At 32.2% G+C, this 144179-nt stretch overlaps 2 protein-coding genes and 1 long non-coding RNA gene across 7 annotated transcripts; 1 reads left to right on the top strand and 2 right to left on the bottom strand.

Annotated features, from left to right (window-relative positions):
* The first annotated feature begins 29644 nt into the window (after positions 1 to 29644).
* On the top strand, positions 29645 to 110837 carry LOC143056530 (tripartite motif-containing protein 2-like). 5 transcript variants are annotated; one of them, XM_076229615.1, is made up of 6 exons: positions 29645 to 29728; positions 29900 to 29954; positions 69925 to 70015; positions 82773 to 82929; positions 102717 to 104753; positions 105750 to 110837. In XM_076229615.1, exon 5 carries the CDS (start codon positions 102719 to 102721, stop codon positions 104750 to 104752), a length of 2034 nt encoding a protein of 677 aa, XP_076085730.1. In that variant the 5' UTR covers positions 29645 to 29728; positions 29900 to 29954; positions 69925 to 70015; positions 82773 to 82929; positions 102717 to 102718; the 3' UTR covers position 104753; positions 105750 to 110837. The 5 variants fall into 5 exon arrangements, with proteins under 5 accessions (XP_076085730.1, XP_076085732.1, XP_076085734.1 ...); XM_076229617.1 differs by lacking the exons at positions 29645 to 29728; positions 29900 to 29954; positions 69925 to 70015; positions 82773 to 82929 and adding an exon at positions 84228 to 84317; XM_076229619.1 differs by lacking the exons at positions 29645 to 29728; positions 29900 to 29954; positions 69925 to 70015; positions 82773 to 82929 and adding an exon at positions 84247 to 84270.
* Positions 68249 to 69094, bottom strand: LOC143057070 (uncharacterized). The gene is made up of 2 exons (XR_012972619.1): positions 68920 to 69094; positions 68249 to 68466 (listed from the first exon to the last, which is right to left on the bottom strand). It is a non-coding gene; the product is annotated as an uncharacterized LOC143057070 (long non-coding RNA).
* A 12419-nt stretch (positions 110838 to 123256) lies between the features above and the next one.
* LOC143056529 (uncharacterized) lies at positions 123257 to 135466 on the bottom strand. Its single transcript, XM_076229613.1, has 4 exons — positions 135235 to 135466; positions 127096 to 127432; positions 124383 to 125599; positions 123257 to 123379 (listed from the first exon to the last, which is right to left on the bottom strand). Exons 2-3 carry the CDS (start codon positions 127376 to 127378, stop codon positions 124413 to 124415), a joined length of 1470 nt encoding a protein of 489 aa, XP_076085728.1. The 5' UTR covers positions 127379 to 127432; positions 135235 to 135466; the 3' UTR covers positions 123257 to 123379; positions 124383 to 124412.
* Positions 135467 to 144179: the final 8713 nt, after the last annotated feature.

Genomic DNA, 144179 nt, shown 5'->3' with positions numbered 1-144179 from the left:
ACCGGAGACCGGTGAAGTTGAAATCATCCCTTCGTAAATTTTACAGACGAATGTATGGAATTGCCGTTTCACAGGTGTTATCGAATATGTTCCTTATGTCGTCACTACAATCCCCTTCCTTTTTAACGAATTTGACCTACCGAATTAGACTATTTACCGAATTTGTAATAACATAAGCAACACAACGGGTGCCACGCGTGGAGCAAGATCTGCTTACCCTTCCGGAGAACCTGATATCACCCCCAGTTTTTGTTGAGATTCATGTTATTTAGTCTTTGGTTTTCTATGTTGTGCCATCTGTACTATTATTAGTCTGTTTGTCTTTTTATTTTTGTCCATTGCGTTGTCACTAATTCTGCTCTATAAGATTAAAAATGTTTTTATCTTTTATCCTCTACTGATTAAATAATGAATTATTCACAAACTAAGGTTCCAATTTCATTTATACACAGATGGCCTAAGATGTATGTATAACATTTTATTTTCAATGATTCTTTTTAAGTATCTTGCAGCTGTGGCTTTACTCGACTGATTATTGACACATCTATTTTTCAGTTTGTTCGGTGTTTCCCAAGAGAAATGAATTTACAAATGTTTTTGCAGTGTCTGCATTTATAAAACGTGTACCGAACCGACGTACAAGGAAAGTAACTGTACGTTATTAGAAGAATAATGAAACTCTGAAAGAACCCATGAATTTGTTCTAACAAAACTGTAAAATAACACTTTTGATCGAAAAATGTATGATTTTATGTTTCATAATAGAAAATCTTCTTGATATTATGTGATTACTATTAATTATATGTTGTCAGTTTTAGTTGTTTTATCGAGTGTTTAATTGTACCCGTATGTAAGACGAATGCTACATCAAGCATAATACGTTTCTGTCCTCAATGTTCTTTAAGTGCCGTTTTCATTACGCACCTACATCAAGAAGCCTTGCCTTTATTGCCTTTGTATTTTTCTTTTTCTCTCTACATTTTGATTATTCGAAGTACAAACGAGCTTTTCTTTCTGAAAATAATTGTTTCCCAGATATGGTAGTATAAAATTTGTTTGGGAAATAATTTTAAAAATAGTTTTCAAATAAAAGACTATAGCACCATGAATAAAATTTCTTTATAAAACATTGATCAAAACTAAAGTATTTCCTAGAAATAACACGGGTTAGAATTGTTGTTATTTTTGAAAGATAACACGAATTAGAATTGTTGTTATCTTTTACTGACCAAAAGGTTGGTTCAAGAAAATAACATAACTAGAAAGCTAGTATAATGGAATTGAAGTACAACTGCTATTATGAAATCTATACAACATGTACAAGTATGATTCAAAAAGAGAAAGATTTTTTCCCGATTTTGTTTTTTGTCCATGGATTTATGAGTTTTGAACAGCGGTATACTACTGTTGCCTTTATTTTCTTATCTTACTGATTAGGAATAAGGGGGCACAAACAAGAGTGTTCTTGTTTCATGACAATGTCTTTTGTAAAAAGTAAAATCACAATAATACTGAACTCAGAGAAAAATCTAATCCGAAAGTCCATAATCACATGGCACAATCAAATGACAAAACACATCAAAAACGAATGGACAAGAACTGTCATATTCCGGACTTGGTATAGGCATTTTCAAATGTAGAAAATGGTGGATTAAACCTAGTTTTATAGCGCTAAACATCTCCCTTTGATGGCAGTCTTATCAAATTCCGTTATAGTTACAATGAACTAAACAGGCATATAAATGTGTGGTTTTCTATGAAATTGTATCACACAGTTCCATACCTCAAAAAGAAGGTTTGAATCGATTTTACCGGACAAGAAAACAAGCATTTTCTGCTTTCCGGTCAATAACTTGAGTATAAGCCATGAAATTCTACCACAAGGTCCCATACTAAAAATAAAAGTGGAAGATTCATTTAATGGGGTTATGGCACTAATCGTTTTGGTATTAATGACCAGAGATGGGTCTGATTTCTTTCAATGTAATTGATTAAATTACAATTACTTTGTCAATTGTACGATTAAATTAAATTAACGATTACATCATTTCTGAAAGTATCTGATTAAATTAATGATTACATTGGCAAAGTAATCATGATTACATCTGATTACAATGAATAAGAAAATAGCATTTTTGATGTCAATGAATAAATGTTAAATATAGCTAGTATATAGATATAGGAAGATGTGGTGTGAGTGCCAATGAGACAACTCTTCATCCAAATTACAATTTATAAAAGTATAGCATTTTTGAAAAGGATTTTTTTTAATTATTTTAAAATGGTAACTTCAATTTTCATCAATTTAATAAACCACAAAAGTTCAATGTATATATACATGAACATGCACATTGTGTCATTGGTTATGACCTATCACACTTTATCGCCATTGATCTCTGAATAGTTTTGACTTTAATGAATAAAGTTTTATGAATAATTTGCTGTAACTTGTCTTCTGATCTATTCCAGACTTTATATGTATTACAAGGTGCAATTTATGGAAGTTAAAATATAAATGAAATAAAGTTACCAGTTAAAAACTATGTGAAATTTTTTAATAGAATTGTTACATCATATTGTAAACAAATTATAAGTACTAAAATCATTGCATTTTACATGTCCAGTCCAAATCCATACCAAAATTTGTTTATTTTAAACAACATGTTTGTCCAACTTTTATTTAGTTTGTGCTAATTAGATAAATTTTATCCTTTATCAAATGTATTGCCCTACAGCTATGCTCAATTGGTAATTGCAATAAAAACAAACCTTAATTGGTCTCCTACCTGTCAATTCAAAGTTGACAAAAATCACAATTTTAACAAGAGAATATAATTCAGGGTTTATAATGAAAAGTATTACTTAAATGTAACAGTTATTATCAAATGTATATATGTACATCTGTAAATTGTGAATATATGTACAATATCTTTTTTTCAAAGGCCAGAGACATATAATTGTAGTATATGTCTCTGCTTTGGCTAATGGTGAATTTTCAATACTGTAACATTTTATTTTTTTGCTGAAGTATGCAAATCAATAAGAATGCTTACAGTAAACAAAAATAATTTAACATGAAAAATAGTTATTAAATATGAATAATAAAAAGTTCATTTATTGACATAAACACAGTTTTAGATTTTTTTCATTGTAATCAGAATGTAATCAAAATGTAATCAGGATTACAGGCTATTTTGAAAAGTAATTGATTAAATTAAATTACATGTAATCAGATTTGAGGCTGATTAATGATTACACTGATTACTTGAAAAATTGTAATCAATTACAGCTGATTAACGATTACAATTACAATTACCCCAACTCTGTTAATGACCAAATCAATACTTTTCTAATAGTAAAAAGTCTTTGTATAGATTGATTATTTCTTTATTATTATTTTATTAAAGTTTGAATTAAAGACTTTAGGGGGTTCTTTAATATGCCAACTCTAACCGCATATTTAGATTTTGGATGTTGGTCCACGTTTCTTAATTAGTTTACAAAAAGTTAAAAGGGGCCAAATTTGTTTTTTATTTGAACTAAACAAAAATTGCAATATTGTACATGCCGAATCTAACCGCGTATATACAGTCGTAGTTTGCCCTCCGTTATCGAGTTAATCTACTCTGATGTCGATAGGGTTCAAATTAAACTTTGTTTGAACATTATCAAAATTTGAATTTTAAGAGTTATTTTATATTATGAAACTTACCATGTATTTAGATTTCGATATGGAATCATTATAGGTCATCAATGTCCAAATTAATTCAAACGTTCTTAGACCACCTTCATTCTATGTCAGAAACCTTTGTTGTGTCAAATAGTTGATCACAATCAAAATGCATAGCTGTATCCTTCTTGCGCATTGTGTCCATACTTGTCTCAACTGATCAGAGTTCGACTTCTGCGGTCGTATCAAACTGCGTTCTGCGAAACATTTTATAATAGTGCTATTATAGTTATCAACAATTGTTTTGTCACGAAATTCAGTAAAAAGCGACATAAGATAACATTTATTCAAGACGAAAGCCATGAATAAAAAATATTTGTACTAAATTTGCACCTTATGTGACCATTCAAAGAATTTTCTATTGCTTCATATTGAGAAATATGGTACAAAATAACATACACATAAATTTCACTTGAGGTACGAAATGGTATACATATAATATGTTCGTGGTCTACATAATGGCATACATGTAAATCTTTTGTGGTCTACAGAATGACAATGATGCACGAAATACAGGTGGATAAAAGTTCTACGGTTACCTGGGGGCACCTACTACCTGAGGTCTTAGATCAGCTGACTTTTATCCACCTGCGCACGAAATTTTTTTGGGGGGGTGATGAAATTCCTATAATTCGCTACGATCTGTAGACAACAAAAACTATTAAAATGTTGTTCTTTTTTGTTATAATTAGCTGAATATTATCCAACCCTATGAGTTTTTTCTGTGTTTTTTTCTTTTTGTAAAAATATACATGTATCGGTCAAGTAATGGTTTCTAATTCAAGTTTAAGTTTTTATTTCTCAAAAGACGCCAACAGTGGTGGATATATAGCAGGGAACAAGTTTTCATCTTAAAACAAGCAAAAGCAGTAAACATTATAATTATTCATGTGTTACATACCTGCATATACAAGAAGTTATAAGTTTTGGAGAAGTCAGCAAATTTGAAGTATACAAGGTATTAATTTGTATCAGTATAAGTGTACAGTTTTATGAAACATAGCAATCTTAAAAATAATTATAGTCGACAGAATTTAATAAAGGCAACAGTAGTATACCGCTGTTCAAAACTCGTAAATCTATAGACAAAAAACAAAATTGGGGTAACAAACTATAACTGAGGGAAGCGCATAAAATATAAGAGGAGAACAACGACACAACATTAAAATGTAACACACACAGAAACGGACTAAGCATTAGACAAAATCCGATGAGAATAACAAATATAACATCAAAACCAAATACATGAATTTGGGATAGAAAAGTACCGTGACACGTCTTATAGTAATGTGAATTCACACTCAAATATAAGGGAAAACAAACGACACAACGGAAACACAACGTTAAAATGTTACACACACAGAAACGAACTATGATATAACAATGGCCATTTTCCTGACTTGGTACAGGACATTTTTAAAGATAAGAATGGTGGGTTGAACCTGGTTTTGTGGCATGCCAAACCTCGCACTTTAATGGCAATGTTAAATATAACATTTAAATGACAACATAATATTACAGGACTACAATTCAAATAAATAGGAGAACGTATTAGACAAAGAAACACATGATTGATAGATAACAAAAGGCATCAGGTTTAAAATTCAATACGCCAAAAACGCGCCTCGTCCACACAAGACTCACCAGTGACGCCCAGATATAAAAAATCGAAAGTGAAAAAAAGTACAAAGTTGTACAGAACTGAAGATCAAAAGTTGAAAAACGTTGTGTCAAATACGGCTATGGTTTTTATGCTTGGGATAAGAACATCCTTATTATTTAGAACAATTTATGCTATTGCAAACAGTCTTATCAAATGAATATAATAGATATACATAATGAAACTGAAGTATTAACTAATTACAGAAAACAAAACCCGAATACATAATACAAAGACCAACACAGAAAAATAGACACACCCGACTAAGTCCAGGCTTCAACGCAAAAAATCATAAAAATGATGTCACATACGAAGTGATGAAAAGGCACAAAAATTACGTCACTTTTGAATTTCTGAAACGGCACAAAAATGACGTCACATTTGAAAAACTATATCTCAAAAGTAATATCAAAAGTAATTCGGCACGAAACAGGGGGAAATGCTCGGTAAAACTTCGCATTTTTCCCCGTTTCTAAGCCTCATACAAATAAATGTCATATTTCAAGACACAATACGTATATTGTCTAATTAATAGCAATTAACTATAATATATATATGTCCAGTTTGTTTTGAATCCAACTTCAAACGTAAATTATCGTACAGATTACGTTGAACAAAATCAAATCTATAAATGAAGGCGGTGATTAATTTTCTTTACCATAACACATGAATATAATAGAAAAGACGTCAACAAATTTGACAAAATCCGACGAGAACCACAAATACAACATCAAACTAAACACATGAATTTGGGATAGACAAGTACCGTAACACGTCTAATAGTAATGCGAATTCACACTCAGCAAAAGAGTAACAATCGGGAATAAGTCACGTTCAACAACTCATAAAACTTTTCAGTATTATGTTTGGTTATGTTTGAGGTTAAAAGGTAGCAATGATTTTCTATTTTATCTTTGAAAAGCGTACAATCAAAAAAGAAACGGTATAAATCCCTCAATTTTTTTTTATTAGAAGTGTCAAAAAATGTTATCACATTCAACAACCAAAAAAAGGACCACTCTCAATAGGAAGTCGACTACAAAAATGGATGCCACATGGATCTGCTTACACGCACTTGATATCATCCCCACCTTTGTGGTGGAGTTCGTGTTGTTCAGTCTTTGATTTATTTTATGTTGTGTTTTATGTACAGTTGTTTTTCTGTTTGTCTTTCGTTTTTGGCCCTACAGATGGGTGCGGTCCTAACCTGTACCAAAGTAAACTTGGAGTAGACTTTTTTTTCAAACTGTTTTTTAAGTTAAATTGACATATTCTAAGCAGACAAACAAGTTAACTTCTTCGTTAATAGACCATATCTACGGTATGCTTTTCTAGGATCGCTGCATACCGTCCTATTGATAGGTCTGCTCCGGGCCAGACCTGTGGACTAGTCTGCTTTAGACCAGTCCTGAGGACAGTTCTGCCCCAGATCAGACCTGTGGACATGTCTGCTGCTGATCAAACTATGGACAGGTTAACCTCTGGACATGTCTGCTACTGACAAGACCTGTTGGCCAGTCGGCTATTGACCAGGCCTGATGGCAGGTCTGCTTATGGCAGATTACCGTGTTTAAGACTTTTCATATATATTAGACTTGAATGTTAAATATGTAAATATTCGTATTGGGTTTTTTTCCCAGTTGGCCTATAGTACACATTTTTATTCGTTACTCTATAGATATTATTCCCATTAAAATAAATCTTGTTTTCATTTCATATATTCTTATAGCATACATTAAACAATGGCTATACAATCACATACAGCTATCATAAAATAAATGAAAGTAGTTGTTTTTTTAATTAGAAGGCGGATAGAAAGGTTATCCAACGCATCGGAACCATATTCGCGTATCATTGGATTTCAACATCATTGTCGTTCCTTCGTTCCCCCTTTTTTTACAGTCCCTTCTTAAATTTTACTTTATCATGTTTTGCATTACATGGATATTTCATCGTTATTCACCTTGTTTGTACTGGATTTACGATTCTGTTTTCGACAAAATATTCCAACAAAAATCGTAGTGTCCGGATTCATAAGTATGAACAATGTCGTCAAGATTTGTATTTGCCGATTATAAATGTTATATGGGACGTCCGAAAAATATACTCGTTTTGCACATGAATGAAACAGTTGCCACTTCAATTTTAGCTACAAACAAAATCAATCAACCGACATAATAAATCAACAGTATAATGAGCATACTATTTCCAGAAGAGAACGTCATAAACTTTTTATTATAAATAAATGAATTCAAACATGTCAGTGTTGGTACTTGGATGATGCGGTCAAATACATGTAGTTTTGTTATACACACCATCTTGAACTACTTACTTTAGTGACGGTTCAATATTATGAATACAAAGTGAAATTCTGACACTCTAAATTTAGACGAAAAAGATTGTTCATTCTTTTTTTTCCAATCTTGCTGTCATCTGAATTATGCAATCCATCCTGACATAAAAAATATTGCTGATTTACTATGCGGCTATATTTACAAAATAAAGTGCAAATATGGTCACTTTTGGTTGATGCGGTCAAATATTCTTGTTATAGGAGTTAGCCTGGGGTATCAAAACTACTGAAATTTTGTTGCGAGACAATATCTTGAATAAAAAGAGGATATGCTTGCACTTTGAATTTATGCAGATAAGTTTTTGTAGTTATTGTGTTCCAATATTGCTGTCATTTGTATCATACATTTATCCTAACTGTGATGTTATTGTTTCCCTTAGAAAATGTATTACAGACTTAGTCAGCCGGAAGCGGTTGAGCCAGGGACGTACTTCTTTAGCTCAGTCGATTAACGCACTGCCTTGTAAAACAGAGGTCCCGGGTTCGGTTCCCGGTGGAGAAAAAGATGATTTTGTATGTAGAAGCATGCTCTCCGGTTACATTGGCGCCCAACTAAAAAGCCCACGGCAGTTAGAGCGGAATTTTAGCTAAGGTATGTTTGTGTGAGAGTCATAATGGTATAATGACTCTTTAGGTGGGGAAGTGTGACGGGATTGCTTCCCTTAGAAAATATGTTAGATCTTAGTCAGCCGTTAGAGGTTAAGCTAAGGAAGTACTTCTTTAGCTCAGTCGGTTACAGCACTGCCTTGTAACACAGAGGTCTCGGCTTCGGTTCCCGGTGGAGACAAAGATGATTTTTTATGTAGAATCATGCTCTCCGGTTATAAAAATATTGTGGATTTGCTATGTGGCTATATAGATTTACAAATTAAAGTGTAAATATGGTCAATTTAGATTGATGCGGTCAAATAATGTTTATGAACAAGTCAATCAAACTATTGAAATTTTGTTCCGTATCAATACACTGAATAAAATGAGGGCATGCTAGCCCCCTAAATCTATGCGAACAAAATTTTGTAGTTATTGTGTTTCAATATTGCTGTCATTTGTATAATACATTTACTTCTGACATCAAAATATTGCTGATTTACTATGCAGCTGTATAGATTTACAAAATAAAGAGCAATATGGTCACTTTTGGTTGATGTGATCAGATAATTTTGCTATACAAGTCAGCCTAAGGTGTCAAAACTACTGAAATTGTGTTGCGAGACAATATGTTGAATAAAAATAGGACATGCTTGCACTCTAAATTGATGCGGACAAGTTTTTGTAGTTATTGTGTTCCAATATTGCTGTCATTTGTCATTTGTATTATACATTAATTCTGACATAAAAACTGCTATGCGGCTATATAGATTTAATGAAACAATGACTTTTGATTTTTTAATTTTTATTTGAAACTCTGTTAAATATTTTAAAATATCGATTTTTCGTAAATAATTAAAAGCATTTTTGTAAAATCAGAATGAAACATTTCTTGTGCGACGAAATTTTGCTATACGGTGCAATGGAACTCAGCTTTGAAAAAACATCGAAATATTTTTTGCGCTTCAAAAATCCATACTTATGGAATGTTTTCATTTACATAAGTTAACAGATTTTTTGTAGATCCCATTAATTATTCAATTGTATTAATGTGTTTATGACAAATTATGTTTAATATCTAACTTGAATTTAATTAATGAAAATATTTTAACATTAGTGATGCGGTGATGCGTTTCTGTGTCGGCTAATATATTTTGAAATATCCTGAAAGAAACGGAAGAGAACAAGCGAACAATCTGTAAATTGTCATTCGAAATATATTTACATTTGTACAGCTAGGCTATTTCCATGTTAAATTACATATGCTTATATCCAATTTGATAAATGAGGACTGAAGTTAAGTAAAAGAAGACGCGTTTGGACAACTAAATTATAATACGCTTCATAATATAATGGTTGGGGGCTTTACAAGATTGACTTTTATACTATTTTTCTTCTTGATGATATATACTAATGGACAACAGCTTGGAGGAGAAGGAAAAGGATGGGGAGGAGGAAGAGGAATGGACTCAAGAGGAGAAGGAGGAGGAGGAGGAAAAAGAATGAGGAAGCCAGGAGGAGGACGAGGAGGCTTTATACGTACGTTTACTTTAAATAATTTTTTGTGGAGAGTTATTTCATTAGAAGAGTGATTCGAGTTTTAAAAAACACCCAATATGTTTATGTTACTGGATACTGTTTTTTATACTGCAACCGTCAATATTTTGATGCAAACAAAGACCGTCTGAGTCCTTGCATTAATTTAAGAAAAAAGTATTTCACTGTTTCAATGTACACTGTTACCAACTATATGGTCATAATTGAAGGCAGGTTTTTGTATTAAATTTCAACACTTCACGTATGTAAAAGATACTCATTATACTTAATACTATTCAATTTTTTTTAAACAGTGGTTGGAATAAGAATAAAAAGATTTACTAATCAAATGCAACCAACAGGGAGCTCAAGGGAGACGAACATTTTCATGCAATGTAGATTTTTTTAATTGTCACTCGATATTGTTCTTTATTTGTTTCCAAGCTACAGTGAGCATTTCTTTTGGATCAACAATTCCAAGTAGAGGCATTGTTTTGGATCTATACAACCCACCTTTTTATATTTATATAAAATGTATAGGTATATAATGGGAAACGAGGAATAAACATCAATAAGATAGTAGAAAAACATCGACTTCTGAAGATCTGTCTAGGTATGTGACGACAAAAAAAATACAAATGAGTGTCCAGGCCTTATTTCAAGCTCTATGATTAGTTTACATAATAGAGCTGTGTAATACTTATGGTTGAAATGCTTGTGTACAGGAACACTTTGACCTCACCTGACTACACATTAAGAAAAAGACTAGCCCGAAAAAAGAGCTTTTTTCAAAATCAGAAAAATCCTTCCGTTTATGGCTCTGGTTTGTATGAAAATTAAGCATTTTAAGTCATATCATCAAAACTGAAACATAAAGTTAACAATATTCATCATTTACTCAATAAACGTAGGTGAATTATATCAAAATATTACTTATGGTTTGATTTTATCATGTTTCTCATCGGTATATTTGATCACATGTTTCCTAATATATATTTTGTAGTTTTTTTTACTTTTGGACGTATTGATTCGACGTTACTATGTTTTAAAATGATATTGACTATATGTAACTAGAAATAGTTACCTCGAGTCAAAATTCTTCCCCAAAAAAGTAAGATTGAGTCAATATTATTTTTAAACTTTTTACATAACTATGTAATATATAAATTAAGGACTTTCACTCAGTCAATACATTATATAAGGACCTGTTAGAATATATTGAACATCTGACTTCGTCCTCGGTCAATTTAATCTGAACAGGTCCTGTATAACGTATTGACCTTGTCAAAAGTCCACAATTGATAAATATATTATTAGATATCAGTTGTAACACAAATGTGAAGCTTTAATTGGGAGGTAATAAAACTTTTTCTCGATATCGACAGATATGGACAACTTCAAAAAAGTTCATACAAGATGTGTTGACAAACTTTATGATTTCAACTTTTCAAATACCAGCTTCACATTTATCTGCAGTAACTCATTTGCCCAATCGTATAGCGTTTCCATATCTCAATTAATGCGTTACGCTCCTTCGTGTTCATACATACAGATTTCGTCAGCAGAGGTATGCACCTGACCCCGAAACTGCTCCAAGAAAGTTATAAGGAAGAACCACTGAAATCGACACTAAATCAGTTTTAAGATGACCACCACTATCAGGTTGACCGATACCATATGTCTGTGTCGATACTACATTAGTTTTAAGATTACCATATGTCTGTGTCTATACTACATTAGTTTTAAGATTACCATTACGATCAGGTTGACCGATATCATATGCCATATGTTAAACTCACTAGAGACATGTTATATAGAAACAAGACCAGTCGTCTCATCTGTAAAATAAATGTTTTGTTTTATTTCCAATTGGGACATTTTGACCTAGTGTGGATTCAAATTGCGGGTAATGCATTCACAACAGGAGACACTTATACTGTCGATGAACTAAATCACGTATGTTTGATGTTGATCCCTTAGTTTCTTACCTTAATAGATTCATGAGATGTGACATCAATATGCTACTGTTTCCTTAATTCATTTATCTGAAAAGAAATGTTGATTGTCATGGTATCTTGTTTCTCTTTTTGTAGTATGATATTAAACGATTTTGTTGGAGACATGTTCTTATACGACCTGTGGTGGTTATAAAAACATAAGTTATTACTATTTTACTGATTTTTTTGCCACTTAACCTGCTCTCACAATACACCACCCTACATTTCATATAGGTTAAATTCATCCTTTGTATCATGGCTTGATGAAGGGTAATATTGTTGACAATACCCATTTTTCTAAAATTACTTACGCCCATAGACTACCCATCTCTACACACATAACCACAGCCTCATAACGATAATAAAAACCAAACTAAAGTTTTAAATTGAATATCCACAAGGCAGTGCCATGTGCTGAATGCCATGAAGTGCGGGAAATATAATAACGGTATATGGCAGACAACTAGAAGAAATTAATGTCAATCTAATTCAGATCCTACAAACGGTTGAAATTACATTTAATGGGTATTGAGTAATTCCAATGAAGAATAATCCGGGAAAGCGCTTTGATGAAAGGATATATAACTGTTGATCTCGTTTACAACCACTAGGGCGATATTATCATGAACTGTAGGTCATCAGCTCATTTTTCAGTGACATGATTTGCAACACTTTTTTCTTAAATTCTCTGTTGATTAAAAAAATAAGATTCCAACTACTTCAGGCTCGATTTACCTATTAAGACAAATATATAAAGTGTTATTTTTATTTATATCTTTATATATCACACAGTTTTGACTTTACTCGGCTGATTATTGACAGATCTATATTTCAGCTCGTTTGGTGTGTCCATACTGCCAACAGAAATGTTACTGCAAATGTGCGTGCAGTGTCTGCGTGAATAAAATTTGTACGGAACCGACGCGCAAGAAATGTGGCTGCGCAGGAATGGGAAAATGATGAAATTCTGAAAGAACCCATGATTTTGTTCTTACGAAACTGTAAATAATCCTTACACTATTGATTGTAGACTAAAATTGAGAATGGAAATGGGGAATGTGCCAAAAAGACAACAACCCGACCATAGAAAAAAACAACAGCAGAAGGTCACCAACGGGTCTTCAATGCAGCGAGAAATTCACGCACCCGGAGGCGTCCTTCAGCCGGCCCCTAAACAAATATATACTAGTTCAGTGATAATGAACGCCATACTAATTTCCAAATTGTACACAAGAAACTAAAATTAAAATAATACAAGACTAACAAAGGCCAGAGGCTCCTGACTTGGGACAGGCGCAAAAATGCGGCGGGGTTAAACATGTTTATGAGATCTTAACCCTCCTCCTATACCTCTAGCCAATGTAGAAAAGTAAACGCATAACAATACGCACATTAAAATTCAGTTCAAGAGAAGTCCGAGTCTGATGTCAGAAGATGTAACCAAAGAAAATAAACAAAATGACCATTATACATAAATAACAACAGACTACTAGCAGTTAACTGACATGCCAGCTCAAGACTTCAATTAAACTGACTGAAAGATTATGATTTCATCATATGAACATCAGGAACAATCCTTCCCGTTAGGGGTTTAGTATCATACCATCATAACATATATGAGAAGAACATAACCCGTGTCATGCCAACAACTGGTTTTTGAATAAATGTGTTTAGTTCCGATGCAAAGACCCTATAAGTGAATCAATATTAACGCCAAAATATGCAATCTTTAATGACCTGACAACAGTATCGTAACTATATCCCTTCTTAATAAGTCTATTCAAAGGTTTTGTTAGTTTTTGAGGTGAATACTGACACCTTTGTAACTGTTTGATTTTATGTTTCATTTTAGAAAGTCTGTTATGTATTATGTGATTACTATTAATAATATGTTGTCTGTTTTAGTGTTTTATTGTGTGAGTATTTGTTCCATTATGTAAGACGAATGTTACATCAAGCGTAATACTTTTCTGTCCTAAATGTACTTTAAACCTTGTAGAACTGTTTTCATTCGTCTGAAATGTTTGTGTATATTTCTTTCTTTGTTTCACTTCATTTTTATTATTCGAAGTGCAAACGAGCTTTTTTTCTGAAAAAAAATGTTTTCAAAGTAAGTGATATGGTAATATAAAATTGGTTTTAGAACTTTTTTCAAGAAAACAGACAGTAACACCATCAATAAATGAAAAATGTGGAGAATTTTCAAGAATTGTATCAATTCCAAATCCAAATTTAGGAAGTGAAAATTAAAGGAAACGAATGTTTTGCCACAAACATACATCTTTATGTGATTCTGTTGTTATCAGACTCAAAATTAAAAAGCAGTAAAGATTTTGAAATTGAGCTTAAACTATTAGATTTTGACCAAGTTATTCATAAAAGGAGATGGTATCTTTCGCCTCTCTTTTATAAAACCTATTAATACTACTTAAATGTTCAAATGACTAGTATGTTGATATCAGATATGTCCATTAGAGTTACGCACCGGTTGGTTTTCAAAAATAAAGGCAACAGTAGTAATTCGGGTCAGAAACCAAAACCGAGGGGAACACATCAAATGTAAGAGGAAAACAACGAAATAACAGAAACACTGAACTGCTACAAAATCAAACTCCAACATACATAGAAACCAACTATCTGATAACAAATTGGTGATAGCCAATTGCAATTATCTAAATTACTTTTAATGTGGAGGCCTTTATAGATTATTTGAAGCTATTGGTTTTGCCTAAATTTAGCAGTCCGCTTATCCTAGTGGTGCTAACATCCACGTCACTCGGTCTCTGATACAATGCTGTCTCATTGGCTTTCGTGTCATGTCTGCATTTTGTTCCAGTTGAAAAAATAGATGGTATGCCATTATTTCGTTCCTAAAATTGCAAAAATAAAATAAAAATCTTTCCACATTTTTCTTTAAATATTTTGATAAACGAACCAGTTGATTAAAACAGACAAATCTAGAGCAGGGAGGTCAATAGTTATTTCCCTATAACGTCATAAACATGTAGTTAGAAATTTACGTAAGTGGCTTAACATGGTCTTTTGATGCTTATTTTAATTAATATGAGCAACAACTAAACATCTAAATGTGTTTTACACACTTAAACATCTCAGTAAAGTATTTGTTGTAGTATATCTAAATATCGAACGGAGGATATTTTGGCAGTTTGTGATGTTATGCAGTAAATTACAAATGTTTTCGATAAAATTAAAAAAAAAAATCATTAATAATTATGTCTAAAGACACCCTGAAGGATGTTATATCGTAGATTAATAATACCTTTTGATTTTCAAATGAAGGTGTTTAATAAAATTAACGGTACCAATTTTCTTGCACCAGATGCGCATTTCGACAATACATGTCTCTTCAGTGATGCTCGTGGCCAAAATATTTGAAATCCAAAGCTTATATAAAAGTGGCTATTTAATATCTTATCCTTTTGATGATTTGGTTACATGAGGGGCATATGTGTCAAACTGCTGGCTAGCCACATTTCTATCGATTATATATGCTTTGACAAACGATAAACCCTTGACTTTTGATTTTTGAATTTTTATTTGAAAACTCCGTTGAATATATTAAAATAACGGTTTTTTGTAAAGGCTTAAAAGTATTTTTATATCATCAGAATGAAACATTTTTTGTCGGACGAAATTTTGATATACGGTTCAATGAAACTCAACTATGAAAAAAATATCGAAATATTCTTGAGAGTTCGAACATCCATACTCAGAAGTAACAGATTTGATATGTGATTACAAACATCTTGCTCAACAGGTCTACTGTACGTATGTATATCTAACACAGTTGTGTCAGTTTAGAAACATACATGCACACTTGACTATAATATTGCTATCGTTTCTGATATATCTGATCTTTTTTCGTCTTCTTGTGTTACAATATTATTACATTTTTGTTTGTTTTATAATGTAGTGTTACATTCTAATTTAAAATTTTATGTATTCTACTTCTTAAGTAATGCACATATGAAATGTTTTCATTTACCTAAGGAAACGAACTGATAGAAGTTTGGAATTTTGAGTCCTCAATGCTCTTCAACTTCGTACTTGTTTGGCTTTATAACTATTTTGATCTGAGCGTCACTGATGAGTCTTACGTAGACGAAACGCGCGTCTGGCGTATTAAATTATAATCCAGGAACCTTTGATAACTATCAACAGCTTGTTTCTGAATCCCATACATTATTCTTTTTATTAATATGTTTATGATAAATTATGTTTATCATTAATTCATTTTATAGAAAAATGTTACATTAGTGTTGCGGTAATGCAATATTTGTGTCGTTAAAATAAATTTTTGAAATATCGTGAAGGAAAGGGAAGAGCACAAGCGGAAAATCTGTAAATAGACATTTTAAATGTATTTACATCCATATAGCTAGTCTATTTCCATGTAAAAATTGCGTACATGTAAACTAGTATTCAATTTGATAAATGAGGATGTCAAGATAAGACATAGAATACGGATTTGTACAAAAGAACAACATCGCATAACGGAAACACTTTAGAGAATGGTTGGGAGCATAGCATGATGACTTTTATACTATTTTTCTCCTTACTGATATGTACTTATGGGCGACAGTTTAGGGGCGGAGGAGGTGGAGTAACATCACGTATGAAACGGCCATGAGGAGGAAGAGGAGTCTTGTCAAGTACGTAGTATACTTGCAATAACTTTTTGGAAAGTTATTGAGTTGAAAGAGTGATTCAAGATTTACAAAATTATATGTTTATGTAAACATACTTTTTTTTTACACTAAAATCATATTATTTGCAAAGTCAAATTTTATTGCTCGTTGATACTTTGATGCAAACAATGACTGTATTAAGCACATAATTAATCTTAAGAAATATATAAATTCTTTTGAATAATCTTTTTCATAGGTTTAATTATATATAAACATTTGTTTCTTCACATAACCGATTCTGTCCATGTATATGTTACTTATTTTAAGTTAACAAAATGGACAGTAACACCAAGGATATATATATGGAAAAGTATTACCAATTGGAAAATGACTGCTCCACAGTCACAAAATAAAATCCCATGTGCAAAGTATTTTCTGAACCATTTCGCTTGTCTATCGTTATCAGTTGACGCTCATTTATTCTTTTAATAACATCATGGACTTAGAAAAAAATTATGTTGAAATCAATAGAATTGAGAATGGAAATGGAGAATGTGTCAAAGCGACAACAACCTATCCACAAAGCAGACAACAACTAGAATAGCTAGAAACTCCCGCACTTGGAGGCGTCCTTCAGCTGGCCCCTAAACAAATATGAATACTAGTTCAGTGATAATGGACGTCATCACTAAACTCCGAATTATACACAAGAAACATAAATTAAAAATCATACAAGACTAACAAAGGCCAGAGGCTCCTGACCTGGGACATGCGCAAAATTGCGGCGGGGTTAAACATGTTTTTTTAGATCTCCCCCTCCCCCTAAACTTCGGTCCAATGTAGAAAAAACAAAGCACAAAAATAAGCATACTAACTCAACAGTATTTGTTCAATACATACTTCAACACTAATATTCTGCTTTTATTCAAAATTTTCGTCTGCTATTGTCACAAGATGTATGCAAAGAAAGTTGCCTTTGGGGATCCATCATAAAAGGAGAGTTGTTGTAAGGAACATAACTCTTACACATTCTAAATTGTCTTTGGTAACAACAAGGACATGGCAGATGGCACCTTTGATTTTTTATATCTTTTCATTTTTTTGTAATTCTTTTTGAGATAAAGTTTCACATTTGTAATAAACAATAACATTTGTAATGTAAAACCAGTAAAAACTTTACATTTTACTTTTACTTTGAATTCATGACAGTAGGTATTTTTAATGGTGAAATCACATGCAAAATAAGAACAATCTGTAGGTATTGAAGAATATTTTTTTCATAATAATCATTCCCACAAATATTTACCTGCCTTTTCTGAATCTCATTTGCGACACCATCCATAGTGCAGTACTATCTTCGCTAGCCAAGGGTTACGACACAATCCCGTTCCTTGGAGAGAACGGAAATGGACCGTAACCCTTGGCTAGCGAAGATGAGTGCAGTACCTGAAACCTGTATATATTGTATATTTTGATTGGATTCTTTCATTCACAAGAATTTGGACAAATTTTGAGAGTGGCCCATATATAAAGTGTAATTTCATTTATATTTCTTTAAATCAATCAAAATTTGACTTCACTTGGCTGATTATTGAAAGATCTTTATTTCAGATCGTTTGGTGTGTCCATACTGCCAACAGAAATGTTTCTGCAAATTTGCTTGCAGTGTCTGCGTCAATAAAATTTGTACCGAACCGACGCGCAAGGAATGTAACTGTAATCTATTCCTGAGGTAAAAAAAAAAACCGTAGTATTTCACAAATGTAAAGTTTTGTAAACAGTTAATTTATAATTATGGCCATATCAATGATAACTCGTGTCAAGTTGACAACACAGAAGTGTTAACTACTGGGCTGGTGATACCCTCGAGGATATAAAACTCCACCACCATTGGTATCGACCCAGTGATTGTAAATGAACTCATCATAGATACCAGGATTGAAAATTTGTATCTGCGTCAGACGTGCGATTCGTTTTTCAACAAAAGACTTATCAGTGACGCTCGAATCAAAAAAAGATAAAAGGCCAACAAAAATACGAAGTTGAAGAGCATAAAACAAATCAATTGATCTATATTGAAATTTTGTTTTTGCAGACATTGGAAGTCCCCTGCCTTTCATCATTTTTTTGTAATTCAAAACTAGAAACAGTTAACATTCATAAAAATGAACAACTAAAATACTTCAGGAAGTACCTATTTCATCGTTATGACGTCCATTAGACATATTCTGTTCTATAGTATGTAACCATAAAATTTGTGATTAAGAAATATTTCGTTTTTTTTTTATAAAAAACTTTATTCCATTTTTGAATACTAGTATGTTTTGAACTCTTGTATATTAGAAAAACATAATCAAGTTCACGAGGGTGTTCTTCCAGAACATTATATCATCCATCTTTGGTTAAGTGGTCATATTGTTGCTATGTTTTTTTGTTCATTTTTTTTGTAGTTCCTTATCTTTGAGAAATGATTCATAATATCGTTGTTAACACTGTGTAAAATTTCATGCATTCAACATTTAGTGATCAACTATGCCAATATAGTGGATGACCTAGCTGCTAGACTATTGACCGATTTACAACTATTATAAGTTCATTATGAACATAAAAACAAGATAAAACACGAAACTGATGGGGAAGGGGGTTGTATGAATTCTAAAACAATCGAACGAAACCGAGTACATCGAACGGTAAGACGGCAATAATCCTGTACATACCAATAATATAAATGATCTACACACCATGATTCAGTCGTCTGTTCGGTCTTTTTGATGTATAAAATTTTGATTATATATACCAGTGGTAGAATATGTATAGTAGTTAACCTATTTCGAGTATATCAAAAATTTACCGACTTTCTAATGTTAAGAGCTTAATAATTAGGGTCTTCTCGTTTTGAATTTTCCTCGGTTTTCAATATTTTTGTTATTTATTTCTTGATAAACACTTCCTCAGCTTAATGCAATTAAACTTATCAGACTGTACTTATCAGGGACATTCTCAATACTATTAATATGATCGGTTAAAATGTGTGAATTGCACAGGCGTAAGTAGGACGTTTACCTCTTTCAATGAATCAGCTAAGTATCCTTCTGAAACTTTCAAGAAATAAGACAGCGTTAAGGCTGTGATGGACTCAACGAGTTGAGTTCAAATTAAACAAGAGTCGAACAACCGAAAACGTATAATATATCGTTTGATTCTTGCATGTTCTGTTATATCAAAAAGACCAAATACTATGTGCAAAAATCTTGAGTCAACCTATGAAATCAGAAAACGTGTTCAAAAGTACCACAACTATAGACAAAATTTGAAACCTCATAATAAAAATCTGACGATAGCAATTACTCTCAAGCAACTACTAAGGAATACGTTCATTCTGTCCTACTAGATGGACAGTCCAAAGCTGATGTTAGCGATATCAAACAATCAAAGAAGATTTCAAACTAAATAAACCATTTGGTAAATGCAATCGAGTATAGGGTTCGGCATATCCAATTTTGTAATTTATGAAAATGCAGATCAGTGTTTAACCTGATTTTTTTTCAATTAAAGAATTATTCAAGGAAGTTGTAAAGCTGTTCAAACATCTGAAAATAACATTGTGTGTTAAACTGAGAGTACCTACAACAATACAAGAGTTATCTTTCTTTGGTCACTGTTCGACTTCTATACACAGCTATCCAAATCAAGTAAATGGTTTTAAAAAGAAAGTAATAACTATTAGATGAGAACGATTTAAGGAAGTAAATTCAAGCTCACAATCGGTATATTTTTTAAAACGGAAAGTCCCTAAACAAATGACGAAATCCAAATCCTCAAACACATCAAACGAATGATGACATGTACAAGCAGTTTCTTATGTAGAACATGGTGGATTGAACCTATCTTGTTATAATCGAGCTGAACAAAAAAAAACAAAAAAAAAAACATGACAGTTGTTGTCCATTCGTTTGATGTGGTTTACTTTTAGATTCTTCCATTTGATTAGGGACTTTTCGTTTTGAATTTTCCTCGGAGTTCAGTATTTTTGTGATTTTACTTTTTTGTATGACAGTCGCATTAAATTCCATTATATTGACAACGATGTGTGAACAATACAAACAAACATAATAGGTAAAAATGTCAAACCTAGGGGTACAGCAGTCATTATTGTGTTACAACCTTAATCACTTTAAAATCAAACAAATACGTAACAAAGAAGCACAAAAAGGAATATAGACAATGATAAGCAAAATTGAAAGAGAATACAAAATGTTACCATAGAACAATGACACAATGAAGAGATGTGTCATCTTCAAATAGAAATCAATAAGTGTGCTGAAAATGGGAAGCTCGAATTAATTAACATGGTGTATCAAAATTTGAAGGGACAAATTTAAACGTCTCACTGAATAAATGCCGGAATAATTTTATAATAGGCTGCTTACCATAAGACATAAACTCATCATAGGTAACGGATCAATTTTGTGTGTGTCAGATGTGCATATCGTTTACAAAATATATATAGGAAGATGTGGTATAAGTGCTAATGAGACAACTCTCTATTCAAGTAACAATTTATAAAAGTAAACCATTATAGGTCAAAGTATGGCCTGCAACACAGAACATTGGCTCACACCGTACAGCAAGCTATAAAGGGCTCCAATAATAACTAGACGTGTAAATAAAGGCAACAGTAGTATACCGCTGTTCAAAACTCATAAATCCATGGACAAAAAACAAAATCGGGGTAACAAACTAAAACTGAGGGAAACGCATTAAATATATATAGGAAGATGTGGTATAAGTGCTAATGAGACAAACCAACGGTCTAATCCGAAACGAGAAATACTTATAATCCACATAAACAGACGACAACCACCGAACATCTGATTGATCAGTGATGATCGAATCACAAAGTGTAAAAGGTCAAATAAAGAACGAAATTGAACAGCATTGAGAATCAAAATTCCTAAAATTGATTCTGTCAAAATACAGCTAAAGTAATCTAGTCTTTGGGTAGAAACCCCAGAGTATTTCAAAAACAAAAAAAAGTTGTGTAATCAATTTATCTATACAATTAATAGGACCATATTAATGATAATCCCTGTCAACAACAAAAATTGCTCGCCACTGGTCTGCTGCAAATAAAATGCATTTTGAATAGGGAAATAACTGAAACCATAAAACATTGAAGAACAGTGAGATGCGACATAAGACAATCTCTGACGACTTTCCAAACTTTGGACAGACACAATAATATGTTACACGTATAAGCGTATATAGATTTAGGGCGATTCTTCATAGTTTGCAAATGGCAAACATTCTATAATTAACATTTGCACTTTTCACTTCCTACAAGTGTAATAATTCAATTATGTTCCAACAAAGATGTCAATAAAATAACGATGAGCTATTAGCTATACAGACATAACTACTGATGTTACTTCCTATACCGTACAGCTATTGTCTGAAGAGAAATTAAGTATAAATGAATTCAATTAACTTTTGGCAATAACATGATGTAAATCTTGATAAATATGTCTGTGAATATTACAATTGTTTGAATCTAGAGGAAACTGCTGACACAGTAAGATAAAGAGTAAATATTCAATTTTGACATGAAGGTCAAAATAGTTCAAATATATTCAGAATAGCATGATAGATAATAAGATATAAATATAAAACCGTGCTTTGTACAAGAGCGACCTTCTGAGTCGGATATATAACTTGCTAGTTTCTGAAAAAGAGGGAAGAAAGGTACCAGAGGGACAGTCAAACTCATAAATCGAAAATAAACTGACAACGCCATGGCTGAAAATAAAAAAGACAAACAGACAAACAATATGACACAACATAGAAAACTAAGGAATAAGCCACATGAACTCCAAGATAACAGTCCTCAAAGAAGATATATATCCCTATTAGGCAAAATTATTCTTACTTCGAGCCGACCAGTCTTTGTGTTTACTCTTTTATGCCGGAAAAAGCAAGAATGACCATTTTATAATTTTTGGTTTGACTTGGCTTAGGCTCGATCCACAGGCACTTGTCTCAGAAAAAAAATTTCCTATATACCTTAATATAATATTATAAAAAAAATTATGTTATATTAAGGTATATAGGAAATTTTTTTTTCTGAGACAAGTGCCTGTGGCTCGATCCCACGATCATCCGCACTCTATGCGAACAAGCTGTTTTATTGGCAATCATACTATATATTCATATCTTTATAAAGGCAACAGAAGTATACCGCTGTTCGAAATTCATAAATCGATTGAGATAAGAACAAATCCGGGTTACAAACTAAAACTGATGGAAACGCATCAAATATAAGAGGAGAACGACGACACAACAAAAATACAACAAAAAATGAAACACACACAGAAACTTTAACTATTAATAATATAACAATGGTCATTTTCCTGACTTGGTACAGGACATTTTAAAAACCACCGAAGAAGTTAGAGTAACTATGATGAAACTTCGTCAAAAGTGTACAATCGGCAATCCTCTGTAGATTTCGCTTACATAGGTTTACATAATGTCTTCAAGTGTTTACACTTGTTAAGCTGTTTCGATATTATGTGTAGTCTTTTTCTCGTTGTTCAGGCTAGTACAAAATGTAGTTATCCTGTAAGAATATGGATTGCAGATTGTTCTTTTTCTGTTTAAGACAAGGTCCAAAGAAGTGTAAAGATCTACTCCAAAATCTGCATTCACAATCTACACTTTTGTATGGCAAGCCGTTCTCGTCAAAACTATGTTTAAACCATTTTTCGAAAAATTTACACACTGAGAATTACAACAAAGCACACTGAGATTTAAAAACTTCAAAACGCGCACTGAGAATTGAAAATTACACACTGAGAATTGAAAATTACACACTGAGAATTAAAAATTACACATTGAGATTTCATAAAGACGCACTGAGATTACAAAAATGAAAAACGCACACTGAGAATTGAAAATTACACACTGAGAATTGAAAATTACACACTGAGATTTCAAAAAGACACACTGAGAATAAATAAACTGAAAACACACACTGAGAATTTGAAATTACACACTGAGAATTTAAAATTACACACTGAGATTTGTGCGCACTTTTTATGCGCACATATCTAATTAGCATACTTAATCTGAATCTATTACAAGCTTAAAACAACAAGGGGACATAACTCGTTAGTCCTTCGATTTGGTTCCAAATTATTAATAAAAAAAACTTTAAAAATACAAGAACAAGAAAAATACCCACTGACTCTTATTACAAAATATAACCAAATGGTGAAAAACTTTATTAAAATTATAAGTAAAACAGTGGAACAATCTGCAAAAGAATGCAGTGAAATTTTTACTCAAGTGTCTATTATAGCATATAAACGTAACAAAAATATAAAAGATTAACTAGCGAAATCAGAGAAATAGTTGGAAGACTTTTGAAAAGGGACACATGTTTAATTAATGGTAGTAATGATCTGAATTATAGGCAACAAACTTATAAATATGAGCGATGTTAAGTCTTGAAATTTATTACGAATGTTGGTTGAAGGAATCGCATTTCATTATAATGACAAGAGTTCTTGAGATTAAGACATTAATCTGTTGAATTATTCATCTCATGAATATTCATAAGTAATTTGCATATTAATCTCAGTGTGTATTTTTGAAATCTCAGTGTGTATTTAACAATTCTCAGTGTGTGTTTTTCAATTTATTTCATCTCAGTGTGTCTTTTTAAAATCTCAGTGAGTAATTTTGAATTCTCAGTGTGTGTTTTTTATTTTTTTAAATCTCAGTGTGTAATTTCGATTTCTCAGTGTGTTATTTTAGGTTTTTAAATCTCAGTGTGTATTTTTTTCGAAAAAAGGGTTTAAACATAGTTTTGATGAGAACGGCTTGCCATACTTTTGCAGCAATATCAAAACCATGTCATTGCTATCTCCCATAAGCAATTGAAGGATCAACTAAATTGTCTCAATAAACAGAAGTTTTTCTATAAACATGGAAAACGTAAATACAGATTCCTTCTTTTGGTCATAAAACATATTACTTCGTGAAGTGGGTCTCATTGGGGTCTAGGCGTGACGCGGGATTGCCGATTTTTTATAAGCGTGACACGTTCAAGTCAAACTATTGTGCCGTGAAAACGGGAAATGAAGCCTAGCGGGACACGGGAAATAACAAACAAATAAGAAATAATTGCTTGCGTATTTAGTGTAAGCGGGAATCCCTATATGTATATAGATCTGATTACATGCCGATAAACTTACATTTTATCAGTCAGTGAACTCTCCTTTTATATATATACTTCCTGATAAAATCAAACCATAAGTGAGGTCAAGCCAAGAATGCAATTGGGTCAAGGTCATACTTATATAGGGTGATCTTTGACGGTTTTGCTTGTTGTTTATCATGCTTTTATAGGTATGTATTATATGTAGGCTTCTCTTCTCTGAGGGGCGTCAGTCCCGAAAATGTGATACGACTACAACTGAATTACACAGAACTGATGAATAATAATTTATCTTTGTTGTCCTTAAAAGAGCAAAAAAAAAAAATGATCAAACAGGTATAGTTTTATTATCTCAAACTTAGCAAATCTGGCCTTGAAGGCATAAAACTTTCGAGCATGATTTTTTGTACTCAGACTCGAAAATCAACCAATCAAATTGCTGGATTTCATGTTTCGAGCACGATTTTTGTGCTCCAATTATGAGCAAAGTTTTATGCCTTCAAGGCCTAGCCTGGTCTTTGTTAGTCTTTATATTGTATTTTGTAAATTTAAGTATTAATATATGTTTTGGAGTTTAGTGTGACGTCCACATTTTTGTTAAGGGCTGAAGCCCGCCTCCAGGTGCGTGATTTTCTCTCTATGCTCAAGGACCCACTGGTGGCCTTCTTCAGTTTATTGCTGAGCTCTGTGGACTTCTGCTGTTTTCTGCTCTGTGGACGGGTTGTTGCCTCTGTATCACACTCCTCATTTCCATTTTCTATTTCATTATTATCTTAAATTTAGCAGATGACCACTTTCAGAAGATGTATTACAGTTATTGTTAATCAGGACTGAAATTTTAATTGGAATTTGCTACTTTTTTCCGTCACCAAATTGATACTTGATTACTTTGTATGGCAATACGAATGACTTTACTATTTTGTTGTCTTTTTTTCTGGTTTAATCGACAAAATCTGATATTTTTGCAGAAAAATGATAACACCTCTATACCCTCTATGTAAACTTATTTATTCACTCTGATAAAATCAAACCAAGAATGCTACTGGATTCAAGGTCATACTTATATGGGGATCTTTGTAGTTTTGTTTGTTGTTTGTAATCTGTGCACTTTTAACACCTTCAAGTTTTTTTTCTCGAAGAAATAAAAAAGAAAAAATAATATTTTTTTAACTATGAAATGGAAAAATTGTTTTATTTTTATTTTTAATCATATGCCTAAACCCGTCTCTCCAATATTATTTCATTATAGTTTTAGCTAAAATATAAAAAGTTAAAAAGCATCTTCCTGTATATAATGAATATTTTAAAAAAATGTGCGTTCTATTTTAAGATGATTGTTAAGTTCGAATTGACCTAATAAAATAACGAATTAACCTAATAAAATGACGAGTTTTTCATAAGTTGAACAGATGTTTTATCACATGAGTTATATATTATACATAACAAACATATTTACTTTTTAACTTTAGAGATTACAGTTCTTATATTGAGATAATCATTTATAATTTTGGCTAGAAACCAGATTCTATGTATTATTGAGAAGGTGGTTGTTTTCACAGCATTCCATGAAATTCTCCAAAAAGTATGCGGGCAAAGTTTAAATTTATTGTGGATTTCTAAAAAAATAGTTAAGAGAATTAAATGGTGAATCATACCGCTACTATAGTTTAACTGTAAACATTTTAAAATTTTTAAAGAATTTGATACATTTTAAATCAAAATTGAGAATGGAGTTGTGGAATGTGATCAACAAAAACCCGGAACGAAAAGCATAAAACAGCCCAAGGCCTATTTGCTTAAATTGGCTTTAAAAAAATAAGATTCGATATTTCAGGATTACAGATTTTTTTTTGGATGAATCGTAATGGAATATCTGATCAGCATGGATACATTCCATTTTTCGAAGACATATATTCATGCATACTCGCATCCTCCTTTCATCGATTGGAAAAAATATCTAATTTGACATGTGGAGTGGGTGCAGTTGACTCTGTCGTTTCAATTCATAGCTTCTCAATGTAAATGGTTTTGAAGTGGTTCGTATTTCTTTGCTTGGTCTTAAATTTTCTACGGACCGCATGTTGACATCAGTCTTGGGTCTATTTAGCGCTTGGTCATAATATGTTGATTGTTGACGACCGCATGCGTACTGACATCAGTCTTGGGTCTATTTAGCGGCATGGTCATAATAGGTTAATTGTTGAAGACTGCATATTGACACGGCTCCGTCTATATTTAGGTCTATTTAGCAGCTCTAAATCAAAATATGTTAATTGTTGAAGACCGCGCGCATGTTAACCTCAGACTTATGTCTATTTAGCGCTTGACCAAAACATGTTAATTGTTGAAGACCGCATGTTTATCTCGATCAGTTTTGGGTATGTTTAGCGCTTGACCAAAATATGTTAATTTTTGAAGACCGCATGTTGACCTCAGTCTAAGGACTATTTAGCGCTTGCCCATATTATGCAGCTGTTATGGACAACATGTTGGCCTCATTATTGGGTCTATTCAGACTTGACAAAAATATGTGAATTGTTAAAGACTGCGTGTTAACCTAAGTCTGAGACCTAAGTACTAGTATTGGGTCTATTTAGCGCGGCTGATTGATCATATTATGTAGCTGTTGGAGGCCACAGATGGACCTCAGTGGTGGGTCTATTTAACCGGGTTGGTCATGATATATTAATGTTGAAGACCTCGTGAATGTTTACCTCTGTCTTGGGTCTATTGGTATTTAGCGGCTTGCATGACCATATTATGTTTCTGTTGATGACCGCATGTTGGCCTCAGTCTTAGGTCTATTAAGGTCTTGGAACATATTATATAGTTGTTGAAGACCACATGTTGACCTCAGTCTTACATACATTTGACTTTTTTGTCGGTGGGGTTTCAATGTACCATTCCAAAATTAACGGTACCAATTGTACGAATCCGGGTGAGCATTTCGTTTTTTATTTGCACTCACATTTTTTTAACATCCAATAACATCGTTGCGGCATGCCTGACATCCCGTATAGCTATAGACAAATATAAAATCAAGGTCAATACTGTAATGACACATTTTCGTCATAATCAGGGGCCAATATGGAAGTCTGCCTCCAGGTGCGAGATTTTCTGCTTCAGGTTTATGTACCCTTCTGTAGCCATTTTTGTACGAACTTTTTAAACTTCAATTGTATCAAAACTACAGATATAATGAATAATAGAGATAGGCCATTTTGTACATATTCCAAGGGGAAACTTGATGCAAAGCATTATTTTTTACTGTTCCATTGCATTTAATAGAAAAAGAGGACTTTGTGGCAAATAAATCAAGATTTTTATAGAAAATCCACAGCCTTTATCCTTGTACTCTCATATTTGGCAATTTGATGACTGATAGATATAGGATTATTGCATGCAGTGCTAGCATTGATTGATTTCCTTAAAACAAGTTTATAAATGTAGTTATTGGTAAAGACAAGTATAAATATGGCCAAAATCAAGTACACCTTTTAAGGTGCGCTCGACTTTAGTGACTCAGCACGAGGTGTTTTGGAATTTACAGGTTACTTAGAACTTTTTGTAAAAAATAAACACTAGCACATTATAGAAAATCAAGTGAGTAATTTATGTTTCAAATTTTATAACAAAAATCTCTGTATTAAAGGCTGTGGATTTTCTATAAAAATCTTGATTTATTTGCCACAAAGTCCTCTTTTTCTATCAAATGCAATGAAACAGTAAAAAATAATGCTTTGCATTAAGTTTCCCCTTGGAACATGTACTAAATGGCCTATCTCTATTATTTATTATATCTTTAGTTTTGATACAATTGAGGTTTGAAAAGTTCGTACAAAAATGGCTCCAGAAGGATACATAAACCGTTGTTGGCTTTCGGCTGGGGTTTTTTTTTCTCTCTTTGGTCGAGTACGTTGTTGTCTCTTTGGCACATTCCTCATTTTCATTATCAGTCATTCAAAGAAAATAAAATCAAAACTGAATTGTGACTGTTTCAGTATACTGGAATTTTTCTGTGTGACTTTTTGTCTGTGTCTTTTTTCCTCTGACTATTTTTACCACTTGATTTTTACAATGCCTCTACTTTGTTCTGTGTAACTTTCTGTTCTACTCTCGGCTAATATACATTGACCCTATTTCCCATGGTCAAGGATTTGCGTGTATAGATCTGTATAGTGAATTCTTATTTTGCTATGTCGCATATTGATAGAAGTTGGCCGAACGTATGATTCACGTATAGTGTCTGTGGACTGACTAAGGCAGCAACCATTTGATTTTCTGGGGGGGGGGGGGGGGGGCTATGGTTTTTTTGTCTGTGCAAACTTTTTTTTTCGCCTTCGGCGAAAAACAATCTATTTTTTTAGCGACAAACCGAAGACAATTTTTTTCTTTCAATTTTAGCATTACATATAGTGGCAGCGGAGGGTTAAACAAACAATTTTTTTTACTCAGGATCCAAAACAAATTATTTTTTTCACCAAAACCTGGAAACAAACTTTTTTTTCCAAAAAAAACCATAGCCCCCCCCCCAGAAAATCAAATGGTTGCTGCCTAAGGGCACGTGTACGAACCAAGATCCTGTTCTAATGATGAATAAGAGGTCAAATTGTAATCAAAACAAAAACAAAATAGCATTTCCAGACATAAAGCGTAGTTTGAAAGTAAACTTTTATTATGCTGATCAGTTTGCAAATTTAAACTGATGGAAAATTTAAAATGAATTTATTGTAAAGTTTTTGTCCATTATAAAGTTACAACGTGTTTTTCAAGTAGCTGGACATAGATATCATACCACTTTGTAACTAGATCTGTGTAAATATAAACAAATAAACAGGTAAAAAAGATCAATCATTTTCAACAATCAGCTGATGTTTGAACTTAATACTAGGGTCATATTTTTATCCAATCATAACCCATGTTACAACAACTTATCCTAAAAATAGAAAATCCTATTTACTGGTTGGAGTAATTCAATGAAAATGTTATGGTTTTTGGTGTGTAATCTTTAGAAATATTGTGTTTAAATTCATTAATTTTTATTCGTGTCTGTTCAGATTTTTACTTATGTTTGGGAAAAATCGTGAGGATTATGACTCAGTTCTTTTGTATCGATTTGTGAAATACACAACCTAAAATAAACTGTGAATATTTTTTGTATTTTATAGCAACTGCCTGAAGATATGTTTCAATGACAAGGAAATAATTAAACCTGTACAAAGGGTAAGTGAATATAGCTGATTACTATGTACTTTTAGTTTTGTCATCAACACAATGTCAACATAAATATTTGAAGGACAGTAGGTGTACAGTCCTGACAGTGATAGACAGAAGAAGCCGTTGCAGTACCTTGATAAGATTGTGCACACCAGGACCATGTTGTTAAAATTATTTAATTTGAATCTTCTGTAAGTGTCAGATTATGAAACAAAGAATCCAGGCTTGGGGTAGATTTATGTCTAACATTTTACACAAGAACACCGTCACATACATGTATGTCAACATTTATGGTTATTTTTTTTATCCTTAGTAACTATTAAAACCATGGTACCATGTACTTACAGCTATGTGGGTTATTTATGTGGTTCCTCATCAATGTATAAGTATACCTCACATCTATTTTTATTGACACTTAACATAATTTATATATCATTGTATATAGAGGGGGGATAGGACCTTTATCGGTACTCTGGGATCGGGTGTTTTTAAGCTCGGGATTTCGGGATTGACCCTTTCAGGATCCGGGAATTCTATTTTTCGAATTTCGGGACCTTGGGACTTCGTGTTTTTTAACCCGGGATTTCGGGATATCATGTTTTCAAGCCCGGGATTTCGGGATCAGGACCCCTGCTAACCCCCCTCTATATACACCTTTAAGATTCTGTGCATCAAAAAACTTGCATGTACCCATACCAGATACCAGACCAGTGGTGAATCCAATTTCCATATGGCCCGTTTGATACATTTTTTTTTGGATCAAGCATACATGTACATAGAAAAATAGGTAGATATATTTTTAAACTAAGACAGATGTTTGTGACACCTGGTTTCTTTATATAGACAAAATTGGACAAAAGACATGAAAGACTATCTGCATGATCTCATGTGGTTTGTACACACTTAAGTTGTACATATATAATGTATTTTTGTTATTATGTTATTTTCATTTGACTAAGTACTATAATATCTGTCACATGTACATTATATACTGTACAATTTCTCATGTTTGTTACTTAAATTCTATCATAATTGTTAATTGTAAATGCCCCTTGTGGGACCTTGATTGGAATTATAAAATAAATATAAGCAATTTGCTACATGTATAGTCTTCAAATGGACTCTTATGAAGATCCCTTCCATTTAAAGGGTCTGGTTGGGGTTTACAGAATAGATATAATAATTGAAAAGTGCACATACATGTACATGTGAAAACAGGGCACAAAAAATAAAGAATAGAGAAAAATAGGCAAAAATAACTAAAAAATAGAGTTAATTGGGGTGTACAAAAATAAGACTTACAAAAAACAAATTGACAACAGAGAAAATGGTCTTAGAACAAAGAAATGAAGTATGAATTTAGAAAAGTTTCAAATAAAAGACCACCAGGAACTGTTTTCCAGACTAAAATAAGTTATAAAGTATCTAGAACCTAATATATTTAAAATAATTACATTGCCTAAAAAAATTAAATTCACACTTTGAAAAAATGTATGTTCATGTCTGAGCATATTAAACTTGGTAACCATACATTTTATCTCACCTTTAAATAAATAAAACTTAATTGAAAAGTACAGCAGGATTTTAAATAAATTATTTTCCCTTCTAAACTGTGAATGAAATTTCAATGCATTTCTTGAAAAAATCACAGAAAGGATGCAACATTTTTTCTTATAGATACAAGTACATCGTATGTGCCATTAACATTAACATCAAACATGTTTCTCGTTTCTTGTTTTTATATAGATTAGACCATTGGTTTTCCTGTTTGAATGGTTTAACACTAGTAATTTTTGGGGCCTTTTATAGTTTGCTGTTCGGTGTGAGCCAAGGCTCTGTGTTGAAGGCCGCACATTGACCTATAATGGTTTACTTTTATAAATTGTTACTTGGATGGAGAGTAGTCTCATTGACACTTATACCACATCTTCCTATATCTATATATACATCGTATGTTACTAACATATATTTAGAATTTTCCACTACATTAATATGCAAACGAACTTGAGTCTTATAAAACCTATTAATCATTAGATATGATTTAGTAGTGTTTTATCTATATTATCATTTCAAGGTCAATGCACTTTTAAGTTTAAGATGTTAAAATGTGTTTTATGTTAAATTATTCTGACCCAATTTTAAGACGCAGATTCAGTGAATCATGGATAAAGATATTGCATCATGTTATATAATGAAAGAAATTTAAAAAGCCATGTGCAATTATGTGGTTGATATTTTATGGTGTGTTAAATATGACTGCGGTTATATTTTATGAGGATCAAGTTATGAATATGTCTATTGAAGTTCATTCATTTGTTATTTATAATTAATGATTTATTTTGTACATGCTCTATTATCAATGATCTCGGAGATGACATTCTTAAGATATGTTGTATTGGTTATAATTAGCAACACGAAATTTCCCGAAAATTGGGTATTTTGGGGGTAGGCATGAGGTTATTTGGTTCATTTTCTGAAGAATTGACTTAGTCGACTACAACATTTAATAGCCAATTTTCGTCATTTACTTTTTAATTTAGGGTTGTAACTAATGCTATTCATGTATGTCTTTCCACTTTTGATCATTGTTGAAGGCTGTACATTACAGACTGACCAATATAGTTGCTTCTTACTACCTCATTAAGTCTCTGGTGGACAGTGATGTGATGTTTTCTCTCTGACTTTTTGTCTGTGGCTTTTTTTCCTCCAACATTTTTCTCTGTGACTTTTTTTCAGTAACTTTTTTTTACAGTGCCTCAGCTTTGTACTGTGTGACTTTCTGTCCTACTTTCGGCTAATATACATTGACCCTAATTCCCATGGCCAAGGATTTGTATAGTGAATCCTTGCCATGTCACATATATTTTTGATAGATGTGGATGAACGTATAGTGCCTATGGACTGGCTTAGGGCATGTGTACAGGCCAAGATTTTATTAGCATGATCATACCACATCTTTTGATTTGATAATGTTTGTTATGGTGAAGTGTATGTAACCTTGAAGTGCAGAAAGAAATTACAAGTAAAAACAATGTATGTTTAGCTGAACTATGAAACTTTTTACAACTGAGCGAGCTCCAGGACAAACATGTTTGGGGGTCTAAAAAATTACTAAAAAATTTTGAAGTATTACTGTGCGTGCATCTTTTTCAAGCTTATTTCAACAATTTAAGTATTATATTCATAAGAAACCTGTATACAAATTTTTTTTTTCATGTGAGCATGCATGTATTGAAATTTTTCAAATTTTCAATCTGATCATTGCATCTGGTTTTTATTTCTGAGCTATACTTTTAATACATGTACATGAACATTGCATGTTTCCCTTCAAAATACAAGTTTATTGGATCAGTAGGTGATTTAAATACCTAAAAGGTATGGAATCCCAAGTATATCCGTAAATATTTACAAAACAACTGACATTTTTATTATGAAGATTGTTAAAATACTTATATATTATTATTTTAAATGTTTTGTAATCTGGTATTTGGCAAAGTTTACAATGACACTACCTACAATGACCTGTACTTCAATTATAGTATAAGATTTTAAGTAATGACTGGTTTTCTGTTACTAGTAACTGGTTTCCTGTTACTCTTTGTATATAAAGACAGGTGTTAATTTGAAGTGGGCTTATACTGTCCTAACTAGACATTTATGGCAGAAAGACTTATAATGGACAATGAAATCATCCATTAGTTATTTAATGAAAAATCCATGCCAGACAGTCCCATTAAATATAAATGGGTGATTGACCTGATCATAGAGGTACAGAAGTGTTGTTATCATGAAAAACTTCCCTTTCACAAAATTTTTCCTTGAACATTCCAACATTCTTTACTTTATGACATCAATGCATGATTGAAATTCAAAACCCTGAGATGAACATCATGACAGCAGATAGTCTCTTGCATGTTATTTATTTGATTTTGATTTTTTCGTGTTTTAACTCCACATTTAAGCACCTCTTTTAGGCTATTTGGTGACGGCCAGTTTTTAATAGTGGAGGTAGCTGGAGTGTCCAGTAAAAAACACTGACCTTCTTTAGGAAAACTGACAATCCTTAAGTCAATAAAGATTGAAGTCAAGTGCATCTGAACAAGCAGGATTCCAACTCACAACCTCATTGGTGACTAGTAACTACTTAGACCACTCGGCCACCAGTAGGCCTCTTTCATGTTATTTAAAAGTGTAGATGATGAAAGGGGGAATCGTAGATCCGCACCCATTTATTGAGCTATATTTGAATGGTTAATGGTGTATGCATAGATGTTAAACAAATCTCAGCCATATATATATATATATATAACATTGCTCTGATGCATGGGTTTGTCTTTTATCAAAATCCTGGAGCCACAACTGAACAGAACTGTTCCAGACTCCTTTTGATTTACAGCTTGATGTATTGTATCTATAGGCCCTGTACCATCAGTGTCATATGATTCTAGTTAAGACCCAGGTACATATAATGTATGTAGTACAATGTATTCAGTGGCGGATCCAGAACTTTTCCTAAGGGGGGGCCCGCTGACTGACCTAAGGGGGGGGGGCCGCTCCAGTCATACTTCAATGATTCCCTATATAATCAACCAAATTTTTCCCACAAAAAGTGGGCCCCCCCCTAGATCCGCCTATGGTATTTCAGATGGGTTGTTGGTTTTCTTGGCTGCTATAAGGAGTGTATGATTTATTCCTCACAGAATCTTTTAATAATATTTTAAATTGTCTATTGTCTACCGTATATACTACTAGACAAAATACTTTACTAATACTTAATATAAGATAATTATTAAAATTCACAAATCGAAATGACGTCTTTTATTGATCAGCCAACTTCCAGAATGAGTTTACTTTGAGTCGATCTTTAATGAATTTTTGGTAAAATAATTGCAGCAATCAGAATGTAGCTTAGTTGCAGAAGCTTTAGAAAATAAGGAAACTTTGACAATTGACAAGTCTGACTGACTTCTAGAAAAGAATTGATTTATTTGAAGTTTATTGAAGTGCTGAGTTTTGTCTCTCTGAACAATATCTGCAACATGTATTGATTCCTGATGGGGGAAATTCTAAATGAATCTTTCAGACATGATCATGATGATGAATCTGGTGAATGCATAGTTAAATATGTTTTTCTGCAATGCATTAGAAAACAGATTCTGAGATATATTGAAGAAATAATTGTCCTGTTCAATGTTGTAAACATGCATTTATGAATGTCATTTCAAGGACAGATCTGAGTCAGAAATCTAATGTAATCGGAAATTATAATTGATAATCAATTTTATTTTCAATTGAACGGATAAACTTTATAAAAATTCAACTGAAAGTTTAAAATATTGGCAATTGGAAGTGACAGAACAGAAAACAGAAACATTTTCAAATCACTGATCAACTTCACAATGTTAAGGATACCTATCTTAAGCAGGGTTTCTTAATGAGAAATAGCTCATAGCAGGGGCCGATCCCGCCATTTTAAAAAGGGGGGTCCCAACCAAGGACAAAGGGGGGTTCCAACTATATGTCCCAATTCAAATGCATTGATCGTCCAAAAAAAGGGGGGTTCCAACCCTCAGAACCCTCCCCCTGGATCCACCACTGCATAGTACAAGTCATCTTGTTCTGACAGTACATGTACTGTGATTGTTTTTGATTGCTTTCTCATTGACATAAAACTGAATCTAAAATTTATTCATAGTTTTATTTCCCACATTTTGATGCATAAATTTTGTCAACATTGTAATGTTGATGTTTATAAAAATCAATTGACCAACATCTGTACATGTATCCAAGCTGGTGTACTTGTAACAGTTGTATCTATTGACGTAGGTACCAGGTCAAGTTGACTGTTACAATGATGCAATACATGTATACTTATTGAGAACAATACTTGTGAGGCTCTGCATAGGGTTACAATGATGCAATACATGTATACTTATTGAGAACAATACTTGTGAGGCTCTGCATAGGGTTTCAATGATGCAATACATGTATACTTATTGAAGACAATACTTGTGGGGCTCTTCATAGGGTTACAATGATGCAATACATGTATACTTATTGAAGACAATACTTGTGAGGCTCTCCATAGGGTTTCAATGATGCAATACATGTATACTTATTGAAGACAATACTTGTGGGGCTCTCCATAGGGTTTCAATGATGCAATACATGTATACTTATTGAAGACAATACTTGTGAGGCTCTCCATAGGGGTACAATGATGCAATACATGTATACTTATTGAGAACAATACTTGTGAGGCTCTCCATAGGGGTACAATGATGCAATACATGTATACTTATTGAAGACAATACTTGTGAGGCTCTCCATAGGGGTACAATGATGCAATACATGTATACTTATTGAGAACAATACTTGTGAGGCTCTCCATAGGGGTACAATGATGCAATACATGTATACTTATTGAAGACAATACTTGTGAGGCTCTCCATAGGGGTACAATGATGCAATACATGTATACTTATTGAAGACAATACTTGTGAGGCTCTCCATAGGGGTACAATGATGCAATACATGTATACTTATTGAAGACAATACTTGTGGGGCTCTTCATAGGGTTACAATGATGCAATACATGTATACTTATTGAAGACAATACTTGTGAGGCTCTTCATAGGGTTACAATGATGCAATACATGTATACTTATTGAAGACAATACTTGTGAGGCTCTCCATAGGGTTTCAATGATGCAATACATGTATACTTATTGAAGACAATACTTGTGGGGCTCTCCATAGGGGTACAATGATGCAATACATGTATACTTATTGAAGACAATACTTGTGAGGCTCTTCATAGGGTTACAATGATGCAATACATGTATACTTATTGAAGACAATACTTGTGAGGCTCTCCATAGGGTTTCAATGATGCAATACATGTATACTTATTGAAGACAATACTTGTGGGGCTCTCCATAGGGGTACAATGATGCAATACATGTATACTTATTGAAAACAATACTTGTGAGGCTCTCCATAGGGGTACAATGATGCAATACATGTATACTTATTGAAGACAATACTTGTGAGGCTCTGCATAGGGTTACAATGATGCAATACATGTATACTTATTGAAGACAATACTTGTGAGGCTCTGCATAGGGTTACAATGATGCAATACATGTATACTTATTGAAGACAATACTTGTGGGGCTCTCCATAGGGTTTCAATGATGCAATACATGTATACTTATTGAAGACAATACTTGTGGGGCTCTTCATAGGGTTACAATGATGCAATACATGTATACTTATTGAAGACAATACTTGTGAGGCTCTGCATAGGGTTACAATGATGCAATACATGTATACTTATTGAGAACAATACTTGTGAGGCTCTGCATAGGGTTTCAATGATGCAATACATGTATACTTATTGAAGACAATACTTGTGAGGCTCTTCATAGGGTTACAATGATGCAATACATGTATACTTATTGAAGACAATACTTGTGAGGCTCTGCATAGGGTTACAATGATGCAATACATGTATACTTATTGAAGACAATACTTGTGAGGCTCTCCATAGGGTTACAATGATGCAATACATGTATACTTATTGAAGACAATACTTGTGAGGCTCTCCATAGGGTTACAATGATGCAATACATGTATACTTATTGAAGACAATACTTGTGAGGCTCTCTATAGGGTTAATGTTTATCTATTAAGCAATGATTCTTTGGTGTTGACACAGCTTAGCACTATAAACTATTTCATTGCAGACAGTTTTTATTAGTGACAAAGTGCTTGTAGAGAACAAGAGACCATGGGCTTAAATAAAATAATGATTAATTTTGGAGTTATTATCACCTGCCAAGCAGTGGTTAATTGTAGTTTGTTGCTGTGTTACATATTTGTTTTATGTTCATTTTTTTGTACATGTACATTAATAAGTCGTTAGATTTCTCTTTCAATTGTATTAAATTTGTGATTTGTGGGCCTTCTATAGCTAACTTAAGTATGCAGTATGGGCTTTGCTCATTGTTGAAGGCCATATGGTGATTGCTATCAATTTCTGGGTCATTTGGTCTCTTGGGAGAGTTGTTTCATTGGCAGTCATACACCACATTTTTTTGTACATAAAGCTTTTACAAATTATTTGTAAATTGTGTTCTGTGTTTCAGACATACAGACTCCTTGCCCAAGTAAAGTGAGTGATATGCATATCTGGTTGGCTTCTAAAACCTATAAAAAATCAACAAATTTACATGCCAGTTTCACTTAAATTGAGAAGGAAATATGTTTTTCATTACAAATTTTCATATTAATTTACACATTACTTTTTAAGTTTTCATTTAAATACTAATTTGTTTTAATTGATATTTTAAAATATATTTTTGATTGTATGGTTGAAACTATATCTGAAAAAAAAAAATTGGGTTCACAATTTAGGTGTACAATGATCCATATTTTACAGTTGAGTAACTTAGTTACTTAGTCATAAATTATATATATATAATATTGCTGAATTTTAGTTATACACTTTCAATTTATATGAATAAAATTAGTGACCCTTTCAAGATCATATATCTGTTGATAAAGTTTGTGGCCCATTTATATTGAAAGGTTTAGGAGTTTATCTTTATGAATAAATAAATACATTCCAATTGCAAGGAAAATAAAATGAAAAATGGTCTTTTGTTGAAATTTAATGTCCATTCTTGTAATATCCTTGAATTTGACGTTTGAACTGTCTATGAAGGTTAAACTATATGACAAGGTAAATCTGCATTGAAATTCTATTCATTCTGGAATCCGTTTATACTTGCTTTATTTGTTGTTTCTTTGAAGTCTTGTGCGAGAAAGTTATTGACTAAATAGTTTATTTTATTTTTATATTTTTTGGAATGAATAACCCACATTTTATGATCTGCCATCGTAAAGATTAACCGATATATGTAATGTGTAGTATTGATGAATAACCATTGTTGATATCACCCCGGCGAGAAGAAATTCATGACGTCATGAACTATCATGAATGGTTCGTGAATGTTCATGAATGGTACATGAAAATTCATAAATAATTCATAAATGAAGGTTCATGAATCTAATTCATGAACTGTTCATTAAAAGTATTTTATGAATGTTCATGAAGTTTTGATGAATCACTAGCTGCTCATAAAAATTCATGAAATGTTCATTAAAAGTATTTATGAATGTTCATGAAGTTTTGATGAATCACTAGCTGCTCATAAAAATTCATGAAATGTTCATTAAAAGTATTTATGAATGTTCATGAAGTTTTGATGAATCACTAGGTGTAACATTTATAACTTACATCACACGTATAAATGAGTATCATAGGTACCGTTTCGACCGTTCAGAGTAGAACATTTTACATAATTATTCGTGAAATATCATAAATGTATGGTGTTTTTATTTTTTTATTCCTGCAAAATAAAAAAATAAAATAAGATGAAATAGAAGTTCTAGCTGTATTTTAAGATAGATATTATATACAAAACTAAAATTTTAAAAGGAAAACGTATATTTTAATGAAAGTGAAATACATTTTCAAAACATTTTCAAACACCCATATTAAGGGGAAGTAACTCTTGTGATTTTAAATTTCTACAAACCGGCAAACCCCGCAAATCGGCTGTTTCCGTAGTCCAACGGTCGACCGATTTTGAGAAGTTCACTGAAATACCATAACAGGGACGAATCAACTTCGGGCCGATATTATATGGGACGAGATTGACACCTTGACTTAAACGCACTTGCAAATATGACGTCATATGATTACGCTGGATAACAAAAATGGAGAATCCAAACGCAGATGTTTTCAGATAAGTATTTGATTTAACATATAATGATTATGAAATACAATTTGTTGAGGCAATATAAAACATTTAGGATTTTAATCTGAGCAAAACATCAGAAAGTTTAGGCAGACAATAAGGCAGCAACCATTTGATTTTCTGGGGGGGGCTATGGTTTTTTTTGGAAAAAAAAGTTTGTTTCCAGGTTTTGGTGAAAAAAATAATTTGTTTTGGACCCTGAGAAAAAAAAATTGTTTGTTTCACCCTCAGCTCCCACTATATGTAATGCTAAAATTGAAAGAAAAAAATTGTTTTCGGTTTGTCGCTAAAAAAATAGATTGTTCTTCGCCGAAGGCGAAAAAAAAAGTTTGCACAGAAAAAAAAACCATAGCCCCCCCCAGAAAATCAAATGGTTGCTGCCTAAATTAATGAAGAATGATAAATTGATATATTGTTGTCACATTCATAACAGACATATCGTAATCTGACATGTAAATGGTACATGGGTATATATGATAATCTGATATGTAGAAATTAAATTGTGTGAATAATATTCATCGTAAATTAAATTGGTGAAACGTTAATGATAATTTAAGTCGCCAGTTTCATCTTCAAGGGATAAAGAGGGGGGGGGGGGGGGTACTAAATTTGAGTTTAACTTAAACTTCCAATGCAATTTAAGATGCATAATGCTGTTTCTATTGAATGTATTGCTTCATACAATCATTACCTCTTGAACAATTGATTCTTTGTGGATATTTTTATACTTTTAGGGGATTAAATATGAGCTGCCAGCAATGATATGAAACAGATTTTATGCAGACTCCATTTTAATACCTTTATTCAGCAATTATTGTTGGAAATACAGAGACAGCAAGTTTTGAATTACAGAAAGGAAGAGAAGTTTATATATCACACATAATTTTTATATTAGTTAATCAGTTTGTGGATTTACCAGTGATAATTCCAGTGGAATCTACTGGAACAATTCATGAACAAGAAAGGTTCATGAACATTTAAGTGTTCATGAACTTCAATGTTCATGAACAATTTATGAACAAAGTTCATGAACAATTCATGAACAAGAAAGGGTTCATGATCATTGTTGTTCATGAACATTTAAATGCTCATGAACCTTTCTTGTTCATGAATTGTTCATGAACATTAAAGTTCATGAACATTACTGTCGATTTTCAGTTCATGAATTGCTCATCAAATGTTCATGAAGATATGATGAACTGTTCATGAAATCTGTTCATGAACAGTTCATGAAATGTTCATGCATATTCATGAATTATTCATTATCATCTCACAGGGGTAGTACTTCGGAGTACACCTACACTGCATTGGATCAATATTATTATACATTTGTAAAAAATAGAAAATATTTATGTAGATGATCTGTGTTTGTTTGTTATATATTGATTGCGCGATCTGTACATTTTTCAGAAATATTGAAATTTAAAATACATGCAGCTAAATCATATTAGAGAAAGGGGGGTAGGAGGGGTCCTAATCCCGAAATCCTGGGATTAAAAACATGAAATCCTGAGGTCCCCAACTTAAAGAATTTTAAATTCCAGTTAACATCCAAAAATTAGAAAAAAAGAATTCCCGGATAACGAAAGGACCAATCCCGAAATCACAGGCTTAAAAACACCCCATCCTTCAGAGTCCCGATAAAGGTCCTACCCCCCTCATATATTCCTCTTGGTTGAAAGTTGAGGTGTGATGAATGTGAGGAGATGTTGTATATATGTCTCTGACTGGGCCCCCAAAAAAGCAGCATGGTAAAAAAATAAACAATTAGGTTGCTGTCTCATTCCCATTGATATTGATTGTACATACATACTAACATGACTATATATATAAGGTTAAGAATTATTTGACTGAGGGTTAATGGATGATCTATGTTATGTAATTTTAAGAATGAGGAAGGTAGAACCATATGATGATCAACTTTAATTGGATTAAAAAATCAGAATTTTAAAATTTTTTGTTCTAGTTTCATGCATTATGTAACAATGAAAGATAGATGGAATGCATCAGTTTTAAAGGATTTTAAATAAATCAAAGTTGTTTTGACTTTACTACCTGTTCCTCATTTGTTGAAGATATATCGGTCAAATATATGTGATTGTGTGACAATAATGATAGATACACCTCTAATTAACTTCTTTAAAAGGATATATTGTTGATTATTTTAAGATAGAGTAACAGAAATTACCTATTTAAAAACATAATAATGTTGACAATTATCCATTGTTGAAGGTTTTTAACTCCATTATGGTTCACATGATGCAGCAGATTTATGGTTGTACAATTGAATAATTATGGAGTGAAGAGGAATGCTTAATTTTTAGCTCACCTGACCTGAAAGGTCAAGTGAGCTTTTCTCATCACTTAATTGGCATATGTCGTCCATCCTCCGGTGTATGTCATCCCTAAACTCTTACAAAAATCTTCTCCTCTGAAACTACTGGGCCAAATTTAACCAAACTTGGCCACAATCATCATTTGGGTATCTAGTTTAAAAAATGTGTGGCGTGACCCTGCCAACCAACCAAGATGGCCACCATGGCTAAAAATAACTCTGAAACCAAAGCATTTAGAGCAAATCTGACAGGGGTTAAATTGTTTATCAAGTCAAGGTCTATTTGCCCTGAAATTTTCAGACAAAACAGACAAACTGATGTTGGGTTGCTGCCCCAGAATTAGTAATTTAAAGGAAATTTTGCACTTTTTGGTTATACCCAATCTTGAATATTATTATAGAAAAATAAACTGTAAACAGCAATAATGTTTGGCAAAGTAAAGATCTACAAATAAGTCAACATGACCAAAATTGTCAGTTTACTCCTTAAGGAGTTATTGCCCTTTAATAGTCAATTTTTAACCATTTTTCTAAAATTTTAGTATTCTTTTTAAAAAAAATCTTCTCTGAAACTACTGGGCCAAATTTGACCTCAATCATCATTGGGGTCTCTAGTTTAAGAAATGTGTCTGATGACCCGGCCTACCAACCAAGATGGCCGCCATGCCTAAAAATAGTTCATAGGGGTAAAATGTAGATTTTGGCTTATATCTCTGAAACTAAAGTATTTAGAGCAAATATGTCAAGGGGTAAAATTGTTTATCCGGTCAAGATCTATCTGCCCTGAAATTTTATTATATAATTATAGATAGAGATAAACTCTAAACAGCAATAAAGTTCAGCGAAATAAGATCTACAAATAAGTCCACATGACCAAAATTGTCAATTGATCCCTTAAGGAGTTATTGCCCTTTATAGTCAATTTTTAACAATTTTATAAATTTTTGTAAATTTTTGTAAATTTAAAAAAAATATTTTCCACTGTGTACATATGGACCATAATTTGGTATTCGGCCTTTGGTTTCTTTTTGTATCCTTTTTTATAAGTTCTAAAAATTTAACTTTTATTCTGTGGGTTGTGTTGATGTTAGAATAGTATTAATGGAACAATTGAGTTTTTCGAGAAAAAATTAATACATTTTGATTCACCGTTTACGTGACAGGAAACAAAACAGGAAACCAATCTTTATTTTCTTTATTTTGCACAATATGTTTCAAAAGACATAAATGAACACCATTACTAGTGTTACTTGCTTCATGTTAATATTTGAAATCTATTTTCAATGTTAAATTAAAGTTTTTTTAAACGTGACAGGAAACCATAAGAAACCGAAAGCATTTTTTTAGTTTTATTTTATTGCAAAATCTTCTTAAAATGATCTGAACAGTATACTTTTTAGCTCACCTGGCCCAAAGGGCCAAGTGAGCTTTTCCCATCACTTGGCGTCCGTCGTCCGTCGTCTGTCGTCCGTCGTCGTCTGGCGTCGTTAACTTTTACAAAAATCTTCTCCTCTGAAACTACTGGGCCAAATTACACCAAACTTGGCCAAAATCATCATTGGGGTATCTAGTTTAAAAAATGTGTCCGGTGACCCGGCCAACCATGGCTAAAAATAGAACATAGGGGTAAAATGCAGTTTTTGGCTTATAACTCAAAAACCAAAGCATTTAGAGCAAATCTGACATGGGGTAAACTTGTGTAACAGGTCAAGATCTATCTGCCCTGAAATTTTCAGATGAATCGGATAACCCGTTGTTGGGTTGCTGCCCCTGAATTAGTAATTTTAAGGAAATTTTGCTGTTTTTGGTTATTATCTTGAATATTATTATAGATAGAGATAAACAGTAAACAGCAATAATGTTCAGCAAAGTAAGATTTACAAATAAGTCAACATGACCGAAATGATCAGTTGACCCCTTTAGGAGTTATTGCCCTTTATAGTCAATTTTTAACCATTTTTCGTAAATCTTAATAATCTTTTACAAAAATCTTCTCCTCTGAAACTACTGGGCCAAATTTATCCAAACTTAGCCACAATTATCTTTGGGGTATCTAGTTTAAAAAATGTGTCCGGTGACCCGGCCAACCAACCAAGATGGCCGCCACGGCTAAAAATAGAACATAGGGGTAAAATGCAGTTTTTGGCTTATAACTTAAAAACCAAAGCATTTAGAGCAAATCTGACATTGGTAAAATTGTTTATCAGGTCAAGATCTATCTACCCTGAAATTTTCAGATGAATCTGACAACCTGTTGTTGGGTTGCTGCCCCTGAATTGGTAATTTTAAGGAAATTTTGCTGTTTGTGGTTATTATCTTGTATATTATTATAGATAGAGATAAACTGTAAACAGCCATTATGTTCAGCAAAGTAAGATTTACAAATAAGTCAACATGACCGAAATGGTCAGTTGACCCCTTTAGGAGTTATTGCCCTTTATAGTCAATTTTTAACCATTTTTCGTAAATCTTAGTAATCTTTTACAAAAATCTTCTCCTCTGAAACTACTGGGCCAAATTAATCCAAACTTATTCACAATCATCTTTGGGGTATCTAGTTTAAAAAATGTGTCTGATGACCCAGCCATCCAACCAAGATGGCCGCCATGGCTAAAAATAGAACATAGGGGTAAAATGTAGTTTTTGGCTTATAACTCAAAAACCAAAGCGTTTAGAGCAAATCTGACAGGTGCTAAATTGTTTATCAGGTCAAGATCTATCTGCCCTGAAATTTTCAGATAAATCAGACAACCAGTTGTTGGGTTCCTGCCCCTGAATTGGTCATTTTAAGAAAATTTTACTGTTTTTGGTTATTATCTTGAAAATTATTATAGATAAAAATAAACTGTAAACAGCAATAATGTTCAGCAAAGTAAGATTTACAAATAAGTCAACATGACCGAAATGGTCAGTTGACCCATATAGGAGTTATTGCCCTTTATAGTCAATTTTTAACCATTTTTCGTAAATCTTAGTAATCTTTTACAAAAATCTTCTCCTCTGAAACTACTGGGCCAAATTAATCCAAACTTATCCACAATCATCTTTGGGGTATCTAGTTTTAAAAATGTGTCCGATGACCCGGCCATCCAACCAAGATGGCCGCCATGGCTAAAAATAGAACATAGGGGTAAAATGCATTTTTTTGGCTTATAACTCAAAAACCAAAGCGTTTAGAGCAAATCTGACATGGGGGTTAATTTGTTTATCAGGTCAAGATCTATCTGCCCCGAAATTTTCAGATGAATCTGACAACCCGTTGTTGGGTTGCTGCCCCTAAATTGGTATTAAGGAAATTTTGCTGTTTTTGGTTATTGTCTTGAATATTATTATAGATAGAGATAAACTGTAAACAGCAATAATGTTCAGCAAAGTAAGATTTACAAATAAGTCAACATGACCGAAATGGTCAATTGACCCCCTAAGGAGTTATTGTCCTTTATAGTCAATTTTCAACAATTTTTATAAAATTTGTAAATTTTTACTAACATTTTCCACTGAAACTACTGGGCCAAGTTCATTATAGATAGAGATAATTGTAAGCAGCAAGGATGTTCAGTAAAGTAAGATGTACAAACACATCACCATCACCAAAATACAATTTTGTCATGAATCCATCTGCTTCCTTTGTTTAATAGTCACATAGACCAAGGTGAGCGACACAGGCTCTTTAGAGCCTCTAGTTCTTAAAATCCATCTTAAATGTAACAGTATTATAAAACTCCTAAATATGTGCTTGTTTTGAAAACAATTAGTACAATTTATTCAGGAATTTCCATATTTTCTTCATTGATACAGGATACCATAATCGTTGTATCTTGATGTTTTAGCCAAAAAAATGTATTTATATTTGGTTTTGAAATTCCAGTTTTATACAATTTATTCCAAATCATTGGTAATGTAAAATTCTTTAAATCCAGTGAAGAAAACAACTTTTAACTTGGAATTAGCATCTTTAAAATAGGCACCATGTGATATTTGTGACCTGTACACCATCTACATGGTTTCCACATTTTAACCTACTTTAGTGGGCTAAAATCAATAAAGTACTTCCTTTCAAGTCATGCATGGTAAAAGTTTACTTTTCCTTTGACAAGTTTATTGCGTTTCTGATAAGTGTTTGCAGAACATGAATAAAAAAAATTAATTAAAAATTGTGACAAAGATACCAACTTTGTACATTCCAAGTGTAACGGTACATTAACATGTATTTTTTATTAAATTATCTTTATTCACTTAAAATATCCAGTAATATTTACTGCTGAAGCTAAATCAATCCAACGAACATCGGCACAATGATAGGAGACGTAATTTCGATTGAATTTTCCAAGGACCCTTTACATCGTTATTGGGAAACGAAGTGTGTTAAAACGTCGGTCAAATCTGAAATCGATTTTGTCAAGTCATTGGGCATTTATTTTCACACAAGATCGTATGTAACATTATGCACATAGGAAAAATAATAGACCCCCGGCGCAATCTCTTTGAAAATTGTATTTTCCTTTTTTAAACAAGACGAAACAAGCCTACAGATTATGTTTGCTTACATCCCGTTGGAAACAAATACAATGTTTAGACCTAGTATTTCGTATATCCGGCTGTATGGGTGTGATCACATGTTAGTCACATGTTTCACGTATGACCGGAAATGATTAGAACTTAACGACAAAAACAATTTTAATAAATAAATGGACTTCTGTTTCGTGTGAAATGTAACGCATAACGATAACGTCATTTTCTAACTTAATTATTACGAAGAACAAAACAAGAATGTAAATCATCTCTGATTTACCTGTTTGAACATCTCGCGAGAGTTCATATTTGCATATTGTTGCAAAGAATTCTTTTACAACAAAGCAGATTAAACCATCTAAAATGTGCGTTACGAAATGGGAAATCAAAATAACGACAGTGTTCTTACGCCTGCTACAGAAATACTTATAGTTCTCGGCATTTTCTTCTCACTATTCTTATTGGTCGATGTTCTTTGTTATTTTAAAGCAAAATTTACGAATTTGCTGGTGACGATTATCTATAAATTAGTCAGCGTTATGCACTTCGGACGCGAAAAGTAACGCGAGAAACGACACACAAATACGGTCGTATAATCTTTGAAATTTGTTAATTTCAATTTTTTTTCTAGGGAAGAGTAGCACACACTTGTATGTTGATAAAAATAATGGCATCTTTAGATGTAGTTACAACTTTTCTTACTGTAATTCACATTTTATCACTTTTCTATAGTTATAGGAAACGGAGCCCAATAGCAAATTATGGTCCATATGTATCATATTGCATTAAGATATATGAGGATAATTTTATAGAAATATAGAAAAGATGCATAAAATTGACCCAAAAATCACTGGATCTCTTGATCAATAGCGTATATAATAATCAGTTGTAGCAATTGTGACTTAATAGCTTATCTACATCTGCTCTATGTACAATGTACACTAATTAACATACTCTGGGAGGAAGATCTTTCTCAGAGATTTAATTTCATCTAATTTAACCAGGAAGTTAATTGTTTCCTGTATGTTTGCCAGATGTGAAACAAATAATTAACATCATTAATGGACTGGCTTTGAGCAACTTTGATGCATAAATTCCATTTAGTTGGAAATTGAATAAAATTCAATGTCCCTCTGGGAATCAACAAGAATAGTTTTGAAAATTGGCATTCAGCAAATTACCCTGCAGGCACACAACATTGATTAAACATTGAATCAATGTTTATTTTCTATGTTGAATCAATGTTGAATTATTATTAGATTTTGCAAATTTGTATCAACGTTGAAAGTCTATGTTGAATCAACGTTGATGTTCAACTTTGAATCAATATAGAATAATGGTTGCTTCAACATTGTTTCAACCAATAGTCTAATTTGAATTCAGATTGAATTCAGGGTGAATACAATATTCCACACAGAATCAAAATTGGTTAGTGGTTGTGTTTAACTGTGTTTCAACCTAAAACTTACAGGTCATTCATCCTGTATTTTCTGTGTCTTGCAGTCCATAATTTTATGCTGTAGCAATACTCAAGCTAGTGACTTCTCAAGGAACTCAACATGCTAAATGCCATAGCAACATTCTGCCGCAGGAAACTTCATCCAATTACTGCTCCATCAGACCCAAGTATAACAAATAATCTCAAAAAAATTGTTTAACTTTAAATAAAGTCATTGTCTGGTTATATTTGACATGGTGTGGGCTTTTGCTCATTTTTGAAGACTGTATGGTGACCTAAAGATGTAAAAATTATAAATGTTCTTTGGTTGATGGTTGTCTTGTTAACAATAGGTACAACAATTAAAAGTGGTTGGGTGCACAAAACTTTGAATAGATGCCATTGACTGTCATTTACTCGTAAAAGATTACTATTTTTAACAATAAAACTGAGTGATCACATTCGTGTGATGAGAGCATGGCCTGACCATGATGATGTCAACAACCAATCATCTGAATAACAAATATGTGTGTTAAGGGCTTTCCTATGAACCATAATTTAACCACCAATATTTTTTTAACATTCAACGATATGCAAATAACAACACAAATTATCATCTAAGAGAATTATTGAAAAAATCAGAAAAAAATATTTTCAATATTGAACTATGATAGCTGGGGGCTTTTATATCTGACTATGCGGTATGGACTTTGCTCATTATTGAAGGCCATACGGTGACCTATAGTTGTTAATGTCTGTGTCATTTTGGTCTCTTGTGAACAGTTTTCTCATTGGTAATCATACCACATCTTCTTTTTTATATCCTAATTTTCGAAAGCACACAATCCTTATAACACATTTTTTTGCCAAATGTCTATTTGAAATGTCTGAGTGATCAAAATATAAAACAAAGTTTGTTGTTCCTGCCCATGTATTCTAATGTTCAACCACTGATTATAGAGAAATTTTCAATACAATAAAATTAAAATAAATCTATTTATTAATAGTAATAGTGAAAACTTCAACTTCTTTCTTCTCACACTTTGTCTTTTTGGAGCCCATTTTAGAAAGTTTGTAGTTTTGTCAAACACTTGTTGTTCAGTGATTCCATCTGGTCTTTATGATGACATCTACAACATCAAAAGTTATAACATTGTCAAGTTTTATTCTATTCAACACATTTAACTATTAATAACTTCATAATGATATTATTTTAAAGTATAAATCAAAAGCATAAGAACCTGTGAAAACTAAATGACAGTTAAATTTCTCAACTAAGTCTCAACTACATTTCCTTTTATATATACCAGAAGGTATAATCTACAAGAAAATCATCCTAAATACTACATTTTAATATGAACAAATTGAAGGTTTATCCACCTATATCTTTTTCTGTATTATTTGTGCTGCTGCATGGATATCTGTCTAATTGACATATACAAGGGTGGTAAAGGCGGGTTCTTAACCGGGAAACACGTAAAATTCAAATTGGGGTAAATGAAGCACGAGAAATAAAATCGTAAATATTAAGGAAAAAGTACTAGAAGTAATTAATCAGTTGTTATTCGAGATCACACATTTATGATAATGTACACGAAGACCCTGCAGTCACCTTTTCCTGCTAGTTGCATCTGATTCGGGAGAAAAAAAGTATTCATAACTTGATCGCAATTAATATCCTGGTAACACATAATTTAAAACCATCTCCAAACTGACTTCAAAATTGAGTCCCTTTCTTTTATTATCTTGAATGTGGAACAAACACGAGAAATTAGGAGTACCAACACAAAAACACGGAATATGAATAAGGGGAAACAAAAATAACGTACATGTACGTTGAACCAAATACAAGAAAACAAGAAATAAAACGCCAAAACATGAAAACATGTGAAATAAAATGGCCAAAAACTCTTTACCACCCCATATACCCTTCATATATATTTCCCAAGAGAAAATAAATCTGGAATTCCACTGGAATCCCAGCTGGAATTTTGATGGGATTCCAAGTGGGATCCCACCTAATTCCACCGGGATAAAATTTCGGGAATCCCGCCAAAAGTCCGGGATTCCCGAAATTTTATCCCGGTGGAATTAGGTGGGATCCCACTGGGATATTGTGGGATTTTGATTGGGATCCCACTGGGATAAAATTTCGGGATTCCCGCTAAATAAGCGGGATCCCGATGTAAATGTATTGGGATAAATTTCGGGATTCCCGTAAAAGAAGCGGGATCCCGATGTAAATCCCAGTGGAAATATACTGAGATTCCCGGAAAAAAAGCGGGATCCCAAAAATAAATACCAGCAGGATATACATGCACCAATTTAAATTGCACTGCCACTGGGAATCCTGGGTTATTTATGCAAAAGGATACATGTCATGTTTTCCTTTCTGTTAATCAATTTGCTGTCTCTGTACTTCCAACTAGAATTGCTGAGTAAATTATGGTAACTGGAATATCTGCATGCAATCTGTTTCGTTGGAAGCTCCATTTAAAAAGATCAGTATATCCCCTAAAGTATCAAAAAAATCCACAAAGAATCATTTGTTCAATACGTTTTGAAGCAACAAATTCAATAGAAATATTATTGCATGTTTAATGTTTATAGAATACAGTAGATTGGAAGCTAGTCCAAATAATTATGAAGTCTTGGAAGGTTATTTTAATTTTTTGGCAAATTAATTACCTTCCACCTTTTTTATCCCCTGACGATAAATAACTATAACGACTTATTATTTTCACCAAATAAACATACACACAACTGAATTAAATTTTGACATACCTACTATTTATGCCTGTTATGTGACAAGTTAACAAGTTTATTCATTGTATATGTTAAAAATAAATATATTTTCAGTTTATGCTTTCAGACTTTCTGATGTTGATTTGCTCAGATAAAAACCATACAAATCATAGTTCCTCAATAAATTATTTTTATAATCATTATATGCACATATACACATGTTAAATTAAATTATTAATGCACTTATCTGAAAACATCTTCATCTTCGTCCTGTCCATAATTCAGCGTAAACAAATTTTGATGACGTTTTTACCAGTACACAAACGTCGACGTGACAATCTCGCCCCAAATTATATCGGCCAAGTTGATCTGTCTCCGTAACGGTATTATAAATAAATTAAGGGTATCGCATAAAAGTATTAATTACTGGCCAGTTTTTACTAAATATAAGAAAATTATACTTTATTAATCGGCACATGGTGCATGCGGATAAGATAGTGGCCGCATTATTTAGGACAGTAGTCAGTATTTTGTAGGGTCGAACTGTCCCGCGGCAGTACAGTTGAAAACAAAGCACGTGGTTATGATTTTTTTACAGTTTACATAAGTTGAGAAATCAAAGTTTTACGATGTCGATCATTATCTTATCATTGATGCCGGACGACAACTAATAGAAACGCACTTATGGGAACTTGGGGAACAACAGAAACGCTCAAGCTTTTCTGGCAAAACACTCGTTGACATTTCTCGGACGCCCTGCCATTTTTATCGCGAAAATCTCGGCATTTTTCTGACTTATTAATATCTGTCAAACTGAATATTAAGTGACACTTAAATGTGATTGGCTTCAACTGACAGCTTTGGTGTCATACGCATTGTTAATTAACACCAATAACCTGTACTTGATGTTATCAGAGACATATAAAAATAAAATTGAAAATGGAAGTGGGGAATGTGTCAAAGAGACAACAACCCGACCACAGAAACACTTACATATTTTCAACAACATAATATATGGTTCATACAATTTCCCGTTTCAACTAGACTGGGATCCCAGCTTCAGACAGTCATCCCGATTGGGATCCCGGCTTTAAACAGTTCCGATTGGGATCCCAGCTTCAGACAGTTACCCCGATTGGGATCCCAGTGTCCGATATTTATCCCGTTTCATCTTGACTGGAATCCCGGCTTCAGACAGTTATCCCGAATGGGATCCCAGTTTCAGATATTTATCCCGAATGGGATCCCGCCTCCAGATGCTTATCCCGGGTTATACCGACAATTTCACCGGGATTGCATTGGGATCCCGATGGATCCCGTTTTCGTTTTCTCTTGGGAATTACCTTGCCAAAAATCCACTTCAATTTTGACAGTAAAATATTAAAGGTCCAACTTGGTATGTTATATAAGCACAGCTTCTGACCTTTCCATCCCAATTTTGAAAACAAGGGTAACATGCTATAAAACACCCCCCTTTTCCTCGTGTAAAATTTCAACTTTTCAGTACAGTTTTCATAACAACATGATCAGCTGATGATATGCTCACATTTCTTAAATACGATACCGTAATCACATCAATTACTTTAAATACTTACGATAAAAATGTAAAAGCTGTATACAGGAAAGATATTGATAAAAACTCTGTAGAATCACGGTGATCTCGTTAACGGATATTCAAACTTTGGCAACAAAACGACTGCGCATGCGCATATTTTTAAAATAGAAATGTTAAAAATGCCGCTAAATTTAAATCACTATTCCAAAAGATCTATCGCTTGTTTATATTAAGCATTGTTTATGTACTGATGTACACCTCTTTGGATTGATAAAAAGAAAAGAAAAAAAAAAGAATGAAAACAAGATATTTGACATCAGTAGCCATGGAAAAAAAGGGGGGCATATTTTAAGGGAAAGGGGTTATTCACAAATATTTATATTTACTTTATGATGATGTATACAAGCTGGTTCTATTATTATGTTTTGGTGAAATTTTAGAATTTCTATTATTTGGGGTGCAAAGTTCATTTTTATGCTAATTTATGCTGATATACACTGCCATTGTTTTATATATAATTCTATAATCAGTGTGACAATTAAATATAAATCTACTAAATATGTGAATATCGTTGTCAATTTAAAAAGAATTGTGCCTAATACTTCTTTTTTGACAATTCTGGAGTCGATTTCACAAAAAAACTTACGACTAAGATTGATCCTAAGTATACTGATTTGTTCATGACTTAAGACCAATCTTAGTCGTTAGTTTTTTTGTGAAATCGACTCCTGGTATCCACAACTACTGGGTTTTATATAGTTTAGCCAACGTTGATTCAGTGTTGGTTTTTCAACACAATGTTAATTCAACGTTGAAATAATGTACTAACTTCAACGTTGCATTGTCAACGTTGAATCAATGTTGAATATTTGTTGATCAATGTATAACCGAAAATCAACAAAGAATCAACGTTGATTCAACAAAGTGTGCCTGCAGGGTAGACTCATGCAGAAAGCTGTCAGGTATATTGGAACATGATTTATTTATGATGTTTTTATTTTATTTATATTTTAATTTGTACCTGCATTAATTGTTTCCAGAAAACAACATAACAGAAATAAAGCAAGTTATAAATATTAAGGAATGCAAAACTTCATTTTATATTGTTTTGGAGTTTAGTACATTTTTCCTGAACTTGTAAACATTTTTGATTAAGGCCCAGCTAAATTATGCCAGTCTTTGAACAAGTCTGGGTGCGAAATTTTCTTGCTGTGTTGAAGACCCATGATTGCTGACCTTGGGCTGTTTTCTGCTCTTAGGTTGGGTTGCTGTCTCATTGACACATTTCAGGCGTTTCCATTCTCAATTTTATTTTTTCTTCATTAGATGGAATTTTATGATTCATTTGCAAACATGTTTTTTTAAGGGTGATATAAGATTATTAACAGGACATTGCACTTGGAAGTTTTGATGTTTTTTATTCCTGTGTCGTTTTGATGGACCAGGAGTATTGGAAGTTTCAGATGCAGCTTTACACCAGGCCTTCCAGTGGTACAAGGGGGGCCTTGGTGGCAGAGTGGTCTAAGTAGTTACTACTGCAATCAATATAGCTGGCTAGTCAACACTGCATGAGGTTGTGAGTTTAAACCCTGCTCTTGCCATGCACTCACTCACTCACGCAGCACTCCACTCCAATCTTAATTGACTAGGATTGTCAGTTGTCTTTAAACAGAGTTTGATCTCAATGCTCTTCAACTTCAACTTCTACTTTATTTGGCTTTTTTCAACTTTTTTGGATTCGAGCGTCACTGATGAGTCTTTTGTAGACGAAACGCGCGTCTGGCGTATATATAAAATTTAGTCCTGGTATCTATGATTAGTTTATTTAAACAGTAGCTCACAGTCATATCATTAGAAGTATATACACATAAGAACAATGCCAAAAATGTAGATTACATGTGAATCATGGATACAAATATAGTTTATATCTGACCAGCCCTGTGACAGGTGTTCTTTGTCAAGCTTAATAGCATCAAGTTCAGGTGTCATAATAGATAGGGTGGTGTTCCCCTATTACTTTGATGTTACAAATCTCATTAAGTTGTAAAGTTGTTCACACTGAAAACCAATTGACAGAATGGTGGTCAGATAGATCATTTACCTTTGGCTTAAATGACTTTTCTTGGCCTGCTGATGCAGCAAAATGTATAACTCTGAGTACTTTGGCTTCCTCCACCATAATAACAAATTCTGCCCGGTGTCCTAACACTCCCTGGTTGTGGGGTGGGAATTGTCCTTGTAAATATTAAGCATTTTAAATACGTTAGTGACACATAGATCTCCATTAATCCCGATAAAGACTGTAACAAAGATTCCACTGTACCCTCGCAGCTCTCAGTAAAGGGAGGGATCTACAAACATACATACATACTTACATTGACAGTATTAAATGTGGTCAGGTGGATCATTTACATTTGGCTTTAATCACTTTTCTAGGCCTGCTGATGCAGCATTATATATAACAGTTATAGCCAATTTGGACCCTACCATTAATACAGCCAATTTGGACCAGAACATTTATAGCCATAGTGTAAGTGACCTTGTTATAGATGCTGGCTTGGTCTTAGGAGAAATATTTGTCTCATTAGAAATTATGCTAGATCGCGATCTTCCTATAAGGTGCTCATTTCCCAAATCCCACTTTTTTTTTAATTTGTTCCCAATCCTACTATTTAACCACCCCCCCCCCAATCCTATAACAAAAATCCCTAAAGCATATCATCCCCCCTCACAGTTATAGTTGCTTTTGAGTAAGAGTTTTATTGTTCTTACTAAAACATCTTAGCCTAGTTATTCTGACAATGCACTGTATGGTTCGATTAAGTACAGATCTACTTACATTTATTATGCATGATGTGGTTTGTAGATATGACATACATCAAATATCAATAAAATACTTGTAGGATTTGATTTAGTAATTAGCCTACAACACCTGTCTGTTTTGATTTAGAACATGAATTGTCTTCATTACTCTTGATACATGATCCAGTGGAAGTCAGAGTCATCAAACAAATATAGCTGAGCTTTTAATTTGTTGTTCTTCGGATTGTTTGTTGTTTTTGTCGAGCCTGCAACTTTTGTTGCAGAAAGCTGGACATGGGGATAGTGATGCGGCTACGGCTATGGCGGCAGCATTAGCTAACTTCTTGAAAGCTTTATATTTTAGAAAGTGGAAGACCTGGATGCTTCATACTTTGTATATAGATGCCTCATGTTACAAAGTTTCCGTCAGGCACATGTCCAATGTCCTTGACCTCATTTTCATGGTTCAGTGACTACTTGAAAAAAATTAAGATTTTTTGTAATGTTAAAAAGTAAAATCACAAAAATACTGAACTTAGAGGAAGATCAATTGGGAAAGTCCATAATCACATGGCAAAATCAAATAACAAAACGCATCAAAAACGAATGGACAAGAACTGTCATATTCCTGACTTGGTACAGGCATTTTCAAATGTAGAAAATGGTGAATTTTCTCTTATAAGTAATAGGATAACTATATTTGGTATGTGCGTACCTTGCAAGGTCCTCATGCTTGTCAGACAGTTTTCACTTGACCTTGACCTCATTTCATGGATCAGTGAACAAGGTTAAGTTTTGGTGGTCAAGTCCATATATCAGATACTATATGCTATAGGTCTAGTATATTCAGTGTACGGAAGGACTTTAAGGTGTACATGTCCAACTGGCAGGTGTCATCTGACCTTAACCTCATTTTCATGGTTCAGTGGTTATAGTTAAGTTTTTGTGTTTTGGTCTGTTTTTCTTATACTATATGCAATAGGTCTACTATATTTGGTGTATGGAATGATTTTAAGGTGTACATGTCTAGCTGACAGGTGTCATCTGAACTTTGACCTCATTTTGACAGTTCATTGCTAAATGTTTTAAAGTATTTGTGTTTTGGTCTGTTTTTCTTAATTTATAAGCAATATAGGTCAACTATATTTGTTGTATGGAAGAATTGTTAGCTGTACATGTCTGTCTGGCATGGTTCATCTGACCTTGACCTCATTTTCATGGTTAATTGATCAATGTTTAGTTTTCTTGGTAAAAGTTGAGTTTATGTAACAGCTGTATTAAAGCTTTATATTTAGGACTACACTGTATCAACATAATATCAATGATTATAAGTAAAGAAGGCGAGAAATTTCAGCGCTGATGATGCACTCTTGTTTAAATAATTCATTTGATATCTACAGCGCTAGCAAGATTAACATTGGAAAAGAGGGGTTGAAAAGGGATAAGGGAGTCATAACTGAACCTGACTATGAGTGGTAGGTTCAACTTGAGTCACCAGGGGAAGGAAGAGGAAATCAGGGAAAGGGAAGGAATCCATAGTAGAGGGGTTACATAAGAAAAAGGGATATGATAAAAAAAAAAAAAATTGACTGATGTTGTTCCTGAAGAGGGCACCAGGGACGCCACCTTGTTCACCCCTCAGAAAATCATATTATCCCCTCGGGATCCCACACCTCTGTGTTCTATAAGTCATAGTGTTCTAATAAAAAATCTAAAGGAGTTCTTTCATTTCTCTTCAGGTCAAGGCTTAGCTAGTAAGTGTGTAGCTACTTATCAAGGGAAGAAATCCTGTCACACTGTTAGTACTCAGGTTGCCTAGACCTACGACTGTATCAAGTTTAGTACTTAAAGTTCATTTAGGCAATTAGTTGTGTAATAGTTTAACAATGCATTTGTCTAGCTACAGATAGGATTAAATTCTCCAGGGCTGGATCCAGCCATTTCAAAAAGGGGGAAAAGGGGGGGGGGGTTGCAACTATATGTCCTAATTTAAATGTACCGGTATTTAAATTCCAAAAAAAGGGGTTCCAAACCACACAACCCCAAACACCCCTGGAAATGCCACTGTTCTACTTTGCAGTGGTAATATCCAATTACCTTCATCCAGATCTGAATATGTGATATTTTGTTTACTCAGGACTAAAATTGACAATAAGTTTGACCTTGAACTCCAAGGAGTTTTGAATTTCTCAGGCCTTTTTACAGAAAGTATCAGGAGGGGACTTAAATTTAACTAATGAACAGCATAATTATTATTTGGCCATCATACTTTACTTAAAATAGGTACATCTGAACCTGGTTCACAAAATTTGTTAAAATTAAAGTCTTTTTAAGTAGTAATTGTTTTTTAAGTCCAATTTCTGTGATCTAAAGCATAAAGCATATATATACCAACTGAGAGACAAGCTTTTTTCTGTCAAACTGACATTTTACCACCAAAAACAATAATTTGCCATCAATCAGACCAAATTAATGTCACCAGAATTAGTCACCATACTAATTACAATAATTGAACAGTACTTTGTCTAATCAAGCATAACCATGTGATGACATTTATGTATATTTAATCAAAAACATCTATTACTTATATTGATTATACATGGGCTGTATAGTTTATGGTCTTTTAAGTATGTTTTATATATATATATATTGAAAAGATATATAGGGACTGATTAATAGACATATGTCACCAGGCTAGTTTGGACTTAATTTTGATTTTATCATTTATTTAGAAATTGGACTTTTAGAAAATATATTGTTTTACAAATTTAAATGTTTACATGTATAGACAAATAATGTGTTAATCTTAATTAGTGACATATGATTTTCGAATATTTGAGACAGATTTATTGAGTTACAGAAATTAATATGAAAGACATTAATTCATACTAAAGGTGTGAAAATTATTGAAAGAATGAGATTATATGAGTATTATAAATTATAATTATCTTTTGTATTAATTAATGTGAATGCTGTCACTTATAGCTTAAAGTTTTGAAATGTCATTTTTAATTTGAGTATTGTCATGTTAATCATGTTAATTGAGTATTGTCTATTTTTGATATCTAGTATAAATACTTATTGTAAACTTTGTAAATTTAGTTGAGAACGAGAGAAATAGTAAGAACATCAGTTAGATACACTAGGAGTCACATATATTGACGTTATCCTTTGTATAGTTTATATTAGTACTTTGGCGTGGAATTAAATTATTTAACTTGAATGTGTTGGATTTTCGTGAACTGCAACAACTAGTTCCTGATATTGGTGACCGTGATAGCGTAAATGTTTTTCTAATGATTTTACAAATAAAATCATGACCCCGTAACCACGCCCCTCGGTTACATATGGTGGAGGACCCGGGCATGTTGACTTCTATGCTCAACAACGATTCCAGTACCTTTAATAGCAGCAAGTGAGTGTTCCTTATTTCAAAGAACAACTATCATCATGGATATTAATTTAAGACCTCAATGGAGACTCTGGAACTTTCCTAGTCAAAGACCCGTATGTGGCAAATGTGGAATATTACATAACAGAATTTGTTTTGCTAATTTTAAAACGTGTTTCAAATGTGGAAGAAAGGGACATTATGCAAGAATGTGTTTTGCTCGTATACCGTCTTTGAAAGCAAAAGAACAACAAACAACAATAAATAAAACCAAAGTGAAAAGTAAAAGGAGAACAGAACGGGACAGATCAAGATGGATTCAACATATGGACAGAAAACAACCAATGTTCGAATTGCCATTTTCTAATATCAGAAATTCAGCCTTCGTAAATGTTTTAGAAACAAATCATTCAATTAAAGTGGAATTAAATAGAGTAAAAGAAAAATTAAAGGAGAAAAATATCAATGGTGAAAAAATTAAGGATCAACATAATATGAAAGATGAGGAAATAAGCAACCTAAAAGAACAATTGCATACAATGTGGGAAAGAGCTCAACTTTATGTTAAACAAAATGAGGAATTTCGAGAAGAATTGGATAAATTTAAATCAACACCAGACAACCTAAATATTAATGATCTTTATTGGCAAAATGAATTCTTAAGGACTGAAAATTTAAGGATAATTACAGTGAGTAATGATTTTAAGAAACAACAATATTTGGAGAAAAGCAAAATTGATGTAGAGTACAATGAAATAGTGAAAAGACATCCGATATATTTAGAACTTCAACTAGATTATGATCAACTACAAAAAACATTAGATTTATTTAAAGATTCAACAATGGGCAGAAAAGAAGAAAGAGAAAAATATGAAATAAAGATAGTACAGCTTGAAATGCAGATAAGACAATTTCAACAACAACAACAAAACCCACAACAACCGCAACAGCAGATGTGGAATCAACCACAGAATGTTTACAATCAAAGACAATCTTTTTATTCTAATTATAACAGTAGGAACAATAGAGGACGTTTTTATTAACTTTAAGAAACACGAGGACGTGTTTTTTGTTGAGGAGGAGCCATTTGTCACCAGGCTAGTTTGGACTTAATTTTGATTTTATCATTTATTTAGAAATTGGACTTTTAGAAAATATATTGTTTTACAAATTTAAATGTTTACATGTATAGACAAATAATGTGTTAATCTTAATTAGTGACATATGATTTTCGAATATTTGAGACAGATTTATTGAGTTACAGAAATTAATATGAAAGACATTAATTCATACTAAAGGTGTGAAAATTATTGAAAGAATGAGATTATATGAGTATTATAAATTATAATTATCTTTTGTATTAATTAATGTGAATGCTGTCACTTATAGCTTAAAGTTTTGAAATGTCATTTTTAATTTGAGTATTGTCATGTTAATCATGTTAATTGAGTATTGTCTATTTTTGATATCTAGTATAAATACTTATTGTAAACTTTGTAAATTTAGTTGAGAACGAGAGAAATAGTAAGAACATCAGTTAGATACACTAGGAGTCACATATATTGACGTTATCCTTTGTATAGTTTATATTAGTACTTTGGCGTGGAATTAAATTATTTAACTTGAATGTGTTGGATTTTCGTGAACTGCAACAACTAGTTCCTGATATTGGTGACCGTGATAGCGTAAATGTTTTTCTAATGATTTTACAAATAAAATCATGACCCCGTAACCACGCCCCTCGGTTACATATGGTGGAGGACCCGGGCATGTTGACTTCTATGCTCAACAACGATTCCAGTACCTTTAATAGCAGCAAGTGAGTGTTCCTTATTTCAAAGAACAACTATCATCATGGATATTAATTTAAGACCTCAATGGAGACTCTGGAACTTTCCTAGTCAAAGACCCGTATGTGGCAAATGTGGAATATTACATAACAGAATTTGTTTTGCTAATTTTAAAACGTGTTTCAAATGTGGAAGAAAGGGACATTATGCAAGAATGTGTTTTGCTCGTATACCGTCTTTGAAAGCAAAAGAACAACAAACAACAATAAATAAAACCAAAGTGAAAAGTAAAAGGAGAACAGAACGGGACAGATCAAGATGGATTCAACATATGGACAGAAAACAACCAATGTTCGAATTGCCATTTTCTAATATCAGAAATTCAGCCTTCGTAAATGTTTTAGAAACAAATCATTCAATTAAAGTGGAATTAAATAGAGTAAAAGAAAAATTAAAGGAGAAAAATATCAATGGTGAAAAAATTAAGGATCAACATAATATGAAAGATGAGGAAATAAGCAACCTAAAAGAACAATTGCATACAATGTGGGAAAGAGCTCAACTTTATGTTAAACAAAATGAGGAATTTCGAGAAGAATTGGATAAATTTAAATCAACACCAGACAACCTAAATATTAATGATCTTTATTGGCAAAATGAATTCTTAAGGACTGAAAATTTAAGGATAATTACAGTGAGTAATGATTTTAAGAAACAACAATATTTGGAGAAAAGCAAAATTGATGTAGAGTACAATGAAATAGTGAAAAGACATCCGATATATTTAGAACTTCAACTAGATTATGATCAACTACAAAAAACATTAGATTTATTTAAAGATTCAACAATGGGCAGAAAAGAAGAAAGAGAAAAATATGAAATAAAGATAGTACAGCTTGAAATGCAGATAAGACAATTTCAACAACAACAACAAAACCCACAACAACCGCAACAGCAGATGTGGAATCAACCACAGAATGTTTACAATCAAAGACAATCTTTTTATTCTAATTATAACAGTAGGAACAATAGAGGACGTTTTTATTAACTTTAAGAAACACGAGGACGTGTTTTTTGTTGAGGAGGAGCCATTTGTCACCAGGCTAGTTTGGACTTAATTTTGATTTTATCATTTATTTAGAAATTGGACTTTTAGAAAATATATTGTTTTACAAATTTAAATGTTTACATGTATAGACAAATAATGTGTTAATCTTAATTAGTGACATATGATTTTCGAATATTTGAGACAGATTTATTGAGTTACAGAAATTAATATGAAAGACATTAATTCATACTAAAGGTGTGAAAATTATTGAAAGAATGAGATTATATGAGTATTATAAATTATAATTATCTTTTGTATTAATTAATGTGAATGCTGTCACTTATAGCTTAAAGTTTTGAAATGTCATTTTTAATTTGAGTATTGTCATGTTAATCATGTTAATTGAGTATTGTCTATTTTTGATATCTAGTATAAATACTTATTGTAAACTTTGTAAATTTAGTTGAGAACGAGAGAAATAGTAAGAACATCAGTTAGATACACTAGGAGTCACATATATTGACGTTATCCTTTGTATAGTTTATATTAGTACTTTGGCGTGGAATTAAATTATTTAACTTGAATGTGTTGGATTTTCGTGAACTGCAACAACTAGTTCCTGATATTGGTGACCGTGATAGCGTAAATGTTTTTCTAATGATTTTACAAATAAAATCATGACCCCGTAACCACGCCCCTCGGTTACACATATATATGTATCATCATTGATTGAATTGAACTATTCCTGAACTTTATACATTTCTACAGACTGTTATTGAGTTGGGTATATATGGTACCAGGTACCATAGATATTATGGCTACTACATGTATTATATCTATGATGGTACATTATAATAAGATACCTTGCTTTGCAGTGTAGTACAATTAACAGGCTATTAATTTAACTTGGAATTATTATCAATTATGGAATTTTCATAATTTCTCGATCGTGCTTGAAATTTCTAATAAATTCCATGTTTATTCTGTACTTCAATGGTCTGTGCTGTGCACAACACTTTCTTTAACAAAGAAGATAGTACATTTTCAATAGATTATATTGAAAGTGTTTTGAATCACTCAAGACATTATAATACCAAATAAACATGGAATTTATTAAAAATTTCCAGCACAGAAAATTTTGCAAATTCCATAATTAAAAATAATTCCAAGTTTAAATAATAGCCTGTTAATTGTCAAACTTGAAGATTACTTTCTCCAACATTCACAATCAGAATAAACTTCACAGTAATATGTTAAGAACTGTTTGTCCGTTGACTGTGTGAAAGGGATCTTTATTTTTATATACAGAAAAGGGGAAAATGGATTATTTTATTATCCAATCAGAGGCCTTCAAAATAGCTAGCATTCATATAAGTTTATATAAAATAAGTCTCATTGCCACAAAAATTTAACTTATTTTCACCCTTTTTTGACAATCAATGCTTTTAATGGGGACATTATAATGATTGGACCCCACTCCTCCTCTTTATCCTGGTTTTGGATGCTATAAAAAAGTATGGATCCGCCCCAGTAACTATACAATTCCTTGTTGAAAATCACGATAAATTTACTAAAGGAATGACTGTAATATTTTTTCGTTTTGAAGAAATAACATAAAAAATGTAGTGCACACTGAATAACGCGTGTAGCGGGTTATTTAACAGTGTGCCACACATTTTTTATGTAAATATTTCGAATAGACAGAAAAAATATTACAGTCATTTCTTATAATTTAATTCTAAATTCCATTTTAAACCGTAGAAAACCATGAAAAAACGTTGATGACGTCACGGTCACATGACTAAATTATGTCTATGGCAGAGTTCGCAAAATCTTTTTTTCCTTGGTGGTCCTTGCAGAAAATCTGCTGTGTCAGTCCTATGCAAAATTTTGGTGGTAAAATCGTGAGGACCACCACTTTTCGGGAACTCTGCTATGGGCTGATAACAAAATAACGTCAGCCAATCAAAAGACGCGTTACTCCCAAAATTAAATTATATTTGTATGTTCCTAATTGGCACTATGTTGGTTTAAATTTTTATAAATGTTATAAATTTTTCAGCCGATCAAGCAATAAAAATTATAACCTTTAAGAAAATAGATTATTTCTTAAAATATAGCATTTTTTTCATGAATTTGTATTTTGTTATCCTTGAATTAATTAAGTGACATTCACTCTGGTTGTAGATTTTCCAGTACTGTAAATTCAGAAATTATTGTGTGCATTTATTATTATTATATGATTTTGACATTTTAGACTAGAACGCAATTTTAGTTTGCAAGTTTAAATTATTACCATTGTAACCCAGTCACATTTTTGGCATTAATTAAAACATTGCAATAATTTCTGCATTTACATGTGGTATATGAAATATCTTGGTGTAGATATCTTCCTTCTAAGTTGTACATTATAATGTCTGGATCTTGTTGACATTGTAACAAAAAAAAAGTCAATTAAAGAACGGAAAACTCATCATGGAATTTTTACACTTTTTACTCTAAAAGGTCAGAGTACTCTTGTATCATAAAAGATTTACTATTACATGAACAGTTGTGGTTGTACAGATATGGTAATTTGTAACCTATTTGTGGTTTATCATATTTTACACTCATAAGTTACATAAGAGATTATTTACCTGGTGACATAATTACAGGTACACACAGGTAATAATCAATGTTTACATTCTATCTACATGTAAAGGTATGTGTTACTAGGTTTGTTGTAATTCCCCATGTTTGAGTGTTTATCTTAGAATGCATTATCATGATTATGAAAGTTGGAATTTAAACTACTTAAATCATATTTAAATGCTTTCATATTGTTAAAGTTTCTACTCTTGAGAAATTTTATGAATTGCAACGGAAAATTGTCTGACTGCGTAAAATAAGGAAATGGCGTATGATTGCTAATGAGCTTACTATATTGTACTATTTCCTGATGTTTTAATGTTTATCTGAAATGCATTAAAATAGAATTCATTTACTTCAATTGGATTTAAATAATTTCAAATTGTTAGGTTATTGCTCTCGTTCATGTAAGTGTAGATCTGTGATTTGCAAAAAATTAGGGTATGATTGCACATGTGCCAACTACGTTTTACTATTTCCCAATGTTTTAATGTTTATCTTAAAATGCTAGTATGAATTAGAATTTAAATTCTCAAATAGTTTTTAAATACTTTCAATTTGTATTTCTCTATATAAGTTCACAAGACACCCCCCCTCCCCCTCCCAACAGTTGTCTCTAAAAAATGTAGTATCAGAACCCATGAAGATACCAACTTTATAATCAACAAGAGTCCAAATTACCTTGGATTAAGCAATTAAAGGTCACTGTAGGGCCTTCTACACTGAGCAAAATTCATATCATATATCTTTATAAAATGCACCAACATGACAAAATGCCAAATAAAATATATATATTACTTCCTTGATATTTGTACATGACCTTGCTTTGAACTGTTATGTTTACATGTATTGTTTTTTGTTATCTTCCTCGTCCTGCTTAGTGACAAGTCAAATAAGTTAAAGAGCCTTACCCCGTACTATTAGTTTATAATATACAAATCCTTGATTTATGTACTGTAAATTCAGAAATTATTGCGAAAAATGCGACAAAGTTGTAAACGCAATAGTTTAAATTGCATTTTATAATATTTTGTCTGAATTAAATAGGATTTTTTTTAAAATAGTAAACATTAAAATTGCATTTAAGTTTAAAATGACAAAATCGCAATAATAAATGCCGATAATTTCTAAACTTACAGTATGTAAACTTCCACTATAGTTCGCCATGTTCACCAAAATGGCAAGAAATTGTAGATGAAATAAAACTGCCTGTGGTGGAATAGCCAATAGGGCTGAAATTAAAGTTAAACAGGCAACACTCAATCAATCAAATTGTTATTTAAACGAAAACATATTGAAGTTATTCAATCATTTATTGCAGGTTCTTTCAGCAATTTAACATTTTAAATGTTATTTGTATTAGCTATATAAGCATAAAATATGCGAGATATCCAATTTACTGTTTTAGAATCTAATGCATTCTGGGTAATATTTCCAAAGGGGTACATCAAAACGTTGTGATTGAGTTAAAAACAATATAATAAACAATGGAAATTCAACCAATGACATAACGTTATTTTCATGTTGGTGTACAAACAAGGAGATTACCCAGCTAGTCCTTTGAGTTCTGAAAATGCACGATTTTGGTTATCATTTTATGACATCGTAAATATGCTGATACCAGTTAATGGTTGTATTTATGTCTATGTGATCACTTTCCATTTACTGGTCTCTAAAACAAAGGTCCTTTCTAAGTAGGTCTATCTGTGGTATTAAATATATATATATATAAACATGGTGTACATTTCCTGGTCTTTGATGTCAATTTCACCCTCAAATGGTTTGTAACATATTTATCAAAGGGACAGTTTATTATAGGTCTACTTGATCTGATAAACAATGGTGTCTGTTTCAACTTGTTACTACAATAGGAGTAATTTACTATACTAAAAGTAGGTGAAATGCTGACTTGGCATTTTTTTTAAAGGCTGTTTTAAATTTCAGTACAACTGTCTTGTTAGGATAAATTTTAGAATGTTTTCCCTTAAGTTATCGATTCTTTGATTCAGTAGTTGTATTTCGATGGATACTTAATTTCTTGAATTTTTCTAAAGACTGAGTGACGTAACAAGCCAGATACGTAAAACAGGGAAAGCGGTTTAATAATACAACGTGTGAAATATGTACATATTTTTCAGAATATATTTCTCATAGAACATTTGTAGAAAACAATTTACCGGTAATGCAAAGTCCTGGACTTCATAGTGCTCAATTGTTATTTACTGAACGAGAAATGTCCAAATGTGTTGGTAGGTACACATAAAATTTAAGGGTAGGTTATGGAGACAGGAAACATCACAATTTTCTAGCCAATTAATAACAAGAAAAATGTAAACCAAATTTAGAATAAGCGATCATTGTCTCTTAATAGAAACTGGACGATATATCAAAATACCACGAAATGAAAGAAAATGTAAAATATGTAATATCTTAGACGATGAATTTCATTTTTTCTTTAACTGTAAAATAAATGAAAATAAAAGAGAAATTTTTTAAAAATATTATATACAAAAATATGTGAATTTTAATACACTTAATTTTACTGATAAACTCGTGATTATACTAAATCCATCAACACCAAATGATGTAAAAGCAGTTGTTTCTTTTATTAAAGAGTCATTAGAACTGAGGAAAGGAGAACAATTACTGTTTTTATCATATATCTATTATAATATTGTCGAGTTTTCATTATGTTTGATCATGTTTGTTTTGTATTTGCCATACCTAAATTGGTTTTTGTCTGTTTTGCAAATAAAGTTATCCTATTAAAAGGCATTCATCAGACATTCTAATCTTTAGAATCAATTAAAAAAGCGAGGTCTACAAACCTGACTCACTGAAATCAGAAGTAGATTTGGAAGAAATTTTGTATCTGAAGTAGTAAATTTCCGGTCAGTTTCTTTCCATTCTAGTCTACAAAATACTCATCAGATCGTGTGGATACTTGGTATGGTAATTGTCTCGTTGACTACCCTGTCATTATAACTGGTATATTTAGCATACCTTGTATTATTTGTTTGACTTTGACATAATTGAGATCTAGAAGACAGATTAATGAATGGTTAGGCAGGCATATACATTGACTAAATGAGGCATACCCGATTAGGTTTGGTCACTGTAATCAGAAACACATACAACAGCTATAATTTGTCACCTCATTTGACCTTTATAATGTACTGTAGGATTAACTTGTTACTGTGTTTGATCAAATACAAAAGAAAGAATATCTTAAATCAGTGTGAAAGAATGACTTATGTGACAGCATGCTTTCAGGTTACCATAAACCATTAAGTGTTATTTCAAGTATTTTACAAAGAAAAAAGAGTGTGTCTTAAAATACGGTAATGGTCATTGTGTACATGTGCAGCTAATATTTTTTATCATTAGAAAATTTTGTGTGCTTTCTGCATTAAATACCTTAGAGTCTAAAATAATTTATTTTCCTGAGCCCCAAAGGAAGAAGTTTTTCTAAGCAGTGACAAGTGTTTTTAACAGCAGATTTGATAGGCAGGGGAAAAGGTACAAATTGCATAAAGAAAAGCAATCATTAAGGAATCTGCATTTAATGGACTAAACATATTTTTTCTTTAAGTCTAGCAAGATTTCCTTCGTTAAAAATCAATTTTGTAAAGTCTGAGTTCTTAAAAGGCTGCAATTTGCGGCCTGTGGGGAAATCATTAGTATTTTGCAAAATTTATCCTTGTTATTTTATCTTCATGAGTTGTTTCCCTTTAGCTTAAGAAGTAATTTCCTTTTCTGCAGTTTTTCATCAAATAGTGCGACAACCCATCCCTAGATTTTCCATCATCTATCATGGAAAACTTCATGGAATTCCATGGAATATTTTTCCATGGAATTCCATGGAGTATTGGAACCTGTTTTCCATGGAAATCCATGGAAAATAAAAAAGAGAAAAAAAGGAAATAATAATATTTCCCTCTGAAACATTTTCCATGGAATTCCATGGAAATATTTTCCATAATGTTTTCCATGGAATTCCATGGAAATATATTCCATGGTGTTTCTTTTTCCATGGAATTCCATGGTAATATTTCCATCATTTCCATTTCAAATGGATTGCTCAAATTTACCTTTTTGCAATACACCGGGTACCCTATTTAACCGTATCTGTAATAATGAACATAAAAAACTAGGTGCCATGCTTTTTTTTCAGTTTGGTAAGGTCTTTTGAGTCTTGCACTGGTCAGTAATAAGCAATAAAACTCAACTATCATTTTAACCTTTAATGCAAATTCATTTGATGTATTATAATAAATACAATAAACAAGCAAAAACTTTTAAAATTGGTATATGTTTGCACTGCCTTTATAACAAGAAATTATGGTTGTAAATGTCACTTTTGTCAACACCAGGCTTCAGTAGATCCATCTTGTAGAGGAACAGCATTAATCATTTTATTTGGAGTTTCATTTCTTCCTCATGATACCTAAAAAAAAAGTTATAAATAAAGAGATATTCTTTAAATAATGTCCTTAACACAATAATGGTTAACAACTTTAGTCTTTGTCCTAAATAAAAAAAAATCATAATTATCATAATTATTGTATATAAATGTCTTCATTGGTATTGTCCATATCTTTAGAACTTATTAGTTTTGAACTGCAGTTTGCTGTAAAGATACCTTTTTTTTTTACTTTTATGAATCTATTTCTCATTGGCAACCAATTTCAACAGATCTTAAATTTTATAACCAAATTACTTCATTAGTGGATTATTAGTTATTATAATACACTATATACAGCTTGTCTTGTCTTAATACCCAATCATTAATTATAATTATAAGTGAAAAATCTACTATAGGTGTTTTATTATGTTATTATGTTGAACTAAAGGAGCTTTCACACATTCAAAATGGTAGAACCTAATTCAGTGTACTTACCAAAAAATATGCTCATAAATCCAACAGTCAATGCAAGTCATCAGAGAATAAATCTGCACTATTCGATGTCAAGAACTATTTGGAACTATCTAATCTACGTCCAGTATAAATTTAGTATTTTGTTCAGGAGAGAAGACATCTTTGTTTGTTGCCTGCATATCCGTTGCAAGTTCAAATTTTCAATGTGTTGAGGGTTGTATGAGGAATTATCTGCTTTCTTTTAAAAGAGCCCTAATTGAATACTGTTATTTACCTATATCTTGAATATTTTATATATATTATAATAAAAGATTATTCATTTATTGTTTATTTACCATTTTTATGTTTTATGTAATAATAATTGCACAAAAATGTATAAATCCATGTGCTACCCTACATTTGGCCTCACACTGTATGGTCATATCACTTCCTGTCTTCTACACAAAGACTAATGAAACACAGATGGCATATTACATTTCTTTCACTGGCTCACATGTCTAATTGATGATAAAGAATTAATGTATGTAATTTCTGTGTACCTGTTTTCCATGACTTTCCATCTCAAAAATATTCTAAGTTAAGATTCTATAATTTGTCCATGTTAAAAATATTCTAAGTCAAGATTCCATCCTCTTTTCCATCTCAAAAATATTCTAAGTCCACTTTCCATCCTCTTTTCCATCTACAAAGTTTTATTAGTCTACTTTCCATCCAAAAAGTATTTTTTCCATGGAATTCCATGGAAAGTTTTCCATCTTATCATGGAAAATGGTGGAATAAGTAACACATATAAGTTTTCCATCTGTGATGGAATATTTTTCCATGAAATTCCATGGAAACCCATGGAAAAAAACGAAATTTCCATCACTTTCCATCATTTTTTCATGGAAAAAGTTGAACTGCATGGAAAATCTAGGGATGGGCAGTCTACACTTAAAGGGGATTCATTTAAGTGGAACATTCCAAGACTTGAAAATGGTCATACTCGTCTAAAACTGCTTATAATTTGAATCTTTTATTTGACAGATTGGCAGCAAACCAGCAATACCAGTCGCTCACAACAAACTTTGTCTCAAACACTGGTAACAGCATTAAACTGACAGATTCATTATAAAAGGTAAGATTGAATAAAAATAATAGTGTGATACTGGATTGTTTCCCTTCATTAGTAGATACTATTCAGCGATAAGCAGTTGAGCAAAGGAAGTACTGTGGTAGTACTCTGGATTCATTTATTTTCGTGCATACCCATTTTCATGGTTTGAGGAAAACTCGCATATTCATGGATATTAAATTTCATGGTTTTGGCAAATCCCTCATTCATTATTATTAGGCTCCTTCAGAAAATTTGTAATTTGTTGAACATTTAAATTTGTGGTTCCCCTATACCCATGAAATCAGCTAAATTTGGTATCCATCGAATATTAATGAATCCACGGAACTTCTTTAGCTTAGTTGGTTGACACACTGCCTTGTAACACAGAGGTCTAAGACAGTCTTAGATTCCAGTCCTGATGGAGAAACGATGTGATTTTTCACTGAAATCATTCAATTGGTTACAATTATATCTTTTTCCTGAATTCAGGAGGATGCATGGCCATATCTCAATTAACATCATGCAGAAAAATCATGTGGGAACAAAAGGAAGGGTCAACTAGTATTCAATATTTTAAAAAACTTTTATACCTGAATTTTGCTTAAGATAATTAGCAATACCAAAATGGTTGTCCGAAAAACATAAAAATGCTGTAAAGAGGTGAATGAGTCAGTTTAAATGAAACTTGTTATATAATAATTATATAAAAAATAATGGCCCAAGTAATTAATTCATGAGTCAGATTGTTATATAATTGTGCAAAAAATATGAATTCTCCAGTGACAACGAGTTTAGTTTTGACACATATAATAAACTTGAGGTTAAAAGGTCAATAATTAGATTAATTAATGAAATCAGATGTGTCAAGGATCCATCCAGACAAAAATGTTCACTCAGATTTAAGGTTCAGAGTTCATATTTCTTATAACTCAAATAGATTTCAACTTCAGTGATAAATTAGTTCTTTTGTACTTTATTATCACTGAATTATCAACAATAAATTAAAAATAAAAAAAAAATAATAATTTATTTTATTAAAGTGTCACATACTTGTCTACAGATTAAATCAAATTGTGAAAAACAAAACTGCCAATCAGCATTTTTTTCTAGAGGTATATAAAAACCATTGATACATAATGGTGCTTTTGTATTTGTTATTTCATTCAATTAATTCTCAAGTGCTTAAATCAGATAAATTATAGACTAACCAATTATTTAAACTTTAGATATATATTTTTAATTTAAATTTGAATCAAGGTGACAAATTGTTACATTGTGTTTTCTCACAATAAAAATGTTGACAGATTAAGAGATTTGTGTTAAAAGTTAAGGTTGGATTTATACAGTCAATGACCAGGTAGTGACCATTACTGACCACACACTGATAATGTACAGGCTTAGAAACAGGTCTGTTTTATTGGCATTAATTTAGAAATTATGATAGTAAGTTTAATTTGTTGGCTTTAAGTTTAGAAAAATGTGCTGAAAAAATAGTGCAATTATTATGTAACAAATTTATAACATGTACTTATCTATCTGTTTTTCAGTGTTTTCTATCATTTTCATTAGAATGGAGATAACAATATTATATTTTAAGCTCCGACAGCATCAATTGGTGATTTGACGGTCACTAATACCCATATCGGCTCCACTTAAGCACTGCCACTAAACTTAATTTGCGACCATCAAATTAACAATTGATGCCACTGGAGCTTAAAATACAATAAGTTTTCTAACTGTCATTCATAGAATATGAAATTATTTTGTAAGAACTTTCACCAGTATAATATAATGTCATTGTTACATTAACTTATATTGTATATATATATTTTTGAAAGTAATTTTTGAGGGCTATTCAGTTTTCTGTCGCCAATGTTATGCTGGTATTAGACGCAGAGGACTGACATTATTGAAGGCTAGACGATCATAAAGGTCAGTTTATAATTTTCCAGCAGTTGCCTCCCCCTAATGACCAATATTTGGCCTGATAACTAGTTTTGAAGGACAATACTTGCTCTTGGGTCAGTGTATTGGGTCTGATGTCTTAATGGATATGAAATAAATAATAGATAAGTGACAATGTAATGGGCTGTATTGCCTGAGACTAGTATACAATCTACTCATAACTCGATCAGTGGGATGTGAATTATGAAGTATTCATGGGATGATAATATTACTCTGTTTATTAGTTGTGGGAGGCTTAATTTCAATGATATAGATACAAACATTTTAATGGATTGCATTATAAATCATTGAGGTGCTAGAACTTTTGCTGTTTTAGATATCACTAAAACATTATACTGGCTCCCTCATTTCAGCTACAGTTGATCTGATAGTAAGAACTCGGGTATCAAGGCCAGGCTGGGAAATTGGGTTGGCAAATGCTCACATTAAATATATACCAATACAGTGTGCTGAATATCCTCCTTTTCACCATTACCTATGGTGTTGCTAATAAAGGAGGGGGAACATACATACAAAATACATTCTGACAAAAAAAAGATATAGGTGTGGTAATTCTCTGTCTCCCTTTGTACCTACCCTATAACTTCGTGTCTATCTTAGCATATTTATTAGACTTTCCTGATTAACCTGCATTTAAGTCCTGGGAACATTTTTCTATAAATCTGTAAAATATTTAAAACAATAGGTTGTTTAGTTTAAAAAAAAAATAAGAAAAAACATTCAACTATTGGTCACCCAATGTTGTTCAGTTAGAAGTTTGATTAGTAACGGTTTGGAAATTGTACTTCTAAAGCTTCTTTTTAATTGTGGGAAACAAGGTTAAGGTTTAAAAAATGCTGCTTTACAATTGCAACTAAATTATTTAACTTTTGACCCCGATTTACTTTTATGCTTAGTCAGCAATAATTAACCTTGAACATGTAATGTGCCATAGGTTTTGGTATGGACAGAGCCCTCTATAAAAAATCTATATCAAAGAGATTTGTTCTCATAAACATGCAATTTCTACATAAAACTGCCACTTTTACGTACTTAGAGACGATATGATAATTCCAGCTGTGTGCTTTATGGCCAATGGTCAAGTTAAGCACATCAAAGCCAGGGGAAATTAGTTTTTATCAGCAGCTATCAGAATTAATGAATATTTTCTCAATATCATTATATGAACCATGAAATTAAACTGATAAAAAAGAAGCAGAAATTGTTTAATAATTAAAACATAAAGGAAGTTATTGGCAGTCTGATTCTGACCGATATTTGACCTTGAGGCTTAGTGAGCAGTAAATTAGTCATATCAGGGTTTCTCAGTGTAAAATTTATGGACCAGTAAATTAACTAGCAGTAAACTAATATCCCTCCCCCACTTCAACTTAGAAAGATAAATAGAATGAAATGTCAAGAATGGAGTATTGGAATGACAGAATGTCAATGGGATATCTTTTACCTTTTAGCAAGGTAATTGCTGTTTGATTATTTTTGGTGGCAAATATTTCTAATAAAATACAAGTCAGGACCCCAAAAAAATTAAATAATATATCAATTAAAAAAACAATAAGATCTTTTATCAGTAGGGGAAAGACCTTTATTAGGTAGGTTTATATCTACCTAAAAATGGAAAGACGAGTGGAGATATATATTTTAAACCTTGACTCAATGATATTCATGTACCTGTCACTTGAGGCAGGAACAAGATCTGCTTTAACTAAAATTGAGAATGGAAACAGGCAATGTGTTCAAGATTCAACTTCCCAACTAAAGTTGAAAACACCCCAATGCTACCAATGGGTCTTTAACACTGCGAGAAAATCCTACATCTGGAGGCAGGCTTTAACTGACCATATAAGGCTTCAATACAGAATGTCATCAACAAAAATACAAGTTTTCCTCAATCAGTTTTGACTGGATTATTTTAACCATTTGGTTTTGGAATGATATTGGTCAGATCTGATTAGTTATATCAAAGTCAGAAAATAAAAATGGTCAAATAATTATGCATATACAACCTTTTGATTAGAACAAGATAATATCAGTTGCCAGTTAAGTGGACATTCAAGTGGTCAGTTTATTGACAGTCAGTTACTTACTAATGGTCAACTAGAAACTAAGATCTTGAATTGTTTTTGAATTATGGTCTGTTATCTAAAAGTTTTCATTGAAGTGGTCATCTCTTTGTAACAAGTGTTTGACCATTAAATAAGATAGTTTTATGATGAAATTTAGATGGGAATATCTTGTCATTGTTGATGGATGGAGAACTGTTTAAGATAAACACCCTGGTCTTGTTTAAGTACTTTCAGAGGTTATACTGTAACAGTTTTTGGAAAATTTGCCATGAATTCTTTTTGCTAATTAGATAATCATGTTCCCGCTTGAATGGTTTAACACTAGTAATTTTTGGGGGCCCTTTATAGCTTGCTGTTTGGTGTGAGCCAAGGCTCCGTATTGAAGGCTGTACCTTGACATATAATGGTTTACTTTTATAAATTGTTACTTGGATGGAGAGTTGTCTCATTGGCACTCATACCACATCTTCTTATATCTATGAAACAATATAAATACAGTAATAGTAATGGTTCTCTCCTGATTCCAATTTTTGTGGGCCAAAAAAGCCAAGAAAGTTTTGTAGGTATGATGGATGAGCATGATGAAATATGGAATTCATTTAATTTCTGACAGAAAATACAAGGTGCTTTAGTTTAATTAAGATCACTAGTGAAGGTTAAAAAATATGATTTTCTATGTCCTTGTAATCACTCAAAAGTCACAGTATTTAATGATAACTTAAAAAAACTTAATTTATTGATCACGAAAAAGCTTCTGTTCATGTGTGCAGGTTTGACAAACAAACTGTGTTTAAAAAACCTTTAACCAGCTTACCAAATGAACCTTCACCATAAAATGTCTTGCTCAATTAAAATTCTGCCTAAAATTTTGCAGGCTCCACAAAAAAGACCACACATAATGAATGACCAAATCCAATTTGGTCTCAACTATCAGAGGTACATGTTCCCTGGCCCCCTTTATGTGGAAACATTTTGGTTGGCTATATTGGGAATCACTGAAGCCTGGCAGGAGAAGGCCCTCTCTTTAAGCAGTCAATGGGCCCTCACTTATAACAATTTCTGGATCCGCCACTGGCTAAATAATTTATGTTCATCAGCAATTTTCAATAAACAATATGTCATGCAATTACCTATGTACTTATCTACAAAGTACTGGTGATAAAATTAATGACATGAATGAATCCATGTACCACTACACTAACTATTCAATTCCAGTTTAGGTCATTCACTGAAGCATTATAAACACTTAACCTGTAATTACCTGGTGACTGATTTAATAACATGTAATTATATGGTCGTTATAACATAACAAACAATCATTGTCAACACCTTACACAATGTTTTATGGTTTAAATCCATTATTTTACTCCTGATTTAAACATTGAAGATAATCAAGTACACCTTTATGAGGTAATCAAGTAGGCCTTAATGTCTTAAGCCCATTACTTAGACCATACCTTTACTGATTGAAGTACTCTGATTATAAATACCTATTTCCGTTCCCCGCCCCCAAGGTATTGTTGAGCACACTGTTACATTTCTTTGTTCATACTGTGAATTAACATAGTGTTAAGATTTTCTTTTCATTCTAACATCTTTGAATTAAACCTACCAGGCGTATTATTACATAGTTGTTTTTACACCTATTGTTAAAATCTCCTTACCCTAGGGGTCTTAGAGCTGTATAGTCCTCCCCTCTCTTTAACACACCAGGTAATTGTTTGTGTATAACTACTTGACTTTGAGGCTTAAGATTTCTTGGTTCATTAATAACGTTAGGGAACAGTTACTGTTAAATCAACCAGTTATATGTATGTACTGGATTTGGGGTGTGTATGTAGTATCGGCATAGTCAGGTTTTTTTTGTGTGTCTGAAGGTTGTTCTATGCTCTAGATTGGACTTAACTATGGAGAGGTACATGTAGAATGAATTAAGGATTTTGTAAGTTTTAATGGATTGGACAATAGTAATTTTATTAAACAAAATCATGGAATTTTATTATCTTGTATGAATTATAAGTATTTTCTTTGTGACATTTGTTAATTAAAAATTGTATTAGTCATAGGCTAATTATTACTTTTACATAAGTGTTTGATGATTTTTGTGAAAGTATATTTGTAAAAACTATAAAAGGTTTAGAAATAATATAGGTAAACAATCTTGTCTTAACACAATGTAGACATGAAATGATATCTGTTAACTTATGTATAGAAAAAAAATTACTATATAGCTATAATTAACGTACTAAACATGTCTTTACATGTGATTTCACATGGGAAACCACTGATAAATAAGTTGAGCCAAGGGTAATTGTTAATTATTAAGAAGTAATTGGATTGGAATCATTAACCTAATTCTTACTTTGACCTTGACCTTACTTTGACCTAGTTGATATAAATCTGTGACCTGGTAATTTACAACATTAATATTCTATACTATAAATACAGGGTGAAGATATTTATTACATAATTCTTAAGAAGTTGGTCACTGCATGGATCAATTCCTAAGAATTGAAGTTATATTAATAATTCATTTGAAGGCAATAAATGTTATTTATGCAGTTATAAATATGTACACATCTATAAAGGGTCTGGATTGGCGTCTTTAATTTCTGTATTCAATGATATCCCCTATTCTGTAACCCCATCATTTCCTATTTCTAGAATAAAGCCCAGTGATGGAAAAAAAGATTTATGTATGCCTATAACATGAAGAAAAAGCATAAAATTGGTTTAAAGAAAAGATTTTTTGTATGCCCCTGCCGTCATGGAGGGGGCATTAAGTTTTTCCCTAGTACATATGTCCCATGAATGGTTTCCATTCTGTAATTTTAGTTTGCCTCAACCAAATGTTCTGAAACGTATCCACAATGCTCATATTAATTCGTGCACAAAACTCAGAGCTAGTACAAATTTTGGTCGCATCACTTTTACAGTTCTTAAGTTATGTCACAATAATTTTATATACATGTACATGTATATGCAAGCAAGGGAATCATCATGGACACAATTATTCCCAATTTCTTTTTATTATGATCTTCAACTAATAATACAATGTTACTGATTTTAAACATCTAACGAAATAGTCCCAAGAATATTACCCATTAAAGCTAGATCTTTACTTTGAATAAGTAGGGTTCAAGTTATATATAGGTCATTGCTGCCAAATTCTAAATTTAGCAAACATGACTTTGCAGCCAAGCCACAACAATAGAACAGTGGAAAAAATAGCATCACAATGAGAAAGCAATTACTATTTGATGTATAGTTTGGAATAACATCAAAAACATTGTTTGCTTTTTAGCATCAGTGGTTTTAATTGTATCTGTTTGTAATTGGTACAATACTGTGTGACTGACAGTTTGTTAAGTCTAATTGAGTATGAAAACTAGATTGATTAATTATTTACCTTCAAATAACAATTTCTAGTCTGACAGACTCATTTTGATTCTTTGATGAGAAAATTATTTGTAGTTCATGATCAAAGTTACCAGTTAATTTTTGAAAAGTTCATATTTCTAATAGAAACCCTCTGTCCAACTTTCTTGATTATTTTTTACTCATTCTTTTACCTTAAAACTTATTGAATATGAATAAATGCTTATTAAACAATTTTTTTCTGAGCTAGATATTTTAGCTTCCCTTTTAGAAACATGTTTCACTTGAAGGTTTTATACTTTGATAGTGGGTCTCATTGGGGTCTAAGCGTGATGCGGGATTGCTGATTTTTTGTAAGCATGACATATGAAAGTCAAATTATTGTGTGTTGAAAATGGGAAATGAGGTCTTGCGGGACCCAGGACAAAAAATTGAGAATTGCTTACGTACATAGTGTAAGCGGGATACGGGAATCTGACAAAACAGTAAGCGGGATCCGGTATCGAAACCCCCCAATGAGACCCCCTTGATGGGGAGTCAATAGAATGTGCTGTTGTTTCATGGAGCATCTCTTGCATTAAAAGAATACTGTGGATTCATTTATTTTTTGTGGGTACCACTTTTTCTGATTTGAGCAAAAGTAACACTTTTGGGGATATTTATTTCAGGCTTTTGCAATATAAAATTGAGAAAGGAGATGGGGAATATGTCAAAGCGACAACAATTTAATTGAACCATAGAGCAGACAACAGCTGAAGGCGTGACCAATGGGTCCTCAATTAAGCGAGAAACTCCCGCGCCCGTACTGTTCCCGTAGTCGTCCTTCAGCTGGCCCCTTAAAAAATATGTATACTAGTACAGTGATAATGGACGTCATACTAAACTCCGAATTATACACAAGAAACTAAAATTAAAAATCATACAAGACTAACAAAGGCCAGAGGCTCCTGACTTGGGACAGGTGAAAATTGCAGCGGTGTTAAACATGTTTATGAGATCTCAACCCTCCCCCTATACCTCTAGCCAATGCCCCTAGGCCTTGGTCAAGTCTTACTTATTGCTTGGCATCCTAAACTAAATAGGTTAGTGATTGAAGTTCATTGAACCCTCTAATCATCATGCAAACACATATTACATAATATAATCATTTTACTTACTAAGTCTACATTAAATGTCAAATACAATACTCATCCACATAATTCAAGCTGATTAAATATTTGAAATTTTATCAAGTTTCAAGGAGAACTGAAATTAGTAAAGAAAACATGAAGCCATGATGTGTTAAAAGTACATCGTATGATTTTGCTTTTCCCAGCTTTTTTTTCACCAGAAGACATGCATGCAAAGCAGCATGCATAATATACTGTCTTAAATTTCAAAACAGTGCAGTGTTATTTTTCTCTTGCAGGTGTAGGGTTATAAATAAGTTTTTTATGTTAAATTTTATCAGTATTTAATCTTTATGAAGGTTGAAATTTCCATAATTTTCTAATAAGTTGTCTATATGATATAGCTGTAGATTAGGATTACTGTTATAACAGTATAATAATACCATGATTTATAGAGGTACTTGTGTGAAAGGACTAATTCATGGTGAGGTCGCTTGTTGGGCATCTTTTATCTCTCAGAAAAGTGAAATAATCAATTTTAAATGTATATATATTTATTTGGTATCTTCCAAACATGTCCATCAGAATGCAGGATTATGCATTTTAGTAAAAAAAATAATATATTAGTGCGGGGGTCATGTCCCAATTGCTCCCTAGAAAATTTCGCACCACCTAAGTGATCCAATACTAATACTGAAAAATACTGATAAAAAATACTGATTGACTTAACTAGGAGTAAACACCTCTGCAAGTGCTCTCCCTTTGTCATTCAAGTAAAGCACACAACAAAAACATGCATAGTGCAATGACCGCTCAGCCACTTTGACTCAAATTTATTATTTTTCTGTTAAAAAAATATTTTAATCTAAAGTTAATGTCTTTCAAAAATATAAATAGATTGAGAGAAATGTTATTTTCTTAAATTTATCTTTTAAAAAAAATAATATAATCAAAAAAATTAAATATTTGAAGAAAATTAATTGAATTTCTAGTAGGAAAAAATAATCATTTGTTTTTATCATCTGAATATTTAACCTTGAATCAGGAATGTGTCGTTTGTCAAGTTACAATTCAATTAACCAAAGTTAAGTGCATCTGTCTAGCATTTTACATCTCAAGGTTGTATACAGTTCCAAGGTCATATTTCAAGAAGTGGTTAATAATATTTAGATGTGATCAATAAATGTGAGCTAGGTGACAATTACACAGTGACAATTTAAGATGACAGGATTTTTAGGACTTTCAGGGTGATCGATCGAGGATTTGGAAATCAACTGTAAAATCATGAAAGTGAGGCATTGAATCCCAAACTACAGATTTATTGATTCTAAAATCTTTAGAAATAAAAAGAACAAGACAGACATTAGAATTTAGCTTGGTCATGAATTGTTTCAAATTAATGAATTTCATAGTGAATGGTGAGCCACAATTTGACAAATTTATGTGTTCATAGATTACAGTACTGATTCCATATCTGCGTGGGTGAAAACTTTTGCCAAACCACAAAATTAAGTATACACAAAAATTCAATTGTTCCTAAATATGCAGGGGTAATGCTACCCAAGAAAATAAATGAACTTACAGAAAATAAAGCAGAATTTTATAGGTTGATTTATTATCTATGTCCCTGTAAATACTACAAGCCATGATTAAATATACGTGTACTCATATATAAAAGGCTGTAAATTTTATAAAAAACTGTTACTAATGTGTGGCTTTCTTGTTAAACATAAATATTCAATTATCCATAGACTGAAAGTGCTACATAAAGACATCATGGAATGAATAATTTAAATAGTAAAACATTAGTTTATGTCTTAAATTTGATAAAGTACTGCCATTTTGTATATGGAAAATCTTACATTCTGCAACAGTGTGGTGTAAAAATCTTCATTGATTGTAAGGGAAACTCTGAATCAGGTAGGCTAACTTGAAGGTGACCAACTGTACAAGAAATAGTTTAATAGATATAGTAAGATGTGGTATGAGTTCCAATGAGACAACTCTCCATCCAAGTAACAATTTATAAAAGTAAACCATTATAGGTCAAAGTACGGTCTTCAACATGGAGCCTTGGCTCACACCGAACAGCAAGGTATAATGGGCCCCAAAACATTACTTAATATAGTGTAAAATCATCAAATGGGTAAACCATTAGGTTCTAATCTATATATGAATGAAAAGAGATTTTTAGGTATTAAGTATTTGTAAATGACTGACAGCAACATTTAAACACAAGAAAACCTACAAATTTTAGTTCAATAAAAAGGATGTTTGGAGAGGAGGATAGATGAACTAATGAAGACCAAATTATATACTTTTTCTTTTCGGATTATTAGGACTGATAAAACGTATATGTAATTATCAGGACTTGTGGGAATTTCAAAACGTTATACCCCAGATTTCTACTGATGAAGATAAAAGCAATCGACAATTTGTATTTATAAGAAAAAGAAGGTTCAGTTCATGATCTATAAAGCTCGATAGAGTTATAATTCAGACTTTTTGTAGAATAATAGTCCTTTATCTGATATTTGGAAAAAGAAATAAAAAGTTAAGGGTTTCAGACCCCCTTCCCACTTCTTCCAGGGAATCCCCATTCCCCTGGTTCTGCTGCTACAGACTTAAGTGTTTTAAAGAACATTACAATTCAATTATAGGAGCTTGGAAGAAAAGCTTTTAGTATGCATTTCCAAATTGATTGATATTTACATGTAGATAAAGCTTTTAATCTGACTTTGAAGGAAAATACTAATGTCATATAACTCTTGAGTTAAATTATATCCTATATCCTCTATAAAACTTTTGTATTTTTCTTCAATACCCTCAGGCCTGAATGCTGGTCTGACATGCAATATTTAGAAAGTTACGTAATATTATAATATAAGGTTTTATCACAAAACTGTCAGTTGTATTTTAGACAAAGATCAAATAAACGGTTAGGCGGAAAGCAAAATTATACCTGTCTTGATAAGTCTAAATGCTATAATGCATATTTCACAGATTATAGGTGTTAAAATTTATAAAGATCAAGTTACATTTTTTATTGACTGCAGGCATGTACTTTAATCCAAATACATTTAACCTACAATTTTGTATAAATTTAGTTTGCTTATAACTGTTTCTTGGAAAAACAGGACCTGAATAAGACATTACGTAACATTTTTAAATTTTTGAAAGCTTCATTCATACATTGACATATTAGACTAAGCAAACATACTAAAATATGGACAATTGTGTGTAAGTAGAAGTATGGACAAGCTGACTATGCAGTATGGGCTTTGCTAATTGTTGAAGGCTGTACGGTGACCTATAGTTGTTAATGTCTGCGTCATTTTGATCTCTTGTGGACAGTTGTCTCATTGGCAATCATACCGCATCTTCTTTTTTATAAGAAAGTGTTTTAGTGAGGGATTTAACTGCAATGCAATTTTAATCTTCAGTTGTATTCTGCATTTTATAGAGAAGTTAACAGTAATAACCAGATTGCTTCCAGCACATCTACAGAACATAAGTGTATTGATATATACTGCTGATCATTTCTTTGTATATTAATATTTGTACCAGGAATATATAATGTTCCCAGAATATACAAGACATGTCTTGATGCTTACTGTGTGTGGGTTCATTTTTATTCATGGGGTATCAATTTTCATGGATTTCTTGGGTAAAGGTGAACCACGAATTCAAATGTTCAAAGAAATACAAATGTTCTATAGGTGGATCCAGGGGGGGCCCATGCCCCCCTTTTGTGGGAAAAATTTGGTTGATTATATAGGGAATCATTGAAGCATGACTGGAGCCCCCCCCCCCCTTAGGAAAAGTTCAGGATCCGCCACTGGTTCTATAGGATTGTATCTAGGATTATGGCAAAACCATGAACTTATAAAATATGCATGAAAATGCAATGTTTACTGAATCTACGAAAATTGATACCCATGAAAATAAATGAATCCACAGTAATTAATTATTTTATTGACAACTTTAGGTTTGACAGATTGCTTTAAAATTTATCATTGAAGAAATTTGAAACAATTACAAGTATTTACTCGTAGTGATTTCTGAAAGATTACTTCCTGATAATTGTTTGGAACCTGATGAACAGGTACCCAGCATATTGTTATAGAATACATCAAATAAATCGCCATTATGTGTTTGTTTAAACAACATATCAGTAGAAAATAATAGATGATTTAATTTTTCTTTTGATTGATGCTTAGAAATTGCAGAAAATAATAGATGATTTCGTTTTTCTTTTGTCAGATGCTAAGAAATTGATATTGATTGCTGAGATAAGAGCCACTAGAACAGATTGCAATTATTTGCTTGGTTACCATGAAAGCATTCTTGCAACCCAGATGATCAGGATCATCCTAACTCTTCCACTTAAGGCTTCCTAGCCCAACAAATTAATTTTCAGGTAAGCCTGTGAAAATTGTCAATCAATTCAGATTCTGTCTAATGAAAATAGATTCATAATTCTATTTTGGAACTTCATAGCAAGAAAGGCCATGTAGTGTTCAAGATTTGTCCATTGATTTAACCTAAGTATTCACTACATGCTATTCAGGTCTTAATGTATAAAACAGGTATACACAAAAACCAATAGCCATTAAAACATGCATACATATGTACAATAGCATAAAAATTGAGCATTAAAAAGTTAAGATAATGCTACACAAACTTATCCAGGAAGGTATATGTGTATTATGTTACAGTCAGGACATTAAAACTCAAGAAATTTTGTCCTATAATTTATTAAATCAGGATATTTTTCAAGGTAGGGCAAGGGGATCAGCAACATTTTTATTTGGAAAGTTAAAAATAAGTCAAAAATAATTGAACAAAAAAAAATGTTTTTGCATCCAATGGATAAATATTACCTCACTTTAAGGTACAAATTAAATTTGCATTAAAGTTTGAGAAAAAGCATTCTAAAATATTAATGCACTGTTTAGTTAAGGTTAAAAAAATCCACTTCAGAGGATAATAAACAGTATTAAATTGTTTGTCACTCTCTTGTTGGCAAAGAATTTTTCGTAAAAACTTTTGACTTGTACTGTTTAACCTGTTTCACTCTTTAACATTAAATTACAGAACAAATTTGTGATGCTCCTAGAAAAACTATTGCTAAAAGGAATTTTTAATCTAAAAATTAGCAATATGTTTGAACTGATTTAATTTACATTCCTATTTACAGTTAAGTTGTAAGGGAAAGTTAATATTGTTTCAAAGTGAATCTAACGGAACATTTGATAGCGGTGTTTTGGTCAAGTTTTGTCGTGTAGCAAGATTACATTTGTGACTTCCTGAAATACCATTCATTCAAAGTATAAAAGATTACCCATGTTATTATATTTTAGTATTAACATGATAAAAGTGAAAAGAATTCAGATTTGGTTGTTTGGGCAGGGATATGAAAATTGATTTAAATGTTTACTCGCTCAGCTCTCTCATAAATGAGATAAAATAATCATGAAGAATTCAGACAAGGGACTTAATAGATAATATAAATAAAAACAATTATTATGACTTTCACACAAAGGATGTTACTTAATTTTTGTTTGTTCGATACAAACATTTGACTTGTTTGGACAGTGTGCCATGTGGTCAATAGTTTTATGTGTTAGTTCGTATCAGTTGAACGTTTTGATGGGGAATCAATATTACTATTAGCTTAATCAAGAGTAGTGCATAGGCCAATTATTACAGTGACTATCGAAGGTTATACTTATACCAATTCAATGACTTTCTCTTCCATGCAAGTTATTTATCGTTACTAATGAGATGTTTAGCCAGTTGCAAATTGTAAGTTTTTTTGTTTATGATATATTTTATTATTTATATGAAATCATTATCCTTTTGGATTCTATTCTTTCATATTTAGGTTTGTTTACAAAAAGAAAAAAGTTATATTCAAAGTTTTTTTGTTGCAAAGTTTTTATGCTGTTTACTATCAGAATTTTAGAATTCAGAAATTTGTAAAGAAATTTTTAATTTCATTATTTTGAAAGCTTGTAGTAATAGAACTGTGCTATGTATATGGGGTATATGCATATATTCAAGGGGTATTCTTCTAGTTAATTTGAGCTGCTTAGTGGCTCTAAAATCAGTTTGCAGCCCCCAAAACTGAATTCAAACAAAAATTCCCAATTCAGGAAAAAAATCTAGATTTTAAAGGAATTTTAGGAAATGTTTCTGGCGCTGATTCAGGCAACTACAGATTTTCATAGCTTTGTCGTCAAAGCTTTTAAAATCTGGAAAAGGATGCTCTCAATAATTCACATTGTAAAAAAGGTTTTTATACAGTTGTATAATGCTATGATGTCGTCAAAGTCTTCTGCATCTGCGTCCTTGTCCGAAGACATTTGATTTCCAAACAATAACTTTAGTTTAAGTGAGTGGACCACTATGAAATTTTACAAAAAGGTTCAATACTATAAAAGGAAGGTTGGGATGGATTTAAGTGGTTATGGTACCAACAGTTATGGAATAAGTGGCCAAAAACAAGCATTTTTGTAGTTTCAAGACAATAACTTGTGTATCAATCTTTCTAAAATTGTACATCAAGGTTCCATGTCACAAAGCAAAGGCTGGGATTGAGTTTGGGGATAATTGCTCCAAGGGGAGAGGGGTTCAAAAAGTTAAGGGAGATTTTTTTCCCAAGATTGTTAAGGGGTTCATTTTTTTTTTCCAAAATTTTATGAAAAGTTTCTAGAAAAAATCTTCAATTGCACAGTATTGCCAAAAGGTCCGAACCATGAAAAGTTGGGCCTGCATACGGGGTATATATCTCCCAATTGATACGATATTCCCGTGCTTGCATTTCCTATCATGATTTTCTTGATAGAGGTTTGCTGCTCACAAGGAAGCTATTAAACCAAGAGTTCAAAATAGTGAAGTTGAAATCATCCCTTCGTAAATTTTACGGACGCCATCACGAGTTGGTTGACCGTTATGGAATAACCGTTTCACAAATGATATCGGATATGTTCCTTACGTCGTAACTCAGTGTTCTCCCCAGAAATTTTGGATTTGTAATCACATAAGCAACACGACGGGTGCCACATGTGGAGCAGGATCTACTTACCCTTCCGGAGCACCTGAGATCACCCCTAGTTTTTGGTGGGATTCGTGTTGTTTATTCTTTAGTTTTCTATGTTGTGTCGTGTGTACTATTGTTTTTCTGTTTGTCTTTTTCATTTTTAGCCATGAAGTTGTCAGTTTGTTTTAGATTTATGAGTTTGACTGTCCCTTTGGTATCTTTCGTCCCTCTTTTTTTGGGGCTAATTTGGACACAATATTCAAGCTTAATAATGTGTGAATTTGGATTGTGATTAAAGTTTTGACATAATTTGGTTTCTGACACAAAATAAATGGGTCAACGAAGCATTTATGTTATATGGAATGATTTGATGGTGCATGAAAGCAAGTTTCAAAACCCTGAGATATGGTCACTTTAAGTCCAAATTCATGTTTTTAGTATTCACAAACGTCAGGTTGCTGAACTCTACAATCTAAGGGAACCAAATATAAAAAAGAAGATGTGGTATGATTGCCAATGAGACAACTGTCCACAAGAGACCAAAATGACACAGACATTAACAACTATAGGTCACCGTACGGCCTTCAACAATGAGCAAAACCCATACCACATAGTCAGCTATAAAAGGCCCCGATATGACAATGTAAAACAATTCAAACGAGAAAACTAACGGCCTTATTTATATAAAAAAATTAACGAAAAACAAATATGTAACACATAAACAAAGGACAACCACTGAATTACAGACACCTGACTTGGGACAGGCACATACATAAATAATGTGGCGGTGTTAAACATGTTAGTGGGATCCCAACCCTCCCCCTAACCTGGGACAGTGGTATAACAGTACAACATAAGAATGAACTATAAAAATCAGTTGAAAAAGGCTTAACTCATCAGATGGACAAAAATACAAATGGACGTGGTCGGGTACTTGTACATCTCGACAACAAAAAGACACTAGGAACAGATCTGAGAGTACTCACAGTTATCTGACCGACCGCTAGTTTAAAGCATTAAAAAAATCATGCATCTAAGACTAAAGTTGGTTTACAGAAATATGAAACTCTCTTGTTTATGTTGGGGAGCAATTCTTTTGTTTGCTGTGTTTTAAGACTCATTGGTGGCTTTAGGCTGTATTTTTGCTCTTTGGTGAGGATGTTGTCTCTTTAACACATTATTCGTTTCCATTCTCAAAGAGAATTTCAAAAATTGTTCTATTGATGTAGATATAAATCTAATCTACCATTCTTCATGATATTTACAAGTTTAACACCAATATGGTATAGACACAAGTTTAACACCAATATGGTATAGACAATAGTGTTTCTATTGAATGTGTAAAGCCCATTTATAAAATTTTACATTCTATTGATGAAAATATTTAAAAATGATAAAGTACACTTGTTCAGATGGTTTAAAATCAATGTTATACAGCATCCCAGGGGAACAAGGGATACAAATTAAACTTCATGCCTTTTACATTAATAATTTAAATTTAAAATGTCCATGCTTTATTGAATGGTGTTAAAATTTAAATGGTTATATTATGAGATATAAAATATTAACATGATATTTCATGAAATCAAAACAAACAGAAAGGCTTCAAGTACTTAGTAGTATCTATAATATTGATCTTGATATTGTCAGCTTGAGGAGATGTAAGTTGTGGATTTACGGGGGTAAAAGGGGGGGGGGCTAGCTTTTATGGAGCTGCATGTTCATATATTTGTTCATGCACATAGACTTTTTACATGTCCCGCACCAAACTGTTTTACATTTTTACATTTTGTAATTATATGTCCCCCCTTGTTTATTTTTTTGGATCTGATACTAAGGTGACAACTATCCACAGGAGACCAAATGACACGGATATATAATAAGCAACTATATATATAGTATTCAACAATGAGCAAAACCAGCACCATGCATGAAGAATGATATGAAAGACCCTAAAATGACATGTAAAACAATTAAAAAAAAACTAAAACACAATGGGCTTAAATAGCATTGTATAACAATAAATAAAAACCTATACGACAGACACAGCTATTGCTGCAATGGCAACCACTGGGCATGAATACGGTAACTGAGGGTCAAAATTAATTTTGTTTCCCAGAGAAACTTGAAAACTTGAAACAGAAACATTTTAACTAGCAAAATTCAAAATAGAACTTCATGAAAATTTAAAGCATCTGTTCTGAATTAAAAAAAAATCCAAACCAATATGAAAATAAGCATAAGCCTTTTGTTTATAATTGTCTTATATAACAGATGCTAATTATTGATTCCTCTCATGGCGTTCCATAGATATTGAACTATTCCAGGCTTTATTTTTGTTAATTGTTTACATTAATCGCTGCTGGATTATGTAATTACTGTCTCGCAGGCATTTAAACGAGAATTCGTTCTTTTAGTTATGGTTTTGATGTATGACGTCTGTATTGTATTTTCATTGATTTAAGGAACTTCGATCAAAAATATAAGTTTACATAACAAAGTTGTAAAGTATTTTCCAGATTTTTTGCATAGTTTGTTAGCTGTTTGAGCACTTTAAAGTAGGGAAGGACCTTTTTGGGGATGTCAAGATTTGGCCTTTAATATTGCCGGACTTCAGGGTTTCAACATGGATAACTAAGTTAAAATATACTTTACATCCTCATAAGGGAAGCTACCATTTGATTTTATGGGGGGGGGGGGGGGATAAAGTCAGGATAAACTAAGAAAAAAAAAGCAGGACCGAAAAGAGTGAAAAATAAAAAGGCAGGACAGAGATTACAACTAAAAGAAAATGCAGGACAAATGCAGCCCCCCCATAAAAATCAAATGTAGCTCCCTAACCCCAACTCCCCCATTGTAAATCTAGATGTGTATAATTTTAAATTTAAAGCTCTTAGGATTTCTTCAGATTCTTGTTTTACATTTGAATGTCAAATTTTCGGTAGTTCTCAGAAAACTCCACTGATGCCAGTTATTTTAAACATGTTGCTCATGTATTTCAACCTTTAATTTCAACAAGGATAAACTCTATAACAACTCAGTTAAAATATTTTTTTCATTGCTGTCAATTGATACCTCCTTTTTATTCTGTTTTTGACTCCTAAGAATTATATATTTCCTCAGCTTTGCAATGACACACAGACTAATTCAAATAATTTTCACAGAGGAAAACTCGTAGTTAATAACTTTTTTAATTGATATTTTTGCCTATTTTAGCAATAATTTGTTTTTCCGTCTCTTTAGGAATAATCTAAACAGACCCACTATAAATCAATCATTTTCTACCGAATGACAGTATTCTTTAGAATTATGCAACAATAACAAAGCTATACTGGTGGGAAGTATCGACTGTACAGAATTAGTATGCAAGCTTAGGCAGTTTTCTAGAGAACCCTTGTACTTGAAAGAGAGACTTCGTAATACTCTGACGCATGTAGATACATTTATATATTTATGTGCAGTCAGAGACAATTAGATTTCCATTGTGATTATTTACGGCCATATTGTCATCTGAAATTGCTGAGGCTGACAAAATATAATTGACCTCTAGCTGAACTCTCTAGGTGTATTATTGGATATTTGGAGTAAATGAAGAATGTGGCTGTTTTTCTGATATTTTTAGTGATATTGACTTTTCAAAATGATGGCCACATTTTCACCAGAGGAAGGTAGGTCAATTTTACATGTATATATGTAAAAATGTAGTATATTATACAAAGATTTTTCTAATGTACACACTTGTCAGTGTTTTTCTGCACAGGGGGTAGGGTAATTGAAAGTGTATATTATACGGTTGAAGAGAAATAAAGGGGATGGGGCTGTTGTCGTACTTCATTATTGATTCAGTTTGTTAAAACTGAAGGTCATTTATTACTGCAACACTTGAATATACATATTGCAAATCGAAGAAGCTTTTATGCTCACAAATCAATAAAACAGTGAACAAATAAAACACAGTAGCAGTATGAATGCATATTCTTTTACATGTTTTATTGATGTCATCAGTTTTCAATGAGGTTAGCGAAAGTCATTGAAAAATAACAAATCCTGATTAAAAGAAGGATTTAGGAGGGGGCAAAATCCTCCCCCCATTTTTTCCCCTCCATTTTTGTGAAAATTTGGCTGATTATCTAGGGAATCATTGAAGCTTGACTCAGCGGGCCCCCTCTTTTTGCAGTCAGTGTGCCCCACTTTATGAGAGTTTCAGGCTCTTCCACTATGTTGAAGATTGTACTTATTGACTGCTCTCTTGAGCATTTTCCTTCTAGACAGATTGACTGTCTTAGTAGAATTCATCTGAGTCTTATTGATCAGGAACTTTTCTTCATTTCATTTACTCAGATTTGACATCTCATCAGTCTTTTGATAGAGATGTCGAAAATGAGATTGGTCCTATTTAACCCTTTTACCATGCTAAGGGCTAAGGACATATATATGCAAACTGAACTATATGGACATATATGCAAACCATGCTATGGACATGTGTCTGACTGTCCCTTGTACAGAATCTTAAAAAGAAAGTTTTCAAACAAACCAAAGAATTATCTAAATGTTTTACTATAAGATAAGACATTTTTATTCCAATTAAAGGGCCCCTGAAGAGCAAAGTATTACTAGTAATAACTGGTATATGAATACTAATTATAGATATTTTCTAGTACCAATGTATTTTAAAATTCAAACAATTAACAGTATAACGTCATTGGTATGACGTACCTTGTAGATGTTTTCTGAAACTTTGCCCAATGTAAAAAATAAATAAAATAATGACGTGTAGGACAAAAAAAATATTCTATAAAACTTTGCAATTAAGTGGTTAAAAGCAAGTTGAGTTAGTATTTATGTAATATTCTCTTTAAAATTGTTGACGAAAATGTAATCTCTGAACACAGGATTAATAGCTGAGATCATCACTATTTGTGGGGGGAAAAAGAATTCTTTTTATTTGAGCCCTCATAGTTGCATACTGATTCCTGTTTTTAGAAACAAGGAAGAAAATACATGTTATCAGCTAGTTTCTATGAAAAAAGTCAAGGTTATTGCATGTTTTATATAAAATGAGTTAAAATCAATGCATTTGGTGCACATTACAGATAAAATATCATATAGTCAGGACATGTGTTTGTGCATCATTTATTTTCCAACTGTTCATTCACCTACCAAATAACAGCTGTCATTTTAATGAGGGATTATCCCCCTTGGCTATCACACCAGCTGGTTAAGAGATTATTGACCAGGTTTTATTACCCTCAAGTTAAATTGACTTGTCCAGTTTTGTTTTACATGGTTTAGATTTCTTTTTAACAGGATCTTTTGGAGTTAAAAGTGAAATTGCTCAAGTGTACAATGTAAGTACTTTTAGTACATATACTAATCTAAGAGAGTTGGCACTGTGTTTTGGACTTTGGTACTTTTCACATTTTGAACTTCATTCTTCACACTTGCTGTAATAATTAACAGTTCCGCATGAAAGAGCACCACTAACTTTTCAATGAAACAATGAGCTAACAGAAATTTACTGTATTAATAATGCTGTATTGTTTTATGAGGCGCCGTTTTACTATTTAATACTTATTTTCTGATATCAAAAAATGATTTTCTGATATCAAAAATTCTATTTTTTGATATCAGGAATTCGATTTCTTGATATCAAGAAATAAAGCATATTTTCTGATATCAAAAATTCGAATTCCTGATATCAAAAAATCATTTTCTGATATCAGAAAATAAGAAGTAAATGAATAAATGAAGGCTCCCTGTGCATCAATTAAAGCATTCAAACTCAGCCATGAGCCCAAACATCAGGGAATATGTGAAATAATGTTTCCGGGTATACCAATTATTATGGGGTCTTACTAAAAAGCGCCCGGGGAAAAGAAAAAACGCCCGGGGGGGGGGGGGGGGGGGGAGAAAAAATGCTCCCGGGGAAAATATATAGAAATTGCGTTGGAATGAGACAACTTTGTGTCGATGAAACATTTGATTTTTTTTTGCAAATTCGGATAATAGACATTTGTAATAAAGCACAAAAACAAGTATGAATGTTTCAATTTAAACAATAATATATGAATACTATTTCGAAAGACAGATAATAATGGATCACAGCTTATGCTGAAGATTTATACAATGTTAGATATCAAAAGACATGTTTTTCAAAAACGATATCAAAATGATAAATGCCAAAACAACTTAAAATTCACAGATAAATATTAATTTTATAAAGTTAAAAGGGTTGCACATTATTTAAGAACGATAAAAGTGACACGCACATGTATATCAGCATCAGCAAATAAAACAATTATACGTACTATGCATGTTAAAAGCAGGTGTTTGGTAAAAAAAAATTCTTAGTGACAGGCATGTTGAATCCCTTCCACGATCTTCCAATGTCAATTCAAGTGTGTTTAATAAAATACAAAACTTTGAAAAGTTGTCACCATGCAGTTACGAATATTAGACTCGGGCACTGATTTTTTTTTAATAACGAAACATACGTTTTGATCAAGGACAATATCATTCATGATTTTTCTATTTCCTCTTGTTTATATTTACGGCTTACTTACTTGTAAACAATTTTGAAATCTAAAATGTAAAAGTGCAACAACACTATCTTCACTCTTTAGACAAAACAAGCAATGATTTTTATTTTTTTTTTATTCAGGAAAACATTTATTGTTATAAAATATTATTATTTTCTTCTCCCGGGCGCTTTATTTTCGTCCCCGGGTGCTATTTCTTTCTCCGGGCGATACTTGTCATTTTAATTATGGCAAAGGGTTCATTGTTACAAAAACAAAATGCTTATACATTTCAAGTTTTATAGAGATGATTTAGACTTTAAAGTCTCTAGAAAACTTAAAAATATTTGAAACTAAGTACACAATTCGAGTCCGATGAACAACAAGACTATATATTGAAGACATTTGAAATAATTATGAAATATAACACAGCTATTTACTTTTGCGACGAATAATCCCAATCGAAAAAATTAGTCGACCTTAGAATTAACTAAATACTGGAAAATGTTTAACAAAACTTGACTTATCGAAAACAAATAATGGTGTGTTCAAGATTTAGATACGATGGCTTGATGGTATATTCAGGTTCAACTGACGTAATACACGATCTTTTCGCCTTATATATCTAATGCAATGCATGTACCTACCTAAATTGAACATACTAATATTCTCAAAACGAATTGTGCCTTTCTTGACTGTCGTGTAATACAAATTTGAAAGACCAACGCTTTCAAAATAAAGGTATTTTAGAAATGAAAACGTACATCAAGCCTACATAAATTTTTCAATACTTCACAGTAAAGGCTCATATAAAATAAATGTAATTTAAAGGATATATAATTGCATTGCATGTATGTTTCATTTATATGATATGTTTTTTTGAATGGCTAACAGCAATCTTGCGTCCTTCTGAAATTTACTTTCATTACACAATGAAATGTAACATTCGTGATGACCCGAACTCCCACAATAAAGTGCACATGTAAATTAAAGAAAAACTTGACAGAAATTGTGTTTTCATTATCCTAGCTAAAAATGTGATTATAATATCGAATGCTTCTTTTTGTAATTCGTAGGGTTGTAAAAGCTTTGACCGTGCGCACATTTTTAGAAGGAAGGTCTTCCGCACTGCATACACAATGTACTTCGGTCAACGCTTTTATACCCCAATGAATTTATAAAAAGGAGCATTCAATTCTTAAATACAAGGCCATATGCGGATCTAGATGGCCCGGTCAAACATATCATGTCAAGAATTTGGTTGTTTATATTTGGGAATCACTGAAGCATTACTGTAGTGGGACCTTTTTATGGCAGTCAGTGGGCCCCCTATTTTAAAACGTTCTCGATCCGCCACTGAAGGCGCAGTATAATAGATGCTATAGCAGTCTTTAAAAAAATGTCACGTAAATAGAAGAAATATTTTAAAATACAAGAAATGTTTGTTGCTATTGGCTTTGAACTAGCTGTAAGTAGGTGAGAATGCTTTCCCATCTGTATTTTTCTTCTTCTTGGTATTGTTATACTGTCACGTCCAGTCTGTGTTTTTTTGTTGGCTGTTTTTGTTCGTTGTATCGATCTGATGAATAAAGACCATTTTAACTGATTTTTATATATAAAAAAGAAGATGTGGTATGATTGCCGATGTGACAACTCTCCACAAGAGATCAAATAACTTAGCAATTAACAACTATAGGCCACTGTACAGCCTTCAACAATGAGCAAAGTCCATTCTGCATAGACAGCTATAAAAGGCCCCTAAATGACAATGCAAAACAATTTAAACGAGAAAACTAACGGCCTAATTTATGTTAAAAAAAATGAACGAAAAACAGATATGTTACACATACACAAACGACAACCACTGAATTACAAGCTCCTGGCTTGGGACAGGCACATACATACAGAATGGTGGTGGTGTTAAATATGTCAGTGGGATCCCAACCCTCCCCTAACCTAGGATAGGGGTGTAACAGTACAACATAAGAACGAACTATAAAAATCCGTTGAAAAAGGCTTAGCTCATCAGATGAATACAAGTACAAATACTACACAGAGTGGACGTGGCCGGATACTTCTATATCCAATATACAAAAAGACAATAATATTCAGTTTGCTTTGAATTTACTGATAACAAAATCAATATTAATACCAATAAAAACATAAATTGTTTGTTCTTACAGTATTATATGACAAAACACCAGTGTCCCAGGCCGCCACAATCTTTAAGTGTCTGTCCCACGTAAGAAGCCTGTAAGGATATATAATTGTCGTTGGTTCGTGTCTGTCATATTTGTTTTTCGTATTTTTCTTGTTATAAATTAGGCCGTTAGCTTTCTTAATAAATCTTTTCATATTTTTCATGCCGGGACATTTTATAGCCCACTTTACGGTATGGGGTTTTTCATTTTTAATAGCCGAACGATTGCCTATAATTTCTTATATCCACTTCATTTCATTTGACTTTGGTAGATAGTTGTCTCAAGGGCAATAATACCACATCTCCTGATTTTTATATACTAAACAGAACTAATTGACTTACTAAATTCGCAACATCATCAACTGGAAAAAAAACCTTAAAAAACGATATTACCAAATACTTGGGCTTAAATTCACAAAAACCTATTTGAACAATTCTGTTTCAGAGGAAACTAACAATTGCTTATAAAAGAAACTGGAACGTACAATTGCTTTTCAATCAAGAAATACAATTGTTGACTATAAACCTTATAAAAAAAATATGTGAGATACACAATCATACAAAATTTCTTATAACTAATGAATCCAAACTCTGTAATATTCTTTCCTTAAACAAGACCGAAACACTTTACCAAATGTTAGGGCTCATGGGTGAGCTCGGAAGCTTTTATTTATATACAGGGGGCAATCATTGATATTTTTCTTATTTTCTGATATCAAAAAATCATTTCTTGATATCAGGAATTCAAATTTTTGATATCAAAAAATCATTTTCTGATATCAAAAAATGTATTTCTTGATATCAAATAATCGTCAGTATTATTTGATATCAGAAAATCTATTTCTTGATATCAATAAATGGATTTCTTGATATCAAAAAATGATTTTCTGATATCAAAAAATCGAATTATTGATATCAAGAAATAAAGATTATTTTCTGATATCAAGAAATCGAATTTCTGATATCAAAAAATGGATTTCTTGATATCAAAAAATTGAATTCCTGATATCAAGAAATATTTTTTGATATCAATAAATATTTTCTGATATCAGAAATTCAATTTTTTGATATCAGAAATTCTATTTTTTGATATCAAGAAATATTTTTTGATATCAGAAAATAAGGAATAAATAGTAAAACGGCGCCTCATATTGTTTTTGGTATTTAAGGTATCATTGTTGTACATGTATATTGCAGAGAATATTTAGAATACTGAATATCATTTAAAATATGACAGTAAATAGCTTATATAGACTTTCTACAAAAATATATTTAAAAGTTAAGCAAGGAATTATTTGAATCTGTAATGACTTTAAATTCTGGGAAATTTATAAGAAATTATATTCACCCCCATAATTATCCTTAAATTTGAGGAAGTTGCATTATAAATTTTTGCATGCATTCTTTTTAAAAATGATGTGGTCAGCTCTGCTACTGGTTTTTAATGCAAAATAGTCCCTTGTACAGAAGGGGATCATTAACAATGCACATTTTTTTCATGTCCAAGATTATTTTTTTCATCATTTAAAGAAAGGTCATTAAATGTGTACAGAATAATTTCTACATCCCAATAACAAGTTGAATTCTTGGCAATGTATGTTATGACAACCATTGATCGGTTAGAGCAGAGTGTTTGTTTTGCTTTCTCAGCAACAATTATGATATGATTTATTTATTAGGAAGGCCTATCAAATGTTTCATATTTCTAAGGTTTTTTTTTCCATTAAAATTTCCATATATGTAGGAGTATTGTTATCTTGTTGTTTGCTGGGAAACTTGATGATATTTAAAATGATTTATATATTATTAAGGAAGGCTATAAATTAGCTTAATTAAAGTTATCAATTTTTTCCATTCTAGAGTTATCTCCCTTTTTTTATAGTGAATTTGCAACTTTTTAAATTGATTTAACATGTTGAAAGTGTTGAAATATTTAAATTAAGATATAAAACATGTTTTTAAATTTGGTTTTGTTCTGATCAACAGAACCAATGACCTTCCCAGGCAACGTCTGCTCCAAGGAAGGACAACTTATGTATCAAATATTTAATGGGTAGTAACCATAGGCGTATCTTGGGGGCCCAGGCCCCCTCCCCCCTTTTTGTGGAAAAAAATTTTGTTGATTATATAGGGAATCACTGAAGCATGAGAGGAGCTCCCCCTTTAGGTCAGTTATTTGCAAAACAAACAAAAACCAATTTTGGTCATGGCAAATACATAGACAAAACAAACATAATGAAAACTTGACAATATTATAATAGATATGATAAAAGCAGTTATTGGTCTCCTTTCCTCAGTTCTAATGACTCTTTAATAAAAGAAACAACTGCTTTTACATCATTTGGTGTTGATGGATTTAGTATAATCACGAGTTTATCAGTAAAATTAAGTATATTAAAATTTACATATTTTAGAAAGAGTTCTCTTTTATTATATACGACCCCAAAAATTGAAATATCACATTGGCATCGTCGTCGTCGTTGTCCGAAGATATTTGGTTTTCGCACTCTAACTTTAGTAAAAGTACATAGAAATCTATGAAATTAATACACAAGGTTTATGACCATAAAAGGAAGGTTGGGATTGATTTTGGGTGTTTTGGTCCCAACAGTTTAGGAATTAGGGGCCAAAAAGGGCCAAAATAAGCATTTTTCTTGGTTTTCGCACAATAACTTAAGTAAGTAAACAGAAATCTATGAAATTTTAACATAAGGTCTATGACCACAAAAGGAAGGTTGTGATTGATTTTGGGAGTTTTAGTCCCAACAGTTTAGGAATTAGGGGCCAAAAACAGGTCCCAAATAAGCATTTTTCTTGGTTTTTGCACAATAACTTTAGTATAAGTTAATAGAAATCTATGAACTTTTAACACAAGGTTTATGACCACAAAAGGAAGGTTGGGATTGATTTTGGGAGTTTTGGTCCCAACGAATTAGGGGCCAAAAGGGTCCAAAATTAAACTTTGTTTGATTTCATCAAAAAATGAATTATTGGGGTTCTGTGATATGCCAAATCTAACCGTTTGCAATATCAAGAAATTTTCAATTGCACAGTATTGTGCAATAGCAAGAAATCTTCAATTGCACAGTATTGTGCAATAGCAAGAAATATCTAATTGCACAATATTGCGCAATCGCAAGAAATTTTCAATTGCACAGTTTTGCACAATAGCAAGAAATATTCAATTGCACCCGTTGTCAAATTGGTCTACATTAAGGTCAAAGGGTCAAATATTAAACTTTGTTTGATTTCAACAAAAATTGAATATATGGGGTTCTTCAATATGCTGAATCTAACCATGTATTTAGATTTTTAATATTTGGGCCCGGTTATCAAATTGATCCACATTGAGGTCTAAAGGGTCTAAAATTGAACATGTTATTTGATTTCATCAAAAATTGAATCTTGGGGTTCTATGATATGCTGAATCTAACAATGTATTTAGATTTTGGATATTGGACCATAATAGGTAAATGTCCAATTTAAAAATTTTTAAGTTTTTAAGTTTAAGTTCTTAGACCACATTCATTCTGTGTCAGAAACCTATATTGTGTCAACTATTTAATCACAATCCAAATTCAGAGCTGTATCAAGCTTAAATGTTGTGTCCATACTTGCCCCAACTGTTCAGGGTTCGACCTCTGCAGTCGTATATAGCTGCACCCTGCGGAGCATCTGGTTTTTATTAATTTTACAGTTAAAGAAAAAATGGAATTCATCGTCTAAGATATTATGCTTACCCATAATTTAGTTTGTCCTGTAAATTTGATCATTTAATCTGATGTTTTCGAAATGATTACACTTATTCAGTAAAAAAAATATCAGACTTCTTGATAGCAGGGAAGGTCACATCTCCAATGTATATGGGTGACAATTCACACTTGGTTAAAAAAGGGAATCATAATTTTATCATCTTTCGACATTTTATCACTAACATTTTTTCTACACATATTTTATTTTACCGAACATTTGAGACCCTCATTGGAAGTCATTATGTCCTTAAACACCTCTGTAGTATTGTAGTCATGTTTCAAAATTTCTGATGGTTGTTCTCTTTGATCTTGGATTATGCAGTTAGTGGTTTTCTAAGTCCATCTGGGATAACTAAAGAATTTGGCAATTGTTGCTGGATCTTAGAGTGTTTCAATTGAATTCATTAAACACTGTATATATCAGCTGGCCAAACTTTGAGTGTCCCTGAGAAACTTGAACACTGAAATTGTTACCATATGTTTATATTGTCTATACAATCTGGATAGTTCAGAGCTTCTTGTGCTGTCTTGTCACCACAACTTGGTGCTCTGTTCCCCTAGCAACATGCAGGGGCTGTACCATATTTGAAGAGAGTGAAATGTAACTCTCACCTTTCTTCTGCTGCTGTTTTTGTACCCCTTGTCTTGGACCCTACTTTGTTATGATGAGCCATGGTTGGCCAACATGTGAATTCCACCAAACTTTTTGTGACCTTAGTTTTGTTGGGTTGCTGTTTCATAATGGGTTAACCAACATCTAAGTCACATCTATTTATAGATATGTGTAAACAGTAATAATTTCTTTAACCTGCTTTCTTTTTTTTGTTGGTTACTTCATTGACCCTGGTAATGAAGAACAAAGGAAACAAGTTTATAAAAAGGGAAAGAAACTGGTAGATGTGTCTCGCGATAAAGTTTCCGTTAAATCAGGAAACTCCACTTATCACAGGATGTATATAACATGTTTGTTAAAATAAGTTTTGAAAGTGTAAGTTTTTACAAGGTTGTAGTTGATTATTGTTCTAACAATGGGTAAGTCCTTTGTTTAGTTTTGTTTGGATTTATTTATATTTTGGGGTTTCATGATTTTCATCAGGGAAAAATTTGTGGATATTTTATTTCAAGGTTTTGCCAAAGTCTGCATAAAAAATTATAGAAAGTTTGTGAAAATTTAAATAACTGAATCCATGAAAATTGGTATCCATGAATGACAATGAATAACAGAGGATTGATTTAGAGGGTTTTTCAGGGGCCCCGGCACCCCCTTTCTCTGGGAAAAAATGGTTGATTACTTAGGGAATCTTTTAAGCTGTGATGATGACTGGTGTGGGCCCCCTCTTAGGCAGACAGTGGGCCCCCATTTATCAAAAATTTCTGGATCTGCCACTGAATAATTCTTATACCTGCAGAAAGTTCTAAATATTTCACTGTATAACAAAATATGTAATATTCAGAGGCGAATTTAAGAGAGTTTTTCAGGGAGGAATTTGGTTTGATTATATAGGGAATCACTGAAGCATGACTGAAGCGGGCCCCCCACTTATGAAAATGTCTGAATCCCAACGGATATTAAACGAGGATTTCAGATTATGAATAAAACTCAATATAGGCATTTCCGATTACACCTCCCTGAAAGGGGCACCTCAGTCCTATTTGAACAAATTTTTTCCAAGAATTTGACAGGTACATGGCACTTTTTGGTCGTTGGCACCTGAATTCTCAAGAAATAGTTTGGAAGATTAATTTCAACATATGAAATTGAATGTATTATGAATAGATTGATTTTAAACTGAATTGTCATATAAAACCATTCAACTTAAAACCACTGTACTCTTATTGAAAGGTTAGTTGGATAAATCTGTACTCTTATTGAAAGGTTAGTTGGATAAATCTGATACAAACAGATCTTCAAATCAGTTAAAATTGATGATCATATGAATAATTGATTATGTTTTCATTGAAAACAGCTGATTAATGGCACGTAGATAAAATATTCAAGGATCATGCCAGATAAAATATTCAAGAATCATGCCATTTAGAATTTTTTTTAATTTTAATCGGAAGTTGTGATGATTAAACATTAAAATCTCTGTCTTTAGTGAAGTGCTCCCAGCAGTTTTATGGTTAACGTTAATGTTTGATTAATTACAGAACCTAATGTTCCGTAATTAAAAGTACATTTGTGGGGGTGTCAGCCTATTATAATATTATTTTATGAAATTAAGTCCTGATATACATTTGTATTTCAAATCATCTTTATCTCTCTGGTCTGCCAAATAAGATAAAAATACTCATAATTTCAGAAAGAGTTCACATCAGTTAAAAAGTTATAATCATAATGACACTATCGTTTTGTCTATGATAGCTTTTAGTTGATTGCAAAAAAAATTGGTGTGTCGGTTATCTTTAACTTTTATGGACTTTTATCTGCAGCAAAAAATTTGTTCACCTTTGACAAGACTATACCCATATATATGAAAAAAGGATGTGGTATGATTGCCAATGAGACAACTCTCTAAAAGAGACCAAATGAGACAGAACTTAACAATTATAGGTCACCATATAGCCTTCAACAGTGATCAAAGCCCATACTGCATCATCAGCTATAAAAGGCCCTGAAATGACAATGTAAAACAATTCATACAAGAAAACAAATGGCCTAATTTATGTACAAAAAATGAACGAAAAACAAATATGTAACACATAAACAAAGGACAACCATTGAATTCCAGGCTTCTGAGAGTGATTTGGGACAGGCACATCATACATACAGAATGTCTCGCAGGGATAAAATTGGTCGGTTACTTCAGGTTTTTGACTCGCTCACTTGCGGCCTGCAAAGAGCAGCAGAATGTACTGTTGGATTTATTTGTGTCATAGATCTAGAATGCCATGAATTTACAAAACTGCTGACAAGAAGTTATTTAACAAATTTTCATAAAATATTTAAAGGAACAGGAAAATATTCAGTTTTTTGAAAACTTTTAGGCCAGACCAAATATATATTACATGTATTATGTTAATTTTTATTAAAAAAGAATGTTAAGAATTTTAGAAAAATACATTATTCAAATTCATTGTATTCTTTTTATCCTATTTATAATTTTACTTTTCAAATTAAGATAATCGCTAAAAATACCTCTTAAAAGTGACCATACAGTGATTTCTAGTTGCTTCTTTGATATTTGGTCTCTGGTGGAGTCTATATTTCTGACGAAGATCTTTTTTATCTTGATATGCTGTAATTGGTTTTCTTTAGTCTTCTTAATTTTATATAGAGGCGACTTTGAAATATGACTTTGGGTGTTTCAATAAACTTTTACCTCAGTGTTTTTTAACCTTCTAAGCTAGTATTTGTCAAGTTACAAAAAATAATGGCAAATTAATATGATCTAGCCTATAAGGATATCAGTATTTCGTGTTAAACATGATTTAGATACTTATAACACCATTGTCTCTTAGTGGTTTGAACGTTTTCATTAGACAAAGAAAGGGAAGAATTTCAAGGTTTTAAAAGATTTCTCATAGTGTTGTTAAAACTAAACTATTGAGAACTAGGACGGAAACTTTGAATATACTTTTTATTTGACTGAGTATGTTTTTCCTGCTATTTATTATCTGCAATTTGTTAAAATCATTCTCTGATTGACAGTAGTAATTTTATCAACTTAAGACTTGACTTGAGACTTAAGACTTAAGACTTGACTTGAGACTTAAGACTTAAGACTTGACTTGAGACTTAAGACTTAAGACTTAAGACTTGACTTGAGACTTAAGACTTAAGCCTTGACTTGAGACTTAAGACTTAAGACTTGAGACTTGAGACTTAAGACTTAAGACTTGAGACTTAAGACTTAAGACTTGAGATTTGCATGAGACTTAGGAGACTTAGATTTGAAACTTGAGACTCAAGCTTGAAGGTGAAGAATTCTAGTAAAGGTCAACCTAAAACTTGCAGTGACTGAGGCAAATGTTTTCTCACTGCTAAATGTAAGGCAAGTTACTGTGAGTTGATATGTTATAAACTGTAAAAATCTCTGTCCCTAATTTGCTCAGAGTGTGAAAGGAAATTAATTTTTAAAACACCATGTTCCTTTATTCTTAATGATGTATATAATAAGAATCAAACTGTGTTTTCATTATTATTTATGTGATACCAATTTTCGTGAAGGTAAATTAAGAATTTAGATGTGCAATGAAGTAAAATTTTCTGTATTAGGGAGCTACCATTTGATTTTTATGGGGGGGGGGGGGGGGGGCTAGGATGAAATTTGAAAAAAATAGGCAGGACAGGAGTTTTGAGTAAAAAAAAAAGGCAGGATGAGACACTTGCAAAAAAAAAAAAAGTCAGGACAATTCAATTTAGGTAAAAAAAAGTCAGGATAAACTAAAAAAAAAAGGCAGGACCGAACAGAGTGAAAAATAAAAAGGCAGGACAGAGATTACAGCTAAAAAAAATGCAGGACAAAATTTTTCATCCTAGCCCCCCCATAAAAATCAAATGGTAGCTCCCTTACTGTCATTGCTTCAATCTAGACTTTGGCAAAACAAGAAAATAAAAAATCCAAGAAGATACAATTTTTTCCACAATTCATGAAAATTTGTATCTAGGAAAAAACAAATGAATCCATAGTATCAGATATTGCAAAGTTTATTTTCATGATTTTAATCTATTTTATTTTCTATTTTTAGCTATGATGTCATCAACCCTCGTTGAGACTGTATCCATTAACTATGAAGATTTTAATGACAGTTTCCTGACATGTGGGACCTGTTTGTGTGTATACGATAACATTGAACACTCGCCTAAACTACTACCATGCTCTCATACAGTTTGTCGTAGTTGTCTGGATAGAATTGTTGAATCTCAAATACATGACACAGGGTACTTTCGTTGTCCAATCTGCCGAGAACACATAGGAATTCCACGATCTGGAGTAGCCACATTTCCTCCAAGCTTTCTGGTCAATCAGTTATTAGATCTCATGTCGAGACAAAGACGAGACGTTATACCAAAGTGTTCAACTCATAACAACCAAGAACTGCTCTTTTGTGAGACTTGTGATTCCGTATTTTGTACTTTATGTGCAGGTGGTGAACATAATGGCCGGGGGGCAAGTGAACATACTGTAATTCCCTTTTCGATTGCCATTAAAAGAATGTCGGAGATATTACTATACAAAGCCCATTTATGCATTAAAAATCTGAATCATGCCTACGACACAGTTTCTAGTGAAATGCAGAATTTAGAATCGTCAGTAGAGAAGACTGTCGAAGGTATAAATAGGTCATTCCAAGATCTCATCGCATTGGTTGATAAAAGGAGACATGAATGCTTACAATGGGTGAGAAAAATACGGGAGGAAAAACGCAAGAACTTACGAGAACAATTAGATATTATTCAGGCTGAGAAAGAAAAAGTTCAGTCTGAATGTGACGGGTTACAATATCAAGTAGAAGTGAGAAACATAACCAAAAAAATTGGTGATCTAAACGAGAAACTAGATGCAACTTCCAATCTTTCGGAACCTAGGGAAAACTCATTCTTGAAATATGAGTATCGTCATAACTCGGCACTGAAAGATATGACAAAGTTATTAAATGAATTTGGGAGGATCAAAACCAGTACAACATTCCCCGCTCTCTGCTCAGGGAAAATTGGAGAGGCAGTGACACATTTGAAATCATCAGTTACCCTTTTGACAGTTGATTACCATGGAAATCCCCGTACTAGTGGGGCAGATCCAGTAGGTGCAGAGGTCAGATCAGACAAGGGAGAAATCATTGAATCAAAAATTCGTGACAAAGAAAATGGAACATACGAAATACAATATGTACCCACCAAGCCAGGGAAAGTGAAAATGTTCATCAGTATATTTAACCGACCTGTCAAGGGAAGTCCTTTTGTAATTGATGTCTCCGAGCACAATAATCCAGTTATGAAATTCGGCTCCTTAGGGAATGGAGAGGAGCATTTACGACAGCCAGTTAGGGTTGTTACAAATAATGACAATAACATTGTTTATGCTTTAGATACTGGTAATTGTAGGATCAAATGTCTTGACAATACTGGTCAATTTAAAAGTCATATAGGACCATTAGGATTAGAAAGTTCTGGAGGTACGGGTCTCGCTCTGACGCCAGAGAAAAACTTGGCTGTAATAAATTGGAGAACTAAATATGTAACTGTGATGAACCCTGATGGAGATCTTCTCTCCAAATTTACACATCAGGACTTTTTGGAACCAATAGATATAGCCGTTAATAGTCGAGGGGAGATCATCGTGGCCGATAATGGGGCAAACCGTGTATTCATGTTTGATGCCAATGGCAAACTTTTGACAACATTTGGCGGGAAAGGAAGTAAAGAAGGACAATTTAAACTTATTTGTGCCATAGTCATAGGAAAATGTGATGAAATCCTTGTTGCCGATCACCGAGTTCAAATATTTAGCCGTGATGGGAAATTTTCCCGTGTGATACCTGACCAAGGTAAAGGTCAGTTTTGTGGATTGAATGTGGATTCTGGTGGATTGATTCTTGCCACAAAAACAGAGAAAACCCAGAGCTACGTTCAAGTGTTGAATTCCAGTGGCAGACTTATGTTTAACATAGATAGCCACCATGACAAACTGAAGCGACCAAGTGGGCTGGCAACCACAACTGACCACCATGTGTATGTGGCTGACCTTGGCAATCACTGTATCAAAAAGTATCGTTATAAATAAGGTAAATACATATCTGATATACAATGTACTTTCTAAATACTGTCTGGCATTAAAGCTAAGGGAAAGCCTGCTGAATAATCAATCAAAGGATTTTTAATGTGAACTGGTCTTTAACTACTAGAAGTAAAATAAATTGTGTCTTAAGGATATTTTAGTGATTTCAAAAACTTGTATTGGTAACCTGATTGAAGGGTTATACAATAAATTGTATTTGATTTGATTAATTTTCTTTTCAAACTTTGCACCATGTTCAATAAAAGGATAAGATATATAGTCTAATTTATCTGCTTCCTTATAACATTGTATAAACTTGTTGTATAGTTTTTATAGAGTCAAAAATTTATTGATCGCAGATTGACGTGACTTTAATCATTTGTTAATTTGTTATCCTTGTATTTTGCATTAAAAAGACATATAAGTTATGTAACTCAATATCAATAGAAAGAATTAGAACACTGCTTTGATTTCTAAAACTTATGTACTGTGGATTCATTTTGTTTAGTGGAGTGAGGAACTGAATTGTATTTTCATGTATATTTGATTTCGTGGTTTTGCTAAATAGATATAGGAAGATGTGGTATGAGTGCCAATGAGACAACTCTCCATCCAAGTAACAATTTATAAAAGTAAACCATTATAGGTCAAGGTAAGGCCTTCAAATCTGCATACAAGCCTATAACAAATGTGCACTCGGTTGAAAATTTAAATTTGTGGACCCCATTACCCAGGAATTCCACAACTAATATTTATAAATCCATAGTATTATGGAACATAGTAAGCCATCAGGGATAAACTTTGCTCAAAGTTGTGGGTGCAAAGTGCAGATTAAAGATTTTTGAATGGAGGAATAATACTAGACACAGAATATATTATCAACAGGAAGATTTTTTAATTGATTTTATATAAAAAATGATAAACATGTATCATGCAAAGATAGATAACTCTATTTCATTTCTAGATTTCTTCTAGTCTAATTTGTATATTATTGTATTTTCAGAATTCTACAATTTAACAGACAAAAGACACAAAGAGAAGAGTAATAGACATGACAGACAGAATGACAGTGGCCAAACCAGAACCAATTTAAATCAAAATGACCCCAGTTCGCTGATGACCAATGTGCAATGTCCATTTTTCATTGTAAAGCCATTTATTGATTTCACTTTTTTTTGGCCAGTTGTAAAGCCATGCATTGTTTTCACTTAATTAGCCATAAGACCATAAATTATTACTTTCACCTAGTTTTATGAAATTTTGTAATTTGTTTGATTTAGCCATTTATTTATTGATCTTTCTAAAATACTTGCAGTTTGATTACTTGAGTGTGTGCTTCTTGTGTCAAATTTCAATTTTCTTGTGTGTTAAGTTGTTAATAACCCTGTAATTGGGAAAATAGTTACACACAGAATCACTAGTCATTCTTTTTATATCTGTCCCATGACTAGATATTACTGATGTTACCCTTAAAGGAGGAAGTTAAGAGTAATAATTATGTTATTATTCACCTAGCATATGTGACATAACTGATGTTACCTTTTCAAGAGGAAGTTGAGGGTAATAATTATGTTATTATTCACCTAGCATACTTCACATTTTTGTCTTTGTCAACACACTCAAGTATATTTTCTGTAAATGAACATTTTTCTTTTCATTATTGTTAATGATTTAAATTGGTGCAGACATTTAAAGAATTTCTCCTTCAAATTTATAATTTACAAAAACTGAGAAATACATTATTGTGCTCATATACCAAAAAATTGCATATTTTACAAATATATTTCAAAAAGATTTGCTATTTCAGAATCTATGCATTTTGGGTAATATTTTCAAAAGCGTACACAAAAATGTAGTGATTGGTTAAAATTCCTCCTTACTTTGGAAAATAACCCAATGCATGAAATTCTTTGCATTTATTGTACCAACAGTGCAGTACCCATAGTCGATTCTGTAATGGCGAATTGAATATATTTTTTGTGAAAAAGACATGTAGCTAAAATATTTGAAATTAATTTCTAGGAAAGAAACACAGCCTTTTATTGAATCATTAAATAGAAAAAATAGTTAAAAACAATTTTCAGGGAACATAGAAAAAAAAGTTTTGTTATATATGATAAATTATAAACTTTTTCTTCTTATGATAAAGGAGATAGAAAATATTATGTTATATAAATCATTACCAGGACAGCATGATTATATTTTTATCAGGAACTTATGTGATAAAACAGAAAATATTATTTAACAAAATATTAGGGTTATTCCATTAAAAATTAATGTGGGTGGATAGGAGGGGATTATGTAGGTATATCGACTGATGCATGCAAAATTACTCAAAGAAAGAAATATTGGTTGTGATAAGATTTTGAGTTTCCCTTGGTACAACTATGAGGGTGTTTAGAGACCTTGACTATCCATGATGGTCTTGTTTGCTCAGCTTAGCTCCTCTTGTAGTTACCCATCTCTGTTTTTAATTGAATAGGCCTTATTCAATGTACAGTGTATTTGCAAGTAAATGTTATGCTTTTCATGTTAAAAAGATTTTTCTTATGTACAATTTTTCTTTTCAGTACATCTTTTTAATTACATTTTTGTCTTATTGGCATAATTATGTGTGCATGTGACAATCAGCATTTAACATCATATCTTGAAAAAAAATCATGTGGCTTAATAACATACAAAGAGAGATAAATCTTATTGAAAAATTTGTCACCAGTATAGTACTATTATTCTACAGGAAATTTTGTCATAAATAAATATTTCAATTGTGCTTTTATCAGTATTGTGATAGTATTAATAACCACTGTTCTTGTGTTTTCATAGAGGGTGGATATGAAAGTACATGTTAAGAATGAAAGATAAGTTTCAGTATTTTTTTTAAACATTTCATTTGAAAAAATTAATCCCTGTACATGATTTTGTTAGAGTTATGGTTTTTGATGGTTCAAAATTTTTTATGTTGTGTATTTTTCATTTTTGTTTAAATGATCAATGTAATGGCATTTAAAATATAGATAAGAATAAAGTTGTCATTGCAAACTTACAAGCCTGGAAGAATGTCTTTCTTCAAATTTTTATATGGCATGTGCAGCCTCTTTTCAGGAAATTTTACTGGCCCAAAAACATGACTACCTGACTAGACTGTAGACTGGCAGTTACTTGTAAAAAGTTAAAATAGTTTATTGAACAGATAGTTATAAAATTCAGAATTCGGGTTATTTTTAGCGTGAATATTTAAAAAAAAAAAAACAATAGTTATAAAATTCAGAATTCGGGTTATTTTGAGCGTGAATATTTAAAAAAAAATACTTGTAAACAGCAGTGCAAGATTCAGCAACGGTATTCCAAGGGAGGTATCACATATAACTATTTACTTAAAAAGATCTACTCTGTCCTTTTGTCTCTCATAGCAAGTTACTATATACATCATTTCATAAAGCCTTGCTAAAAGGAAAAAAATCTCATAACTTTAGATGACAAATACTGTTGTGAAAAGACGTTTTGTCCTTTTTCATCTTTATTTAAAGTCATCATGACAAAATTGCTTTTTCACAAACAAACTTTTTTTTTTATCTATTGTAGTACTAGAATGTATGAAAAGTCTTTTTTTTTCAAACATACAAATATGTATAAATATTGATAGAAAAAAAGAGAATTTACAAGAGTGGTAGCTCAATGACTTTTTTGTGACGCAATATTTTATTAACAATAGAAAATTTATGCAATGTACTTAACGAATTATAAGTTTATGCAGATTGTTTTTGTGTTCATGTATATTATATATATACTCTTGCACTGAGTGAGTGTTGACATCATATCATGAGTGTGTAGTTATTTATTTTTTAAGTAGCAAAGTCAACATTTCATAAAAAAGCAGACATGGGGTAAAATTGACATGATTTTATATGAATTCTTTCATTATTGACAAAAATTTGTTTTTGATTCTAGAAAATATTTGTAAATTTTCATAATGAAAAACAATTATTTAAAATCTTTCTTGACAAAAGAACATTTTAATATAACAGATTTTTGACTCCAAGTTCTATAATTTTCAACTGGTTACCTACTCTGTGGTAGGACATTCTGGTACTCTGTCAATTAGGAGCAACTGTAAGAAGTAAAATCAACTATATAATCAGTACAATTTTGGGAGAAAGTGTACTGTTTTCTGATTATTAAGTCATATATAAAAAGTATGATACAGTTTTACTCCCTCAAAATTGATCTGATTAAAAACTTGTATTTTTTTTATTTTTGTTGCTCGTGTTTGACCGAGTACCAGGATGTCCTACCACAGAGAAGATATCCTGTTGAAAGAATAAAAATCCAGAAGTCAAAAGTCTATAATATAAAAATTATCTATTAGCAAGAAGAGTTTTCTATACTCATAAACATGTTGATTTTTGAAGAAGCACAACAGTCTATATTTAGAAAGTTCTACCTTTAATGTTTACACTAGTTTATTCTTGTTACTACTGAGATATAAAGACAAATGAGGGTCTAGATGGGGTTTACAGAATAGAGAGACAATAGTAGACCATGAGCACAGAAAAATAAAGAATAGAGAAAATAGGCCAAACAAATTATAGAAAAATAGGAAATGTCATAGAAAATGTCAGAATAAAGTAATGAAGTACCCCCATCCAGACCCCCACAAATGAGGTACTGAAAAAAGAAGGATCGATGAGCTACTGATTAAGCATACTGTTACAAATTGGAAAATATTAAAAAGATGCCATATATAGAGAAAATTTGAATATTTTTCGTTTCTTTCTATTTTCGTATTTAGCACTTTCAGTGTTGTTGCAACCAAGTAGCTTTATTTCGCATAAACAAAACTCTAGGTCTCTGTCTTTGATTTCTACAATTATGGAATTTATAGTGACTGGATCTATTTTCGTTAGAATGAACTTATAAATCACAAGTAATATGCTAAAGTGTTTTATACTATGACGGAAATCTTTTCACAAAACTTTCAGTATTTATACTAAAATGTTAATGACTTACATGAATTTTTTTTTCGTAGAATTTTTGTGAAATGAGTCCCAGTAGACATGTAGAAACTCGTAGACAAGGTTACGTTGAATTTATTTTGCTCTTCATAATGAAAACAACATATATTTAGTATCTCTTTCGCTGAAATTTAGAATAATAATAATTTTTCCAATTTTCTTCCAAATATGGTGATTGATAAATCTACAGCCAATAGTGGTTTTACCAGCTATCTCTCCTTTCATATGATACTTCAGTTATCTGAATATCTTTTGAGATAACAAAGTTATAGGTATTTAAGTATGATGACCTAAAATTTTCCTAATTTAGACTGTTGTGTAACCTTTAGTAAAGGTGGTACCTAACATTACAGGGAGATAACTCTGTAAAAATTAGCTAAACGTTTTAATCACGTTGCATTGTAAAGGAAACATTAAGCTTCTCAATGATCATAATTATTGTTTGTCAAACTGCTATCTATACAATGAAATTTTTTTGATCAAGTGATTGGTTGAAATATTTCAAAAATTTTATATTTTTGTCAAAGGGTCAAAGTAAACATTTTGTCAAAACTTTATGAAAATTAAAGGAGCCAAATTAATAGTAGTCAAGGTGTCTGGTACCTCCTTAATCAGGACTTTATTATAGACTGTTTATTTATAAATATGAACATTTTTGTTCCATGTCTGACTTTAGTTTTGAAGAAGTATTTGATAGTAACTTTTCAGTTAATGGAAATCTTATTTTTATCTGGTTTTGATAAAATCTTATTCAACGATCATGGTTCAATTTTAACAATATTCTTTTTTATGAATATAAAACTTGATAGACCTTATTGCTATTTGCCCTCAACTACTGGACATCAAAAAGATAATAATAAAATTTGGATGCCACAATAGAAACAATAATAAAATTTGGATGCCACAATAGAAACTTGATTGGCAATAGTTCATGTGTTGCAAATTCTTGGGTGAAGTCTTGCATGATCCAATATAGCAATAATGTCTGTCTATAGTCACAGTTCCAAAATCTTTGAATTATTATGAAGAAAATTTCTTTGTAGATATAAAATGATGCAAATGCATTTATATTCATTTAAGGAGGTAGACCTTGGTCCAGGGAGATAACTCTTTAAATCAGTTAAGCGTTTGTAAAAGTCAAGTTCATCAATGTATTTTAAGCATTTACCTGAAACAGATTGAAAATAATCTATGTAACCTAGAAGCTTAGAATATATTTTTGAAAATGGTTGACACAAACGTACTGATGATTTTAAGAGTTATTTCCCTTAACCTAGGTCTACCTCCTTAAAGCAAGAAAATATGTAACTGCTAAATTGTACTTTGTTTAATAGTATTATTTTACAGACATTATGATTTCTAAGCTCCTTGTCCATAACCCCAATGTCCATTTTTTTCAACTGAATTTTTCCATGTAAAGAAATTTTTTGAATTTTTTTTGGAGATTGCTCTTTTTCATTGAAATTAAAATTTCCTGAATTGTTCATAATTTAAACTATTTTAAGCGGATTCATATATTTTTGTGGGTACCAATTTTGGTGGACTAGTCTAAGATAATACTGTAATTTTCTGGATATCTAATCTAAAATTTACTAAAATCTGCAAATAGGCCTATAGAAAATTTGTAATTTGAATATTATAATATTGGTCACCTAAATTCACTAAAAATTAATATTCCATTAGAAATAATGAATGCACAGTAACAGATATTGTAAAAAATAAAAAAAATAGTTTGATGTGGCCTTAGAAAATTCTGTTCATAAAAAGTCTGTATTTCCAACACTACTCTGGTACACTAGCTTTTACAATCTATGATAGCATCTTTTTGTTTTGTGAATTTTTGATATATTATCAACATTAAAATTCAATCAAGATATGTTTTCTTTTTTCTCTATCATCATAGAGCCCAATACCTCTACTTGCCGACTTGTTTCTATATTATTATGAGGCTGACTTCATGCAGGAACTTCTTAGGAAGAAAGATAAGAAGTTAGCAATATCCTTAAACTCTACTTTCTGCTCTATAGATGATGTTCTTTCACTAAATAATTCAAAATTTGGTGACTATGTGGAATGCATCTGTCCCATTGAACTAGAGATAAAGGATACTACAGATACAGTTAAGTCTGCCTCATATCTTGACTTACATCTAGAAATTGACAATGAGGGTTGGTTGAAAACATAACTTTACGACAAAAGAGATGATTTCAGCTTTCCAATTGTGAACTTTCCATTTCTAAGTAGCAACATTCCAGCAGCACCTGAATACGGGGTATATATCTCCCAATTGATACAATATTCCCTTGCTTGCATTTCCTATTATGTTTTTCTTGATAGAGGGTTGCTGCTCACAAGGAAGTTATTAAACCAAGAGTTCCAAATGGTGAGGATGAAATCATCCCTTCGTAAATTTTAAGGATGCCATTACAAGTTGGTTGACCGTTATGGAATAACCGTTTCACAAATGATATCAGATATGTTTCTTATGTCGTAACTACAATCCCCTTCCCTCTCATGACTGTGACCTACCGAATTAGACTATTTACCGGATTTGTTATCAAATAAGCAACATGACGGATGCCACATGTGGAGCAGGATCTGCTTACCCTTCCGTAGCACCCAAGATCACCCCTAGTTTTTGGTGGGGTTCGTGTTGTTTATTCTTTAGTTATCTATTTTGTGTCATGTGTACTATTGTTTGTCTGTGTGTCTTTTTCATTTATAGCCATGGCGTTGTCAGTTTATATGCGCTTTATGAGTTTGACTCTCACTTTGATGACAGTCCCGTCAAATTCCGTTATATTTACATTGATGGGTAATCTAAACAGAAATAAATAAAATAGTCAAAATATGGGTACATCAGTCATCATCGTATAACAATTTTAAAAGGGACAATTTAACAGAATACAAAAACATCTATCTACAAACACATTCATTGATTTGTGTGTCTGACGTCAGAAATATTTTTTTATACGTCACATAAATTTGACGTTCAATGTGCATGCAAACAATTTTAAAATTTACATAGGCAATGTAAGCATGTAGGGTTAAAAAATCAAAAGTATGTAAGAATAAATATCAGAAATAGACAGATTGAAAATAGTCCAACAGTTGTATATAGAATTTATAAGAATCCACAAATAGTTAATTCCACTATCAGTCATCATCGTATAACAATTTTAAAAGGAACAATTTAACAGAAAACAAAAACATCTATCTACAAACACATTCATTGAGTTGAGTGTCTGATGTCAGAAAATTTTATACGTCACATAAATTTGTTCAATGTGCATACAATCAATTATAAAATTTGCATAGGCAATGTGATAGATGAACAAATTTAAGCTCCAGTCAAAAAGTTCATACATCTAAACCATAAAATAACAGAATTTACAGATGCAAGCTAGAGGTCACTGCATGGCCTTCATCAATGAAAAAAATAGACTCATCAAAATACCAGGCTTTGGATAGGTCACCCCATGTTAGGACTAATGTCAGATGCAATCTAAAAGAAGATTGGAAGGTTAAATTGATCAGAACATTGAACATAAAATTGAGAATGGAAATGGAGAATATGTCTTAGAGACAACAACCCGACCAAAGAGTGAAAAACAACCAAAGACCACCAACGGATCGTCAACACAGCAAGAAAATCCAGCACCTGAAAGGCATGCTTCAAAATATCATGTAGAGAGTTCTAAAAAGTTGTGCCAATAACAGCTAAAATCATCTATGCCTGAAAATAGAAAACCTGAGTATTTTAACTACATGAACTATATTAACAGAAAAAAGACCATTTAAATAAATGATATTTCATGTTAAAAAATATGTGGTGACTGTTGGGCTGTAGTATTAATACCCTCTGGAAAAAATGTCCACCTGCAGTGGTATCCACCCACTGGTTATAAAAACTCTTCAAAGATACCAGGCTTATTATAAGTCAGACCAGCAAAATTTGTTTTGCTATGGAGCATTTAAGATTTAATACTACAGTTTGTATACCTTTTGAAAATATCAAGAGTAATCTCCCTTTGATTGATCAACTTTAAAAGTTTGCATATTAAAAGTATGAAATGATAACTGTCCCAAGTCAGGAGGCTGTAAATCAGTGATGGTTGTTTGTTGATGTGTTACATATTTGTTTTGTTCATTTTTTTGTATACAAATTAGGTCGTATGGTTGTTTGAATGGTCGGGTTGTTGTCTCTTTGGCACATTCCCCATTTCCATTCTCAATTTTATTCTTTTTAATTTCTAGGCCTTTTATAGCTGACTATGCGATATGGGCTTTGCACATGACGGTATTTGAAGGCTGTACACTGTACAGTGACCTATAGTTGTTAATTTCTATGTCATTTGGTCTCATTGGGGAGTTGTTTCATTGCCAATCAATACCAAATCTTCTTTTTTATTTGAAAGGCTTTTTGCATTTTAAATTTTTCATCATTTTCTTAAACAAGAGTGCACATGCTGAAATGTCTCGCCTTCTGTACTAATCATTGATATTATGTTGATAAAGCTAAGCTTTATTACAATAAAATTAACGGTACCAATTTTCTTGCACCAGATGCGCATTTCGACAATACATGTCTCCTCAGTGATGCTCATGGTCAAAATATTTGAAATCCAAAGCTTATATAAAAGATGAAGAGCTATAATCCAAAAAGGTCCAAAAAGTATAGCCAAATCCGTGAAAGGAATCAGAGCTTTGCATGAGGGAGATACATTACAACTGTCACATAAACTTAACATTAACCAAGATAACTAAACAAAGACCAATGAACCTTGAAAAGTAGGTCAAGGTCAGATGAACCATACCAGGTAGACATGTACAGCTAACAATGCTTCTATACAACATATATAGTTGATCCATTAACTTATAGTTTAAGAAAAATAGACCAAAACACAAAAACTAAACACTGTGCAATGAACCGTGAAAATTAGGTCACGGTTAAATAAAACCTGCGCGACTGACATAAAGATCATAAAATATTTCCATACACCAAATATAGTTGACCTATGGCATATAGTATTAGATAAAAAGATCAAAACTTAAAAACTTAACTTTGACCACTGAACCATGAAAATGAGGTCAAGGTCACATGACATCTGCCCGCTAGACATGTACACCTTACAATCATTCCATACAACAAATATAGTAGACCTATTGCATATAGTATGAGAAAAACAGACCAAAACACAAAAATTCAACTATAACCACTGAACCATGAAAATGAGGTCAAGGTCAGATGACACCTGCCAGTTGGACATGTACACCTTACAGTCCTTCCATACACCGAATATACTAGCCCTATTGCTTATAGTATCTGAGATATGGACTTGACCACCAAAACTTAACCTTGTTCACTGATCCATGAAATGAGGCTGAGGTCAAGTGAAAACTGTCTGACAGACATGAGAACCTTGCAAGGTACTCACATATCAAATAAATTCCTATTACTTATAATAAGAGAGAATTCAACATTACAAAGAATTTGAACTTTTTTTTTCAAGTGGTCACTGAACCATGAAAATGAGGTCAAGGACATTGGACATGTAACTGACGGAACCTTCGTAACATGAAGCATCTATACACAAAGTATGAAGCATCCAGGTCTTCCACCTTCTAAAATATAAAGCTTTTAAGAAGTGAGCTAACGCCGCCGCCGCCGGATCACTATCCCTATGTCGAGCTTTCTGCAACAAAAGTTGCAGGCTCGACAAAAACACAATTTAAATCTGTTACTTATTCAATGTTATTTGACGGATTATTGACAAATATAGAAAATCAGAAATATTTTGGTTGGTTATATAGAGAATCACTGAAGCGTGACGGAATCAGGCCCATCCCCCCTTAGGCAGTCAGTGGGCCCCCTTTTATGAAAATTTCTAGATCCGCCACTGCTAATGATATATAGATATAAGAAGATGTGGTAAGAGTGCCAATGAGACAACTTTCCATCCAAGTCACAATGTGTAAAAGAAAATACCATTATAGGTCAAATTTAAGTACTGAGTTCAACACAGAGTATTGGCTCACACTGTTACTTTACCCAGGATCCTTCAAGTTCAAAAACTACATGATCACATGTTTCCTTCTTTAATTCTTTTGGTCAGATATACATGTACCTACCATTACCAACTTCAGGGTTTTTCCTGGGTTAATTTTTTTCCCACTGGTTTGCCAAAACCAATTATTTTCCGCCATCATTCACATGTTTTGGCAAACTTGTGTAACCCTCATACGATCATAGTTATTGTTAAACACTAAAACTTTAATTTAAAAATACAGAACTAAAATGTACTATTAGGCAGCACCATTTGATTTTCTGGGGGGGGCTACATATGGTTTTTTTTTCTAGACAAATTTTTTTTTTCAATATTAGCATTACATATTATAGTGGCAGCTGAGGGTGAAACAAACAATTTTTTTTTCTCAGAATCAAAAACAAATTATTTTTTTCTCCCAAAACTGGAAACAAACTTTTTTTTCCAAAAAAAACCATAGCCCCCACGCTCCCCACCCCCCCCCCCCCCAGAAAATCAAATGGTTGCTGCCTTAGTTATTCATTTCAAACTCCCCACAGAAACTTGTCAAGTAATTTTATGCTGACACTATAGAATTTTATAGTGTGTCTATAGCCGTTATTGAATTTTCAATATAGATTGACTTTTCCTTCTGTCTATGAAGTGATGTTGGGAGAGTTAATGAGAAATTTATGTTAAGGCATTCAGTGCATTGTCATTCAAGGACTAATAAAAATAAACTTTGAAATCAATGTTTCTATCCAGATTCTCATTTCATTGGTTTATTTCTTTATTCCTTGTAGAATTTTACTATAAATAATGTATTTTACTTTTCACAGAACTTAATGATGTCATATTCATGTTTTTAATATATAGTCAATAATTCTCAAGCAACCATTTTTTTTAAATTGTATATCATAATAAATTGGTTCGCTGAGTGCAGCCTGATACGACCACAAAATTGTTAAACCCGGAACAGTTGGGGCAAAGGATTAGGTCCGGTAAGGACCGATTTTGGCCTCAAATTTCAGGTTCATCTGACAAAATTAAACACTTTTTAAACACTTTTAAAAGTGTCGATTTCAGTTGATTCAATTAGTTTATGTAAAAGATTTTAACTGGTATAGTCATGTAAAACGCCCTGATTCAAGCTCAAATATGAAAAATCTATTAAATATGCCAAAAAATGTCATTTTTCAGATGGTTTTGTCAAAAATGAAAGTGGTCACATCCGTGTTCATCCTCAACCTTTATATATGTTATGTATTATCATTAAATACAACTTACATTTCAATATTAAGAATGAACACGAATGCGGCCACTTTCATTTTTAAGACGGAAACCATCTAAAATTTAACTAAAATGCTAAAATTGTGAAGATTTCAGCAATTTAGCACGACTTAATGATGCTATTATCCGATATATGTGCATTGTATTGCCATAAACAGCCCATATTTAAGTAGCAGAAGCATTCTACTTTCCAATAAATAACTAAAAGTTCACATTTAAAAAAATTTGTAAAACTGATATATTTTGGGGCCAAAAAGGTCCTTACTGGACCTACTCCTTTGGAAACAATATTCAAGCTTGATACTGTCTGAATTTGGATTGTGATCAACTTTTTGACATGGTATAGGTTTCTGACACAAAATAAATGTCAAGATCTTAAAAATCTATTGCACAATTATTTGATATTTGAAAAAGTTTGAAAAAAAAAATTGAACCCCTTAAAAAAATTAGAACCCCCAAACTTTTGAATCCCCCCTTGGAGCAATTATCCCTATACTGATTCCTGAGCCTTTCCTTTGTAGTATGGAACCTTGTACAAAAAATGTAGTACAATTTCAGAGAGATCCATACTCTTTATAAACACAAGTTATAATGTCTCCAAACTAGAAAAATGTTTTTTTTGGCCCTTTTTTGGCCCCTTATACCTGCATGAATTGGACAATTACCCCCAAAGTCAATCCAAGCCTTTCTATTGTGATATAGAACCTTGTGGTGCAATTTCAGAGAGATCCATAAACTTAAACACAAGTTATTGTCCAGAAACTACAAAACTGCTTGTTTTTGACCCCTTTTTGGTCCTTTATACCTAAACTGTTGGCACCAGAATACTTATGGTATTAAACATTGTGGTACAATTTCAGAGCAATTGAAATATACATTTTGTACTTATACACAATTTTTAATCTGAGAGTAGAAAAATGCTTGTTTTGGCCCTTTTGGGGCCCCTAATTTCTAAACGATTGGAACCATCAAGCCCAATTTAAATCCCAACCTTCCTTTTATGGAATTGAATCTTCTTCTTCTTAAAATTTCATAGAGATCCATTAACTCAAACTAAAGTTATTGTTATTCTTCTGAAGCCTGACTGACGGACAGACAGACGAACAACTGAACAGACCAATACAAAGACCTTAAAAACAAAATGCACCTAGTCCTAGGCATGGCATAAAAATATGTCAATCATTGTTTTCACTTGTATAAAAATTATTATCTTTTCAATAATTGACCATGATTATAAGCACAAGATGAACAAATCTCCAGACAATAAGGGTGAGACTGAAGGTTGCAAGAATAGCATTGCTGTCTCATTGATCAATACCCTATATCTTCTTCACTTCAGATATAAATAAAGTTAGAACTCTTTTTATATTTATTTTTTTTTAAGTCCAAAATTCTATCAAATATAATACCAGAGTAATCTCCCCTTGTGTACCCCATAACTCAAATTGAAACAAGAATGTGTCCATAGTACACAGATGCCCCATACCACTATCATTTGCTATGTTCAGTGTACTGTGAAATTGGTGTCAAATCTCATATTGGCATTAAAATTAGAAAGATCATATCATAGGGAACATGAGTACTATTATTCTCAAGTTGATTGGGACTTCAACTTCATCAACAAGAGTGCACACGCTGAAATGTCTCGCCTTCTTTACTAATCATTGATATTATGTTGATAGTCTTAAATATAAAGCTTTATTACAACTGTCACATAAACTTAACCAAGAAAACTAAACATTGACCAATGAACTATGAAAATGAGATCAAGGTCAGATGAACAATACCAGGCAGGAATGTACAGCTAACAATTCTTCCATACAACAAATATAGTTGACCTAAATTGCATATATTTTAAGAAAAACAGACCAAAACACAAAAACTTAACACTGAGCAATGAATCGTGAAAATGAGATCAAGGCCAAATAAAACCTGCGCGACTGACAAATAGATCATAAAATATTTCCATACACCAAATATAGTTGACCTATTGCAATTAGTATTAGAACAAAAAACCAAAACTCAAAAACTTAACTTTGATCATTGAACCATGAAAATGAGGTCAAGGTCAGATGACACCTGCCAGCTAGACATGTACACCTTTCAATCATTCCATACACCAAATATAGAAGACCTATTGCATACAGTATAAGAAAAACAGATCAAAGCACAAAAACTTAACTTTAACCTTACTGAACCATGAAAATGAGGTCAAGGTCAGATGACACCTGCCAGTTGGACATGTACACCTTACAGTCCTTCCATACACCGAATATACTAGACCTATTGCTTATAGTATCTGAGATATGGACTTGACCACCAAAACTTTACCTTGTTCACTGATCCATGAAATGAGGTCGAGGTCAAGTAAAAACTGTCTGACAGGCAGAGAGAATTTAACATTACAAAAAATCTTAACTTTTTTTTCAAGTAGTCACGGAACCATGAAAATGGGGTCAAGGACATAGGACATGTGACTGACGGAAAGTTCGTAACATGAGGCATCTATATACAAAGTATGAAGCATCCAGGTCTTCCACCTTCTAAAATATATAGCTGTTAAGAAGTTAGCTAACGATGAATGCCGCTGCCGGATCACTATCCCTATGTCGAGCTTTCTGCAACAAAAGTTGAAGGCTCGACAAAAACTACCTTGACCAAAAACTTTAACCTGAAGCGGGACAAACAGATGAACCAACAGCTGCACAGACCAGAAAACATAATGCCCATAAATGGGACATGAAAAACAAACATGAAATCAGTTCCAACAAGACTGGGTCATAGAACAAAATTTAAACAAATCCACACATAGAGGAAATCATTGGACATGTTCAGATGGATTCATACATGTTTCTCAAGGACACATTGATAACTGGCAAAGAAACAAGAATGTGTCCATAGTATACAGATGCCCCAATCACAATATCATTTTCTGTGTTCAGTGGACCATGAAATTGGTGTCAGATCTCTAATTTGGCCTTAAAATTAGAAAGATCATATCATAATGAACATGTACACTAAGTTTCAAGTTGATTGGACTGCAGTGAAGTTGAACTTCATCAAAAACTACCTCGACCAAGAACTTTAACCTGAAGTGGGACCGACAGCCAAACGGATACACAGACCTGGCCTTGAAGGCATAAAACTTTGCTCAGTGCTCGGAGCACAAAAATCATGCTTGAAACATGAAATCCAGCAATTTGATTGGTTGATTTTCGAGTCTGAGTACAAAAATCATCCTCGAAAGTTTTATGACCGTGAAGCCAGAAATCATAATGCCCATAAATGGGGCATAATAAATGGGGCATAAAAACTAATTCTTAGATTGTTTCATATATAATTTAATTATGAATGCATAATTTAAGGCATGATATGACAAAATTGCACATACTTTGCAAGATTTGACTTCAAAAGTTGCCTGACCATTGAAGTAAACATATTTTGGAAGCAAGTAGCATTTGAACACTCATAAATACATTTACTACAAAACCCGTTTGTAAATTGCACACTTTAAAAAAATACATAATATAAAACGGATGTCTTACTCAATAATTATGAAAATTCAGTTATAAAAACAAATTGAATTTCTATAAAAATAATTTGAATATTTAAAAGTTTGTTAAATAGTACCATTAAAACAATAATTTACTGGTAAGAATTTTGTTGAAAAATAATCTGAACCAATCATATTCAAAGAATCAACTATATATCAAACAGGCTATTATTTGGAATTGTTTTTAATTATGGAATTTGCATAATTTTTTGTGCTTGAAAATTTTTAATAAATTTCATGTTTATTCTGTAGTATAATGTTCTGTGCGGAGCACAACACTTTCTATTACAAAGAAGATAGCACATTTTCAATAGAATGTACTGTGTGTTGCACAACACTATCTAAATAAAATACATTTTATGGAAAGTATTATGTGTCTCTCAAAACATTAAAACAGAATAAACATGGAATTTATTATACATTTCAAGCAAGAGAAATTATGCAAATTCCATAATTAAAGAGAATTCCAAGTTGAAATAATTGCCTGTTTATTATGTTACACATAGAATAGCTATGATAATAAAAGTTCATCAATAAAAGGTCTAAACAAGAGACATTTACCAAAGAGAGACGAAAGATACCAAAGGGGCATTTAACCTCAAAGGTCAAAAAATAAAATACATATATAACTGTTGTTCTCTTTCAATACTAAATAATAACTCTATAAGCAACTGTTTAAAATGAAATCTTTTGGGTACATTTAACAACAGGCCTGTAGCCAGGAATTTCCAATGGAGTTATTTTGACTCACAAACTCAACTTTAACAGTCACACTTCAAACAGAACATTCAATTTAACAGTGCTTATATAAAAAAGAAGATGTGGTATGATTGCCAATGAGACAACTATCCACAAAAGACCAAAATGACACAGACATTAACAACTATAGGTCACCGTACAGCCTTCAACAATGAGCAAAGCCCATACCCCATTTTTTTTCAAGAGGGAATTCATACGAACTCCCCGAACCAGCCTGGCTATATGGGTATGAACATCATACGAACTCCCGAACCACCCTGGCTATATGGGTATGAACAAGAGGTGATTCATATGAACTCCCCGAACCAGCCTGGCTATATGGGTATGAACATCATACGAACTCCCGAACCACCCTGGCTATATGGGTATGAACAAGAGGTGATTCATACGAACTCCCCGAACCACCCTGGCTATATGGGTATGAACATCATAAGAACTCCCCGAACCACCCTGGCTATATGGGTATGAACAAGAGGTGATTCATATGAACTCCCCGAACCACCCTGGCTATATGGGTATGAACATCATACGAACTCCCTGAACCACCCTGGCTATATGGGTATGAACAAGAGGTGATTCATATGAACTCCCCGAACCACCCTGGCTATATGGGTATGAACATCATACGAACTCCCCGAACCACCCTGGCTATATGGGTATGAACAAGAGGTGATTCATATGAACTCCCCGAACCACCCTGGCTATATGGGTATGAACAATCAACTTTGAAATGACAATGTAAATATTCAACAAACCTGCATTCTTCCAAGATGTAAATCTAGGAAAATACATCATATATATAACATGTATAACAAACAAGATATAATATGGTCCATCAATTCTGACTTCAAAAATAGTGTACTACAATTAAGCTTCATTGATGAACTAGTCAAAATCCTTGGGTTACATCAACAACGATCGAAATGGGTAAAACAATTACAAAAATAATATAATACATTGTAAAAGGGCTCTAAAAGGATTCAATCTGTGATTTCAAAATAAATATAGAAATATATTACAAGCATACATGTACCACGTACACCTTGTTGCATTTATCATCCCAAAAAAACATATAATTTGCATGAAATATTTGCCACTGGACATTTAGCAAAAACAATCAGTCAGTCGTTGTGTATAATGGACATTTAAAATGATTAGGTCAATTTAATAATTTTACTCAAAAACATATTTGTATTAATCATAAGTAAAATGATTAATTATACTACATTGTAAAAAACAGTAAAATATTTTACAGATAAAAACATGCTTCAACTCTTCAAAATATTTTCTCTAACTGGTCCATAATTCAGAATAAAATATTAGATATAAAAACTGCAGCAAAAAAATAACATAAATAATGGATGAAACTTTTTAAAAAGTGACATAAAAGTGATCTTGATGTTAAATGAGTTATACATGCAAGTAATATGTATGCATGTCATGTAGGTAGGAATGTTCCATGTGAATTCAAGCAAGCATTGGTACAATCAACAGTCTTGAAATGACTAGATATTACAAAAACAAATAGTTTATCTTATTATGTATATTTACTATGGTTTGTTTAAGAAGTTAAATACCTTTAAGCATAAAATAAGAAGATGTGGTATGATTGCCAATTAGACAACTCTTCACAAGATACCAAAATGACGCAGAAATTAACAACTACAGGTCACCATACAGCCTTCAACAATGAGCAAAGCCCATACCGCATGTTTAGTATCATTCATTCAGTCAATTAATCTTTCTGTTTATAAAAACCTTTCAAAATCTTCTGGTTTTGTCATTATACACACTTCAAAAGTTTGGCCAATGCAATGAGTTGATTAACAGAAAGTAGAACCAAGTGTTGTCAGACCATTTTAAGCATCATGTTTGTCCAACCAACAACAAAATTCCTTCAGACTTCAGCAAAACCACAAAATAAAATATCCATGAAAATATTATTTTCTCAAATCCACGAAAATTTGAATCCAGAAAAAAATAAAAGAATCCACTGTATATGTTCCGGACCATATGAGTATTTGGACCATACGCGTATGGTCATGACCATATGGGAATATACTCATACGCGTATGGTCGGGGTAATTAACATTCTGTTACAGTTTACTTTTAATACTTCTTAACTCTTCATATGGTATGACCGTTCATTAAAAAGACGCTATCATATAGGTAATTTTATAATTATTTTATAATAAAAAGATTAGCTAAAGAAAAAATAGAAGTTTCACAAAGTTAATTTTACTTAATTGTCAAAACTATGATAAACACATTTTATACCTTTGGTCATTACCGATGGTCATTACCGATTTGTTATTACGAGTGAATGGCACTATGAATATGTCGACTTAGAAATTAAATTTTAAAAATTTCTTTATCAACTGTTACACAAGAAGTCACTGGAAAGTAACATAGTTTATTTAAAATGTCTTGTGAATATGGTGTATTGCAGTCATTTTTAGGAAATTTAAGATCTAGAACTTTTTAAAAACACCATAGAAATCAAAATGGCCAAAGACCTCGGTTTCACTGTATGCAGCTGCAAAAAGGCTAGCTTTTCACTCGCAAACAAAAGGTGTACATGAAAAGGATCGTGCACAACCAAGACTTGCGAATGCAAAAAAGCCATGATACCGTGTGGAAGTACATGTCACCCAAGCCTACATGTAAGAAATTGTATCTAGAGATGAAAACTAACTATGGTATCAATATTTGATTTTTACGTAGTTTTTGAATTAACAAATTGTTATGTTACCATCATAGTGTTTTTAGATAAAGTTTTTGTATTATTGAAACGTTTATAATGTAAATTGAAATAAATACCTATATGGTCCAAATACTCATATGGTCCGGCCCGTTAAAAACCAAACGAGTATTATACTCATATGGTCCGACCATACGCGTACGGTCGGACCATACGCGTATGGTCAGACCATATGAGTATACGCATATGGTCATGACCATACGCGTATGGTCCAAATACTCATATGGTCCGGAACATATATAAACCTGTTTACATCGTGTTTTGTTTACTGTAATTCATCGTAAGCCAACTCAAACTCGTTATCATCTGTCACAATTTTCAATTTCATTTCACTCACACCTATATCATTGTTAATCTGTTCAGAAAGCAACCACTTCTCTAACAGACATAAAATTTGACCATTATCTATTTCTTTTTTCAATGACTTAAGCTGTGCAATAGTCATAGAGATTGTTCCAATAATTAAACCATTTTCTGTATAAATATGAAGCACCAATGTGCCGCGTATTTGTTCAAAATATTTAACTATTTCTAAATGAGGTTTTGTTTTAAGAATATCATAAAACTTTTGTTCATAGCCATCGAAAGTTGGTCCCCTTTTTTTCCACATGACACAATGTTCAATTGGTTCTAAGTTTTCTAACTTTAAAGAATCACATGAAATATTAGCATTAGAGTTCTGTACTGATCCCTTATATCCCGATTTCCTCATTGATGGAGATGAATTTTCTTTATTGTCACTTTTCTTCACATGACTGTTTGTCATGTTTGTTTTGCTTTGAATTTTGGGTAATCCTCCAGCATCATGTTTATTTTTATAAGGAGAATCGGTTCTATTTTTAGAATCACCTCTCCTTTCATTTGATATATCCCTTAATGGAGATTTAGTTCTTGTCTTTTCAGATGTTTTAGCACTGGTTTCCTGTTTAATTTCAGACTTAACCAGACGGTAATCAGTATAAATATTTTGACTACTAGGAGTCGATGTAATTGGTGTTTGCGAAGAATGTGGTTGTTTCAAAACTTTCATGAGAAGTTCATCATTAGCGCTACGATCATTCCTTCTGTTGACATATTTTTGTTGTGTTTTGTTTGGCGATTTCCGTCTCTTCTTTTTGCGAGGACCACAGAGACAAAAACAGAATCCCTTACGTTGTTCATCATCAGAGTCCTGTTCACTTTCATAAGAGTAATCTAACTTTTTACGACTTTTAGGCGACATAAAGTTTTCTGGATCGTCGATTAATGTCATGTCAGCATAGGATTTATGCATTCGCCTTGGCGTACGTAATAATCCATCAAAACAGGAGAGTTTCCTCTCCTTTTCTGGAGTATCTCCATGTTTCTCCTCAAAGGAATCTCCCTCCTCCCATTTAGGAAAAACAGCCTTTATAGCATCCACCTGTATATTAAGAGTTATCTGCCCTTTGTGCCTTTGTTTCTCCAAATAACCTGAATTTAAAGAGACATGATGTAAATAATGGTAAATAAAAGTGTAAACAAAGAGTGTGAGTTATATGTTTACATTTCTTCAATGCAATAATCATTATAATACAATAAGTTCACATAAAAATATTGAACAGCTGAAAACTAATTTTACATTTCATTTACACTTACAGATTTGACTTGTACACACTTTTTTATATGAACTATTTAGTTTTAGACTGTATATGTTGACTGCGATTAAAACTTTTGGTTATCTGTGTCTTATAGAGGTTGCTGTTTCACAAATGTATATCCAACATCTCTTTTTGTTTATATTTTATACTTTAACTGTGTTGAGGGGGTAAGGGAGGGTATCTGCACGGAAGAACGTGAAATAAAATTGCCATTTCACAATGAATCAACAATTAAAAATTTCCTGCTTGTTGATCTTTTTACCGATTTCACGAAACACAGTGAATAACAAACCTTTTTCAAAGCTGCATGTGAAATAAAAATGTCAAAACATGTTGCATAGCAATAACCCTTAACCACCCTCTGTGTTCAAAATGGTGTTGAAAGACAAACAAATATTGGGCACAATTTGCAGAATAAAAGGGCAAAATAAATAATGGATTAAGAGAAAATGGACTAGAATATATTAGAGAATAATGGGGCTGAAAGATACAAAATAGAGAATAATGTTCAAATATATATCATAAACTGTTATCACAGAGATATGTCTCTCTTTTTTGTAATTTCTATAATGCAAATGTTGAAATAAAATAAAGCAACACTTTACCATGCAAGTTTAGCAAATATTCAAAGTCAATGAACCGTGACTGAAGATACATGGCTAAACAATCTCCATGGAAACGAGATGTGCCAATGCTAAAACAACTGCATACCAAATACCATTGACTTATCATAAGTATTTCTCTTTAAACAAACCTAAACACAAACTAATACATGTAAACTAAGCAAAATTTCAAAGTCAATAAACCATAACTGAGTGGGAGGGTAAAAAAATCCATGGTGATGAGATGTGCCAATGTTAATACAACTGCATACCAAGTATCATTGACCTACCACTACTGGTTCCCCATAAAAGGACCTAATCACAAACTAATACATGAAAACTAAGCAAAAGTTTCAAAGTCAATAGACCATAACTGAGGGGGCAGGGTCAAATAATCTCCATGGTAATTATGTGCCAATACTTATACAACTGCATACCAAATATCTTTGACTAACCACTAGTGGTTCACCATAAACTAGACCTAATCACAAACTAATACATTGTTGACGCTGCTGTCACCGCGGTCGACGCCAGAAACAGCATACCTATGTCTCACTTTTCGATTCCGTCAAGCGAGACAAAAAATAGAGAAAATGGTTGGAGAGATAATATTTAAAAGAACCCAATCCAAAACCATTTTAGAGAGTAGTGACCAAGATTAAGGGAGACAACTCAAGTTTAAAACCTTGTAAAGGGAAGTAACTGTATAAGAAAAATGATGACAAACCTTTGCCATAGCATGGTTTAATTCTATGTTTATCTAGAGAGCTGGCAAGAGTCAGCTGTCCTGATTGGCGTAATGCATTGATAAACAAACCAATGGCAGAACTTCCTATTAACTCCAAGTGATGTAACAAAGCTGTGTTCCTCTGTTCCCGGTTATTTTCCTGTAAGATGCTGTTACAGGTAGCATCATCTAGAACGCCATGTTGTAACAAATAATCAAGGATTGCATCTGAATCTAAAGATTGAACAAGGTCCTGTCGATTGGTCAGTTGTTCTGTTAGCATTGCACTATTAGACAGCTAGGTGAGTTCAATTTTTCACCAGTCTATAGTTGGTATCTGAAAGTAAAAATAAAAATAAGTTAAATATTGCATTTAAATCTATATAAAAAAGATGTGGTATGATTGCCAATGAGACACCTCTCTACAAGAGACCCAATGGCACAGAAATTATCAACTATAGATCACCTAATTCGGTACAAATCAAAATAAATGCAGCCACAGTGAATCAAAAAGCTCCACTAAATCTAGTTCCTGTTATTAAAGGTAGCAGACATAATGCATAACACTTTCAATGTCTGGTTTTAATAATTTTCAAAGTAACCCAAAAAAAAATATTAGTTTGAAATAGCACAGTGACAAATTGTCATACCTATATAAATAATAAAATGATAACATGCATAATTATCTTTTATAACTGTATAGATGATATAATATTTAAACATGTTAAAAATAACATATTACAAATAATTTTATTAATGTCACATGATAATTTATCCTCCATGTCATACCTGTATTATCAAGGTTGTGTATCTATTATGTCAGGTCTATTCAATTAATTAAATTACTAATTAATTAAATTACTAATTGACATAATTACTAATTAGTTTGATTGGCAAGGTCAATAATTATTGTTAATTAACACTGATTTGATTACCACAGTTCATAAACCACCAGTGATTGACAATCAATGAATCCAGGTATTTCCTAAAGCTCGAGGGTCTTAATGGAAGGACATAGGAGCAGCAATTAAGTAGATATTTATTTTATTTTTTATTTTTGGTGTTTTAACGCCACTTTTAAGCTATTTTATGACAACCAGTTTTAATTGGTGGAGGAAACTGCAAACTGACTTTCTTAGTCAATGAAGATGGGAGTCGAGTGCACCAGCACAAGCAGGTTTCAAACTCAAAACCTCAGTGTTGACTGGCTAGTGATTACAGTAGTAACTACTTAGACCACTCATAATGTGGCTCCCAAGTAGATATTAAAAGATGTGGTATGAGTGCCAATGAGACAACTCTCCATCCAACTCACAATTTGTGAAAGTAAACCATTATAGGTCTAAGTACAATCTTCAACACAGAGCCTTGGTTGACAATGAACAGCAAGCTATAAAGGACCCCCAAAATGACTACTGTATATAATCATTCAAACAGGAAAATCAAAGGTCTAATTTATATAAAAAAGAGAATCTTATAAACCACATCAACAAACAACAACTACTAAATATAAACATCAGGTTCCTGACTTTAGACAGGTACGAACAAATGCAGCGGATTTAAATATTTTAAAGTACCCATTAACACAATTGTATACCCTAAATTACAACACAACCCTTACCCATCCATAAATTGACTGAAAAAGTAAGTTTAAAAGCAAATAAAGCAAGTTCAAGGATTAGAATAATAAAAAATTCAGACTCAAATAAAATCAACACAGCTGAAGAAAATAACCCAGATTTGAGCCGTTGAAATTAATTGTGATCATTTGTCTGCATACAAATAACTGTAAATTATTTGCATAGTTGCTGTTTGATGATTGATTCCATGCAATAACTTTTATTCTGTTTATAAATCAATAATCCTTAAAATAAAACTTTTATTCTGTTTATAAATCAATAATCCTTAAAATAAAACTTTTATTCTGTTTATAAATCAATAATCCTTAAAATAAAATTATCTAAATGTATCCCCTAAAAGGAAATAGGATTGACTTCTAAATAAGGCCATGGCAATTTAAGTCTTCAAGCAATGCATGAAGCATGAAGTAAATGCAAAAGTTTATTGATATCAGACTCTTTTTAAATAGGTACTGTATCTAGTGGTGTAAAGCACAATTTTGTACTCAGAGTAGTGCATAAAGGTTTATGACAAAAGCCCAGAACTCTTGGACATGTATAGTGAGAATCCTGTGTAATTCTTTGGACTTTTATGCACAAGTAAACATTTCAATGGTGTATTTATACTTGTTGTAGAATGTCTAAGCCATTATATCATGTATATATCTTGCCTGGTCTTACATGATGAAACCTGGTGTTGAAGCTTTTGATAAAAAATATTATAAGTGTTTGAGTCACGATCTTCTGGTTAAATTTGTTGACCAACCCTTAGGACTACTTAAACATAGATACTTCCCAGTATGTGATTCTATTGACCAAATGATTAGGTGATAATTGATGGTTATTTTAAAGATTATTGATTGAGTGAGAAAAATAGCCTGCTGTGAAACTTGACATTAAAGTGGAATGTGTGAAAATTAATACATTGTGGTGATCTAGCTAGCAATGTTAAAAAAAAGTAAAAAATAACCATTGCTATGCCAAGAAAGGCAATGTTAGCTTGATGCCAAATATGACCTTGAATTTATATCATAAATTGGACATCAGACTATACAAATCCTTGGGACATCTGACTATACAAATCCTTGGGACATCTGGCTTAACTAGTATACAAATCCTTAGGACATCTGACTATACAAATCCATGAGGCATGATCTGGCTATACAAATTCGTGGGACATCTGGCTATACAAATTCTTGGGACATTTGGCTATACAAATTCTTGGGACATATGGCTATGCAAATCCTTGGGACATCTGACTATACAAATCCCTGGGACATCTGACTATACAAATCCTTGGCATTGCTGGCTATACAAATCCTTTGCACACCTGGCTTTACAAATTCTTGAGACTTATGACTACAAATCCTTGGTACACCTGGCTATACAAATCTGTTGGACATCGGACTATACAAATCCTTGGTACATCTGACTATACAAATCCTTGGCACATCTGATTAAATACAAATCCTTGAGACATCTGACTACACAAATCCTTGGGACATCTGACTATACAAATCCTTGGGACATCTGACTATACAAATCCTTGGGATTTCTGACTATACAAATTCTTGGGACATCTGACTATACAAATCCTTGGGACAACTGACTATACAAATCCTTGGGACATCTGACTATACAAATCCTTGGGACACCTGGCTATATAAATCCTTTGGACATCTGGCTATACAAATCCTTGGGACATCTGACTATACAAATCCTTGGGACATCTGGCTATAGAAATCTTTGGGACATCTGGCTATACAAATCCTTTGGACATCTGGCTATACAAATCCTTTTGACATCTGACTATACAAATCCTTGGGACATCTGGCTATAGAAATCTTTGGGAAATCTGGCTATACAAATCCTTGGGACATCAGACTATACAAATCCTTGGGACATCTGACTGGTCAGGTGAGGATTCAGGGGGGAAGGGGGTTCTGGAGGTTTGAACCCCCCTTTTTTTTAACGATCAATGCATTTGAATGGGGACGTATGGTGGAACCCCAACCCCCCTTTTTAAAAATGGCTGGATCATAGGTTCATAAGGTTTTCTATACCAAGAACATGACACAGATTTTGACCTTATTATTATAGAATTCAGTTGTGACCTGTTTTAATTTCCTTAAGTCATGCCTCTATGAAAATATATAGATCTGTTTCCCTTGCAATGATAAAAAAAATATTCTTATGCACGTCACAGAAGATTACATTTACACACCTCGCCCAAAATATGTGATTGAAAATATTATATAATGAGCTTCAGTACTTTACTTGCACCAAATCACTATCAGACTTTATCAAATCTTTTCAGAACATTTGATATAAAACTTATATATTTATACAGGTAGTTACGTAAGAGAAATCAGTGGGTGTATTAACATGTCAAAATATTGAAGACTTATAATCGGAAAAAATCAACAATCTGTGTGAAAACCTGCTCTATGTATAATTTAAAATCATGTTAACTAATGTCTGAAGGATTTAAAATCTCACAATTTAGTCATATGATCTTACTTGCATGTATATAATTTGTGTCATACACCAACATCAATACATGATCAAAAGTGTGGATGGGGGATATCACTCATTTATTTATTTTCTGTAACTTTTCATACTATTTTTCTCTAATCTTTATTTATTTTGCCATAATTCTTTATTATTCATTTTGTTGCCCATAACACTCTATTTCTTATTCCTTTGCCCTTTATTCTGCACATTCTGCTGGTTTTATTATTTTTTTATTATTCTTTCCTTTTCTCTTGTTGTCTCCGAAAATAATGTGGAGTGTTTCAATTTGAAATGCTTAATTATTAAAAAGAAGATGTGGTATGATTGCCAATGAGACAGTATGTGTACTGAGTTTCATTGAGTTGATTGGACTTCAACTTCATCAACAACTACCTTGACCAAAAACTTTAACCTGAAGTGGGATGAACAGATGGAAGGACGAATAAACGAAAACACAGACCAGAAAACATAATGCCTCTCTACTATCATAGTTGGGGCATAAATATCGTAGGTGGGGCATAGAAAAAAGATGTGGAATGATTGCCAATGAGACAACTCTCAAAAAGAGACCAAATGACACAGAAATTAAAAACTATAGGTCATCATACGGCTTTCAACAATGATGAGAGCCCATACCTCTTAGTCAGCTATAAAAGGCCCAGAAATGACAATGTAAAACAATTCAAACAAGAAAACTAACTACCCAATTCACTCAATTGGATAGTTAGACACTTAACTGGGAAGAGGAAACCTCATTCAGACCCTCATACATGTACATCAATAAACATGACAATTAATGCATGATGGTACTTCTTAATGGTGGTCTAGACTGTGTGATATGAAGCTTTATGTAATAAATCGGTTAAAATATGTAGAGGAAAAGTTTAAACATTTTTCATAACAGGAAAAGTGTTAAAATCTTTCAAGTTCAAAGACTCTTTTAATATCTAAAGAGGGTAATTTCCCTGGTATTTCAGTTATAGAGTTGCTGAAAGCTATATATGAGTCAATGAATTCTTGTACATCTTCCTCAAGGATTTAATCCATGCAAATGATGAATAATAAAAATAATATTCAGCATTTCACATATTGAAGTGCTTATTTAATTTGACACATAAATGCATATATTTGTTTAGGGGCCAGCTGAAGGACGACTCCCGGTGCGAGAATTTTTCGTTGCATTGAAGACCCGTTGGTGCATGACCTTCTGCTGTTGTCTGCTCTATGGTCGAGTTGTTGTCTCTTTGACACATTCCCCATTTCCATTCTCAATTTTAACATGTTTAAACTTTTGCATGATTCTCTCAAAATTTTGTAGCAAAACATCTTTAACCAAGTCTTGAAAAATTATGAGACCACTTAATTGGCATTTTATTGGGTTAGCCATATTAATGGTATTTAGATAGTTATAAAATATTTATAAAAAGTCAGCAAGTCCAAGAAACCTGAGCCTCTCAAATCCCTATGCTCAGAAATTGGTTAATTTGGTTGAACTAGCTAGCTGGCTTACAAAATGTTAAATTTGTCACCAACTCTAAGAGCATATATATATATTTATATATATATATCATATATATAAGGGTAGCAGGGTTCGTAGCCAGTAATTTCCAAAGAGGGGTTATTTGGCCTAAAAAACTCGACTTTAACAGTCACAATTCGAACAGAACGTTGACTATTACAGTCATTATTTGTTTCCAAGGGTGTGTCGTCAACCCCCCAAACACCCCTGGCTACGGGTATGGGTAGTAATGCCCTTTAAAGTCAGGCATCAAACAGTCATTTGCGGTTACCATTAGCGTCAAATTGGTGAAAATTTAACCGGGATTGGTCTAAATATCCTTATTGTGATTCGTCAGCCTCACTCAGGTCTCAAATAATTATCATTACCATCAATTTTGGAAAATCAGTCAATGTTTTTATCGTCTATATTGTATCGTCATACACCAAAAATTACCTTGAAGGTCATTTGGCATGAATTATTATCGTAATTCCTCATGATGGTACCCCCATTATGACCCTCATATATGAGCTGTGTTGGAGAGCAATAAACCTTATATAATTGCAGGTAAACATGTACATGTATAAGACTTTGATCAGTTTTAAAACATTCAAACAGAAAAATAAAGATAAATTTTGGTCTGTTTTGTAGGGTTCTAAAAAAACAAAAATATTTCAAGATTTTTCCAATTTTAACCCAAAATAGGTTAACAGACTAAAAAATTGATAATCCTATGGATTAGGTCGATAATTCTATCCAACATACCTCATTCTGTTAAATTTCAGTTACAAATTTATTTCATGTATTATATATTTCAGTTATTTACACATTAAAATCTTTGAAATCAGGAACTCGGGTTATTTAGTAATTCATTTGTAGTTTTTTTTAAAGACTGAATCAAAATATCATTTTAATTAAACCATTTTGAAAAATCTTAATGTATACATGCACATTTATACTAAATTATATGCACCTAACATCATCATGAACATTTTACATGCAGTATTCTTAAAAATTTTAAAATGTAAATAACATTTTGCTGTCCTTGAAACCCATATTTGTGTTGTAAACATTACAAAGTTTATGTAATTTAAACACATACATTTTTAACCACCTAAGGGACAAATCATTATTTATTTGTTTGCACCTATTATTATATACTTGAAGTGTGCAAATATTAATCAGATTGAAAAGTGATTTGATTATTTATACCAAAAATTGATTTATCCTTTTGTCATCTTGGTGTTAAAATATTTACAGTGGTTATTACCAAGCTTAAGGTCTTTGACATTCAGGTGAATGAAGATAAAATAGAGGAAAATTGAAATTGAATTGAGAAGAAAATGGGCAACAATATTTAAATGGACATAAGTTAAGGGAGCTATACCATTTGATTTTTATGGGGGGGCTAGGATGAAATTTGAAAAAAATAGGCAGGACAGGAGTTTTGAGTAAAAAAAAAGGAAGGATGAGACACTTGCAAAAAAAAAAAGTCAGGACGACAATTTAGGTAAAAAAAAGTCAGGATATAAACTAAAAAAAAAAGGCAGGACCGAACAGAGTGAAATATAAAAAGGCAGGACAGAGATTACAGCTAAAAAAAAATACAGGACAAAATTTTTCATCCCCCCCCCATAAAAATCAAATGGTAGCTCCCTAATTGGGTAACAAAATGACAAAGCCTTGGCAAAAGACACACAGAATATATAAATGTATAAAACACAAGAAAGAAAACTAAAGACTGCAGAGAAAAAATTACCCCACCACACATATTGTGTATAACTTCATAACATTTGGTTGCATTGAGGTGTCACGGAATAGAAGTTCCTTCATAATAAAAGTTCCAAAAAGAAAAAATATTCTGGAATAATATTTCCACAGGAATAAATATTACAGTATATGTTCCTAATGGAATAAATGGTATAGAATATTTTTTCCAACAGGAATAGGTATTATAACATTGTTTATAACAAAGTTTCCAGTGGAACTTCTGTTAGGTGGAACAAATATACGTTGACAGCGGTAAACTTATGTTAGAGAACAGAAATATGGACTATATATTAAAATCATTCACTTCAATATGAGCCAAGAAAAGGCTGATAAAAAATTGTCATTGTATAAACTATGATATGACTTATTATCTCTTTTAAAAAAGAGAAAAATTAGGTCTGGACTAATATAGATTATAATGGTTTGACCAAATTTACCTAAATATAGTAATGGTATTTACTGGACAAAGTTCAAATATTAGTCTGCCTGTTCCCCTATGCTCTTCAACTTTGTATTGTTTGGTTTTATAACTATTTTGATATGAGCGTCACTGATGAGTCTTATGTGGACGAAACGAGCGTCTGGCGTACTGGATTATAATCCTGGTACTTTTGATAACTAATTATATTTTAATAAAACAAAAAGTATATATCAAATGTGATTTCAAGACTGAAATGGTAATAACTACTTTACCTGAAATTGTCATTTGACATGAAAAAGACATATCTTTTGACTTACCTGAAGAATTATAATTCCATGTACATTGTAGGTATATACAATTCATGAATTGTCCTTAATTATGCCCTAAATTAATCCTTTTTAATATTTATATCCTAAGAATCCATGTATATTGAAAACTACAGAGTTTTAAGTCATCTAAAATAAACATTGACTTAATCCCACTATTTCTTACCTTTACCAGGTAAAATGGTCAGGTATCAAAGTTCGATGAACTGTGACAACCAATCATATGTAATCATAAGTAAATTGATTGATCATTCAAAAACTTACAAACAAGGTATCTTGTTGGGTATGGTAAAATCATGAGATCAGATGATTGATAACAACAAAACATTACATGTATTGGAAATTTACAAATGTGTTGATAAACACTCTTGAAATACAAATTTTTGTTACTTAAATTTTGATATAGGTTTATTACACAAGCATGTCTCTGTAAAGTACCTGAATACATGATATACTTTAGTAAAAAGTATATAGGGTTTTTTTTTCCAGAGGCAAGTGACATTTGACAATCATTATGACAGTAGCTATAAATTTTATTTTAATTATTTTCAAAAATTTATAATAATAATAACGTGAGTATATTAAGATTTTGCCCAACAAAATACTCCCCCCCCCTTTTTTTGGTGTGAAAAATTTGATTGATTACATAGGGAATCACTGAGGCATAGCTGGAGCGGGCCCCCCTTAGGACAGTCAGCAGGATACCCCTAATGAAAAGTTCTGGATCCACTACTGTCAATAAATAAGGTTTTTCTTTATTGGGAAAAATTTTCAAATAAAATAAGGAACAAAAATCAAAGATGGAGGGATGTAAAACCAGTAGTATATGAATCTTTTTTTTACAGCATTCAATTCATTCTTTAACAAAGACCTTAATATAATTTGAAATAAGAGAACTTACTATAAATGCTGCAAGGAACCTCTTTGTAGGAACATGATTTCCTGATATTTATGTATTTCCAAATAACATCGAAATTATTTATGTTATGAATTTATGTCAATGTAATACGTAGTAGAATATTTGCTCATAAAGAACCCATTTTGTTTGTGATGTTTTAGTATTAATAAAATAGTAAAAATTTTACACACTAATTGTATTTGTCTCTCCATCCATGCACACATTGCATGAGTAAATAACATTATGTAGCCTTGTCAAAACTACTAGCCCATAGTACACCAATTTTCTCTTCAATCAAACTTATATTAACCACAATTTGACTTTTGTTTGAGGCTATGTGACAAGTTCCTTGACAAAATTACTCTAGATTTTCATCTAAGGTGTTACATGTTTATTTGTGTACATTATTGTTGATTGAATGAATTTTAAGTGTGACATTAAATTGTTCTGAAAATAAAACTCATTAAGACAAACATTAGTATTCCATAAAAGTTTAAACATTACTATTAAGCTTCAGTGGATTTAACTTTATTTATTCAATATTACATAACATTTCATCCAAAGGGAATCACTTTTTCAAATTCATGGATCCACATTAAACGAGAAAACTTAATTGGAATTTGACTGCAACTACTGATTTTTTTGTCACTTGACTTTTCGCAGCTAAAAATTGTATTGTATAATAGTTATACCTGCACAGTGCATGTTGTTCTTAAGATGAAATTAACATTAAATATAAACAAATTTCATAACAATTTCACATTTAAAAAGCTTTTTAAAGTTACATGTACACTTACTGACATAGGAAATCAAGATTTTCTTAGGGTATTTATTCCAGTTGCAAATTCCTTTGAAATCTCTAATGGATCTTAAACAGGGGAGATAACTCTACAAATATAACAATGATTAATGGGAGATAACTCTATAAATATTACAATGATTAATGGGAGATAATTTGTCAAACCGGTTTAAATTCCATGTCTATATAGCTATATAATTAATGAATAATTACCACATGCTAAATTGTGTGCAGGACATTTCAAAATAAAGTTAGATAACTCTATCTAAAGTAAATAAAATGTACCACCTTTGAATTTGACATTTATAATTGAATGTACCAGTTATATCTTGAAGTTATACAAAAATACCAGCTCAGGTTTAAAAGTCAATATGTTGACAATGTTTCCAAGGTGTTGAAAAAATGGAAAAGAAAAATCTAAAGTGATCTTTGAAATTAGAACCAAGCATTCTGTATTAACTGTATGTGAGGACAGACAGACACACAGACAGATGGGTTGACTCAACATACGTTGTGATTTGGAATTTCAACAAAAATAACATAAATAGGATTGTAGTAAGAAATGTAAACATATGGTTAAAAGATCTTTGTCATTAATATAAGATATATATATATACATATATATAATACAATGTAGAAAAGTGTAAATTGAAAACAACGTTCAAACCTTAGCTACTGACTGCCAAATAAATTGATCACAAGGTGTAACAAAATGGATCTCTATATTAATTTAATTAATACCATTAGTAGAAAACAATTAACTTGCGACAAAGAATGGTAAACCACAAATAGAATGTAGATATATAGTATCCAATTTAATTAAAGTACCGTATAAAGAAGAACCATAAATATTTACCAACAATTATCTCCACCCTTTGTAAACATTAATTGTTTGTTAAATTTAAATTACTTCATTAAAATTTAAAGACACTCAATATCTATAGCCATAAATTTATCATCAGATACTATTAAAGTTGTGAAAGCTTTAAAAGATTTGTAAATAAATCATTTTATGTATATCTGACCCCCAAATAACCGCTTGTATATACAAGTTTTCTTTAAAAAGCAAAATGACGTCGTATTTGCTAACCCTTTTGTGTAAGCATTAGATAGACAAAAGACTGTTTGCAAAAAAAGAAATGAAATGTGTTTTAAAGGGGATTGGAATTACTTATATACATGATATATATAAGCAGTTCTGTTACCATTTTAATTTTGTATAAGAAACTTTCATAATAATACCATGAAAATCTGTTGGGACCTTTTTATAATACAAACATGTAAATAAAATGAGAAGAAAACAAGCCAGGCATTATACCCACAACCTCCCATACTTGAGGTAGTCACCTATTCACAAGACCACAATGGTGGTTTATGAGCATAAATTGCTCAGCCTTCAACCCAAAGCTCTCATTTAGGACAGCCAAAAACAATCTCATTTCTACAACTTCAACTTTGACCTTGGTTATTCATGCATTAATTGTAGGTCAAATTTAAGTGACTCTAATTTTTATGTACAGTCACTTTTTGATGTAAAAAAATGAGAAATGTCTGTCCACAAACATGCCATGACAAAACTAGTATTTGGCTTTAATAAGTCTTCTATGGACTATTTGTACTCAGGCCTTGAAGGCATACAACTTTGCTCAGTGCTACGAGCACAAAAATCATGCTCGAAACATGAAATCCAGCAATTTGATTGGTTGCTTTTCGAGTCTGAGTACAAAAATCATGCTCAAAAGTTTTATGACCGTGGACATACAAATGTATTAGTCACTTTCTCTTATGAATGAAATACTAGTAGGTGATTATGACTCTCTATTTGTATTTCCTCTTGAACTTATAGATATGACAAATGTATAAATTTTGACCTTACATTAAATAAGCAAACTTAGTAATCCTAGGATGGACCTACCTGTGATTTTACTTATGTCAATTGTATGCCATTACAAGTTCCCATTGGGTGTAACTTTGCATTCAAATAAAGAATTATCAACTAATACAATTGGATTATTTTTTTGTTTGTTGGATACCAATTTTCGTTGATTTTGTTGGTACAGGTCTGAGGATCACCATGAATATAAATTTTCAAAGAAGTTCAATTTTACTATCCGCAACCAGGAAATATATTTTCCATGAAAAATTCAATTTTTTTCTCAATCCATGCATGAAAAAATTGGTATCCGTGAAAGTAAAAAAACTGTCCACAGTAGATGGAATTTACTTAGGAAACGGAGAATAATATTACATACACTATTTGTAAATTTAAAGAATAACATTGATTTTGAATGTGAAGAAATCTTAAAGACTCCCAGATGAGAAATTTTGATTTATGTTTCTGTTATTTAACTACAAACTACAAATCTATCAAACTACAAAACCAGACAACAACCTGTTTTTAAGAGAATGTTATGTAATTTGTACTTAACTATGATCTACACCTCATTACAATACAAAATATGTTTGATGAACTCAAATTTATGTTTTTCCTATCAACTACATATTTGCTGCATAAATTTATTGAAATGAACATTAGAGCAGGAAAAAATCTTTCAAAAAAAAATTATGTCATATTAAATATCTCTGGTAGGCAAAAGTGGCCTTGAATTATCATAGCTTTATTTTACATGTTTTACAACAGATTGAAACATGTAAATTTGAAAATAAGTAAGAACACTAGTTTATTTTCCAATTGTCATATAAATCTTAAAAGACTTGTCACAAATTAAATAACCTTCTTGATTCTACTGACTTCAAAATAGTCAATAAAATCAAGGAGTTACTTCCCTTTAAAATGACCTCAACAGTGTGAAATGAATTTGACACAAAATCCATCATTTAATTGATTGCATAGAATTATGGTTAAGTAAGCGTCTGACAAAAAGAAAAGAAAATGGATGTGAATAAGGAGAAACCAATACTTAATTATACATGTTATAGATTGTTGATGGTTTTTCAAAATAGAGGATTCTCTGAATCTCATGGAAGGGGAACAGCCGTAATATGAATCACAAACAAGAGGTTGCTCTAGTTTAAAAGACCATTGATATAAAAAATAAGAAATGGTATGATTGCCAATGATCTGAGACAAATCTTCACAAGAGACCAAATGACACAAAAATCAACATATATAGGTCACTGTCATGACTGTACAGCCTTCAACAATGAGCAAAGCCCAATACTGCATAGTCAGCTATAAAAGGCCATGAAATGACAAAATTTAAACAATTCAAACAAGATAACTAAATGCTTAATTTTACACAAAAAATGAACGAAAAGACCTATGATAATCTGTTTACCACAGTTTTTCAAAACAACTTCAATGACATAGTCTCATGAATTATAACTCTCTTAACCCCCAAATGCCCAACTCATATCTGGCTTTGCAAATGTTTTTTTGTGTTTACAATCTTTCTTAAAAACATTTTTCTAAGAGCTCAAATTTGTAAACCTAATAACTTTTATCTTATCTAAGAGGAAAAGAAGGTACATTTTTATCTTTTCACAAAAAAATGCAAGACTAGTCTAAAACTCATTAAAAGTTATACTGTACAATCTTTTTTCTCCTAAGATGTTTTGTGAACTGATTCTGTGTGTCTTAGAGTGTATCCTTCATTCCTTAGTACATTCCTCCGAGTGTATACCTCATTCCTCAGTACATTCCACAGAATGATTAGTCTGTGTTTTGTATTACAAACAAATCAGATGTCACAGAGGGGATGATGCCAAGTTTTATCAAGAACTACATATCTTCTAAAGATTACATGCTGTGAGAGAGATAGCAAATGCTAATCAATACTGTCAAATGCTTCAGATTCAGAAGGCTCTCATCTTTTATATTGCTAAGACTTTAAATTGCTTAGATGTTATTTGTTACATGTAGTACTTTTGTTGTGTTTTACTATGGGAAAGGGAGGATTAGGGGGTGTCTTAAAAAGAGATAAAGTTATTAAAAAAGATCCGGTAACTTTTGAGTGTCAGGGTTCTGGGTGAAAAAGGCTGAGGTTCCATTTTTATTTACACAAATATCTAAACATAATATGATTTCAACTAAGAAAAAAGATAGCAGACACAAATAAAATGTCTGAAACATTGGGCAACACATGTACATGATGTACATGGTGACACCAAACAGTGGCGGATCCAGAAATTTTCATAAGTGGGGGCCCACCGACTGCCTAAGAGGGGCCTGCTCCAGTCACGCTTCAGTGAATCCCTATATAAGCAACCATTTTTTTCCCCCAAAAAAAGGGGGGGCTACTTAGGCCCCTGCCCCCCCCCCCCCCTAAATCCACCTCTGACACATAAATGTATTCAAATTGCAATTTTTGAATCAATGTAAACTGATAGCTTGAAGCAGTCGATCTTTATTGCAACTTTCCATCTTTGCTAGGTTGTGCCATGGTTTTTATTTTGTTACATTTGTAAGTTTCTAAAATGTAGTGGAATAATCGAAAAATAATGAAAGCAACCATCATTGTTGTGATGTTCAGCATACTAAACATGATAAAATGCAGTGAAGTATTGATCAGTTAAATTTCATTGATTTCAGTTGCATGGGTAATAGTTGATGATTCAGCAGTTATTTTGATTTTGTTACATACATTAATATCTCATTATATATAATGTACATAATTATTAAGCCATCTTAACAATCCAAGTGTTTTGAGGCGAGTGATGTCAGCTAGGCCAATATAAAAATGAGAAGTGTTACATTTGCGAATGAGACAATTCTTCACAAGAGACCAAATGACACTAAAATAAACAACTATAGGTCATTGTACAGTCTTCAACAATGAGCAAAGGAAGAGAAGTTATAAATCCCGAAATGAGGCCATGCATGGTTATTAGAAAAAGGGGAAAGAGATGAAAAGACTGGCAAGTGTAACAATGGATTCCTCATGGATAAATATCAATAAATCCTTGCAATTGAATGAATAAACATCAAGATTTTGATACAAGTTTTGTAAAAAAAAAAGGGGGGGGGGGAGAATTATTCACAGATTTGAAGATATAATGATTCACAGTGACTCAGCAATATAAGTTACTACAATCAATATGGCGCCTCTTGTAGATCATTGTTAAGTCATCTTTATGTCAAATGTTATTACATTGTACCGTATGCTACAGTGATGTAATTAATGCATCTGTGAATGTGATGGCATTCCAGTGCACTAAACAATTTACTTTATTCTCACGACCATGTTTCTTTCTTTCGTTTTTTTTCCTCTTACCATAATTGAAAGAATTAGAAAACCAAATGCTGAAAGCTCAATTGATTTTATATCAAAGGGCATACACTTTAAATTACACATGGTACATTCAACATGTTCAATAAATAAAAGGTGAGAAAATTTTGGCATACAGAATATAAGGGTTTTTCATAAAAAAAAAAAAAACTCTTAATTTGCCACATGTCCCTATTTACAGGAGTATCTAAGGTATGTTCAAATTGCTCCTGATCACAAGTGAAGAAGGTAAGGGAATCACTACCAAAACTATCAAAAGTTGCCTACTGCAGGGTTCCCCTCCTTTTAGAAGGAAAAATTTGGTTGATTATTTAGGGAATCACTGAAACAACAACTAAGCAGGTCCTCTTATGGCAGTCAGATGCCCTTACTCCCCCCCCCCCCCCTTTATGAAAATTTCTGGATTCGCCACTAATACTTATAACAGCTTAAAAGACTAAAAGGTAAAAGGTATTGTACAAATATTCCTTGAAAGAATTCAGCTTAAACAGGTTTTCCATTTACCCAGGGTTCACTTTAGACTCAGGTTTTACTGTACATTATCAAACCTCACAGTGAGGCTCACTCGAAAGCTGAAGAAAATCTCATAAATGACTTTAACTGCATAAATACAATCTAAGCCAACTGCCAATGAGACTGCAAAACAATCTGCAGCCACCTGATTCATCTCTGTTTATTTATTATTGATTATCATCAGTGTGAATTAAAACATATGGAATACTTTAATATTATCATCTGATATCTTAGTAATTTGTCAGACAGGTTTTATACTACAAACATTTGGGAAAATTTATGAACTATTTACATTATGTAACTCAAAGTGCTGTAGGGTTGCTGTCTTATTAATTTCAAGACCTTCAATCTGTATTTCAAATGATAATCAATGAACAACTTGTATGAATCAGGATTTCAGAGCACATAATTTTTTTTAAATAGTTTCCACACTAAATTATTGTAACACTATCAATTTTTCTTCTTATATATCTTTTTTTTAATCTTTTGTATACCAGATATATCCCCCTCCCATGGGAATGATTTTTTAATGCTATTGTGAGCAGAATGAGTTTATAATGTACAATATTGGCAGGATGCAATGCTATGGAGCAACTTTAAGTCTTTATCATGTTTATACATCATCACATTTGTAAGGTGAAAGAATGTGCATTGTATACTTAAAAGAGGGACGAAAGATACCAGAGGAACAGTCAAACTCATAAATAAAAAATAAACTGACAACTCCATGGCTAAAAATGAAAAAGACAAACAGACAAATAATACGTAGAACATGAGAAACAACATACAGGCGCGGATCCAGAGGGGGGGTTCCGGGGGTTAGAACCCCCCTTTTTTTTGGACGATCAATGCATTTGAATGGGGACATGTAATTGGAACCCCCCTTTGTCCTGGGTTAGGAACCCCCCCCCCTTTTAAAATGGCTGGATCCGCCCCTGACATACATGTAGAAAACTAAAGACTGAGCAACACAAACCCCAGGCCTAATATAAAATAGGTTTGTTCCCCCAATCCCGACCGACCCAGCTGAAAAAACATTTCGACTCATAAAATTTTATTGTTAAAACTAAGTCATATTATATTCTTCATTTTTTTTTCATGCTTGCCATATCGACCAATCTTGTTCCAGCTTTTTGGAAAAAATTAATTATTTCCCTACCTTCAATGACCTATATATATACATTTTTTTTTGTACCTACCCACATCTGGCTTGGCAGGGTCAGGATTGGGGAAACAAACAATATATAAATTTAGGCCCACCAAAAACTGGGGGTGAACTGATCTCAGAGGTGCTCTGGAAGGGTTAATATATATAATCAGATCCTGTTAATATGTGGCACCCGTCGTGTTGCTCATGTTTAAGGGTCATTTGGAAGAGAGAATCCTGACATTGCCAAATTTCATGAATACATATATGCTTTGTTCTTTGAAGTAATCTTCAAATTATAAATTTTTTATTTACTTCATAAGGAGATTA

Source organism: Mytilus galloprovincialis, chromosome 13 (assembly GCF_965363235.1).
Source record: "Mytilus galloprovincialis chromosome 13, xbMytGall1.hap1.1, whole genome shotgun sequence".
NCBI lineage: Eukaryota > Metazoa > Mollusca > Bivalvia > Mytilida > Mytilidae > Mytilus > Mytilus galloprovincialis.
The sequence above is the reverse complement of the archived record's forward strand: the minus strand, read 5'-3'. Positions and strand labels throughout refer to the sequence as shown.

Coding starts and splice junctions, on each gene's coding strand:
- LOC143056529 (XM_076229613.1), bottom strand. CDS start 127,378: ATGCTAACAGAACAACTGACCAATCGACAGGACCTTGTTCAATCTTTA. Junction 125,600..127,095: donor TAAACCATGCTATGGCAAAG/GTTTGTCATCAT, acceptor CTTTAAATTCAG/GTTATTTGGAGAAACAAAGG.